Consider the following 144,179-nt stretch of genomic DNA (forward strand, 5'->3'; position numbering starts at 1 on the left):
AAAGAGAACTACTCCTTTAAAAACGCTTGCAAACGATATGTTTTCGTGACCACGTAGCAGTCACGTGAGCATGTAACCGCAATAGAGATGATAGTCGAAAATCTCAACCAGTTTACAAATTTCGACCAGTTATTTATGAATAAAATGGTCATTTTATTTTATATAACCCTTTGAAAAAACAGTATAACCTCCTAGAACTAGCCCCTTTACTCTTCTCTCCAACTGATCTTCAAGAACTGCAATATTCGCATGGATAATTTCAAAACTGTTTACTGTGAGAAGAAAAAACTAAAAGCATCAAGACTGTTCTACCCCACACTTCTCTAGACTAAACAGATGACTGCATCCAAGTCTTCTCAATACAGAAACTCAGACTGGTGTGAAATGACAAGACAAAGTCCATAAGCTCCTCACACTCTAAACCTATGCTGACAAACACTCCCGAGCGGAGAGTTGCCAGTGCATAACATAGTATCTGTTATTGTTGACAAATGACTCTTGCACAACATACGTTATTGTGCCTCACTGTCACTGGATGAAGGCCAGAATTCCTTCTTGTCTCTAACAGCGGTGAGATATAGAGGGTCTCTGAGGTAGCCTTTCATCTATCAATTGTCACGTAAGGAAGAAAAACACTAAGATCAAATAATACAGTATCAAGCCAATATGCTAATGAAAGAAAAAACTGAACTCTCCAATAATTGTATACAAATCAAACAGTGACCTACTGTTCTTCAGAACATGTTGATTCTGAAGAAGCCCTTCATCAATCATTTGCTTGTCATGGAAAGGAAAAAAAAAATACGAAGACCAACTTATCAAGTCATCAGCCATTATGCTAATGAACGAAAACACTTTTTGCCCATACCCGCACAGTATGCTAATGAGACATATAGTGTGGAATTTAGACACCATTATAAAAAGCAAAGGACATGCTCACTTGGTCAGAAAAACACCAAATATGGACCTCAATATTCATTATCCACTATAGTCTATTGGTAATGTCTTCCAACAATCCAAAATTAAATTATATAAGCAGCAAAAAGGTGGAACAGAATATTAGTTATGTAAACCTTACTATTATATAAATGCATACATACAGTGCAGTTCGGTGCCTATGCATATTAGTGTTATCTGTTGCATACAGTACATTTTGGTTACTTTGAAATCCTAAACTCATTTCTTTTATTTCTATGCACCACTTGACAGCTAATGACACTTTTTCTGTTGTCACCGTTTAATGTAGCCATCCACATACTGTAGGTATGAATGAGTTCAGAGTGGATTTCCATAGAAATCACACAAACATCAGTCTCCTCATAATTCATTCATACTGACCATCAAAGACGCGTCTTGAAACATATAGGCTAGTTATATGGGTAATACAGTATGCTTTTAATCATAAAAACTCCAGTGATTCAGATGAAGAATTTGCTAATGACAGATTTGATGTGATAAAAATCATGTGTCTCATCAAACTCTTCCGTTCACACGAGACAGGGCAAAAAACAAAACAAAAACAAAAACTGGAAACAGAAAATAACATACCGCAAGATAAATGATGCGCACTGTTAACCACATCGTTTTAAATAAAAATCAGACATATCCTTGTAAGTTTGAAATCTCCGTGCCTCAATAATCTAGTTTATTTTAGCAATATTCACTTGGCAACAAGCCATTACCAGGCAACAGTGCAAACTTGATACAACTTTAAGTTAAAGGGACCAATAACCGTTATTAATATCAGAGTTACTTTCAGAAACCTCTTGTTTAAACACCAAAATAGCGTAAAAAATGAAATAGTGTCTTACGCTGTGATGTCATGTGTTGAGATGAAGGCATTCCTCTAGATAGAAGACTCACGTTGGAATGTGTTGTTTCTCCTTACGAGAGAGATGAATGTCTTTCACAGGTGCACACGAGAGCGCTCCTGCTCATACTGACATTGAGCCACGATCGACCGTAGGCGCCGTGCGCGCGCAATCTCCGACGCACGTGCACAGTTGTGTAAATGAGCTACTTGAGTGACTTGATACAGGTACATTTGCTTGATACAGGTACATTTAGTTAGTGTAATCGCTATCTATTATGTATCGCTCACAGTTCTCTCTAGCTCTCTCTTGCTCGCTCGCTCTCTCTGAATATTAAATATTCAGAAGGCTTGCTATGTGCTTTACAAACAAAAAAGTAGTCTAAGATTATATAAACATAGGCTACACATTATTAGTAGTAGCTCACATTATTATTATATAAAATAAATGCAAATATAAGTAGGCCTATGCGTTTTCCCGTGATATAAAAACCACTAAAGGAACACTCCACTTTTTTGGAAATAGGCTCATTCTCCAACTCCCCCCGAGTTAATAAGTTGATTTTTACCATTTTAAAATCCACTCAACCGTTCTCCTGTGCTAGCGATATCACTTTTAGCATATAGCATAGATCATTGAATCCTATTCAAAGACCAATAGCATCGCGTTCAAAAATGACCAATGAGTTTCGATATTTTTCCTATTTAAAGCTTGACTCTTCTGTGTGTATATTGTGTACTGGAGAATTAGCCTATTTCCAAAAAAAAGTGGAGTGTTCCTTTAATGGCTTACTATAGTGAAGCAGGCCAGGGTAAGTTTCAAACGTGGTTTGAAACTAAATTGTTGTGCACTAGCTTATATTTTAAATTGGAAAAGACAAACAGCAACAGAAAACTACTAGATTTGGATAATTTTTTGACGTATAAAATACAGTGGATTACTTTCACTCACTAGGAATATAGAGGGTTTGCACTTACAGGTATGTCGCGGTTTGGTCAGTTACCTGGATGTGCGGCCATATTGGAGATACTCGGGATGTAAGCAACAACATGGATTGCACAGTTAATGTCCTACTGAATAAGTCGTTCTGCAAATTTATGCTGTCTAAACCACAGGGAAAAAACGTGGAAGCTGCTAAATCATACAAGTGAAGGAAATGGCACAATCTTTTGACAAACTAGTCAAGTTAATAGATGGTGAAGTATGAGCAGTATTAATTAAGATATTAGTCTAATATTTTACCTACCTGACTGGAAATGATAAGAACAAACAGAAATGTTGTCAAGATTCTTGCCCTGGAAATCCTGGTTCAGTTTGGCCAACTACAAACGCCTTTTGTTCCTCGGACAATTTTTTTGCACTCTTTTCCTTGATTTGTTCTCACTTTTGGCGATCTAAAATACTTCAAATGTTTTTCCCGGTTTGACCGATTAGTACAGCCTAAAACAAGACAATAATTGACCATTTTCAGCAGCAATAATCAGCTAAATATGCCAGTTTTGTTCGGTTCAGTGGCATTGTTTACATTCAGTGCTGCCAATATGGCCAATTGATGATGCTTGGTGAAAACACTCTATAGGTAAAATATCAGCATTACGTGTAAGCCTAAATGTGCTTTTGCAGTCAGCTTTTCAATGGCTTTTCACAAGTTTACATTAATACATGCCTCAATAAGGTCTTACTAATGATGCAGTTTGTTTGTAATGCAACAGTAAAACAGCAGAGCAAATTAAGTATTTGAACGGATACAAAATATTGCAAAGCATCTTGAGGATGCAGTATTCAAAACATTAGATATTTTACTATCCACTTTATTTTTCCCGTAACAGCGGGCACAGCCATTTGTAAATATTATGGGTTTAGCTTCCGGTCTCAATAGTTTTGTTATTCTTCTCTCTTTTTTTCTATCCACCTTATTTTTCCCGTAAGAGTGGGCACGGCCATTTGTAAATTTAATGTGTCTGGCTTCCAGTCTTATCAGCGTCCAGCTACGTTTAGCTGTACAAAACAGCTCGTTTTGCTGATTGATATTGCAAATTGGTGTTTCTTACTATAGTATTTTAAAGTATTATCTTAATTATGAACACCCTGCTTTGTAGTGCAAAGAGTTTTATAGTTTACTGCAGGTTGTTATTCTTGTAGTTATTTCCCTATAGCGGATAATAATCCGCAAGTCTCGCCCAAAGGCTTACTTCTACTTTGAGGAATAAGGTGGATAAACTCACCATCAGTGAGGCCTACAGCAATCATATCATATGATTTTATTATTTATTTTTTCCTTAGGAGTAAAAACAGACTAATTTAGTTAACATGACTGTCACTTTTGCAGCTTGCTGTTTAAAAAATGGTCTTTTCCTTTCAGAGCGAAGTAAGTTTCTGGATTCAAAGAGTTTAATCACATACAATGTGTTTATAAAGTACAATTTAAGTCTATATCTCAAAAGATCAAGGGAGATTTAATTCCTCATTGAAGGAATAAATGAGTGAAGATAAATTGGCCTCTTTATTAAATGCTTTGAAATAAAATGAATGATTTGAAGAGGATGTCACCTTTGTGGCTTCTAGATAACATATAGTATTTTTTCCATAGATAGGTCACCATTTTTTAATCAAACAGTGACAATGAGACGAGCTAAATGTAATTTGCTCGCAAGGGTTTGCATGATGCATAGTAATACAGTTCCTTTGCAGATATGTACACATTTGCCAATGTTTCCATTCGCCCAGAGTAAACTAGAAGCAGCATGTTTCAACAGCCAAGACAATAGAGAAAAAGCAAAAAATGAAGGTTTGGGAATTTAATTAGTGGAGCTGTAGATGCTGAAAAGGTCAGTCTGTCACTGTCAGTGGCCTTTGACTTTTTTTGTGCATGCAACAGTAAGGCCCTTTTCATGAGTAAATTGGTCTCATCCTCCCTCTTTAGCTGGTGGTAAACTGTAAAATGTCTCCAATTAAACGGGCAGCTTCCAAAAACATCTAGAGAATCACTTTCCCTGTCTCGCTGAGTTAGCATTCCCAGCCGTCTCAATGACCGTTTGGCCTTTGCCTAGTTCTAATCACCTCTAATGCGAGCTCAGTAGCTCAACATTTTCATTTTACAGAGCGTGTCATGCAGGCCCGTAAACACCAGACCTTGACATAATTAGAAATTTCCCTTTCTTTATTCTTCTAAATCCCTCGAAATTTTACATTTCTTAATTTATTTAAATAAAATTATTTCTACCCCCTTCAAAAAAAGTATTTCCCCCAATGTTCAAGACATGTTTATGTCCTTGATGTACTGTATGTGTATTGCTTATCTTTTTAATGTAACATCCAGCATTCATATCACATGCTATCTTTTGTTCAGCAAAAAATGTGAACACATTTGGACAGAACAGATGGTAGTAAAATGGACCCATTGAATAAACATGGCATCCTTCCTCAGAAAATCTCAGAGGAAAACATCACCATTAAACATGTATCCTTGCACCACTAAAACGTCCAAAAGGTTTAGCTTGGAATAAAGAAATGGATGGCACAAGACTGACATTTTGATAAAAGTTGCTGAAATGTAACCCTGGACCACGAAACCAGTCTTATATTTGTAGCTATAGCCAAAAATACATTGTCAAAATTATGCCAAAAATCTGCCAAAAATTAGTATGTTAAGTAAAGATCATGTTCCATATATATACAGGATATTTGGTAAATTTCCCGGCCATAAATATATCATAACTTAATTTTTGATTAGTAAGAAGCATTACTAAGAACTTCATTCAGACAATTTGAAAGGTGATTTTCTTAATATTTAGATTTTTTTTGCACCCTCAGATTCCAGATTGTCAAATAGTTGTATCTTGGCCAAATATTGTCCTATCCTAACAAACCATGCATCAATGAAAAGCTTATTTTTATTCAGCTTTCATATCTCAATTTAAAAAAAACAAAAAAACAATTATGGCTGGTTTTGTGGTCCAGGGTCACAAATAATGTTTCCTTAAAAAAGTGAGTGTTTTGATAACTCCATAGTTACTTACTGTCGTTTTAAGCCTATTAATGTTCTAAAAGCCTATTATTAACAGAACAGCAGCAACAGCAAGAAAAGCATCAAGAAAGCCTGTTTCAGCCACCTACTGGTGGCTCTGTCTCAATAAAGTCAATTGCTAACACAGAAGCATGTGTTATGCAGCCAGCTACAGATGTGTTTTGATCATTTCTCTTCCCCTTACTGTTTTTGTCAGGTATTGAGGCATTTTCAGGCCCAGAGTTCGGGGAATACTTTCTCTCTCTCTGAAGTTGGTTCTTTCATCTTAGCTAAGCCTTTAGTTTTGTGACAAGTATTCAGGAACTGTTGCATAGTACAGTAGGCACATGCAAATCATGCTAACTCTGAACAATGGACAAATTCTCTCTATGTGGAGAAACCGTCTCCCTGATGGCACACGGTCTCTTGCAATATGGTTAAAATGGTTTGCGTGAGGTGCAAAATTTACTGTTTTTGATATATGGGTTTTATGGAGGAATTCTTTGGACGGTGGAAAATCAATTTATTGTTCTGGCTGCTGGAAAAAAGTAAAAACAAACCTATTGAAAGTCAATTTTGGGCAATCAAAAAGTCACATTGAATATAGAAGTGAAGTGTTTTCTTGATGTGAAAATGCTTTCTCCTGTCTCAGCTTAATATCCAAGAGATACTGTACAGAGATATTATTTAAAAATGTGAACAGTGTGAAACTCTACGTCTCTGGGGACACTATTTAGGGCCCTATTGTTCTTCTAAGGATTCTTCTTCTTCTTTTTTTTTTTTCAACCTTCTGGGCACTTTTGGGGGCCTTAACATGCTCAAAAACTCTTGAAAATTTGCACGCACATTGGATTCTGCGGCCATCAGGACGCCACAGAGGCTGGGACCCGGGCATGGTTCAGGGCCTCTACAGCGCCCCCTGGAACACAGTCAGAAAACTTGACGTATTGCGCACACATACTTGCATGTATTAATATGAAACTCGGTACACATAGATCTCACTGAGCCAAACAACTTTTGTACTCTATGTCATAGACTCCACCCAACAGGAAGTGAGATATTCAGGGATGTCTAAAAAGTGCATGCAATGGAATTTGAAATACTCCTCCTAGGCCTTTCCACCGATGGCCACCAAACTCGGTCAGCATGATCTCAAGACATTGGGGATGCTAAATTGCCAGGGGATTTTCGATATCTCGAACGGTTTAGCCGTGGCGGGGCAACAAATTATGGCGAGAAATGAGAAACAGGAAGTGTCTAATAACTTTGACACACTTTGCCTGATTTTGACCAAACTTCAGCAGTTTGTTTGTCATCTGATGCCGATTACAGAGATGTGACTATTATGAGTCAAAGATATAGCGCCACCAACTGGCAGCAGGAAGTGTGTTGTTTGCAAAACGCTTTTAAATCAGCCTCTTAATTTTACTCAATTCGCTTCAAACTTCATCAGAATAATATCAAAACACGGGCGATGAGAATCTGTAAAGGGGTCCTTGATAGATCAAACGTTGTTGCCGTGGCAACGTGTCAAACTTTAACATTTGTTTCCTGTGTTTTTGAGGCAGATAACATGCTTAGAATTGCATGAAACTCAACACACACATCAGTATTAATGATAGTAAAACACTGGCAAAAGCTCATAAATGGGCGTGGAGGAGGCACTCTATAGCGCCACCTTTTGACAAAAGTTGGAGGGTTAGTTGTAGCTACAGACATCAAACTCGGTCGGTATATTGGTCTCATTAAGCCGGACAACTTTCTAATTTACACCCATTAGCTACGACCAACAGGAAGTCGGCTATTTTGATTTGAATGTGGATTTTTGGAAAAATATAGCTGTGAATAAATTCATATCACTCATAGCAGAATCAGACAGTTCACACCAAACTTTGCCGACAAGATACTGATGATGCTAAATTGTGAACGGCTTTGGGATATCTTGAACGGTGTTGATGTGGCGATTTATGAAAGTAACAGTAAAAAAGATGAAGAGTTGTTTCCATATATCTTTAAATGGCATTATTCTAACTCATCAAAGCTTTTTACATATAAATAACAAGAAATTCTTAGGAAATACGTGTAGTTTCAAAATGTTATCATGCTCAGAGGCCCCAAAAACATTAAAAGTGTCATATATGTTTGTCAGATTAAAGCTCTAATACCAGGAATGAACACTAGAGGTCCTCGTAAGATAAGGAATCGTTTGACCTCTAATGCTATTTAGCTCATTCTCAGTGTGTAAGAATGATAATAATGCATAGAATCAGTAGATATGTACTGTACTGTCAGTGTACTTTTACATAATTATTTTGTATAAATGCTTAAAGAGCATTAAAATATTTTTGTAATCTTTAATGGAAAAATTATATGATTTATATACATATATACACTCTCACTGATAGGATAAAAATCTTATAACTATGACACTATACTGCTTAGTTCACTAAATTAGAATGAGAAACAAATACATCAACTAGTTAATATGTATTTACTTTTAATATATTTGTTTATAATTATTTCACAGATGCTTATAGATCATCAAAATAATATTTAGAAAAGGTTGTAGATCATAAAACATGTTGGTAACTATTTAAAATAGGATCTCTTTTGTTAACATTAGTTAATGCATTAACAAACATGAACAAACAATAAACAATATATTTTTACTCGATTTTCTTCAAACTTCATCAGAATAATGTCAAAACACGGCCGATGAGAATCTGTAAAGGTGTCCCTGATGCATCAAATACTATTGCCATGGCACATTTAAAAAAATACATTAAAATTAGGGGTGGGCTTAGATTAATTTTTTTAATCTAGATTAAATCTTGGAATTAATCTAGATTAATCTAGATTAAAATGGCTAATTTGAATTCTGCTGAAGGCATTTTCAGAATATGTGTGCTACCCAAATAATGACTAAAAGTAAGTCTTCGAGAACGGGCCAGGTGGCGCATTAGACCAGGCGCTCATCTCCTGTTTCCAAAATGCATCACAAACTGCTTGACAATTGCATTTACAACATAATTACCTATACAAACTTGTGTAACCAAGTACTTCTGCGCAAAAGGCTGCACGACGTGCGCGTTGCCGTTAAATACACAGACGCGCACGGGCATGGATTTCTGCGTGCATAGTCTTCGATTAAACTGCGTTGCTTTTAGAAGCGTCAATTCAGTTGTTGCATGTAGTTTAATGTCTTTATTTCGGGATTATCAAAGTAAATTATAACTCAAACTTGAGATTTTACTGGGGCACAGCAGATTTTCACTGGGGCACGTGTCCCAGTAAAAAGGGTCTAGCAATGCACGCACCTGCCCTGAAGCGGCTTCATAACTGCATCCATGTTTGCACGTCTCGTGTGATGTGGTAATTTCACAGAAGTTGAAGACTCGTTCTCGCCCCCTACAGTGCAATTCGACTAGGTATACATCATCCGCGCTAAAATATCAAGGTGGAAGTCATCATAGCTTACGTAGTTTAGAGCCAGCTCCCAACCCACCTTTGAGAATAGATTAACGGCGATATTTTTTTTATCGCCGATAAGAGTCTCACGTTAACGCAGCACGTTAACGCCGATAACGGCCCACCACTAATTAAAATATTTGTTTTCTGTGTTTTTGAGGCAGATAACATGCTTAGAATTTCATTTTCCATTTTCAGTAATTTTATATCTTTAAAGTGCAGCATACAAACTCTTTAAAACTTGTTTCATACAGTGAACTAGTCATTCTAAGGAAACAGTTCATTTTCACAGATATACAAAACTCTCTGAAGAAAATAAAATTTAAAAACTATCAGACATCTTTTTTCACTCTGCCTTTATTTGGGTGTGTGTGTGTGTTGAGTGTTTGAGTGAGTGCAGACAGAGGGGGAGACAGAGAGAGAGAGAAGGAGGGAGAGGGATGGTGGTTTAAAGGTTACTGTGAATGCATGTGCCCACTGGCCACCGTTTTCCTTATGATACCGAGATGGCAACTGCGCAGATGGCGAGGGCCCGTTCATCGCTGCTTGCAGCTTTAATAAAATATTGCACTTTTTGTTCTCTTTTTTTGCTTCCCAGCCAGCTGACAGCAGCAAGGATGGGTGATTTTCAAACAGAAGACTGTGTCATTCCTAGTCCTTGGCTCTCTGAAAAAAAAAAAAATTACAAAGCTGTGACTGGGACGGTACTCCAAACCTAAAAGGTACATCTTTGTACCGTATACTGTACAATCTTAAAAATAAAGGTACTTCACAATGCCATAGAAGAACCTTTAATGTTTAAATGGTTCCATAAAGAACCTTTAACATCTGAAGAACCTTTCTGATTCACACAAGGTTCTTTGTGGTGAAAGAAGGTTCTTCATATTATAAAATGGTAAGAAAGAGATGGTTCTTTAAAGAACCTTTAACTGAATGGTTCGTTGTGGAACCAAAAATGGTTCTTCTATGGCATCACTGTGAAGAAGCTTTTAAAGCACCTTTATTTTTAAGAGTGTGTACTCCAATGGTACACATTAGTAGTAGCACATTTTAGTACCTAAAGTGGGTGTAATCTAGATTCCTTCTCATTATTAAATGCTACAAAGAGACTGTCGTACATTTGTATGGCTACGTCATACAGGTTTCCACCACTTTTGTCATTGTGCAAAAAAATACTGTTTAAAAATTCATAATGGAAAAATACTTTTTAAAAGCTATATTAAAGCCCCACTAAGTAACTTTTTTTTACCTTAAAATAATGTTTCCGAACTCATGTCAGTGGTTCATCAACTCATAACAGGGTGAAACGGCACTTTCGTATTCACTTTGCGACCCTCTATCAGCCATAACAGCACTATGTAAGTTTGGGTCGTGGGGTCGCGGTTTTGTAGTTCAAATGATACTACAAATGCGACTTGCTTCACGGCAGGCTTCACTAAAGGTTTTCATACTTTTATAATGTCATACAACATACTCTACCTTGTCACTGGTCATCGTTATTTCCAAAGCCGGTCCTGGATAGTCTTTCAAACAAATAACGTGCATGTGACACGACGGTAGGCTAAATTATTTACGACAGCGGTAATGGACAATTCCGCTTCTAACCTGTAGAGGGAGCATTGAGGGAAAAGTTACTTAGTGGGGCTTTAAAACTGACTTTCTATTGTTGCTCTCCAGTGCATGAGAATTGTATGTCATAGGCAGTTTAGTATTATGTGATTAACCTTACAACAAAACAAAAGAAAACAAAAGCCTTCATGTAAAAAACAAAAAACAAAAAAAACATTTCTTGCTTTTCATTTCATAATGAATTTGGCCTAGTTCAGTCCCACTCATTTTCTGTCTTTTTTTTCATAAATTGGAATGTGTGCAAAGGATTGTAAGTGATTGAAGGAATGCGAAGGATACACTTGATGCACTCTTCAAAATGCAAAGAATAAAGGAAACAATATAAAGGCGGCCTTCCAAGGATCCTTCAAATTGACACAGCCTTCAAAAGTGAGATATTCAGCCTTACTGTTAAGATGCAGCCTTTTATGTAAGAAGCACATTTTGACTACCCAGTGATTTGAATTTGGGGTAGGACTATTTGTCTGAGTAAAACCTGTATGAAAAAAGTTACTTTGTGTGCTCAACTTAACTAGAAATTTTGCCCAATTTGAGATAAAGTAAATGCCGTCAAAGTACAAAAGAGTGATTCAAGCGCAGTTAGTTCCCATTCTGCGCAGCTTCTCCAGAGGGCTGCTGTTTTTTTTTCCGTGTAAATTTAAAGGGCACATATTATGTAAAATCCTCTTTTACATGGTATTTGGACATAAATGTGTAGGCAGTGTGTGAACACAACCACCCTACAATGATAAAAATCCACCCACTCCTTATTTTTTATTATTTATCTTATTTTTCTAAATTGTTTAGGCCCCACCCATGGCCACTGACTGGAAGTACTGCATTGCTATAGATTCCACCCTCAGCGAGTTGTGTTTGTTGTATGCTACCCTCCCTTTTCTCCCCGCTCGAGCAGCTGTAATGTCAACAATGTCTAGTAAGCAATTCTGGTGCTCTGTTTGGATGTAAGACTGAACATAAGAGTCTTTGTTTTCTCCTAACATCTGAGCCACTGAGGACACAGTTGATTACTTTTATTTTTGAAAGCAATGTGCCTCAAAATCTATTTTATTATTTTATAATAATTCAATGAACCGAGTCAATTATTCGTGCTAAACGGTAGTATAAGCAGAATAATTGACTCCAGTTTGTTGAATTATTAGAAAATAATGCACACCCAAAATGTAACAGTGTACCTTGGGTTTGCATTATTTTATAATAATTCAGTGAACCAGAGTCAATTATTTGTTCTAAACGGTAATATAAGCAGAATAATTGACTCCAGTTCATTGAATTATTAGAAAATAATGCACACCCAAGATGTAGCGGTGTACCTCAGGTGTGCATTATTTTATAATAATTCAATGAACCTGAGTCAATTATTTGTGCTAAACGGTAATATAAGCAGAATAATTGACTCCGGTTTGTTGAAATATTAGAAAATAATGCACACCCAAGATGTAACAGTGTACCTCGGGTGTGCATTATTTTACAATAATTCAATGAACCGGAGTCAATTATTTGTGCTAAACGGTAGTATAAGCGGAATAATTGACTCCGGTTTGTTGAATTATTAGAAAACAATGCACACCCAAGATGTAACAGTGTACCTCGGGTGTGCATTATTTTATAATAATTCAATGAACCGGAGTCAATTATTCATGCTAAATGATAGTGTAAGTGGAATAATTGACTCCTGTTTGTTGAATTATTAGAAAAAAATGCACACCCAAGATGTAACAGTGTACCTCAGGTGTGCATTATTTTACGATAATTCAATGAACAGGAGTCAATTATTTGTGCTAAATGATAGTGTAAGCGGAATAATTGACTCCTGTTTGTTGAATTATTAGAAAACAATGCACACCCAAGATGTAACAGTGTACCTCAGGTGTGCATTATTTTACAATAATTCAACAAACTGGCGTCAATTATTTGTGCTAAACGGTAGTATAAGCGGAATAATTGACTCCGGTTTGTTGAATTATTAGAAAATAATGCACACCCAAGATGTAACAGTGTACCTCAGGTGTGCATTATTTTACAATAATTCAACAAACTGGCGTCAATTATTTGTGCTAAACGGTAGTATAAGCGGAATAATTGACTCCGGTTTGTTGAATTATTAGAAAATAATGCACACCCAAGATGTACCAGTGTACCTCGGGTGTGCATTATTTTACGATAATTCAATGAACCGGAGTCAATTATTTGTGCTAAACGGTAGTATAAGCGGAATAATTGACTCCGGTTTGTTGAATTATTAGAAAATAATGCACACCCAAGATGTACCAGTTAGTGATGCGCGGGTCGGGTTTTTTTTCAACCCGTGGGTCCCGCAATTATGAAATTATTTGGCCCGCCCCAGCCCGCCCCGCACCACTGTGTCTATTTTTACAACCCGCCCCGCCCCGCACCGGCGACCATTAAATAGACATACTACTGTATGCATTGTAATGCAAATGAAAACAGCTTTTTTTTTTGCCCGAAAGTGCTTGGAAACATTGTCCTTTAAACTGGCAACAACATACTGTACGATTATGAATATGAACCATAAATCAAATAATATTAATAACAAGATAATCAGTGGTGTAACGTTAGTGGTGCCGGAAGAAAAGTGGGTATATATGCTTCATTTATGAATATCGTTTTGAACTTTCTATTTGAACGCATTCGTTTACTGGATTCTTGGACTGAAAGGTTTACAGGTTCACTGGTTTAAGGAAGTTCTGATCATAAAAATCTGCTCCTTTTTATTTGTAAGGTATTGTTTTCGTTATTATGTACTGTTTAAAATTACTAGGGTGCGGGAGACGCAGCGGGCGCACACGCAGCAGGCGCAATAACCAAATATATTTCAAAGCAAGCCGGCGCCACAGTCCTGACTGCATCATTGCTGTCTTTATTGTGTGTTTTTAGCGAATATTTACATTCATTCACATATGACTGGATGTGGTTGACTGTCATGATTTTGGCTAATGCAGGATAATGCGCATCAGAGGAGATTTAAATATGCATAGCACCAGGCCTGCAGAGCTGAATGTGCGTTCGCTTGATGCGCTTGTGGCTGGCAGCTTGTGACGTGACGTGTTGATAACCTTGTTAAAGAACTTAACAAAATATGAAAATAGATATTCCCAAATATGTAATATAAGCTATAGGGAATTGCACGCAACATACGTTGATTTTTTAATTTTATTTTGTTTTTAATGACCCACCCCAACCCGCCCCGCAAATAAAGTGACAATTTCTTTACCCGCCCCAACCCGACCCGCGGGTTACCCGCGGGGCCCGCGGGTTATGAGACGACCGCGCATCACTAGTACCAGTGTAATTATTATTGAATTATTAGAAAATAATGCACACCCAAGATGTAGCGGTGTACCTCAGGTGTGCATTATTTTATAATAATTCAATGAACCTGAGTCAATTATTTGTGCTAAACAGTAATATAAGCAGAATAATTGACTCCGGTTTGTTGAAATATTAGAAAATAATGCACACCCAAGATGTAACAGTGTACCTCGGGTGTGCATTATTTTATAATAATTCAATGAACCAGAGTCAATTATTCATGCTAAATGATAGTGTAAGTGGAATAATTGACTCCTGTTTGTTGAATTATTAGAAAAAAATGCACACCCAAGATGTAACAGTGTACCTCAGGTGTGCATTATTTTACGATAATTCAATGAACAGGAGTCAATTATTTGTGCTAAATGATAGTGTAAGCGGAATAATTGACTCCTGTTTGTTGAATTATTAGAAAATAATGCACACCCAAGATGTAACAGTGTACCTCAGGTGTGCATTATTTTACAATAATTCAACAAACTGGCGTCAATTATTTGTGCTAAACGGTAGTATAAGCTGAATAATTGACTCCGGTTTGTTGAATTATTAGAAAATAATGCACACCCAAGATGTACCAGTGTACCTCGGGTGTGCATTATTTTACGATAATTCAATGAACCGGAGTCAATTATTTGTGCTAAACGGTAGTATAAGCGGAATAATTGACTCCGGTTTGTTGAATTATTAGAAAATAATGCACACCCAAGATGTAACGTTGTACCTCGGGTGTGCATTATTTTCTAATAATTCAACAAACCGGAGTCAATTATTTGTGCTAAACGGTAGTATAAGCAGAATAATTGACTCCGGTTTGTTGAATTATTATAAAGTAATGCACACCCAAGATGTAACGGTGTACCTCGGTGTGCATTATTTTATAATAATTCAACGCCCCATTATCAATTGTTTCTAACTTAATGGTAACTAATGCAGTATTTAAATATCATAGTAAGTTTCATTACAAATGTACAGTTTATTTTTTGATGACACTAGTGCCACAGAAATTACAACTGTGAATGTAGTATCAGTTTTGTTCCTCAAATCCCGAGCAGCACTTTTTCATTATTTTAATGAACTTCTATTGTGTTTACTTAATATTTTTTTGCATTAAGTAATAATCGTGTTACAGTAGCTAAATGCCTTTTTTCATTATTTTTGCTATTACTGTACCTTGAACTTAATGTGTGTCATAATAATAGTACTTTAAGTGCTGTTGTTTTAACATACTCTGCCGCTCACATACCACCACTTCATATAATCTCTCGGTTATATTTGTCAAACAAAGTAAGTTTTATTTAATGAAAATAGCACAAGGTTGTAGCGTGATGCAGTGGCTTCAGCAGCGCAGCTCTAGGACAATAGGGAAATAAGCACACTGATAAGCCCAGTAGAATTACACTCAAGATGAATTAAAATGTCAAAGAATTCATTTCCAACAAGCAAAGGAACGAGGAAGCTGATTATCTGAGCCACCAGGTGTGTTTTCACAAGCAACGTCAAAGCACTGCCTCCTGTTTACTAATGAGAGTTTATTTTAGCTTTTTAATTAGATATGCACAACCTACCGTGACACTGACAATCATTGATTAATGTTGACTGGCTGAGTCAAGAAGTGCATATTTTGTGACTCTACCCTATTTCATTCAGTTTCCAAATCATAATTAAACTGACCCTGGGATTACATATGAATATAACATACATCTAACCATCTAATACTCATTACATTTAAAGAGCTGAATATAAAATGAATAATTTACTCACCCTCGTGTCGTTCCAAACCCATTTAAATGTCTTTCCTCCAGGGAACACAAAAGAAGATGCTTGGCTGAATGTCTAAGATGCTCTTTTCAGAAATGAGCGGTGATTAATATGTCAAAAAACATTAAAGGCAAGATAATTAGTGAATTATGGCATAAATTAGCTATAATATGGCTTCAGAAGACTGGAAATATTGTGCTGGAGTCATATAAACTTTTAGGTTTTAGTCTGTCACAGCATGGAAGAGAGCAGCGTGTTAAATTGCACACGCAAGATGTAACGGTGTACCTCAGTTGTGCAAACTGGAGTCAATTATTTGTGCCAAATGGTAGTATAAGCGGAATAATTGACTCCGGTTCATTGAATTATTAGAAAATAATGCACACCCAAGATGTAACGATGTACCTCTGGTGTGTATTATTTTATAATAATTCAATTAACCGGAGTCAATTATTTGTGCTTAACGGAAGTATAAGCGGAATAATTGACTCCGGTTTATTGAATTATTAGAAAATAATGCACACCCAAGATGTAACAATTTCCCACGGGTGTGCATTATTTTATAATAATTCAGTGAACCAGAGTCAATTATTATGATTAATATGTCAAAAAACATTAAAGGCAAGATAATTAGTGAATTAAGGCATAAATTAGCTATAATATGGCTTCAGAAGACTGGAAATATTGTGCTGGATTCATATAAACTTTTAGGTTTTAGTCTGTCACAGCATGGAAGAGAGCAGCGTGTTAAATTGCACACGCAAGATGTAACGGTGTACCTCAGGTGTGCAAACTGGACTCAATTATTCATGCCAAACAGTAGTATAAGCAGAATAATTGACTCCGGTTTGTTGAATTATTAGAAAATAATGCACACCCAAGATGTAACAGTGTACCTCGAGTGTGCATTATTTTACAATAATTCAACGAACCGGAGTCAATTATTTGTGCTAAACGGTAGTATAAGAGGAATTATTGACTACGGTTTATTGAATTATTAGAAAATAATGCACACCCAAGATGTAACAGTGTACCTCGAGTGTGCATTATTTTACAATAATTCAACGAACCGGAGTCAATTATTTGTGCTAAACGGTAGTATAAGAGGAATTATTGACTACGGTTTATTGAATTATTAGAAAATAATGCACACCCAAGATGTAACAATTTACCACAGGTGTGCATTATTTTATAATAATTCAATGAACCGGAGTCAATTATTATGATTAATATGTCAAAAAACATTAAAGGCAAGACAATTAGTGAATTATGGCATAAATTAGCTAGAATATGGCTCTAGAAGACTGGAAATATTGTGCTGGAGTCATATAAACTTTTAGGTTTTAGTCTGTCACAGCATGGAAGAGAGCAGCGTGTCTGTCTTAAATCTCATTTTGTGTTTTATGGAAGAAAAGCAGATAGGCCTAGAATGAGATGATGGTGAATAAATGATGACAGCATTGTCATTTGGGGTGAACTGTTGCTTTAATAATAGATAGCAATGACGGTAGCTTTTCTTTGGCCTTTCATATGCTCAACCATAATACAAACATGTGGTAGAGTTCTGTACAGCCAGTGAAATGAACAATACAAGGATGAATTATTTATGTAAATATGACTTTATCCTTCTTGTTCTTCATTCATGTGTGTTTTAGTTTTGAAATTACAAGTCATTAAATCATATATACTGTACAAACACCTTAAAGACAGCACATTTTATCGCTCACACATTATTCTGAGTTCATAAGTGCGTTGTTTTCTGGCAAAACAAACCCTTTCTGATGTCATGTTGGATGTATGAACGTATGAACTCAAATGGTCAGCACCACCGTTCTTTTGAAAGGTTGTAAACTACAAGTGAAAATAGCCAGAAAAATGACCAGGGCATAATCACTGCTTAATTGCAATGTATCACATAATGTGTGATTTCCACTTTAACAATTACTGTCCATTCTGGTTCCCTTTTGACAATAATACAATAAAAATGCAAGTTGGTCATTTGCGCTTTGAATGGCCTTCACATTCTGCTTCAATGGAAAATTAACAAGGCTCGCACAGGAACTTCATGCTGTACAACTCGCAATTAAAGCTTGAACCTGTGTAGGATTTGAAATGATTACTTACTATTTATGCTAGTTCTGTATCTGAAGCACTGCAGTTTCTTTTAAACATTTGGCTTAAAAAACGGTGTCTGAAGCATCACAGTTTTTCGGGAGGTCTTTGGGAGGAAACTGTCAGATTTAAAAAAAAAAGAAGAAAATATTAAAATCATAAATCATTCAGCTCAGTGAATCAAAGATGTGGCACTCTTTGAGACACTGCTCTATTTCGCTGTGCCTTTGAGGACAGACTGACAGTAGCTGGAGGGCTTGTTGAGACTAGAATTTCAATTTTCTTATTAGGTTTGGCTTTATGCAGAAATTATAAGTAATATTTATGGAGAGACTATCTGTTTAACCAATTAGAAATGTGCTGCAGGGGCAGCTAACAATTATTTAAGGTAAAGTTGATTAAACTGTCTATTTATTTATATAGTGTTACACTGCCACCCAAAGTGGGACATGTTGTAAAAACAGCATTCTTTGTCCTTTAATTCTGTTTTCTTTTTCAATTTGAAAAACTGTATTATGAAATTATGAAAAATTATAAATATATTTTTTATAAATAATGAGATTGTTATTGTTGAATTAAACATTATGAATTAATAAATTATGAAAAATTTATATTTTTATGAAATTTCTTTTTATTATGAATACATTATTAAAAATTATGAATTAAGAAATTATGAAACATTTTTTTTTTTTAAATGTGACTATTATGAATATGTTATTAAACATGAATGTAAAAAAAGATAAAGAATGTATATTTTTATTAAAAATGTGATTATTATGAATACGTTATTAAACATTATAAATTAAGAAATTATGAAACATTTATATTTAAAAAAATGTGACTATTATGAATATGTTATTATATTAAACTATAAATTAAGAAATGATTTTTTAAAAAGTATTAAACATTTTATTATTATGAATACATTATTGAACACTATGAATGAAGAAATGTTGAAAAAATTATATTTTTATTTTAAAAAATATTATTATGAATATGTTATTAAACATTATAAATTAAGAAATTATGAAAAACATATTTCTATTAAAAATGTGATTATTATGAATATGTTATTAAACATTAATTTAAAAAAAAATATGAAAAAAGTATATTTTATTAAAAATGTGATTATGAATACGTTATTAAACATTATAAATTAAGAAATTATGAAACATTTATTTATTTTTTTAAATGTGACTATTATGAATATGTTATTAAACATGAATGTAAAAAAGATGAAGAATGTATATTTTTATAAAAAATGCAGTGATTATGAATACGTTATTAAACATTATAAATGAAGAAATTATAAAAAATGTGTACTTATTAAAAATGTGATTATTATGAATACATTATTAAACAATGTGAATTAAGAAATTATGAAAAATGTATATTTTTGAATTTTAAAAATGTGATTATTGTGAATAAATTGTTAAACATGAATAAGAAATTATGAACATGAATGTGTATTTTTAATAGAAAAATTGATTATTATGAATACATTATTAAACATTATGAATTAAGAAATGGTGGAAAAACTTATGTTTTTAATAAAAATGTGATTATTATAAATACATTATTAACCATTATAAATTAAGAAATTATGAAAAATGATACAAAAATACATTCTTAAACTATAAATTAAGAAATGATTTTTAAAAAAGTATTAAACATTTTATTATTATGAATACATTATTAAACACTATGAATGAAAAAATGTTGAAAAATGTATATTTTTATAAAAAAGGTTATTATGAATAAGTTATTAAACATTATAAATTAAGAAATTATGAAAAGCATATATTTGTATTAAAATGTGATTATTATGAATATGTTATTAAACATTATGAATTAAGAAATGATGAAAAATGCATATTTTATTAACAATTTTATTATAATGAATACGTTATTAAACATTATGAATTAAGAAATTATTTAATTTAATAAATTATGAAAATGTGGTTGGTTGAAAACATTAATATAAAAAAATGCAACTAATTCTAAAGACAAACATGAGAATGCAGTGTTCAAAAAAAGTTCTTATTAAAAATCATTATTAATAAAAATACAAAATATGGAACAAACATGAGAATGTGATTAAAATTAATTAAAAAGTATTAATATATAAAAAAATATGAAACAAATGAACAAATAATGAAAAACAGGATAATGTGGTATTCATAAAAAGTAATGAAAGGTTTTTTATACTGACTGAAAAAGCTAGCAGTTATGAATGAAAACTGGCATTTACAAAATAAATGAGGCATATGTATTCTAGCATTTTAATGGTCAGTCGTAATAAATTACACATAACAAAATCATAAATAATGGTAAACAACCATTATGCGTTTGAGAATTGACCTGTCTCTTGGCTGCAATCAGAGCAATGTTTATGTATGTCTTTATTTATTTATTTAGTATAATGAGAGCTCCTGCTTGCAGGTCCCCGAGCATCTTTATGAAACCCACCGAAAGAGTCAATGGCCTTTGTTTGTCTCCCACACGAAAGTGACAGCAATGCTTAATTAGACTTAAAATACACTGCGGTGCCACCATACGGCGATGCTTTTCTCAGACGTTTTCTTAGCAAAGTGTGATTAGAAGCGAATTCCGCAGAGCATTGCTAATGAGGATGTTATACATGCGCTACACAGCACTGCAATTTCCTGATTTCAAGATTTCCCAGCCATAGCAGTCGTGTAATAATGTTTATCTTTAGCCACTCATTATTTTCTCTGTACAACTATTCCCAAGCCCCAAATAGTTCTGAATTACTATAATTAAAAGCTTGCAGCAAATGTGCAGCAATTTCAGAGGTGTTAGGGTTAGAGCATTATTTTGCGTGGAGTGCCAGTAGTGCGTAACACTGAAGATGCTTCTGCTAGTGTCTCCTATACGTTCCCATGTTTCAGCTGCTGGTAGACACTAATTAATGACAGAGAATATTGTGGGTTTACTCAATTGATTGTATACATCTCTCCAATCCACAGCCAGTTCTCTCCAAACAATCAACATGACCAATGAGACAGACTCTTAATTTAGAAAAACTGTTCAATTGCACTGAATAATGAAGTACCCCTGACATTTATTAAAAGCAAATACTGACATGAGAGCGTTCCTTATTGATTACATAACACATTCAGATACAGACACACAAACAGTCTGCTGAAAAAAGCTTGTTCATATTTTGAAATACCACAAAGTGAGATGGGGTACCGTTCAAAAGTTTGGGTCAGTATGATAGATTGATTGATTAATTGATTCATTCTTTGATTTATTCCTTCATTTATTTATTTATTGACAGAAATTAATACTTTTATTCAACTGGTATGCATTAAATTGGTTAAAAGTCAAAGAATATAAATATTTTACTATTCTAATACCAATTACATCTGTTGAACAAGTAATATTCAATTAGTTCATATGTATGAGATTTAAAGAAATTTAAATTATCGATGATAAATGTATAAACCTGTGTTTTGTGTATTTAAAACACATTCAGTTAATAAGTACTAGCACATATACAGTTGTGTTTAAAATAATAGCAGTGTGTCTAAAACAGTGAGTAAAGCCCAAAATCATTATAATAACTTTTATTTCAATACACACAAATGCATTGGCAACACTGCAAATTCTATTCTAAATCAAAACATGAAGAAAAATTGATCAAATTTGTCATTACTTTACTGAAAGTGAATACAAATAAAAATTAGGCTGTTCAAAAAAATAGCAGTCTGGGTATTCCAGCCCAGAACTATTGTACTACACACCACAATTCTCCTGCATTTCTTGGTTTTGCCTTAGAAAAAGTATTTTTGATGTCACCCCACAAGTTTTTTATGGTATTAAGGTCTCGGGATTGGGCTAGCCACTCCATAACTGTAATCTTGTTGGTCTGGAACCAAGATGGTGCTCATTACTGGTGTGTTTGACACCTTTGCAAAACATGAGTACTTGGTGGTAAAACCCTTGTTGGCAATTACAGACGTTTCTTGTAGTTGGCCACCAGGTTTGCACACAGCTTTTTTTTTTTTTTTTTTTTGTCCCACTCCTCTTTGCAGATCCTCTCCGAGTCATTAAGGTTTCGAGGCTGATGTTTGGCAACTTTAACCTTTATAGGTTATTAAAAAGAGAACCTACAGAGAACGTTCCTAGAAACTTCTTGTTTGGTTCCCAAAAAATAACCAAATGGGAACCATATGGGAACATTATGGGAACGTTCTGCTTTTGCAGGAACAAAATTTATGGGAGAACTATTTAACAATCTAACTCCAAAATTCAGTACTACACAGTTCACGGTCTTTATAGTGTGTTTTCAGAAACACATCTAACATTTATTTGTTTAGAAACAATTAAGTTAAGTTTAGTCTTAAAAATGTACAATACAAAATGTACAATTTGTTTATGAAAACTGTGTAATGTTCAGATGTTTATGTTAATTATTTTGAGAGCACTGACCCATATAGTCTTACGGAAATATGTAAAATCATTTGAGGAAAAACAATTGGCAGACAAGTAACACGGTGTGTGAATACGATGTGTGGGCTCTGTGAAACAACATTATGCATAAGTTTTAAACAGCGATGAGCAGATGAGAAACAGATGGACTGAACATAAATATGACCACAGGTTTCCAGGCAGCTGCTGATTTTTGTTCATTACAGCCAGAAAACTCTGCTCATCTCTCTGTTCGCCCATCAATCTGTTCCTGATACACTGTCTGTCCGGTTCCCATTCTGTCTGCATCTTTTGTCTCTTTTACAGTCTGTCCTTCATTTCACAGAGCCTTATATGAAGGCGTCCGATTTTTGTCCTGGTGGTTAAAGAGCCATGAAATGATCTAGCTGCCCGAGTGTCTGTATCAGTCTTTTATCTCCCCCTAACAGCCTGCCACCAAAGACTTTCCTCTTTAGCCTCTGTCATTAGTCTTGTGAGACATCACAGTTTGAGCCATCACAGAGGTTACAGAATACTGGGATACTGACATTACTATTGACTTCATTGCCGAATTCAAGGAGAACATTGCAGGGACCTTCTTTTATTCTCAAATGTCTACTTATGAACAGTAGAATGACCAGACCCAATGCAGCTAACACAACATTCACTTGAATTGAATTGAATTGTATTGAATTTACATTAAATAAAACCGTGAAATGCAAAGGTCCTTGAGGTGGAAGAAAAGTCCTCAAGATTTTTCTTTCTTTTATTTGTTTCATTCACATCAAGTTTTGTTCTTAAATAAGTAGTTCATCAAAAGGAACATTTGCTTATAATTTACTCACCCTCAGGCCATCCAAGATGTAGATGAGTTAGATCAGAACAGATTTTGAGAAATGTAGCATTACATCACTCGATCACCAGTGAATGGGTGCCATCAGAATGAGCTGATAAAAACATCACAATAATTCACAAATAATCACAACTCAAGTCCATCAATTAATATCTTGTGATGTGAAAAACTGTGTGTTTGTCTTGGATGACACAGGGGTGAGTAAATTATCACCTAATTGTCATCCAAGGTGTTAATGTCCATGTTTCTTCAGGCGTAAAGAAATCATGTTTTTTGTTGAAAAAATTCTGGAATGTTCTTCATATAGTGGACTTCTAAGGTGCACCCGAGTTTGAACTTCCAAAATGCAGCTTAAATACAGCTTCAAAGGGTTATAAAACGATCCCAGTCGAGGAAGAAGGGTCTTATCTAGTGAAACGATCAGTTATTTTCTAAAATGATTTACAATTTATATACTTTTTAACCCCGAATGCTTGTCTTGTCTAGCTCTGCGTGAACTCTGTGCATTCCGGTTTAATACAGTTAGGGTATGTCGAAAAACTCCCATCTCATTTTCTCTTTCAACTTCGTAACCTCGCAAAATCGTTGTTTTACCTCGCTTACAGTGCTGTTTTACCTTTTTTTGCATGCGCATTCACTTAATAATTTTTTTTTTTTTTTAGAAATGACACAGACGTCTCCCAGAAGATAATAAGACAATGTACAAGAGGCATCATTGTAGAAAAAATTATTACTCATCTTTTATTTACATTTGAACAAAAAGTGGCATGTCCAAAATTATTCATACCCTTCTCAATAATCATGTCCTCTGAGATTTTTCACAGTGCAGAACGTCTTATATTTTTTAATAATACTTTGCACTCTAGCCAGTGGAAGTTCAAAACATTTAGATATGGTCTTATAGCCCTTTCCTGACTTGTGAGTAGCCACAATGTGCAGCCGCAGGTCCTCAGTCTTAGCCATGGCTGTCCACAAACCAACAGCAGAGAGCTTCTGTTTTTCACCTGTTGAGTTGATTAAAACAGCTGTTCACAATGAATCAGGGTAATTAGGATGCTTTAGAACAGCTTGGACTATTTGGAATGGTATAGAACTTTGGATTTTCCCATTGACTGTGACAGTTTGCAAAGGGTATGAATAATTTTGGACATGCCACTTTTTGTTCAAATGTAAATAAAAGCTGAGAAATATTTTTTCCACAATGAAGCCTCTTGTACATTGTCTTATTATCTTTTAGGAGAAGCTTGTGTCCAGTCAAAAAAAACTTGCTGGTTGAATAAAAGTAATTTTGAGTCAGAATTTACCATGGGTATGAATAATTTTGGGCTTGACTGTATATGGAGAAAAATCTGAAATATTTCATTCAAAAAACATAATTTCTTTACGAGTGAAGAAAGACACAAACATCTTGGATGACACAGGGGTGGGTAAATTATCAGGTAATTTTCATTCTGGAAGTGAACTTATTCTTTTCGACACAGTGCAGATAACTTTGAACAAACATTCTATTAAAGTTACTTAAAGAAACTTTGAGAGAACCTTTCCAAAACAAGTGCTCAGAACATTCCCTGTTAGCTGTGTCTGTTGCACTTGTTGCTAGAGCTTTTTTAGAGGTCTTTTGAAACCACACTAAGGAAACTGACGTCAACTGACGCTCACGCATGCTGACTTTCAAATGGAGCTGCCGCTAGAGCTCTTGTGGATCTATTACCATAATGCGTCTGCCATTCCCTTTGGTCACACCCTACACTGAAACTCTTAACTTTAAGTGACTTACTAGACACTTATATTAAATAAACCTCAGTGTGTCTGCTTTGACTGGGGATGAGGAGCAAGACTGTTGTGTTAGTCCCAACAAAGCTTAAACAGTCAAAACGGCATTGGCTCTTAAGCCGACAATTACAGCTTTTGTACAAGAACACTTCACATTATCCTTTGATAACACTCTGTATGGTGTTATATCAATGAAGCTGCCCAGAATCCAAAAGATTAAGGTGAACTGCCATGAGCCTGCTATAGTTAATGTTGAATCTTTGTCCAGTAAGATAGCGGCAAGCCACTTTCATCGCGGTCTGTTTGATCTCAACCTCCAGGCTCATATTAAAGGACCAGCAGTAGCCTATCATTAGCTGTGGCACTTTTATCTGCAAAGGCTGCATCAAAGCCACTGATCAGACAATACTGTCCATAAATGGTGATGCAGAAGCCATCTGGTTACCATTTTAACTGTGCAAGAACATTGAAAGTCTAAATGTTTATTAGCGTCTTTTTGGGGGAAAATTCATTATTCCAGATAGCAAAAAAAGCCTTGCTTTCTATTCTTTAACCTCTTGCCTTGGCTGATTAGAGTTTGTCAGATAAAGCAAAAAGTGAAGCTAATTATGATCTGGGCTGGAAACACAAATGCTCAGTAAATGAGAGTGTTGCACAGTGAATAGGAGATGAGGATGTGTCAGACCCACAACATTATGACAGCCTGTGACTGAGCCCTAAGGGGAACTGTCAATATTTACCAAGAGCGTCTAACACATTCAAATGGCCCCATCATGACTCATGCCCACCAGATATTTGTTTAAAAATAAATAAATATATAATGTTGCATGGTTCTTGAAGGTAAAAATAATTTTTAAAAATTCTTGTACACAAGAAAAGAAAAGGTTTTAGGTTTTATAATAAATCAAGGCAGTAATAATTTAAGTAGTATATTTTATTTGTGAACTTATGTTCAGCGATTCTTTTTAATAGTTAACTATTAAGTATTTTGAATTTTTCGGGTGATCAGCCATTAAAGCTTGGTAAACAGACACTGAGATTTACTTTAAATTGCTGGTGTCACTGTTGGACAGTGTTTCTTTAGAAAAAACAAGTAATTTATACAATTTTTAATGTTATATTTTGAAATATTTCTGTTGTTTCATTTTTGTACTACAATTTATTTCTCATCCAAAAATTTTAGAAGACACTGCCTCCCTTGCCTCCTCGGGGGAAATGCCCCCTATGTCTTAAATATGTGTTACAGCTTATAAATTCTCTGTATATATCTATGGTTTGGCCTTTTGAACCTTTCTCCCCTTTCAACCGACACAAATTCTGTATGACTAACTCTAGTATGACTAACACAGCTTGCAGTCTATGCAATACTAATAAATTATAAAAAATGTCCTTTTCTTTGGTCATATCATATCTTGTCTGCAGCTCCAAGTCATCCTGGACTGCCATGGTGCCCCTTATGAAAACAGGTGGATGATGCTCCTCATATTTACAACTCTTGAAATGAGTGTAAACTTTTAGGTGAACCACACACAGGATACTTACTATGAGTAAAATTATTAATAAAGCCCAAAGTCCAAAGTCATCCATGTTCAGTATCTGCTCTATTATTCCCTGTAAGTGCTCGATAACAAATATTTTTGAACTCTTTTAAACCAAAGCTGAGCTGTCTCATACCCTCTAGCTCACAAGCGCTTGTCAATGCAGCTGTCTATTGTTGTTGCAACCTCCGTTATTTTGTTGTTGTTGTTCCATCTTTAGTTTCATTTTCTACTATAAAACAACGGCCTGGAACAATGCTGCTACTTTGTGGAACAACTGATTACCGCAAAATAACTTCAACGTGCATTTGCGACCTGCGAATACAAAGTACATGCAGTTACAAATGTTGGTATAGTGCGACTATAGTACGTGCAGTTACAAAACTCGGGTGGTGTGGCTATAGTATGCACAGTAACAAAAATCGGGTGGTGGGACTATAGTACCTGCTGTTACAAAAATTGGGTGATGCGACTATAGTATGTGTGGTTACAAAAATCAGGTGGTGCAACTATAGTATGTGTGGTTACAAAAATCGTGTGGTGCGACTATAGTATGTTTGGTTACAAAAATTGGGTGGTGCGATTATAGTATGCATGGTTACAAAGATCGGGTGGTGCGACTATAGTATGTTTGGTTACAAAAATCGGGTGGAACGACTATAGTACCTGCTGTTAAAAAAATCGGGTGGTGCGACTACAGTACCTGCTGTAAAAAAAATCGGGTGGTACGACTATAGTACCTGCTGTTAAAAAAATCGGGTGGTGCAATTACAGTACCTGCTGTAAAAAAAAAATCGGGTGGTACGACTATAGTACCTGCTGTTAAAAAAATCGGGTGGTGCGACTACAGTACCTGCTGTTAAAAAATCAGGTGGTGCGACTATAGTACCTGCTGTTACAAAAATCGGGTGGTGCAATTACAGTACCTGCTGTTAAAAAAATCGGGTGGTGCGACTACAGTACCTGCTGTTACAAAAATCGGGGGGTGCAAGGCAAGTTTATTTATATAGCACATTTCATACGCAATGGTAATTCAAAGTGCTGTACATAAAAAGGAATTAAAATCACAATAGCATAAAAATCATAGTCATAAAAATGTAAAATAATAATCACATATGCATATCACAGTATGCTGATTTAGTTACTGCTTTGACATGGCTACTGAAACTGAGGTCTGACTCCAGAATCACACCCAGATTCTTTACTTGATTTTTTGTATTTTGACCCCTAGTGGCAAGGTACGCATTTACATTATGAACTTCATCTTTGTTTCCAAATGCAATGACTTCCGTTTTCTCCTTGTTTAACTGAAAAAAACTTTTGGCACATCCAACTGTTAATTTCATCAATGCATTGGCAGATATTACCTGCTGTTACAAAAATCGGATGGTGCGACTATAGTACCTGCTGTTAAAAAAATCGGGTGTTGCGACTATAGTACCTTCTGTTACAAAAATCGGGTGGTGCGACTATAGTCCCTGCTGTTACAAAAACCGGGTGGTGCGACTATAGTACCTGCTGTTACAAAAACCTGGTGGTGTGACTATAGTATGCGTGGTTACAAAAAATGGGTGGTGTGACTATAGTATGCTTGGTTACCAAAATCAGGTGGTGCAAATATAGTACCTGCTGTTAAAAAAATCGGGTGGTGCGACTATAGTATGCTTGGTTACCAAAATCAGGTGGTGCAATTATAGTACCTGCTGTTAAAAAAATCGGGTGGTGCGACTATAGTATGCTTGGTTACCAAAATTGGGTGGTGAAATTATAGTACCTGCTGTTAAAAAAAAATTGGGTGGTGCGACTATAGTCCCTGCTGTTACAAAAATCGGGTGGTGCGACTATAGTACCTGCTGTTACAAAAACCGGGTGGTATGACTTTAGTACCTGCTGTTACAAAAACCGGGTGGTGTGACTATAGTCCCTGCTGTTACAAAAACCGGTTGGTGCGACTATAGTACCTGCTGATACAAAAACCGGGTGGTATGACTATAGTACCTGCTGTTACAAAAAACGGGTGGTGTGACTATAGTCCCTGCTGTTACAAAAACCGGGTGGTGCAATTACAGTACCTGCTGTAAAAAAAAAATCGGGTGGTACGACTATAGTACCTGCTGTTAAAAAAATCGGGTGGTGCGACTACAGTACCTGCTGTTAAAAAATCAGGTGGTGCGACTATAGTACCTGCTGTTACAAAAATCGGGTGGTGCAATTACAGTACCTGCTGTTAAAAAAATCGGGTGGTGCGACTACAGTACCTGCTGTTAAAAAATCGGGTGGTGCGACTATAGTACCTGCTGTTACAAAAATCGGGGGGTGCAAGGCAAGTTTATTTATATAGCACATTTCATACGCAATGGTAATTCAAAGTGCTGTACATAAAAAGGAATTAAAATCACAATAGCATAAAAATCATAGTCATAAAAATGTAAAATAATAATCACATAAACAGATTTAAGAACATTTTAAATGATTTAAAAATTGATTTAAAAATTAATTAAAACAGTAGAAATGATTATACATAAAATAATGCAATCTGTTCGGACGCAGCATAGTGCTCATTCACAGAGCTCATTCAATAAATGCACAACTAAACAGATGAGTTTTGAGTCTGCATTTAAATGTGTCTAATGTATTAGCACATCTGATCTTTTCTGGAAGCTGGTTCCAACTGCGGGCAGCATAGTAGCTAAAAGCGGATTCCACTTGTTTTGTGTGAACCCTTGATATTACTAACTGACTCGATCCTAGTGATCTGAGTTGTCTGTTGGGTTTGTTTTCAGTGAGCATGTCTGCAATGTATGTAGCTCCTAGGCCATTGAGTGCTTTATAAACAAGTAAAAGTACTTTAAAATCTATCCTAAACATAGCTGGAAGCCAGTGTAAGGACCTGAGGACTGGTGTGATATGCTCTGATTTTCTGGTTCTAGTCAGAATCCTGGCAGCAGCGTTATGTATGAGCTGCAGCTGTCTAATGGTCTTCTTGGGAAGGTCGGTGAGGAGACCATTACAATAGTCCACCCTGCTTGTGATAAAGGCATGAACAAGTTTCTCCAAGTCATGACGGGAAACAAAACATCTAATTCTTGCAATGTTTTTGAGATGATAGTATGCTGATTTAGTTACTGCTTTGACATGGCTACTGAAACTGAGGTCTGACTCCAGAATCACACCCAGATTCTTTACTTGATTTTTTGTATTTTGACCCCTAGTGGCAAGGTACGCATTTACATTATGAACTTCATCTTTGTTTCCAAATGCAATGACTTCCGTTTTCTCCTTGTTTAACTGAAAAAAACTTTTGGCACATCCAACTGTTAATTTTAATCAATGCATTGGCAGATATTACCTGCCGTTACAAAAATCGGATGGTGCGACTATAGTACCTGCTGTTAAAAAAATCGGGTGTTGCAACTATAGTACCTGCTGTTACAAAAATCGGGTGGTGCGACTATAGTCCCTGCTGTTACAAAAACCAGGTGGTGCGACTATAGTACCTGCTGTTACAAAAACCTGGTGGTGTGACTATAGTATGCGTGGTTACAAAAAATGGGTGGTGCGACTATAGTATGCTTGGTTACCAAAATCAGGTGGTGCAAATATAGTACCTGCTGTTAAAAAAATCGGGTGGTGCGACTATAGTATGCTTGGTTACCAAAATCAGGTGGTGCAATTATAGTACCTGCTGTTAAAAAAATCGGGTGGTGCGACTATAGTATGCTTGGTTACCAAAATTGGGTGGTGAAATTATAGTACCTGCTGTTAAAAAAAAAATTGGGTGGTGCGACTATAGTCCCTGCTGTTACAAAAATCGGGTGGTGCGACTATAGTACCTGCTGTTACAAAAACCGGGTGGTATGACTATAGTACCTGCTGTTACAAAAACCGGGTGGTGTGACTATAGTCCCTGCTTTTACAAAAACCGGTTGGTGCGACTATAGTACCTGCTGATACAAAAACCGGGTGGTATGACTATAGTACCTGCTGTTACAAAAAACGGGTGGTGTGACTATAGTCCCTGCTGTTACAAAAACCGGGTGGTGCGACTATAGTCCCTGCTGTTACAAAAACCGGGTGGTGCGACGATAGTACCTGCTGTTACAAAAATCTGGTGGTGTGAATAGTATGCGTGGTTACAAAAAATGGGTGGTGCGACTATATTACCTGCTGTTACAAAAATCGGGTGGTGCGACTATAGTACCTGCTGTTAAAAAAATTGGGTGTTGCGACTATAGTACCTGCTGTTACAAAAATCGGGTGGTGCGACTATAGTCCCTGCCGTTACAAAAACTGGGTGGTGTGACTATAGTACCTGCTGTTACAAAAACCGGGTGGTGTGACTATAGTACCTGCTGTTACAAAAACCGGGTGGTGCGACTATAGTATGCGTGGTTACAAAAAATGGGTGGTGTGACTATAGTATGCTTGGTTACCAAAATCGGGTGGTGCAATTATAGTACCTGCTGTTAAAAAATCGGGTGGTGCGACTATAGTATGCTTGGTTACCAAAATCGGGTGGTGCAATTATAGTACCTGCTGTTAAAAAAAAAATCGGGTGGGGCGACTATAATATGCTTGGTTACCAAAATCGGGTGGTGGAATTATAGTACCTGCTGTTAAAAAAAATTGGGTGGTGCGACTATAGTACCTGCTGTTACAAAAACCAGTTGGTGTGACTATAGTACCTGCTGTTACAAAAATCGGGTGGTGTGACTATAGTACCTGCTTTTACAAAAATCGGGTGGTGTGACTATAGTCCCTGCCGTTACAAAAACCGGGTGGTGTGACTATAGTACCTGCTGTTACAAAAACCGGGTGGTGTGATTATAGTACCTGCTATTACAAAAATTGGGTGGTGTGACTATAGTACCTGCTATTACAAAAATCGGGTGGAACGACTAGTCCCTGCTGTTACAAAAATCAGGTGGTGCCACTACAGTATGCATGGTTACAAATATCGGGTGGTGCAACTATAGTGCATACTATTCTGATGATGAAATTCTGGAAGCTGACCATTGCATATGCATAATAAGTGAAGTATACTATGGGCTTAATACAATATATTGTGGTATTGTACATGTAGATACACAAATAATTCTACAAATACAAATGTTGTAGCACAGTTTGCGATTTTTCCTTCTAAATGGTTCGACCAAAAAAAGTAAGTCCGGATACAGGAAGCAATAACGTCTAGGTTACGAAGGTAACCCTCGTTCCCCGAAGGAGGGAACGGAGACGTTACATTGGGATCTCGCTTGAGAGACCGATCACCTCTGAGCCTTATTAAAAAGGCCAATTGAAAATTGGCGAGTGGACGTGCGCGCCGGCCACGCCCCCGTACATACGGGTATATAAGATGGCTGCGCGCACCACTCAGTCAGGCTTTTGCTGAAGAGCCGGGAGAGCCCAGCGTCAGCGCGACGCCAGGGGCGTGGCAGGGGAATGTAACGTCTCCGTTCCCTCCTTCGGGGAACGAGGGTTACCTTCGTAACCTAGACGTTACCCCTTCAGTCGAATCACTTCGACGTTACATTGGGAACTAGACCCATGGAAAAGGCCACGACCCTGACGCCGCGTTACGCACAACACCACGTGCCGGCAGGTCTTCCCAGACGCGTCCGCAGGCGGTCATTGAACGTAACCTTCCCAACGCCCCGAGGCCCCCTTTTTATAAGGGGGCCTGCAGGGATGCCAGATGTACTGAAGCATGGGTTGGGGGGGCGGAGCACATGCAATTTGTGCATGTGGAAATGAGAATAATTCAATATATCCATAAGATTTCTTAGGGATACACGAGGGAAACAGCGGTCTCCTCCGCTGGAAAATATTGAAAAGTATAGCCACAACCTGCGGGGCGAAGGAGACCCAGGCAGGATCACAGCCAAGGACTACTCCGCATCTAGCCCTGACTGCGGGGCATGGAGGACCCAGGTTCGCCGGAGGGAACATTCTGGGAGATAGCGCACGGATCCACGTGGGAATGGCGCAGCAAGCCGACACCAGCCGTCCCCCCGCTCGCCTGAAGTCTTATGTTAAGACACGGGAGGAACGGCCTCTGCGCGGAGGTTGAAGAACCTAGCGAAGGTATTAGGTGTCGCCCAGCCCGCAGCTCTATAGATATCTGCTAGTGAGGCGCCATGAGCCAACGCATAGGATGAAGCAGCACTCTTAATGGAGTGGGCATGAACACCTAAGGGGCATGGCTCTCCCAGATATAGATAAGAGAGGGAGAGGCATCTACCACCCAATGAGCCACCTCAGTTTGGGGACAGCATTCCCTTTCTGCTGAACCCCAAGCAGATAAGCTGCTAGGTGCGTCTGAAGTGCCGAGCGAATTCATTTTCACATAGACACAACATCGCAAGGCTGGGTCTGCCTCCTCCAGGGCAGAGCTTGCAGGTTCACCACCTGACCGCGGAAAAGCGTGGTGGGGAACCTTGGGCACAATAGCCGGGCCGGGGTCTCAGGTAGTAACGTGAGAGTCGCCGGGCCCGAACTTCTTGACACACTTTGCTGGCAAGGAAAGCTTGTAGGTCTCCAACCCTCTTAATAGGAGCCGGGGCAGTCAGGAGCGCTGTCTTAATGACAGGACTCGACTGAGGCCCACTGAGCACCTCTGGGGAACCTTTGCTCGTTCAATGGGAGCCAGGGCAGTCAGGAGCGTTTTTCTCGCTCGACTGAGGCCCGAGGCTCCAAGGGAGCGCCCCGCGGCCTGAGAAGGCGACGGGGAAGCTTCCCTACAGAGAAGTTTGTAGGTCTCCTTACCCTCTTGATGGAGGCCAGGGCAATCAGGAGCGCTGTCTAAATGACAGGAATTCTAGCTCGACTGAGGCCAGGGGCTCAAATGAAGCGCCCCGCGGCCCCGAAGGGCGACGGGGGGGGTCCCAAGAGGGTATGAGGCACGGTCTGGCACCTCTGAGGGACCTCACGACCAGTGGGTGCTTACCTATTTTGCTTCATCTACTGCATGTGATATGCGGCTAAGCGGCGGCATATATTCCGAGAGTCGAGGGGACAGCCTGCGCTCCAACTCTCCTGCAGGAAAGGAAGCACTACTGCAATCGTGTATCTCTGTGCCTCTCAGCGAGAGGAATGCCAGCGATAGACCTCATCTCAGTGCGTGAGCCAGCCTTTGCCAAGGGAGCCCAGTACCGAGTGATAGTTTGTATCACGGCCTGTGGAAGGCCGGAGAGATCTATGGTGTCAAGCCGTGCCCTTACAGGGAGGGACTGCCGCGAGGGGAAGGTTACTAAGACCTAAGTCCGGGTGGGCCGTCCTTGCAGCGCAACCTCCAGACTTACTCCTCGTCCTCCCTGGACTCGCACAGAGTCTGCGCAAGGAGGCTCACTGGGGAAGGGCGTACTTGGGCCCCGGAGGTCAGCTATGTGCCAGAGTTACTCTGGCAATGGGAGGAATCGGGAGGGCGAGCGGATGTGGCTGGGCCTGCCGATATAACTCCAACTAGCTGCGTCACGGGGTGGAGTCGCCATTCTGCAGGTGGGTGGACTGCCGTGGGAACCGGGGGGCTGCACGGTTGAGTTTCCCTGCTTTAAATGAATGGCAAGTAGCAAAATCTGCCACGTTGGACTCCATGGGAGCAGATGGGAGGAGCTGTAAGCCTCTGTTGTACATGGCAACCCAACCCGTGGTAAGCCACGGGCTGACTTGTCGGCAATACTGCGGGAAAACGCCAGTCCGGAGAGAGCCGAGATGCCATGCCCATCATAGGACTCGATCGTGCTGCAGCGGTCTCACATGAAACAGCTTAACGGCAAGCGGCTAGAGCTGACATGTGCCCCAGGAGCCTCTGATTTGAGGGGACCGCTGAATAGTTCCTGATTAGCTCAGAGACTACAGCACCAACTGCGCGCTCTTGGTAGCAAGGCGGGCCGTCTTGTGGACCGAGTCGGGCTCCCGACCGAGGAAAGGGATTCCCTCGGTTGGCCTGAAGGACCAGATGGCGGGGGTGCCGAGACACCAGGTCCCTGTATTCGCACAACGGAACTCACGAGTGGGCTGGTAAGCACCAGTCGAAGAGACGGTTGAAGACGCGAGTACCTGTCTGCCGAAGAGGGGACAGGGGAGCTCCTATGGCCTAAAGAAGGCAGGAAGGAGAGGGACTAGCCAAGTGGAAGCACCTCGCGCTGAGCGCTCGACCCCCGGGGCAGACCGCCGGAGGGGTGTGCACCGGGGAAAGATCGAGACGCGACAGCGGGTGCCCTTCAGGCAGATGGCTGCAACCCAGCCCTGGAGACGGAAACATACTTGTATGTGCGTCGTCGTGAGCATGTGTGCCGACAGCCTAAGAAGGGATCGGAACAGAGCTCCATCCAGGGCGGATGTTAACCCACCACTCTAACTGGACACGTGAAGTCAGGACTCTTATCAAACCCTGACCTCGTCCCGGCCGGAGAGACAGGCTGGATCGCGTCCTTCGCCAGTAGGAACGCGACCTCCGCAGGCAGAACAGAGGCACGCCTGTTTCCGAATAAAGAATGTAAGGGGTACCTGTGAGTCTGGGCGGACGCCTGGAGCCGGGCCGTACCGTCCGTATCAACCAGTGTAGTGGTATCAAGGGAACGTTGACCGGCGTGACCGTGGTGGGGCAGCCTGGGGAAAGACAGGGAAGGAGACAAAACCCAGAAGGATAAACGTCCTGGAGAAGTGTCTAACTGCGCTAAGCAGTGCTTACCTACTTCCCTGGTTCCCGCGCTGGCGACATCCGGTCCCGAGTCTGGTTCCGAGGAGTGGAAGTGCTGCTCAGGAAGGAAACTCGGGGCCGGGGCCCCAGAGGTGAGAAAGCTGGGTCTTTCTGTGATTTCAAATGACCGGCTAAGTCCCGCTTCCAGCGGGAGTGCCGACAGAGTAGCTCTCTCCACCTCCGGGGGTGCTCGCATCAGGGACGCTTCGAAGCTCGCCTGCGAGGGTCTTCCGTCGCAGGACCCTGAGAGGTGAGCGGCGTCCCTCTCCCACGGGCGGCTCGATGTCGGCTGCGAGCCTGGATCGTGTGGCTCAGCAGGGGACGGAGCTGCGGGGGGACGCCCTCGGCGACGGGCAGGCGGAGGCGGGGGCCCAGGCGGCGGAATGGTAACTTCGCGGCGGGGCAGGATATGTTGGACGGCCTCCGTCTGCCTCTGGACCGTTGGAGCGCCAGAGGAGACGCCCAGCCCGAACGACGGGGAGGCGTACTGCTCTGGCAACTCGACGGGGTATGCTGATGGGCGGAGGATCGCAGGCTTTTGGGGGCCGGCGATACGTTCGACGCCGCTGAGCAAAAACCCTTCACGGTGTCGCCGAATAGGCCGCTCTGGGGAATGGGAGAGTCGAGAAAGCGAACTTTGTCGGCCTCTGCCATCCGGGCCAGAGTCAGCCATAGGTGGCGTTCCTGGACCACGCAGGTGGACATCACCTGACCAAGGGGACACGCCGCGACCTAGTGGCCCGAAGGGCGAAGTCAGTGGCGGCGCGGAGTTCTTCAAGTACCCCCTGGTCAGGACCACTCTCGTGCAGGCCTTAAGGTGCCTGCACCTGGCACTTTTGCAGTGTTGCAATGGCCTGCAGGGCGGGGCAGCGTGTCGGGGGGCGCAGAAAAGGCCCAGCCGATGAGGGCGGAAGAAATTTCACATGCCCTAAAAGGGAGACGCGGAGGGCCCCACCAGGCGGCCGCGCCCGCGGGCAAAGGTGCACCGCGATGGCGCGCCCGACCTGGGGGACCGCCACGTACCCCTTGGCTGCCCCGCCATGGAGAGTGGCGAGGGGAGAGGAGCTGGAGTGCGCTTCAAATTAATAGGGCGCCATCGATTTTGTCAGCTCCTCATGCACATCCGGTCAGAACGGGACCGGGGGGGAGCGCGGCGCTGCCGCCGGTGCCCCCCCCAGGAACCAGTCGTCCAGCCTAGAAGGATCGGCCGGAGGCCCCTGAGGAACCCTCAAACCGATCCCCCCCGGCTGCCCGGAAAAGCATAGCCGACAGTTCGACATCAACCTCCGGGGGGGCAGCGACCACGGGTGGGCGCCGCGCCGCGGGAAGAGATGTGTCACCGTCTGACTCTCCCTCTGATGCTGTGACAGACATCTCATCCTCTGCAGGAGCACCGAAGGAGACGCTCAGCCCGCCAGGCGGGGAAGCGTCTGCTGCGGAAACTCAACGGGACCGCGCTGAGATAGAGAGGTCCGCAGGGCTTTTTGAGCCGGCGGAACGCTGTCTATCGTAAATTGAATGTCCCCCCCCGCGCCCCACCGCGGTGGCCGAAGAGCATAGGCGGCTCAACGGCTGACCACGGGAGGGAGGCGGGGGGAGCCAGCTCGCGAATGAGCGGCAGGACTTCAGCGTGGTCATGGTCATGCTTTCACCGCATGGACCATTCATGAGCACCACCCCAGCGTGCTCAAAGCCTAAACACGTGAGGCAGCGCTCATGTCCGTTCGCTGAGGAGAGGAAACTACCACATCCAGAAACGCACGGCCGAAAAAGACATCCTGAAAAGGACGTCTAAAACGGCCGCTAGAAATTGCTCTTTTGTGATCCCGGTTTGCCCAGGGAGGGGCCGCGGGGCAATGCACTCGCCGGGGCTGCTCGCTGGAATGCAAAAAGGCTTTATATGGCCGTGAAAACGGCCGCCCGCGGGACCGCGCTGACGGCTGCCAAACAATGCTCTTTCTGTGAAACACTCTTTTAGTTATGGCAGCGCAGCAGCAGGAGGGAGCATGAACTCTGAAGAACTCTTCTCGGCTGTTTAGAGGCTCGACACATCGGCTCTGAAAGCAAAAGTCTGACTGAGTGGTGCGCGCAGCCATCTTATATACCCGTATGTACGGGGGCGTGGCCGGCGCGCACGTCCACTCGCCAATTTTCAATTGGCCTTTTTAATAAGGCTCAGAGGTGATCGGTCTCTCAAGCGAGATCCCAATGTAACGTCGAAGTGATTCGACTGAAGGGGTAACAACATATATCACCACTAGATGCGTGTGTCAGTGAATTGAGGTCATGCAAAGGGCCTTTCTGTGGCTGTTGTTGAGTGCTCTGAATCTTCTGCTGGACATGAAAGGCCATTGTTCTGTGCCGAAGTATCCTTTTGAGGTTCACAAGTAGACATTGTCTGCAAAAGCCTTCATTACTGTGACTGAACCACTTTTACCTGCTTTCTGTCTCTGAAGGTCATCTACCCTAACTAGACATTTTCTGGGTAGATGACAGATTTTTCAATTTTACATTTGGATAAACCTGGTAAATTCTAAATATCTATCATAAATTGCACAGTTATTTTTATCCACTATGTAAAGAGAAATTCAGAGAATAATAAAAATGCAGATAGGTTACTATCTAGTGTGCTTTGCTAGACAGCAACGTGATATGCAGAGCGTATCTTCCGTCCACAGCAGCAAGCATTCCTCGCTCAGCCTGTTGCTTAGTTACCAACAATTTCTAAATGTTTCCATCTTACTTCGGTGGACGATGTGGATGTAATCGATTTTGCTGTGAATTTCATCCCTGTCACCATTCATCGCATTACATATGCACTGATTTTGTTCATTATCATAAAAAATATAAACTATGTATTTCTTCAGCACACATCATGAAAATGCACCAGCAAGTGAAATATTTACAGGAAATTGAAGAAAACTGAATAAAATTCATAATTATTTCAAGGCTGATTTGCTATTGACTCCAAATATCAATATTTAGAGCCGAACGCTGTAAACTGCACAGACTGGACACATGATGAAAATGGAGAAGAAGGTATGAATGAAGCATTTGGAAGCTGCATAAGTAAACATTCAAAACTTCACAACCTGATGTTCATTGTTAAAAGATGTGAGGCCGAGAGAGAGACACTTTTCGTACAGGTGAAGCTCTGCTAAAACGTTTTAAACATCACATTTATTTCAATAATTGCCCCTTTTTTTTTTTAGAGAAGTTATAAATGCAATCCCTGGGGCGAGTTTAGAACATTTCAATTTGTTGAGAAGGACAGACTGTCGTACCGATGGATGCTTTTGGATGCTTTTTAGTTCACGGGAAAAATATACAGAGAGCACAAAAAGTCAAATTCTACTTGAAAGGTAGGTACATTTTTCATTGTGTTATAAAATAATAATATTTCATTCAGTGAGTCAGCATCTGTTTATCTTTTGTGCTCCTTGTTTCACATCTTGAGTGTTTTCAATATTTAGCAAAAGGCCCTAGTAGTGAAAACACAGGTCCTGTTTGTGTTTATACATTTGTGTGAACCATAATATTATACCAAACCATATTATGCAAAACATATAGCTAAGAATTTCTAAATTCTAAATAAAAACTATTTTTTTAATAAATCTGCCCATGTTTCTCAGTGTCTTGATGTGAAAAGACTTGTACACTTTTAGAGAAAAGGTACAAAAGCTGTCACTGGGGTGGTATCTTTTCAAAAGGTACAAATATATACACTTTAGGTAGTAAAATGTACCTTTAAGGTACTTATATGCACCCTTTGGGAGTAAATAAGGTACAAATGTGTACCTTTTAAAAGGGTATGGCCCCACTAACAGCTTGTGTATTTTAATTTGTACCTTTTGTACACTTTTTTGTGTGTAGTTTGTATTTAGGAACAGATATTAGAACTGTTTACTGTGGAGCAAGCTATGTAAAATGAAAATGCATTTATATAATCCATACACTATCTTCAAATGTGTAATTAATGAACTAAATGAGAGCAAACAAGGAAATCACATTGGCTATATAACTGATAAAATCATGTGGACGGATGTGGTCACTAGCAAGCTGGTTTCTGCTTTAACCTTTCCGAATAAGGGCCGATGTTGAATAAACTGATGAAATTACCTTTATTGCCTCAGTTTTGCATGTTTATGCATTGAAGTCTGAATGACTGATCCCTCTCGGCAGATGTTTCAGGACTTAAACATAAGGTTCTCTTGATATTCATCAGTACACGGGATTCGGCAATAGATCATGTTTGCATAATGAATTAAGGAATTAAGGCTGGGAGCTGCCGCTTGCTTTGCTCCAGAGCTCTGGCCTGTTTACTTGCAGATGACATTCATCACGGCCAAAGTCAGTTGCTTAATGTGCATGAAACGAACACAAGCTGCAAGCTCCTGTCTAAAGATTGAAACTTGGTAAGTGACGGTCTTCCAGGGCTTTGAAATTATAAATTTAACACTTCTCATCACACACTGTGAGAGTGAAAACCAGGGGTAATGATGGCTGAGCAATGTAATTAACAATGGCCCATCTCTTCCTTCATTTCCTTTTGACCGCAGGTTCCGTGCTTGATCTGTCTGACGTTGGGTTTGAATTTATAGATGTTTCCTAATGCATAAAAATGGTTTCAGCAGTGAATAGTTTGCATTTGAACATTTGAAACTTGCTTACTATACATTTAAAATGGAAAATAGTACACACACACACAGTAAGTAAGTAAAGTAAATGAATACAGTTGAAGTCAAAAATTTACCTTGCAAAATCTGTGAAATGTTAATTATTTTACCAAAATAAGAGGGATCATACAAAATGTATGCTATTTTTTATTTAGTACTGGCCTGAATAAGATATTTCACATAAAAGACATTTACATATAGTTCACTAGAGAAAGTAATAGTTTAATCATTTATAAAAAATGACCTTGTTCAAATGTTTACATACTCTTGATTCTTAATACTGTGTTGTTACCTGAATGATCCTAAATTATTATTTTTTGTTTAGTGATAGTTGTTCATGAGTCCCTTGTTTGTCCAGAACTGTTAAACTGCCCGCTGTTCTTCAGAAAAATCCTTCAGGTCCCACATATTCTGTGGTTTTTCAGCATTTTTGTGTATTTGAACCCTTTCCAACAATGACTTTATGATTTGGAGAACCATCTTCCCACACTAAAGACAACTGAGGGACTCATATGCAACTATTACAGAAGATTCAAACACCCACTGATGCTCCAGAAGGAAAAACGATGCATTAAGAGCCAGGGGTGAAAACGTTTGAATGGAATGAGGATGTGTACATTTTTCTTATTTTGCCAAAAAATCTTTTTTTTCTTTAGTATTGCCCTTCAGAAGAAAATACTTATATGTTCCCCAGAAGACAATATAAGTTAAATTTACCCTGATCTTCAAATTCAAAATGTTTTCACCCCCAGACTCTTTATGCATTGTGTTTCTTTCTGGAGCATCAGTGAGTGTTTGTATCTTCTGTAATAGTTGCATTTGAGTCCCTCAGTTGTCCTCAGTGTGAAAAGATGGATCTCAAAATCTTACAGTCATTGTTGGAAAGGGTTCAAATACACAAAAAATGCTGAAAAACCAAAAAAATTGTGGGACCTGAAGAATTTTTCTGAAGAACAGCGGGCAGTTTAACTGTTCAGGACAAACAAGGGACTCATGAACAACTATCACTTAAAAAAAAAAAAAGCTTTGGATCATTTCGGTAACAACACAGTATTCAGAATCAAGTGCATGTAAACTTTTGATCAGGGTCATTTTTTTATTTTATTCAGGTCAGTACTAAAAAAAAATCACATGCATTTTGTATGATCCCTCTTATTTTGGTAAAATAATTTCTGTTTTGCAGATTCTGCAAGGTGTATGTAAACTTTTGACTTCAACTGTATAATATAATATTAGTTTGATTAGAGAAACAAAAGCAAAAAGAGAAATGTGTTTGTCTCCTTTTTTAAAATTGATATGGATATTGATATTCTTATTACTTTGCATTGCATTGATTTTCCTGCTGTCTGTGGCTTTACCAGAACAGACCTGTGACCCATATTGGGGTCGCGAACCTCTAGTCATGAACCACAGGGTCAGAGTCTAATCAATAGGGTGTTTTCTCCATCCACAGGCACACATTTCCAGAATTAGAAAGGTGTACAGTACATATGTGTCCTGGGTTAGAAGGATGTGATACCTGTGAGAAGATGTGTGATGGTCATGTTCCCACTGCAGGGCTGGATCAGTGGCTGAGGTGTGTGTATGTCAGGCTGAGGTGAGGACCCGGTCAAGACAGGTGCAGGGGCAGAGCGCTGGTCCTCAGCTCATGCTCCCCGCACTAATTACGTTTAGGGGCTTTGTGCGGCCGTGCTTGGTTACTCTGGCAGGCTACGAGGACTCAATGTGCAGGGATTTACCTGAGAGACGTAATGAACATGGTCTTACTTCTTCAAATCACATGTCCTTTGTTCATTCTCATGGGAAAGGGGCTTCTTCACGCTCCCCTAATCCTGTGCTTGAAGCCTGTTTTTACTGGTCTTCCCTTGTCTGCGTTTCTTCCCTCATCCTCTCTCTCTGTCTCTCTCATCTATCTCTCGGCTGCACCCTCCATCACAACAAAAGCTTGTAGCTACAATAGGGGTTATTTTAAGAGCAGACGCTAACTCACTTGGGACATGTGTTGCACTCAGCTCCATTGGTCACTTCCTTTAACAGGCCAGAGGATCTGAAGGTGCCACCGCAGCAGTGTTGTTTTTGACAACCATCTTAGATTTAGTCTTAGTCTTAGTCTTTTGGACTAAAATGCTTATTAGTTTTAGTCAAATTTTAGTCACTTCTATATGTGATAGTTTTAGTCCAGTTTTAGTCGACGAAAAGTCAAAAAGGTTTTAGTCTAGTTTTAGTCGACGAAAAGTCAAAAAGGTTTTAGTCTAGTTTTAATCAAAAAAGGAGGAAAAAGTAGTCTTTTAACAAATTAATGTAAGTCAGTAAGTATTTTGCTGTTGGGTAGTGTCACTTGTAAGTTGTGAAAATAGCAGATCTATAGTTCAACACAATGTGAGCTTCCGGATCGACTATTTTCACCAATAATTACAATAATGAAGGAATGTTTTAAAACATAAAAGACAAACAAGGATGGAATGCTAAAACGGCTTGCCATACTAGTATGGCAAAGAGTATTTAATGCTAAAACGGTTTGCCATAGCGGCAGATACGTTTTAGGTTTTGATTGGCATGCACAATAAGCAGAAATGTCATGCATTTTAAACGTCTGACGGACCACCCACGAACATTTTCGTCTATTCTCGTCTCGTCAACGAAAACTCACACACGTCTCGTCATGTTTTAGTCATCAAAGAGCCATTTTTATCTCGTCATTGTCTCATTATCGTCATGAAAAAAGTGGCGTCAACGAAATGATTTCGTCATCGTCATCGTTGACGAAAACAACACTGCACCGCAGTACATACTGCAGGACTTACTGCAGTAACAAATCAGATGGTTGTATTGTTAATAATACTTCCCGAGTTTGAACTTTCAAAATGCAGTTAAATTGCTTTTAAATTGCCCTTATTCCTCGACTAGGATAGTTTAAAACCCTTGAAGCTGCATTTAAACTGCATTTTGAAAGTTCAAACTCGCGGGCACCATAGAAGTCCACTACATGGAGACCAATCCTTAAATGTTTTCCTCAGAAAACATAATTTCTTTACGACTGAAGAAAGAAAGACATGAACATCTTGGATGACAATGGGCTGAGTACATGATCTGTACATTTTGAGCTTACTAATATTTGTAAATATTATTGTGTTTTATAATAGAATATATAAATGCTTTTTAAATGTGTGAGATGCCTGAAGAAAGTAAAGAAAAAAATCACAGGCTGCCATACAACAACTCTGATGAGAAATATTCACTGTGTCCTCCTCAGTATGCAAAGGGAGAAAAGTCTTCAGGCGATTAATTTGTCATTCAGGCACAAACATGAAGACTCCCAATGTTGTGTTGAAGTAAACCATTGTGCCGTACCTGAGACTCCAGATGGGCACCTGCTCAGCTAAGCAGAGTGATTTAGATGATCACAAATAAAGCAAGTCACAACATCTCTGTCTCAAGACTAGGGCTTTTGGAGCTTATTTTAACAAACAAATGAATGTGCCAGAACACACACAACACAAACTAATTGTCCAGTGACCAGATGGCCAGCAACACACCGGTCAAGTAAACACTCACGCTCGTGTGGAATCAAGCCAAAGCATGTTTCACTAAAATGATGAGACATTGTTCTGTAGATTATTACAACAGATGTGAGAATAAATATATCACAGATATATCACGCTGACAGCAGTATTTTGAAAAGTTTAAGTTAAGCTTTAGCTCACTAGTGTTTTTCATATTTTTTTTAAAATGAATGCTTGACATTATTTTTCATACACTTTTTATGACCTCATTGTATTTTAGAAACTGCATGAAATATTTGTGCTTTTAAAACGTATTCATCTTAGTGCAGTTTCTTTATAAAAAAAGAGCTAGTGGAGGAATTTTAATCATAGAAAATGGTGAAAAATTATACAGTCAAGGTCAAAAGTTTAACTACACCTTGCAGAAGCTGCAAAATGTTAATTATTTTACCAAAATAAGAGAGATCATACAGAATGCCTTTTGGAATTTGAAGATCAGGGCAAATTTAAATTTTTGTCTTCTGGGGAACTATAAGTCTCTTCTGTAGCTTCTGAAGGGCAGCACTAAAATATATATATTTTAAAATTTACACATCTTCATTCTGTTCAAAAGTTTTCACCCCTGGCTTTTTAATGCATTGTGTTTACTTCTGAAGCATCAGTGACCATTTGAACCTTCTGTAATAGTTGCATATGTGTCCTCAGTCCCTCTGTTGTCCTCGGTGTGAAAACACTGGTCTCAAAATCATACAGTCATTGTTGGAAAGGGTTGAAATATATAAAAATGTTAAAAAAACAAAGAATTTGTGGGACCTGAAGAATTTTTCTGAAGAAAAAGGAAGAAGATGCAGGCAGTTCACGACAAACAAGGGACACATAAACTCCTTAAACATCACAAAAAAAAAAAAAAAATTCAGGTTACAACACAGTATTAAGAATCATGCGTGTGAACTTTTGAACGGCATCATTTTTAAAAATTCAAGGACTATATGTAAAAGTCTTTATGTAAAATATTGTTATTATTATTCAGGTAAGTACTAAATAAAAAATAACATGCATTTTGTATGATCCCTCTTATTTTAGTAAAATAATTAACATTTTGCAGATTCTGCAAGGTGTATGGAAACTTTTGACCTCAACTGTAGGCATGTATTTTAAAGTCTTATAAAAAAAAATCAACAAAAATAATAATAATAATAATAAAAGCACTAACAAAAATAACAATTACACCCTTGGTGCGAGAAAATAAGATTAAAATGTGTATTGATGTGTATTGAATACACATGCACTCATAATAAATCCTAATTTTTTGTCATACATTTTACACTATAATCAGACTCCCTGTACTATAATACACTACAATCATTCCCTCACTGCATCTAAAATGTAAATGTAAATGCATCCTGAAACGGCTAATTAATCTTAAGTCGCATAAGCCGTGGTTTGTCGGAGCTGTAGCTGGTGTTTGTTGGAAGCCACACACAGTGGAAATGGACAGTATCAGATTGCACCTCTTTGCCCTAATTACCAGAGCTTTGCCTCAGTGGGCCGTCATGGTTTGTTAACAGCAAGAGCTCATTAACATGAATGAGGGGGTTTGAAGGGGCTCAGTATAAATACCTGCACACGCCCTGCTCGTGTCACACAGGTGGGCCGATGCCGTGCGTGCAGGACTCAGACCCCGAGTAGGTGAATATCTAGAGTCATGACCTGCCAGGCCTTCAGCACCACCGACTCCTTCACTACTCTGAGCGGAGACTCGGCTGCTCTCCCGCTGCTCATGCATCACCCCGGAGCCGCAGACTGTCTGCCTGTCACCAGCCACACCGCCAACATGGTGCCTTCAGGTAAATCTGATGATCTTGGACTATCATGCAGTGATTCAGCTGGATCCCACTTTATATTAGGTGGCCTTAACTGCTATACTTACATCAAAAAATAAGTACAATGTACTTATTGTGTTCAGATTGTATTGCAAAACTATGGGTAAGGGTGGGTTAATGTCCAGGGGTGTAATTATTAATGTAAATACAGAAATTAATTACCGATGTAATTACATGCACATATTTTTAAAACAAGTACAATGTAAAAACGTATGTACGCAATAAGTGCACTGTATCAAATTATTAATTTAAATGTAAGTACATAGTAGTTAAGGCCACCTAATATAAAGTGGAACTCGGCTATAACTATAGAAATGTTTAAAAGTATGAGAAATCGTTTGTTGGTGGTGTCAGCACTGTACAGTATTTTGGTGTAAATCCATCTGGCATTTGGCAATGATACTAATACAATATTTAGTTCAGTATTTGAACCTGATATAATTCTGCTGTTATTTATTTACAAAATTGTCAGTTTTCCTATTAGCCTCTGTCATGTTAACAATTGTGCATATTGTTGAGCCTATGCAGTTCATGGTAGTACATTTCAATTTTAGATTTTTATTTATTTGTACTTTTATATTAGTTTAATTTGAAACAAAACCAGTTGAGAACACTAAAATTATAGATTTGAAATGATAAATTTAATTAAATGCACACAAAAGCACTCAAAAGTTTGGGGTCTATTAATTTGTATGCCTACTAATGCTGCATTTATTTGCACAAAAATACAGTCAAAACTGTAAAATATTAATGCAATTTAAAATAAATATTTTCTATTTTAATGTATTTGAAAAAGTAATTTATTCCTGTGATCAAATCTGAATTTTCAGCATCATTGCAGTCTTCAGTGTCACATGATCCTTCAGAAATTATTCTAATGGGAACATTTATAGTTATTTTTAATGCTCAAAACAGTTCTGCTTAATAATTTATTCTGTTGTTTTTTTGTTCTTTTATGAATAGAAAGTTCAAAAGAACAGCTTTTATTTGAAATAAAGTCATTTTCGACATCATAAATGACTTTTCTGTCACTTTTGAACAATTTAATGCATAATAAATGTATTCATTTAATATGTCTGTGGGAACTCTGACAGATTTCTTTCATCTTTGATGAATAGAAAGTTCAATGAACAGTGTTTTTTTTAAAGTAATTTTTTTTGACATTATAAATGATTTTTCTGTCACTTTTGAACAATTTAATTCATCCTTGCTGAGCAAAAGTTTTTTTTTTTTTATCAAAAATCTTAAATCACTAAATAAATCTATAAACACTATCCAATGAACAATTTCCAAATGGAAAAACAGAAACTTATAGAAATGAAAGTTGTTGCGAACATTACATCTGAAAATAAGTTGTAAAGTTGTACTTTCATAGATCAATCTCAACTCTGCGATGACAGATTTTGTCCTTTGGGAATACTTTCCTTGGAGGTTTTTTATGAAAAACACAGAACAAGCTGAAGGTGATGAAAGAGAGGCACTGGACTATAAGCAGATGTCCTTTCGACCTAGTCTATATGACCCTAAAGTTCACATATTATTTGGTATTATCGCCAGTCCTCACGGCTGTCATCACTCACAATCTGTCTGACTCTCACTCTGAGGAAGTGACCTTTCCAGAGATCACATCTCTTTATCCTAGGGGAAATGTTTTTCGGAGAAATATCACCAAATCAAAAGTATAATGCATTGAACAATGTCTTTTTATACCACAAACACTTACTTTACTGCAATTCAAATCAGAAGCAGGTGACATTGTATTGTGTTTCTGAAAGAAAAATAATTTCAAATAACTGTTTTCTATTTTAAAACATTTTAGAGTTGAGTTTTCAGCATCATTACTCCCGTCTTTAGTCACATGATCCTTCAGAAATCCTAATAGGCTGATAAAGATAAACATCTTTATCAATGTTGAAAACAGTTGTGCTGATTAATATTCTCTGAAAACTGATACATTTCAGGATTCTTTGATGAAATGAACAGCATTTATCTGAAATAGAAGTCTTTACTGTGACTTTTGATCAATTTAATGCATCTTTGCTGAGTAAAACTATTAAAAATAGAATAGCTCTTACTGACCCCAAACTTTAAAAAAGTAGTGTACATTTTGTGAACTGGTTTTTAGTGACAACTCTCAGAAACACTAAAAAGAGCAAGACAAGACAAACAATAATTTGTTGAAATAAGTCAAAATTATGTAGACGTGGCTAATCAGCTCAATTTGCACAGCTGTTACTTCTCTGCAGATAATTATCAAAGCAGACGTATTATTACTTTGACATGTTGATGGCTAAATTATCGTGTACTTATTTTGTCGCAGTTTTGTCTCGCACGCGAGAGAGCATTAGTGAAAGTCTTGTCAAAAACTCAGTGAATTGAGTCAAATCTCTGCTCATTGTTTGCCATAGTAAATCATAGTTCTTATGCATAATTACTGAACTGTGCAATTTAGCTCGGGGTCTGAGCCAGAAGATGCAAAACTCTCAAATGAAATGTTTTGGCATTTCTATTCATGCACAAATGCCCTCTGTTAACTCAGCCCCGTTTACACCTGCGAAAAGTGAAGAGTTCACATCTACCTGAAGTTTGAAGAGTTATTTATTATAATGTGGCTGTTAGTGTATCTGAGCACTTAACTGCTGGCACTCTGGATAAAGCAATGGGTGTTTTTAATAAGGGATCAAAGGTTGATCGCATCATTTCAATGCCAAACTTGTGCATGCTGAACAAGGCCGGCCTATATAAGGAGCTCATCTTGAGATGGTTAGTGGAGGCCGGTCTCAAAATGATGTAGCGGAGCCTGTTGAGTTTGATTACCACCCACGGGTTTACTCTGATCTGAACCAAATTCAATTGAATGTTCTGTGCAGCTCTGACAGCCGGAGGTCACTGTGCATATTAAGAACTATTATCTGTATTTACATAGTTGCTTTCCTTCATTAAATGAGTTTAATTTTATTTTCTGATGCATTTGATGAAGGAAGGAATTATGCAATCTGGTATTCATTATTACTGCAATAATGAATTACTTGTGTAAATGTCACCTTAGGCAGAGATGCGACTCTGAGGATGAGGAAATGCGACAGTGCTTCATCTGCAGATTCAATGCAAAATAATCATTTGTTCTTTACACCATCTGTCTGTCTATCTGACATCTGTCTATCATCTGTCTGTCTGTCTTTCTATCATCTATCTGTCTATCTGACATTTGTCTATCATCAGTCTGTCTGTTCATTTGTCATCTGTCTGTCTATCTATTTATCCATCATCTGTCTGTCTGTCTGTCTGTCTGTCTGTCTGTCTGTCTGTCTGTCTGTCTGTCTGTCTGTCTGTCTGTCTGTCTGTCTGTCTGTCCATCATCTGTCTGTCTGTCTGTCTGTCTGTCTGTCTGTCTGTCTGTCTGTCTGTCTGTCTGTCTGTCTGTCTGTCTGTCTGTCTGTCTGTCTGTCTGTTTATCATCTGTCTGTCTGTATCTGTCTGTCTGTCTGTCTGTCTGTCTGTCTGTCTGTCTGTCTGTCTGTCTGTCTGTCTGTCTGTCTATTTATCATCTGTCTGTCTGTATCTATCATCTGTCTGTCTGTCTGTCTGTCTGTCTGTCTGTCTGTCTGTCTGTCTGTCTGTCTGTCTGTCTGTCTGTCTGTCTGTCTGTCTGTCTGTCTTTCTATTTATCATCTGTCTGTCTGTATCTATCATCTGTCTGTCTGTCTGTCTGTCTGTCTGTCTGTCTGTCTGTCTGTCTGTCTGTCTGTCTGTCTGTCTGTCTGTCTGTCTTTCTATTTATCATCTGTCCGTCTGTATCTATCATCTGTCTGTCTGTCTGTCTGTCTGTCTGTCTGTCTGTCTGTCTGTCTGTCTGTCTGTCTGTCTGTCTGTCTGTCTGTCTATCATCAGTCTGTCTGTTCATTTGTCATCTGTTTGTCTGTCTTTCTATCTATCATCTGCCTGTCTGTACATGTATCATCTATCTATTATCACTCTCTGTCTGTCTATCCATCATCTGTCTGTCTGTCTGTCTGTCTGTCTGTCTGTCTGTCTATCTATCTATCTATCTATCTATCTATCTATCTATCTATCTATCTATCTATCTATCTATCTATCTATCTATCTATCTATCTATCCATCCATAATCTATCTGACATCTGTCTGTACATTTGTCTATCTGTCTATCTGTATCATCTCTCTGTCTATCTATTATCTGTCTGTCAATCAATCATGGATGTATCACTGATATTAATGTCTGGTTTATTCCCCTCAGGTCTCCCTCTTGTCCAGTCGTCCAAACGCTCTCACATGCACCTCTCCACTTCTGCTTTGGGCAATGCGTCAGCCAGCCTGCACTACCCAATGCCCCCATGTCACTATAGCAACCAGCAGACCACCTACGGTATGATGGCAGGTACGTCAGGTTACGCACAAATTACGCAGGTGATTTAAGTAGTGCTCTTCTGTGCATAAGTATTAATGTACATCTTAAACACACACAGAAACACAAGTTTCAGTTTGTGGGTTTTATGATAGTGCAGTAATGATGTATGATATGTGTCTCCAGCACAGGAAATGCTCTCTGCCAGCATCTCCCAAACCCGCATCCTGCAGACCTGCAGCATGCCTCATGCCAACATGGTTAATGGAGCCAACTCACTGCAAGGTACAACCTGTGCTCAAATCTAAAAATTCAACCCTTATGGCATTCACATGTATGCAGGGTTTCTAACTCCTGTTGAGAGCTGGCAAAAAGAACAGCCAAATGTACATATTTCAAAAGTTCAAAGTCAGTCAGAATAAAAATAAATAATGTATAATAAGAGCAAAATGGTTATCCATGACAATGACTGCAGCACGTGCGGTGTCTAGTGTGAATGTGCCACACTTGACTTGTAGTACTAGGAATGTGAGCATTTACCAGGTAATTTCAATGTGTTTGTGCTTCCACCTAGTGTCTGCAGCAAGAAATAACAAGTGTGTGCGGTGGTAGATTTAGTGATGCATACAGAAGAGATCCCTATTGTTAAAAATAAATATGAAATGAAACTTCTGTAATTAACTCCTAAATTTACATCTGGAAATTTACATTTTTACATTAACTTTGCCTATACTACGTATTAGAATTATAGAATCATTATGAATATCCTTCATGTCTAATTACAAATGCTTCTTTGATTCTAAAATTGCTGACATTGAATTACAACTACCTTTCAAACATAACCAATATACAGATACAGTGTCATGTGAGGTAGAGGCAATGCTGCTCTGAAAATATACAGCCACTAGAGGGAGATGCAGATCAATTTATTGTCAAAACTGTAATGCCTCAGACACATGTAGAAATATTTTCAGCTTCCTATTATATGTATGCTATATATAGCATATATATATATATATATATATATATATATATATATATATATATATGTATGCTATATATTGCATATATATATATATATATATATATGCATTACAACATATATATATATATATGCATTACAACTAAGTGAGTATAGCATGTTGTCACTTTGACAATTTAAAAAAAAATATTTCAGGTATTTTTTTTCCAGGTAATTTTTCTTGCTGTGGAAAAGTGTGGAAAACTAAACTAAACATGTTTGCAGGTTATTGGAAGATGTCCCAGTGTGTCCCTTGTAATCTTGGAAATGAATAATGTTTATATATTCAAGATTTGATCTCCTTGAACAGTCATCATTCCCTCTAACACACAGCCTTCCTTTCTGTTGTCCTGCAGGAGCTCTGGCTCCACGCCTCTATAAGTTCCCAGATCACAGTTTAGGTGGGGGCTCCTGTGCTTTGACCCACAGCTTACCTCCACTGCCCCAGGCCTTGCTCACAGATGAACCCACCCTAGGTGACATCAAGCAGGAGCTGCGCAGGAAAAGCCGCCCCCTAGAAGAGCCGCCCGACATGGACTCGCCTCAGATCCGTGAACTGGAGAAGTTTGCCAATGACTTCAAACTGAGAAGGATCAAACTAGGTTTGTCTTCTGGGCTGGACCATGTTAATTACTGTTTTATTTAATATTTAGTATATCATTTAGTTTGTTTAGCTTAACAATTTTAGTGAATTGTTGGCCTTCTGGAAAGTATGTTCATTTACTGTATATGTACTCAATACTTGGTAGGTTTCTGTTTGCTTTAATTACTGCCTCAATTCGGTGTCGCATGGAGGTGATCAGTCTGTGGCACTGCTGAGGTGGTATGGAAGCCCAGGTTTCTTTGGCAGTGGCCTTCAGCTCATCTGCAGTTTTGGTCTCTTGTTTCTCATATTCCTCTTGACAATACCCTATAGATTCTCTCTGGGGTTCAGGTCTGGTGAGTTTGCTGGCCAGTCAAGCACACCAACACCATGGTCATTTAACCAACTTTTGGTGCTTTTGGCAGTGTGGGCAGGTGCCAAATCCTGCTGGAAAATGAAATCAGCATCTTTAAAAAGCTGGTCAGCAGAAGGAAGAATGAAGTGCTCTAAAATTTCTTGGTAAATGGGTGCAGTTACTTTAGTTTTCAAAAAACACAGTGGACCAACACCAACAGATGACATTGCACCCCAAATCATCACAGACTGTGGAAACTTAAGACTGGACAGCCCAGGTAAGACACCTCTGACATTGTCTGTGGTTCAGGAGTGGCTTAACAAGAGGAATACAACAACTGTAGCCAAATTCCTTTACACGTCTGTGTGTGGTGGCTCTTGATGCTTTGACCTCAGCCTCAGTCCATTCCTTGTGAAGTTCACCCAAATTCTTGAATCGATTTTGCTTGACAAGCCTCTCAAGGCTGCGGTTCTCTCGGTTTGGTTGTGCATCTCTTTCTTCCATGCTTTTTCCTTCCACTCAACTTTCTGTTAACATGCTTGGATACAGCACTCTATGAACAGCTTCTTTGGCAATGAATGTTTGTTGCTTACCGTCCTTGTGAAGGGTGTCAATGATAGTCTTCTGGACAACAGTCAGATCAACAGTCTTCCCCATGATTGTGTAGTCTAGTCAACCAAACGGAGAGACCATTTTGAAGGCTCAGGAAAACGTTGCAGGTGTTTTGAGTTGATTAGCTGATTGGCATGTCACCTTATTCTATTTTCTTGAGATAGTGAATTGGTGGGTTTTTGCTAAAGTGTGAGCCAAAATCATTACAATTAAAAGAACCAAAGACCTAAACTACTTCAGTCTGTGTGCACTGAATTTATTTAATAGACGAGATTCACAATCTGAGTTGAAATAATGAAATAAATGAACTTTTCCACGACATTCTAATTTATTGAGATGCACCTGTACATTATCCCTTATTTGATGTTTGTGCACTCTTAAAAATAAAGGTTCTTTATTGGCATTGGTGGTTTAATGAAGAACCTTGAACATCCATGGAACCTTTCAAATGTAGAAAAGGTTCATTATAGTCAAAAAAGGTTCTTTATATTTTTTTAAATGTTATTGAAAATGGTTCCTTTAAGAACTGTTCACTGAAAAGTTTTTTGGGGAACCAAAAATGGTTCTAATATAGCATCACTGCAAAAACACCCCTTTGAAACTTTTATTTTTAAGAGTGTGGAAGAACCTTGAGAGAGCCTTGCCATAGTTCTGAGAACCTTTACTGTTAGTGACTGCAAGTACAGTTTTTTGTTCCTCAAAATGGGTCTTTTAAGAGCTGTTCACTGAAAGGTTCTTTGGGGAACCAAAAATGGTTCTTTATGGCATCACTGCAAAAACACCCTTTTGGAACCTTTATTTTTAAGAATGTGGAAGAACCTTGAGAGAGCCTTGCCATCTGAGAACATTTACTGTTAGTGACTGCAAGTACAGTTTTTTGTTCTTCAAAATGGTTATTTTAAAAACAGTTCACGGAAAGGTTCTTTGGGGAACCAAAAATGGTTCTTTATGGCATCACTGCAAAAACACCCTTTTGGAACCTTTATTTTTAAGAGTGTGGAAGAACCTTGAGAGAACCTTGCCATCTGAGAACATTTACTGTTAGTGACTGCAAGTACAGTTTTTTGTTCTTCAAAATGGTTATTTTAAAAACAGTTCACGGAAAGGTTCTTTGGGGAACCAAAAATGGTTCTTTATGGCATCACTGCAAAAACACCCTTTTGGAACCTTTATTTTTAAGAGTGTGGAAGAACCTTGAGAGAACCTTGCCATCTGAGAACATTTACTGTTAGTGACTGCAAGTACAGTTTAAAAAAAAGATCTAAAGTACATTAAAAGTGCAGATTTAATACATTTAAGCACACTTCTTTTTCACAAGGGTTAAAACTTTTAACTTTTAGCTTTGATTGACAGGTTACACACAGACCAATGTGGGTGAAGCCCTGGCAGCGGTGCACGGCTCCGAATTCAGCCAAACCACCATCTGCCGCTTCGAGAACTTGCAGCTCAGCTTCAAAAACGCCTGCAAGCTCAAATCCATCCTGGCAAAGTGGCTGGAGGAGGCTGAGCAAGCCGGTGGTGAGTCAACACACTCCTGAGTGAGATCATTTATTTATTTATTTACCACTATCGTACCATTATCCCTGAGTTTTTAATGAAAATATAAGCCTAGCTCTAATTTGTGACTTCCATCAGCTCTTTTTAATGAGAAGATGGGCATGCATGAGCGTAAACGCAAACGGAGAACAACCATCAGGTAAATGGGGAATCCGAAGTAAACCTACACGGCAAACAAAAGCCATTATATCAGCATCTCCCTCTAATTAATGCCTAATTAGTTCTTAATTTCCTCCCTCAGTCTCGGGGCTAAGGAAGCCTTAGAAAGGAATTTTGTGGAGAAGAGTAAGCCATCATCTCAGGAGATTGTGCGAATGGCCGAGGGTCTCCATCTGGAGAAGGAGGTGGTGCGTGTTTGGTTTTGTAACCGGCGGCAGAGGGAGAAGAGGGTCAAAACCAGCCTACACCACAGCTCCTTCATGGCCAAAGAGGCCGCTGCCTGTAGACCTTGAAGATCCTGATGTGTGATTACCTACAGGCAAAAAATCAACACCAGCCTTTGGCAGTGAGTGGGTTTGTTGTACTGATTCACCAGCAGGAGTGAGTGAGGGTATGCAGTGACCCCAAAAACTATTTGAACACATTTGAAACACGTTTGAATCATGTTACATCATGGATATCAAAATATCAAACCAAGTAACACATGCCAACAAGCTTATGAAACATTTTTGCATTTGAAAAGGTGTTATATATTGTGTTATAGATGTATGAAGTCACTTCTCCTCACGTTTACACAGGTGTTCTATCAGAGAATCACACTGACTCCTTTATGAATATATGATCCACTAACGTTTTACAAATACAAATGTCACAAAATTTACACCCACTCTTTTATCATTTAAATGCCAACGAATTTCTGAAACATTTTGTTAAACATTTAAAAATAAATGACAGGTGGTTAGATATTGTGTCATTCAATGACAATTAATAGATTTTTAGGGGTGCTTTTAGTGTCTATTTATTTTATTTTATTTTGTTAAATGTTTTGTTTGAAAAAATTTAAATACCAGTTGATCTGATTTATTTATTTTATTTTATTGTTATTTTATTTTATTTGTTGTTATTTTATTATTTTATTTCTTTTATTAAGAATTTATTTAATTTTTTATATTTTTATTCTATTCTGTTCAAAAAGGTTAAAATAAATGCCAGTTGACTTGATATTGCAAATGCAATGACATTCATAGGATGTTAGGTGTGCTTTTAGTGGCCAAATGTAATTTCTATTTTATTTTATTTTTGTTTATTAAATTTATATTATTTTATTTATTTTGTATTATTTTATTTCATTTATTATTTTATTTTATTAAACTTTGATACATTTTGTTAAATATTTTGTTCAAAAAGGTTCAAATAAATTTATAAAATAAACTTGAATAATTTCAAGTATGTCAGATATGTCTTCAGTGCCCAACTGTAATTTATATTTTTTTGTTTTATTTTATTTATTAGTGCCTTAATGAATAAGATGATTTAAGCAACCCCTTCGCTGGAATTTAAACTTGAGCTATTAAAAGACATCTTTTTTTTTCTAATTTTATAAATGAGTGTTTTTGCTTTCAAATGGAATGATTGTGATTTTGCGGCTTGAAGAGAACATTTGAAAGTGCTTATAAGGGCTGCATGAAATCTAGACACTTTTTTATAGTAGTTAAAATAATTTATTCATCATTAATATATTTAAATGCATTCCAATCGAAGTTTAATATATTACCAAAATATGCAAATATTCTAAAAAAAAGGCTGAAAACATATCCTGGAAATGTGTCATTGCACTGTAGAGTTTTGTATGAAGCAACCAAATCTTTTTGTGATATCACTTGTACAGAAATGATAAATTTGTCCAAATAAATGACTAATATTGTGGTTATGCTTGGTGTGTCATATTATCATAAGATCCTGCAAGTCATTAGTCGCTCTGCAGCAATCTGTTTGCCATTATAATGTGAATTACATGCTTCACATGAATTGTAACAACATGTAAGTGTGTTGTGATTCAGATTATTAAATATAATCAAACATCATTGCATTGGGAGAGAATTAAGCATCTATCATATGTGTATGTGGCATGCGTTCGTTTCATTTGTGGTCTACTTCATACGGTGTTATCATCAGAGCTCTGCTGGGTTTTACTGAGGGCTTATTTACAGTATTACATTGTTCCTGACAGAGTTATAATGAGGCCGCACAGCCTCTCACCTGCACACAAGCGCTCTCAACAGAGAGATATGAGCGATGATCTATATGATCATCATCTCCTGCCACTGACTGTGTCAGCAAAACATCCCTCACCACCCCATGTGATCTAATAATGCAATAAATACTGTATACTCTGGGATAATGTTGGTGGGATTTGACATTTTCAATATATACCATACGTAAAAACAACCATACAATAAAAAAACATACATAAAATGATGGATTTGTCCATATGTATTCTGGTTTTTCAGTCCTACAGAAATGCTAGCAGCAGTTATACATCCATACCATATTAAATTACTTTAAAATTAATGGACTGCACCATGGTTCATTTAAGAAAGGTCACTCTACGAACTCATTAGGACCTTATTTAAAAATCATGTTTCATTATGATTATGACTAATGATGTCTAATTTAATGAAATACTCTGAAAGGCCATTAGAACAATTGTAGAGGTTCATAACATTTGGTCTACAGCTTAAAAGTTTAGCAGATCAGCCCTCTTATTTTCACTTAGCCTCTTAATGGGATAGTTTACTCAAAATTACAATTCTGTCATTACTCACCCTCATGTCGTCCAAACCAACAAGACCTTCGTTCATCTTCAGAACACTAATTAAGATATTTTTGATGAAATTCGAGAGCTTTCTCACCCTGCATAGACAATACATGGAACCAGGCACGTCGCCAAGGAGGGGCATTGGGGGGCAGTGCCCCCCCAAATGACTTGACGTGCCCCCATGCCCATGACCGCGAGTTAACTTACATTTGAGAACGAAAAACATTGATCTAGCATTAAATACTGCCAAACAAATCATCTAGCTGTAAAGGAGTACTAGCCTAAACAACGGTAAACTAATATGAAGCAAATAACTAATCGTTTCCGTAACCTTTTTTATGCACATTTTTGGATATTGCATAAAAAACGCTGGATGGAAACGCCAAGATGCACATAAATTCTAAAAATGCGCGTAAAAACTTATTTGCTAAGTAGGATAGAATTCTTATCCTTTAAGAAAACATACATTAACTCGATGAAAACACTTTTACCTTATACATACCTTGATGCTCATCAAAAATTTGACATGTGACTTTGCGATGTGATAGCATAACTGGACCAACCAAGAGACCGATCTCATTGCACAGCATCTTAAATTCTAGTTCCGTCAATTTAAAATGCTTGAGGAAAGTCTCAAAGTGATTCGTTATAATAAACTCCCAGAACTGTTTTCCCAAACAGCAGGCTCTGAAAATAAGATAACATGACTGCGTTTTGTCTGCGAGCTCTGAAGCTCGTAATTTATTGTATACGAATATAATAATATATATAAGAATGATCACAAATAATGTCTTATTCTTATCAATGGGACCAAAAATGACATATTTTAAGTTGGTTCCCCTGTAAGGAAAAAATTCTAAGCGATCGCGCCGGAGCCTGTGGAAAATATTTAAATTCTTGCCGAAAGATGCATAGGTGCGTTTCAGTTTCTCTTTAAATTCGTATGGTTAGACTTTTGTATGGTGTTTATAACGAATGTCATTATAATTTGTGATTTATTTCATAATGTTTATTTATAAATTTGTACTATAATTTTGTAGGTCCCCCTGAAACTTTTCCATTGTGGTCCGTGCTATTTGCAGCGCGTTTGTGTGTTGGCAGCGCGTTTCTGAGTTTGGTTGTGTTGTGAGAATTTGCAGCGCGTTTCCGTATTTGGTATGCGTTGCGAGGATTTGCAGCGCCTGTGTTGTCAAACTGATGAAGATGTCTTCTTAATTTATTGTAGTTTTTTTCTGTTTGCTTGTGTTTTCTTAAGTTGCAGCGCGTTGAGCTCTCTTGGCCACCGTAAGTTTGTCCGTTTAGGGCTACTGTAGAAACATAACAGAGACTTCCATGTGAGGGGACCCGCGGTATATGTAGATATAAACTGCTAATTCTAAAGTAATAAAAACATAATGGTTCTTTAAGTAAGGTCTTTATACACCCCTGAAAACATAGCTATGTATATTATATTGCATTTCTATCTAGAGATCATCTCAAATATTACACATTGCACCTTTAATTGTTTACATTACATGTGGATAAATTACCATCTAGAGCGGCACAATTTTGCATAAAGAGAGAATAACAATTTTATTTTTAAAATAGATATCACTATTCTCCTACCATGATTCTGAAAAAAATCAATTAAACAAATTAACATGTAATTTACTAGAGTTTCTACTAAAATGTCTGCAGTCTATTAATAAAATATATTCAATATTCAACGAATTGTTAAAAAAATTAAGTTGAACAAATAATTCAAGGCTCATTCACTGGCTCATAAAGCAGTAACTTGTTTCATTTCTGAATGAATCAACCTTTTTTGAACGAATCTTTTTTTCATCAGTCACTTGTCGCCACCAGCTGGCATTATGTTGTAATACAATCTTTATTTAAAGTGTCGTCATTTTTCAAAAAGGTGATTTATGCTATTTTGTTCGGTACTGTAAAAAAAAGCCGTACAATTTACAGCAAAAAAAACGGCAGCTGTGGTTGCCAGAATTTTACCGTAAAAATACGGTAGCAATGATTTACGGTTTTCACTTAAATTTACAGGTAAATACCGTAATTTCACTGATACAATGGTAATGTACAAACTTTTTGAAGTACTAAAATCTGTTTTGTACCTTTGTAAGACACTGATAACCACCAAAAGCAGGTGGTGATGATAACATCACATGATGAACCAAAGCCCATCACAAAGAGATTTTAAATAATAGGTTATATAGAAGGTACACAGTGTCATTCACACGAACACTAAACACCATCATGGTAACACACAAAACTGAAATAATGCAAAAAACATTAATTTAACAACATTAGATGTAACATACAACCCTAATGTACACAACTGCCAAGAAAAAACTAAGAAGAAAAAGTTATTTCAACAAAAAAAACATCAAATAAAAAAAATGAAAAACAGGAAATTCTGGGAATGTCAATTTACGGTTATTCACTGTAAATTTTACGTTCTTTTTCATTTCCAAAAACAGTATACTCCCGTAAAATTACATGCACAGTTTTTCACCGTATATAGAAGGGGAACTTACCGTTAACCATTTCACAGGTTTTTACCGTAGCATTTTTACAGTTTTTTACCGTTAAATTCACAGTAATGCGTGAGCCACCTAGAAAATTCAAAGCGACACAAAATGGCCAAATGGTTGGGAAAGAGAAAGGTTGATTCAGAATGCAGGGTATTTAATCAAAAATTGACAAGTGATTTTTTTTTGTTCAGTGCAAAGAAGTGGCTGTTTGTCTCATCTGTCAAGAAACTGTGTCTGTGTTCAAAGAATTCAATCTGCGCCGACACTATGAAACCCGCCACAGACAAAATTATGCAAGCTTGCAAGGCCAAGTGAGAGCAGACAAAGTGTTGAAGCTAAGGCACCAGACAAATTGAAGAAATGGGGGATAATGCATATGCCCAGCCGCAGGAGAAACTGAAAGAATTTGATTTTTTTTTGCTTTAGCACTGGATGAGAGCAATGACGTGCAGGACACGGCACAGCTGCTAATTTTTCTATGCAGAGTTAACTCAAACTTTGAACTGTCCGAGGAACTGGCAGCCCTACAAAGTCTAAAAGGCACTACGACAGGGGAGGATATTTTTGGTAAAGTGTGCCAAACGATGGGAGAGCTGGGTCTAGACTGGTCTAAGCTGGCCAGCATCACTACTGACGGGGCACCTAGTATGGTTGGCACTTCGAGGGGGCTTATAGGACGCATGAACAGAGAAATGGAAGAAAGAGGTCTCGCCCCCCCGTTACAAGTCCACTGCCTGATTCACCAGCAAGCACTCTGCTGCAAAGTTTTGAAGTGGGAATCGGTCATGAAGGTGGTGGTGTCATGTATAAACTTCATCAGAGCAAACGGACTTAAACACCAGCAGTTCCAAACCTTTCTTGCCGAGCTAGAATCTGCTCACGGAGATGTGCTTTACCATACTGAAGTCCGATGGTTAAGCCGGGGGAGAGTTTTGAGGCTTTTTTTATGAGCTGCTACCCGAAATCAACGCCTTTCTTCTGACAAAGGGCAAAACTGTCCCAGAACTGATCAAGCTTTTATTGAAAGACGTAGTCAAACAGGTGGGGTCAGAGATGGCAAACAGTAATATCCAAGAAAATCCAAGGCGTAATCCGAAACACAGGCAAAATAGTCAGGGCAGGCGGCAAGATACAATAAATGCAAAAACAGTCCGGGGTCAAAAAACACAAAGGAAAGGCTATATACAAGGAACAAGGAACACAGAAAAAAAAGGTAAATGCTAAAGGCTAAACAACAATCAGCAAACACAGAGGGGGAGGAGTGGCCTTTTATAACAAACACTATAGGGGTCACATGACAGAAACAACCAATGGGAGACAGACACATGGAACAGGGGAACCAATGAAAACATGACACAGACAAGGGTGAAGCATGGTGGGTTAAGGCAACACATAACATAAAGGGTCCACACTTGGAGTGCCCTCTAGTGGGGCTGCCTGGCACTCCGTAACAGTAACTTAATATTGTAATGCATTACTTTTAAAAGTAACTTTCCCCAAAACTGTTTATTACTACCAAACAATTAATGATAATTATCTGATCACTCGAATAATCATCAGAATAATCGGCCGATTACTCACTTACAAAAAATAATCGTTAGTGACAGCCCTAATAATGACTTAATTCAATAATTCTTCACTTCCAGTTTATTCCGCCTCGTGAATGTGGCCGACTGTGATGGTTTGTGTGGAATGACGCAGAAGAGATTAAAGGGATAGTTCACCCAAAAATGAAAATTTGATGTTTATCTGCTTACCCCAAGATGTAGGTGATTTTGTTTCTTCAGTAGAATACAGACGAAGATTTTTAACTCAAACCATTGCAGTCTGTTAGCCATATAACATAAACAGACAAAACCAAATTAAACCCTGTGGCTCCTGACGATACATTGAGGTCTTGAGACACCTAACGATCGATCTGTGCAAGAAACTGAACAGTATTTATCATTATTTACCTCTGATCCACTGGAACATTCAGCTGTTTGAAGCTGCTGAAAAAACAGCATATGCTGGTTAGGTATGTTTTGGTGCTGGGATGCTGGTTTATGCTGGTCCCTTGCTGGTCCTACCAGCATAAACCAGCAAAGGACCAGCCTAAATCAGCTAAAACCAGCATCCCAGCACCAAAACATACCTTTTTTTCAGCAGGGGCATGTGTACATCAGCCGGTGCACAACACGTCAACGTGCTCTGCCAATGTAGTCAGTGAAAAATCATCACTCCCAGATGAGTTCGCACAAGGAAACATAATGTTTTCGTTTTTTAATCGGTTGCCAGAATCAGGATAAGCACAAGTAACTACCATTTTGAGAGGTCAATATGCACTATGATTCAGAGATAAATAATGATATAAATACTGTTCAGTTTCTTGCACAGGCCGATCGTTTTGTGTCTTAAGACCTCAATGTATCGTCACAAGGCGCAGGGTTTAATTTGGTTTTGTCTGTGTATGTTTTTTTACTCTTGAAGATTTGGTAACCGTTGACTGCCATTATATGACTGCAACAGTTTGAATTAAAAATGTGTTCTACTGAAGAAACAAAGCCACCTACATCTTGGAAGCCCTGAAGATAAGCAAATAAACATCAAATTTTCATTTTTGTGTGAACTATTCCTTTAATTGTTGAATTAAATTATTTTTGTTTTCTTTGCACACAAAAAGTATTCTCGCAGCTTCTTAACATTACGTACATTATTTAACCACTGATGGACTATTTTAACAATGTCCTTATTATGTTTGTGTGACTTGAACGTTGTATTTCCCTTGCTGTCTATGCAGGGTCAGAAAGCTCTCGGATTTCATCAACATACCTTTATTTGTGTTCTGAAGATGAACGGGTTTAGAACGACATGAGGGTGAGTAATTAAGGACAGAATTTTTATTTTTGGGTGAACTATCCCTTTAACGGTTGTACAAATTTACTGATGGTACAAATCGTTAAATGCTGAAAAAGCATTTATTCACTAGTTATTCACACCAGTCACACCAGCTATTCACAAATATGAAGGTACTTTATTAATTAGAAAATCAAATCAAAGCATAAACTGTACATTTATATACACACTGTATTGGTTAGTATGGAAAAACGTTATTAAATAGTGCTGACAAATACATGAAGATGATTTTGAAAGGAAAAACTGATACTGTTGTTCTTCTGAAGATTTTAAAATGCTTTGTTTGATATCCAATTGAATAGACTCATAGTCTGAAGCTTAAAAACTGATCTGTGACCATTATACGCTATGTGATTTTCTGTGAAATCGACTGCAATCGACAGTTCTACAGACTGACTTTCAGCAACTACTGGCAATCAGGGTAAAAATCTGTAAAACAAAAAGGTCTTGTAGTGTACTCAAGCCTTAAATAAAATAATTTTTTTTGATAGACTGACATGGTCAGCAACTTACACAATCCAAACTGATATGGCAATACAGTTAACAAGACAAACGAAAGTTGTTGCAGAACAACATGAGCAGGAGATGTCAGTAACACATTTCATTCACACAGTATTGTTCAATACAATACTAAAATCACCTGAAACATTGAATTCAAGATGAAGATCTCCCTGATGAAATTAAAATGAATAATTAAGAAATGCAAACAGGGTGTGAAAACTCACTGGATTGATTATTTCTCTTCAAAATCTAAAAAAATTATTCTGTTATTTTCACAGTATTGACATGGTATGATTATATGTTGCACATTATTCAAGTTGTATCATTTGGACCATTCTGAAACTACAGTTTGTTTAGTTTTTTTTTTCCTACCAAGACCATCACTCACCAAGTGACTGAAGGTCTCAATGGTTGCACTGTTTCAAGGTTGATAAGTAAAGACTTCATCACATTATCATTATCATATCAACAAAGATTCTCATGCAAAAGATTATTTGTATGTATTCAAGAGTTTAGACCAAACTTCACTGTGAAAAGGAAAGCTGTTTTCCTTAACTTACTTCCTTAAGTCATACAAGACCTAAAAAGACAAAAAATACACTTAATGAGCAATTGTACCTAACATGAAATGAGATGATTAGCCCTATAATACGTGGAAATCCCATAAAGTAGCAAAATCTCCAAACTCCCCAATGTTTATGTACATTTAAAGGATTTAAGGACAATTCATCGTCACAGTAATAGCACCCTTTAAAGTGAAAAGAAAGTGTGTAATTTTTGCACACTAGCAGCATCAAACAGACTTGCAAAAATAATGGCTGCGCCCAAAATTTGTGCCAAAAATTTGTACTTTTAATAAGTAATTACTTTGCCTAAAGTATGTTCTAATAGTATGAATGTAATCAAAGCATAGGCCTACTACATTCATCATGTTGTTATTGCCATGTGACCTACAATCATTTGTGTTGCAAATTAACAAATTCTCTCCTGTGGCCTCATGGGAGAGTAAAGTGTCCATCATATGTGCACTTCATCTCGTCTGAAAGTAGTAGGTCACCCGGGGACTTTTTGCCTAATTTTTCTGTTCGTAAACTGTTTTTCACATACTATAAAGTATGCGATTTTAGATGCAGCCATTGACTTTTCAATTCCATCCCCAAATTTCTCATTGGCCGCCCAAGCAGATAGCTTCGCCCCAAGCTCACACTATTGGTTGAGCCGATGGTGTGCCCCACCCAATTATGATTCTCAAACAAACAGTGTGCAATTCCATTTGGAGCTACTATTGGTGCAAAAATTACATCCTTCACTTGTGCAGATGATTTGTAGAACATTTTGTCAGAACATCTCAAATCTGCTGTTTATATCTGACCACTGAATCTCCTCCAGTTACTCATTTTGCAGACATTTTTCCTTCATTTATTACTTAGACACTCCCTGTTCCCACTATGAATTCAGTCCTTTGGTTGGCAGTGTGTGCACAGGTTTAGTCCATTCCCAGAGCCTTCAGCTGTCTCTCGATCTCTGCGTCTGAGATGGTGGCCGCTTTAGACTTTGCTGGGGAGGCGCCAGGGAGGATCTTTCCTGCTGAGGGGGCTCTTACCATCTGTGGAAACAATAACAATTGGAGCCCTTTATTTGAGCTGTAAAACTTCAGATTTCACAGATCACCTGGTGTTACGACTCTACCAGCATAAGCCTCCGTTTAATTGTTGTTTTAGGCAATAGATGTGGCGCCAATCAAATATGATCATTGTTTATTCCAAATGTTCTACAAAAGCCCAAGCACTTTATTTGAGGAAAAACAGGACAAAGAATCTGTGGAATATGGTAATATGAGAATTACATTTTGGCTCAAGGGAATACACATCTGCTGCAATCAGATGCAGTGATTCTGCATCTCATGAATCTAAAAAAAGGCCTACAGTAATCACAGGCACAGCCAGAGTCCAGCCATCTGCTGAAAGCCGCCGCTGGTGCCATCGCTACAACAGAACAGATAGAAAGAAAGGGTCTTACCTTTCCAGCGATCTCTATGCCGATCTCATCCAGCACCTGGTTGACGATGTCCTGGCTTTCTTCCTCATCACCAGATTCATCAAATATCTCATCCAGTGTATCGTTGACTGAGGACAGAACGTTGTAAAAGTTGGTGAAATTTGAAAGAATAACCCAATCTCTAGTACGTCTGAACCGGTCTGAACTGGTTTTGTTTTAGGATCCAGATGCAATGAATGTTTATTAAATTCAATTGGATAAATACTTTGTTTGCAATGTATGAGATTAAGCATTGTGTCCGAATAGTGAATCTATATTTGGAAATGCATGGAAAATGAGTAACCCATTATTTTTTTTATTAAATACCCATGTTATTTTTGATTTGCTTCAGGAAATAAAAGTCGACTCGGAACCCTCAACTAGGAGTCATGCAATACCAGGTCAATCAAAACTTCTTGCAAACTTTATTTTTTTTACGTACTGTGGCTTCTTTATTTCTTTATTTGCGATTACACAAATTTTTTTACTAATTTGAGTTCTTTACTTTCCGCATTAGGGAGTGTTCACACTAGTAGTTTGGTTCATTTGGTCTGGACCAAAAAGGAAAATGATACATTTAGTCCTCGTCCACTTAGCATTCACACTGGCATTTTTGACAGCAAACGTAAAAATACCACACTAATAGAGCAACTACACCAGAGTTTGGTTTAATCAAACCAAACATGACAAATGTGAACACACCATAGATCACCTGAATAATTTTCTTCTCCCATCGGTTTGGTTTTGGAATTGCGCCAAAGTCCTTTTAAGACAAGTCATGTCACTCGGCGGCCATCTTTGAAACGCCTCTCGGGCATCCAAGTGCAGCTCCTATCTCTTTGAATGGGGAAACATCAAATTCTCCAAAACTGTTCGCCAAACTTACGATTAAATTTCATATTTGAAATCTCCAAAGAAATCCAACAAGAACTGCCTCATAAATATAGTTCCTTGTGCTTTAATAGCGTTAAAAAAACGCTTATTTTTCCGGCTAGATGAGCCAGTGCGCATGCATGCGCAGTACTGAGCGCACGTCTTAGAGCGCCGACTGTTTCTATAGCAACCGGGACTTCTAACTGCAGCTGCAGTGACGCGCTGACTTTACTCATCAACGATTGGCTCTTTCACTAAGAAGCCATGATGACCGTTGCATTTTTCCCCATTCAAAACTACATGAGTGACATGTCTTTGGTATTCTATAGTCTTTGATTGCGCTCTTACGCTAATTTACCCTGTTTAGTAAAACTAGCCCCTAATCTTGTCAAATGTGTGGTTAAGTACTGCCACTCCATAGTAAACACAGAGTACATGTGATTACAAATCTTTAAAGATAAAATGTAAAAAGCGAGTGCATTCAAAAGCGATTTCAATGACCCGCATATTATTAGCGGTTCCCTGATGGCCGCAAATTAATATTCAGTATAATAACTAAAAAACATAATTGCGAGAGAAATCATTGAAATATATTTTCTTCTCCCATCTCGCAACGTTATTTACCCTTATTTACATGCCATTTCCTTTCTGAACATGTTTTTTGTATTTGGCCAAATACATTTGTACATTACATTTGTAACTGTTCAAAGATATTTAGAGGTTTGATTGAAGTATTCATTAGCAAATAACTGTCATCATTTTTGTACAATATGTGCTAAATGGCACACAAAAACAATACACCAACCCAAATACGTGCTACTATATACATTTCTGCAACACCATAATTACATAAGTGAAATGTCCAGAGAGTGGCACTAAAACACATCTTCAATATGGTGGCATGTTTTTATTTTATTGGTACAAGCGCGTATTGCTGCGTTTTTATTATGCTGCTTGAAGTATGTATTGCGGCTGTTCAGAAGTCAAATATCCAGGGAGTGTCGCTAAAGGTTAATGCTCTATCCTGTTGGAAATATCCCCTACACCAAACCCAACCCTAAACCTACCTAATAGTGCTAACAAATGCAAAAGTGATATAAAAACACATTTGTTGATGCAGCTGTGCTATTTTCACATCTTTATTTGAGCTGGTAGTCGAACTGTAGTTTCACTGTGGTTCGTACCAGAGCTCTTCATCTCTATTCATCTCTCAACATGCATATGAAGCTGTATATGTGACGACAATGTTCAAAAGTATCAGTTTTCAAATTGTGCAGGATGTAACAATTGTTTTTTTCAGTTTTGCAGAAATGTATATAGAGGCACGTATTTCCAATGAGCCTATGTTGAATATACAGCACACAAAAACTGTGGTTGGTCACTTACATGACACATGAACCGTCTCTTCCTTTCTAAATAGGCAGTTTTTGGCTACAACACAGTGCCAAAATTGTTAATTGCACAATAATGAATTTGGACGGTTTCAAGTTATCTGTAGCCAATAATTCACTGCACAGAACTCATTTTGTGCACAAACTATGCCCTCGTTGCAATGAGCCAGTTTTAATGCAGGCTCATATTTTCTTTTAATTTATGCAGTTTTATACATGGTTTTTGAGGAGGAGAGCATGTCACACAATCTGTCCAGGCTGGCATCTACCTAATGTGGCTGCTTCAGCCAGGCAATAGATACAATGTGCCAAGGTTTATACATAAGGTTTATACATAATTTCTTTCCCCTCCTGAAAACCAACCAGAACAGATCCGTCAGTTAAGTATCCCAGATCCAAACTCTAATGTATGAGTGTCAGGCACTTTGAAAAACGTACTCATGTCCTCTGTCATTCCTATTTTTAAGTTCTCCTTCTGGAAGTCCTGCATCGTCTGTAGCGTCTTCTTGGGGTCCAATCTTTTATTGACAGTCTGCATAGTCTGAAAGACAGAAAGAGTTCAAGCCATCCATCAAACTCCCAGAGAATAAATAGAGCATCCTTACGGTGCACAAAACGGTAATAAAAATAACACAAGCGCTGACAAAAATCCACCACGGGCGGATACATTTCGAATGCAGCTCAACATAAATTTCAACTTCGCAGCATTTGGAGAGAAGGGGGAGTACAGTAAGTAGATGACACAGAACATAAAAATAGGTCGCATGGAGAGAAGTGTGTTTTACTGTCCCTCTGGGCTTCTCTCAAGACACACTTATCTCTCACACAGGAAGAGTCCTATCTGATTAGACAGAATTATTTACACACAGCCTCATTATCACCCATCTCATATCTATTACACCAGCTACCGCCTTATGACTGACTACAAATCCCATGATGCATTCACAATCAGGTGAGGAAATATTAATAGCTTCCTTCCTCATACAATATGGATAGGATACAGACACTGAATCTTTTGTGGGAGTACTAGAACGGCTTGTAAATGAGTGCAAAAAAACAACACCCCATCAATGGACAGTCAGAGACAGAATTTAATTGGCTGAAATTGCATTTTATGTGATGTCACTACATGCCTGTAATGACTGGTAAAGATAAGACGTGCTTTGTGAAATGCACACTGTGTAATTTTGTCTCCTTATTCAACAAAATAAGTGAATAAACCTACCCATTTCATGCAAAATTGTAAGTGTAACAATTAGGCATAAGACAAAAGCAAGATTTTAATGCCATGTGAGCAGCTGAGACTATTCTTATGGCAAAAGCTGTGTTGTACAAACTTTATTTTATGCAAATTACATATATAGATGTATATATTAAATAAAATTTTGATATATTTTCAATATATTACTGATTAGTAAATTATCGTAATTACATTTTTTAAAATCATCCAGCAGGGTTATTATAGTTAACTTAATCTAAAACTAAAAACAATAAATTACTCCAATTTCATTAAGTAAAGAACTATTTTTTTAACAAAAAGGGTATATTTTATTAATTTTTCATTTTAGTTTAATTTACAGTTCTCAAATAACTAAAACTGTAATTAAAATGAATAAACACTTTTTTTTTAATTTTTAAGATTTTTAATGTTTTTTAAAGAAGTCTCTTCTGCTCACCAAGGATGCATTTATTTGATCCAAAGTACAGCAAAACAGTAAAACTGTGAATATTTTTACTATTTAAAATAAATGTATTGTATTTGAATATATTTTAAAATGTAATTTATTCCTGTGATAATAAAGACATTTATAATGTTACAAAAGATTTCTATTTCAGAAAAATGCTGTTTTCCTGAACTTTATATTCATCGAAGATTAATAGTTTTCAACATAACAATAACAAATGTTTTTGAGCAGCAAATCAGAATATTAGAATGATTTCTGAAGGATCATGTGACTGGAGTAATTACGCTAAAACTAAAAATTCAGCATTGAAATTACAGGAATAAATTACATTTTAAATTATATTCAAATAGAAAACTGTTATTTTAAATAGTATAAATATATTAAAATGTAGCTGTTTTGCTGTACTTTGGATCAAATAAATGTAGGCTTGGTGAGCAGAAGAGACTTCTTTAAAAAACATTAAAAATCATTAAAAACTTTTGACTGGTAGTGTATACAACAAAAACATACAACCAAATGACAAAAATGCTAATTAAAGCTAATTAATTGAAATGAAAACAGAAAACATAAAAATTTAAACCAGCTGAGACAAAAAACTTATAAAAATGATTTAAAATGCATTTTAACAGCTCATGTTTGAATTCCAATGAGGAGGTTCCTTAAATTCTAATCTAATCTAATCTAATCTAATCTAATCTAATCTAATCTAAAATAAAATAAAATATAAAATATAAAATAAAATAAAATAAAACAGAGTGTTTTAAATGTTGTGAAAACGTTACATTATTTCTATATTAAAATCTAAAACTAATCTAAGATTTTATTAAACAAGCCCTTAAGAAAGCTTACTCAAAACAAAGAAACCCACCATATACAGTGCATTTATAATGGCCTTCTGGTTGATTGGCATCACATTTATTGAAAAAAATAGATAAGCCAATTTATTCAGCTGCTATATTTCAAATTCTGTTCAAGCATCATAGGAAAACCCTAAATGAACAGTAATGAGGACAGTGTGATTCAACACATAGAGAATGCCCTGATATGAGATCTTTCTAAATGTAGAATGGAAACTATAAAAACTGGGTCACAATAATAGCACTGAAGTAAGAAGCCCCTCAACGACACGATAATTAAACTCTGTTTAAGGATTCTTTTGAAGTTCTTCGCTACATAAGGGATTCTGTTTTTCCAGCACTTCCCGGGAACACATCAGGCTACATGTGAATAATACAGAGCCGTCGTCAGGGGCTGGGGGAGAACTGGGACTGAGACTGAGCCCTGTGATGAGGGGATCCCACTAAATAACTGAAATAACTGAATGAGCAGTCTTACCTTCGCTGTGGTGGACATGGCTCCAGCCATCTTCATCTGAGAGTTCATGACTTTGGTCTGCGTAGACATGGACGTGACTTTAGAGCTTACAGCATAGGTTCGGTTCTTCTGTTTTCTGAGCTGTACAAGCTGTTTGGCTAGTATCTTGCAGGCATCTCGGTTTCCAGTCTTGGCCATTTTTTTGATTTCCATTTCCTGTTAAGAATCAACACATCCAGTGAACAATGGCTGTTTCTTCACATAGTCGGAACAAAAATGAGCTAAAATGGCTATTAGGACAGACCAATAAGTCACAGAGACGTGTTTCTTTACATTAGTAAAAGTCTGAACAGCTCTGTGCCCTGAGGAACTTCAAGCAATTAGGTTTTTTTTTTTGATGTAATGTAGGAAACTAAGTGTGTGTTTGTGTCTTCAGAGATTTCCCATGAGACTGTGTGTTAGTAAGGGTGGCCTGTCAGAATTAAAGCCTGAAAGCCACTTTCAAAACCTTACAAACAAACCCCTTATGAGCACTGCTAAAGACTATACTGCTGTCTTTTCACACCATGTGTAGAAAACAACTAGACAAATATAGCTGCAAGCAGCAATTATCATGGTTTAAGGCAATTATGCACTTTAAAAAAATGACATATTATTTAGCAAGCCTGTAACAACCAAAATCAATGATTTAAAAAAGCATTTTTGGCAAATCCAGATCATTCATCCAGACTGCCATGGAAATATGATTTTTAACGTTAATGACTTTTATAGCGCTACCTATGGTTGGACTGGAGTAGTTCACAAAATTAGTTTTTTAAATAATGTCAAATATTTAACGAACAATTTGATCGAGAGCAGTGGTCCTATAGGTAAGTTGTTAAGTTGTTTATAATGAGATTGATCATACAACGTGCAGATCTAGTGTATGCATGAGTATATCAAAATTATCTGCAATCTGAGGTCATTTACCATAGAAATATTTTGTTTTGAACTGTTGTAACGCCACCTGTGGTCCAGTCTCCATAAAACTTTGCATGCCTGTATGTTTAGAATCACCTGTCGCATGCGCACACCTAATTTTGTGTAGTTTTGAGTTTTTGTTTAGGATTTATAGGCTTTTAGGTAAATTTGGAGAGGCCCCTTTTCTAAACGACCCCATTATAGCTTCTCAAAGGGTAAATTTCTAAATTCTTTTTGATATTTATTGACCTAGAAATACAAAAAAATTACTATACTGTAGTACTGCAGTGTTTGTTTCCAGATTGAGTGAAAAATCTAGAACTAGTTTGCAAAAGTAGGTTCTCAATCTTTTAAGAAATGATTAGATTGAAAGTAGTGGTTCTAGAGACAAAGTTGTCCAAAATGAGGAGTTCTATCGTATGATATGAATATCGCGTGTATGTGTGAAAAAACGTGCAATGTACAATTGTTTGCACCCTTGAAAAATGCGATATTGCCCCCAGTGGCTGATTTCTTTCAAATTTCTCACAGACCTTTGGGGCTGCGAGTAAAACAGGCTCATTAAGTTTCATTCCAATTAGCCTCCGTTAATCTTGATAAATAGGTGCTCAAACTTCATCGGCCAATGGCAGCCATGTTTTTGGAGTTACGCAAATGTCCTTATAGACATTTGTGGCACTTTAAACCAAAACTGTGCTCAGCGATGTTCATGTTGATAGGACAAATGGTTGCATATGTATAGCCATTTTTTTTCTCTTATAGCACCACCAAGTCACCAAGCTCTTCGTTCAGGAGTTATAGGCATTTTACTAAAAGTAGCCACTGTACATAATCTACAGAATGTTATGTTGTCTAATACACACACATTGTATGTATTCTGACAGCACTGCACAAGCTGGTTAGCCAGGGTTCAAAGTCTAAAGCGCGAGGGAAATCTGCATGATGAGAATCATTCATAAATCTGCTGCTGTCAGCAAAAAGTAGTACTGAGGTGTTCTTGCGGGTTTCTGCCAAAATAAAAGTCAACATAATTGTTAACAATCATTAGAACTGCTCTATTAATACATTTATTATAACATTCTTCTTTGCTCAGCAAAGCTTAGTCTTAAAAATGGCCAAAGATTATTTTTTTTACTAACTTGTTTATTTTAAGTTAAATTGTGCGTTGTTAGTAGGCTATAATGTTCAGTGTTAAATAAATATTTTGAAACTGTTGTTTTGTAATCGATGTTTTTTCTTTGAAAAGCAAGACAAAACTGTAAAAAAGCAAATATTGGCTATTTAATGTATGCAATAGTGAAAAAATTGGCAAAATACATGGGAAAACATGAAAAACGGTGTTCGGTAATCGGCCTTTGGTCCAGTGTGTAATTTTGTTCGGCTTCGGTCAAGAATTTTCATTTTGTGCATCCCTAAATTATTGACATTTACTCTCCAGAGAATCTTTCTGTACTGGTTCAGTTCCGACTGGGCAGATAAACCTAAGACTAATTCGCTAAAGTTGTAATGTAGCAATTTTGCACTATTGATCGCTGTAGCTCCCCATTAGGCCAATGGGGCAAGCCTTGGTGATGTTGTCAGCGGTGTGAGTACTACCATCCTTCCAAGATTCAATTAGTTTTACATGGAGATTGATGATCCTTGTCCATTCTAACAATTACAATAGGGTTTCAGTGCTCACGCTTGAATCTGGCAAAATTTATTACTATTAAGCCATTAGTAGGTTGACATTGCAAAGAGAATAAACATGTCCAAAACACTGCTCTTTTTGAGAGGTCTGACACGTAAATTTCAGTTTTAACCAATGGCTTTATTTATCAAGGATGCATTAAACTGGTCAAAAGGGCAGTCAAGACGTCAAGACAAAAGATTCCCATTTCGAATATGCTGTTCCTTTGAACTTTTTTCATCAAATAATCCAGAAAAAACACATGGTCTCCACAAAAATATGAAGCAGCACAACTGGTTTCAACGTAGATAATAATAAATCATTTTCTGAGCAGCAAATCAGCAAATTAGAATCATTTGACACTGAGGACTGGAGTAATGATGCTGGAATTTCAGCTTTGAAATACAGAAATAAAAGACATTTTAAAATATATTCAAATTAGAATTTACCTTTAAGACAGTAATTATTAAATCCATAATGTTCTTTTAAACATTTACCTCAGCAGATCTTCTTCTCTTATGTGTGCTTTTAATGTTAGTCTCTCAGGTAAACTCATGCTGATCAGCTAAACAGACACATTAGACAAAAACCCTAATGACACATACATTAGAGCAGGTGCTGCACTCAGCTCACATGATGCCTGCTAAGCAAAACGCAAGCAGCCACATTAACTGCACACACACACACATACACACAGAGCACTGCCCTACTTTAACACGCAACGGCATTGCAAGACAGCTTCTGAGCTACTGCCAATGTTTACCTGTCACTAACAAAATATGACTGGAATAGGGCATTTTTTACTGTTCCACCATGATAAAAATGATGTGCCATCATTATAAATATTCATGTATAGAGAGCTGAGTGAGATGAAGCTATAGCATCAGGCCTATTAGAGATGTTTTATTGTCACGTCAGCCACTAGGCAGCACTATGGATTGGAAAACTAGAATAAAAGTGACAGACTGATGTGCTTAACAAAACCCTTTCAGAAAGGAGATAATGAAAAGCATGACCCACTTCAGATGACTAATAATTATCCAGCCGTTGATAGATATGATACAATCTGAAGCAGGTTTTTAAGGGGTGAACAAGAGAAACAGCTCACCCAAAACTGAAGCCATTTCATAATTTGCTCACAATCCAAAAATTTCCAGATTTTGCACCCCAGATCTTCAATGTGTGTGGGATATTATAGCAGCGGCACATGACCGCCCTGCAGCTATCTTTCAATATAGGTCATTTAAAAAAATGTAATAGACAACAAAGCATAACCATGTCTAATTACAATAAAGATGAAGAAAAAAAAGAACCCCTCTTGGGAAGCAATTATGCACATTTTAATGTTTACATAGAAACAATTAACTTAAATGGAGGGAGTGAGCAAGATTGTTGGATTCTTCAGAGCTTTAAAAGTGTGGTGGGCCGACATGAACGCTCATGTGCATTGAGCGATGAACAGCTTTTAACTTAAAAAGCTATGAAGGCAATGCATCCTACCTGTTTCTAAGTGCAATTAACAGGACGATCTAAAAAGAATTAATTAGCTTACTCTTTTCTTTGATGCAATACAAAGAAGCCAAAGAGGGGGAAGAGGTGGACGTTGGGAGTTGAAGTCAACTGCTTTGTTCCACTTACCATTTGCCTCTCCTGTCTCTCCAGGGCAGCTCTGTCTCTGGTGATTTGTCTCTGGGTGCCTCTCAGCTCTTTGGACTGCTCTTTAATGATATCTGTGACAGGATGGGGCAGAGGAAAACATGCAATAAAACCGTCTGGAAAATCCTCATACAGTTCACTGATCTGAAACTGAGAGTTTTTTCTTCTCCTGTTTTCCCCTCCTCCTTTAGTCCCTCTCTTATTCAGCCACAAAAAAAAATGTAAAGGCGTTTGGATGATTTACTAAATGTTTCCACAGTAACAATGCAAAAGTTCTACATTTTATATACACATATATTATATATTTTATACAATATTAGTCAAAAGTTTTTTGAACAGTAAGATTTTTAATGTTTTTTAAAGAAGCCTCTTCTGCTCACCAAGACTGCATTTATTTGATTCAAAGTACAGCAAGAACAGTTACATTTTGAAATATTTTTACTATTTAAAATAACTGTTTTCTATATTAATATATTTTTATTTTATGTAATTTATTCGTGTGGTCAAAGCTTAATTTTCAGCATCATTACTTAAGTCTTCAGTGTCACATGATCCTTCAGAAATCATTCTAATATGCTGATTTGCTGTTCAAGAAGCATTTATTATTATTAATAATAATAATAATATTTAAAACAGTTGAGTACACTTTTTCAAGATTCTTAGATTAATAGAAACACCAAAAAAAAAATCATTTATCTGAAATAAAAAGCTTTTGTAATATTATAAACTATACCATTCAAAAGTTTGGAGTCAGTTTCATTTAATGTTATTTTATTATTTTTTGGAAAGAAAATATAGAAATGAAAACTTTTATTTAGCAAGGATGCTTCAGATTGATCAGAAGTGAGGATAAAGACATTTATATCATTACAAAAGATTTCTATTTCAGATAAATGCTGTTCTTCTGAACTTTCTATTCATCAAAGAAACCTAAAAAATGTACTCAGCTGTTTTTAACATATTAATAATATAATGTTTTTTGAGCAGCAAATCAGCATATTAGAATGATTTCTGAAGGATCATGTGACTTGAGTAATGATGCTAAAAATTCTTTGAAATCACTGGAATTTTAAAATATATTCAAATAGAAAACAGTTGCTGTACTATTTGAGTCAAATAAATAAGGGTTGGTGAGCAGAAAAAGACGTCTTAAAAAACATTAAAAATCTTGTGACTGGTGGTGTATATCGTTTACTGTTTAAAACATTTTTACATATAAAAATAATACTATTATTCAGTAGGGATGCATTAAATTGATCAAAAGTGACAATAAAGAGTTTTACATGTTACAAAAAATCCTTAGAAATGTAAAAGTTAAGACAATTTTTAAATGTCTATTTTTAAAAACAATTATTTCAAGTATAATTTCTATAAAAATAAAAATGTTAAGCAACAGAACTGTTTTAACATATATTTTAAAATCAGATAAATAATACAAATAAATAATGTTTCTTGAGCATCAAATCAGCATATTAGCTTGATTTCTGGAAAATCACATGACACTGAAGACTGGAGTAATGATGCTGAAAATTCAGCTTTGGTTTACAGGCATAAATTAAATTTTACAATATATTCATATATTAAAACTGTTCTTTTAAATTGTAATAATATTTCTCATTATTACTGTTTGCACTCTAATTTTGATCAAAGAAATGCAAAAAGAGGCTTGGGGAGCATTTGTTTTCATAACTCTAACTTTAAAAATATGAACCTAAGAAAATATGATTGGTTTGCAGGTACAAAATGTCACAATTGTGTTTTTTTTTTGCTTTATACTTGTTAAAAAAAAATTAAAAAATAAATAAATAAATAAAATTTTTGTATCTCATATATACAAACACAAGTGCACTTAAATGGGGTTGATTCAGTCTCTTTTGGATCTGAATAGTGCGTTAATGAAATGTGCTTTCATGAGCCTGGGGGAAAAACTATTTGAGAGCAAGGCCAGCAAGATCACACTCTTCCTGTTTTCACGCATTTAATGGACAAGCTAAACACATGCACTGAACATAAGGTTCCTCTTCATACTGCACCTCAAAGGATGGCAGAGAGTCCAGCCACAATGCCCATAGGGAAGATACGCTCTCCTACACAGCAATCAGCCCAACATGTGCCCTCATTAATGCCATTCATACCACAACATCCCGAGAGGTTAAACAGCCAATATTAGAAGCAACAGAGGGTGTATTAGGAGGACAACGGGTTAAAGAAAATAAAAGATTTTTTTTTTACTAAGTTAAATTACTAAGTAGTGAAGAGTGGAGTCTTGTAAAGTAGTTGTAACTATATTACAAAAAAAATAAGTAAAATGTATAAATTATATTGTAATTTATTTTTTAATAATTTATTAAAAATTGTAAAAATAAGATAGGAAAAGGAAAAAAAACATGCAAATGATTAAATAAAAAGTAGTTTGAAACCAAATCATAAAAAACGAATATATATATATATATATATATATGTAAAAAAAAAAGAAAAATCTAATTTAAAATTCTGAAAATAGGTATGAAATATGTGTTAAATGTATGAAAGTAATACATTTGGATAGAATTCCACAAAAAAGTGAACCAAAAACTGAATTAGTGTTGTACTAAAATAGTAAAAGTACAATAAAAGTTACAAAAAGTTTGTAAATATATTGTTTTGCATAATTATCATTATAATTGTGTTACTCTCCCATCTCTAAACCTTGATGAGAGAGAGTTTGTGTACACGTACAAGTCTACGCAAAAGATGACGTGTCGAAAACGTAATATTGAGGGAGGGTTATCGTCCACAAAACTCGCTGAGCTAAACCAACTCTGCCATCTGAGAGGATACTTTGGCACGATGACGCTTGGCTCACCTTGGCACGAAGGTCAAGAGGACAAAGGCTCGGGAATGATAGGAATTCAACTTGACCATGAGAACAGCATCACAACGTGAGTAAAAACCATAATTGATTCAAATGATCTTCCCGTCAACTCATCTGCTTTACTAATAAACATCAGTCATTTATTACAGACTAAAGTGTATACCAAGTGTATGAGTCTGTATATGCAGAAGCTATTTTTATATCTGATAAAAGCAAAAAAAAAAAAAAAATCTCTCAAATTAGGAGGGTGACAATGCAAAAAAATGGTAACACTTTACAATAATGGGTCATTTGTTAACATTAGTTAATGTAATAACTAACATGAACAATACACTATTTATTTAAATATACAGTTGTTCATTTTTTATTAATGCTACTTCACAGTGCATTAACTGATGTTAACAAAACTTGTGATTTTAATAATGCATTAGTAAATCCTAAAATTAACATTAACTAAGATGAATAAATGCTGTAGAAGTATTGTTCATTCTCAGTTCATGTTAATTAATTTATGTTAACTAATTAACCTTATTGTAAAGTTTTACCCGAAAAAAATCTAAAACAAAGATTTATGAACTGTATGAATAAGTTATGAATTAGTGTTTCTATTATAAATCATTTGAGACAGGTTTAAATGGAAGTGTTTGAAAGATACAAAGGTCAATTAAGTCTTGAGGCAGATAATCTGTTAATCTAACCAGGTAACGATGCCAAATATTCAGATTTCGATTTGATTTACACAATGCTGTTCATTTAGGGAATGTTTGCTTTGCATGTTGAGCTCTCAATATAATAAACATCTATACTAATAGCTAATAAAAAGTGCTTGCAACAACTGTTTCAGTGTAAAAGAATCTAAAAAGGACCTGACTAATCTTGATGGGTGGCTGTATTAGGCTACTTGTTACGAAGAAATAATGTTGCGTTTTTCTTATGGTACAGTGGATAAAGTAAATAAACAAACAAAAAAACTTAAATGTAACGTTAAATGATTTTATGAATTAGAGGGCAATGCATTGATCATAGACAGACACGTGAGTACAACTGTATCATAAATGTATATGAAACACCTGTTATTATAATAAAAGTAGCTACTGTTTATGTTTTAAGAAACACTTAATGTAGCAAATATTCCGGTTTATGACTGTGACCTCCGTACGTAAAAATAACAAAACATGTGAAACCAGCTGATAAAGTTTCAAAAAACGCAGCAGGCAGACAGGTGTACATTATAACTGAGATCTGACCACGAAAAACTATAATAAAACGAAAAACAAAGTGACTTACCGTCAACTGTCTTCTTTTTAAACAGAGATGCCATGGTGACTCAATTTAGACTTTGTTTTTCTCTTTAATTCTAAAACAAAACTAGTTTCTCTGACTAACTGCCTGAGCCTAACTGACTATCGATCCACTCAAAGGTCTCGATTTCCTTGTTGGGAAGCACAACTGACTTTCCAGCACATGATCCCATTGACTCACGCAGAGCGTGACGTCACGGGAGAGGAGTTTGTGGTGCAGTTCATCTCGCGTCCTGCGGGGGGCGGTGTCTGACTCCACAAAATGCTCTTCTCTCTTCATCAACGAGCTTTTGTCACGGTCAGCAATTCAGCACATGTGGGTGATTGGCATTTTCAGCAGTGTCCTGGAGTGTAACTTGCTGTAATTCATCTAAAACAATTTCTTCTGTATTATTATACATGCAGTTTTTATGAACTCCCAGTAATTGAGTTTTTGTAGGCTAAGAAATGAATTCGTCACACGGACTGCAGGACAATTTAAAAATGGAGTAGACACGACCAAATGTGATTAAATGCTGGCCACCTTTCGCTTTCAAATCTAAATAAGTCATTCCTGAATTATTTCGTTTTCACAGTGTTTCAGTATCAAAATAATTTTTCTCCCGCACTAAAATTGTTACCATCACGCAGTATAAACAAAGCCTTATTCTTAAGGAGTATCCATCACTCCAGTTGACTTTACAGCAGGTTATAGATGCCATAGCATTGTCTATTGGCAAATTTAATATTCTTATCAATTTTACGCTCCATCCAGCTGAACAATTTGTGGCTGGGTTCCTTGTGGGTGTAATTCTCATGGTATGGCAAAGTGGAGCAGACAGGAGATTACTGCCCCACAGCAACGAAACCGGAGCCAGCGAGACAGGAGGAGCAGTGCGGGTGACTTTGGGAGGGATAGCGGATGTGTGGCCCCCAGCACATTATACCCTCTCTCTAAGGAGGACATGGCGCATCCTGGGGCATTATTCTCGTTAAGGTTATTAGGGAGATGTTTTCCTACAATCAGCAAGGTTGGCAACAGGGACTAGCACTAAATGTGCTAATAATGGTAATAAGCCCACTGGTGATCCATCTTGCCCCAAGCACACAGATCAATTCTACCCTGCAATAATGAGACAAAACTACAATTTTATTTGCTATTGAGGGTGTCTTTAAAGTATATTAAAATCTCCATTTCATATTAGAGAGAGTCTTTCTCTGCGCCTTTGGAGAAGTCCCACAGAGAGTCCTCTGAAACATTTATCTATCTGCTCCGCTCGTGGATTTGCCTGAGGCTGGCAGACGTTTAATGCTAATGTGCTAACTATGTTTCCAGACAGTAATATAAAGTAAGATATCTCATCTGTGAAATTAGATACTTTTGATGTTCATGTGCTATCAATAGCAGTTTATGTCATTCTAAACTTGTATGACTTTCCTTCTTCAGTGGAGCAAAGATGTTTAGCAAAAAAGTCTTTGTGTGAGGACTGAAATGTCATTAAAGATGGACAAATAAAGAAATTTGGCAGTTTTTAATTATTTATTTTTTTAACTGAATAAACATTGGCTGTATACATGCACTTTTGTTCAAATGAATTGCAATATTAAACATTATACAATTAAAATGAATAAGAAAAAAAAGGAGAGAAACAACTTATATTGAAAAAAAATGTTGGTATAAGTTAAAAAATAATTTTTAAAATACTAATATGAAACATTTGGGGTAACAATCACACTTTTTTTAAAGACACGTGATATGGCATAACAATTTCTCTCTGACATATTTGGCATTTAACTGCAGGGAATAGTGGTGCTGCAGCTCCCCCTTTTGGCAATGCAATCCCTCAAGCAAAAAATATAAAATAAACATTCAAATTTAATTTATGTTCTATGAAAAGAATGAATAAAACAACAAACAAATAACAAAAACATTACATTTTGACTCTAGTAAATTACATGATGTTACTCGCCTACCTTACTGGACTTTAAGTTACTTTGATGCGTTACGTATCAGTAAGGTAAATTGCACAGTAATGTATTTTTATTTCTTATCGAAGTAGCAATACAAATAACAAGTACATTGACAATAACGACTGATAAAAACGTAGGCTACCTGCCGGAACTTTTTCGCAAGACACAAAATACTTACAGCCATGTATGTTTCGTGTCATATTTGATGTGAAATGTCCACTTGGTGGCGCTTAAAGAGTGTTTTTTTTCCCCCAGAACAGATGAATGTACATATGGTTTTATGTGAGGTTGGTTTTGTACGTGTCACTTAAAAAGTCCATTGAGTGGCGCTATAACTCTAATGCACCGTGATGTTTTTAAAATAATGTACCATCTGCCTTACACCTAAGCCTACCCGATAGTATGAACAAAATCAAATGTAAAGTAAAAACACAATCGCAAGCATGCTGTTTTAGGCCGCGATCACACCGAACGCGTTTTAGCAGTTGGAGGCGCCTCTTTTGAATGGTTTTCTGTTGGCAGTCAGCGTTCTCCGCGCTGCTTATGCGCACTGGGCGCCTCGCGTTTTCGCCGCCTGCTGCACCTCGCGTTTTTGCAGGAGCGCTCTGAGCGCCTGAAGTTGAAAAAAAAATCAACTCTGAGCGGAAAAACGTCCAACGTCATTCGCGTTCTTTTCCATTGTCCAATCGAATGAATAGAGAGGCGGGCCTTCTGTTCTGGTGACGAAAGTTTACCGTTGCTTAAAAAGTCCGGAGACTGCAGAAAAGGAGGAGAAACCTTTGTTGTCTATCGTGGGTAACCCGGAGCTGTATTATTTAGGGTTTCTGCTAATATGACAGTTTACTTAACAGCAAAAAACTAAGATTTTAGAGCGCTCGCGCTATAATCCTTTGATTTGACTGACAGGACAGCTGTTTTGGTCATTGCTTAGCAACATAAAAAAACCGCAGCACACTGCTCTTTTTTAAAAGTCACCAAAAAAAGGCAGTGCTGTGCGCCTCGCGTTTTTAGAACGAAAAGACGCGTTCGGTGTGATCGGGGCCTTAGTCATGTTTTTCACAAGATTTGACCCAAAGATTCCGCAAGTCCAATTCTGTGCTGGCTGAGCTATCGAGCAAGCTTATGTCCGGAAAACGAAACTGGAATCTGGGAGCTGGAATCATAAAAGCGTACGAAAATGCTGTTTTACCGCATAGTGTTCATTTCTATTGGAAACTGCAGTGATATGCACTTATTGATACATATTTCGTGGATAGCGAAAAGGTTCCCACAGGTACGTTTTCGCCATGAGATCAGGTAGGACATTGTTTTTGACAGTTTATTTAGAGGGATGTTGCTACTCAGTTTTGCTCATTGTCTTTGTTAAGGAGGTTTTTGTAGATAAAGTCCATTTTTAGCTTTACAAAACAGCTCGTTTCGCTGCTTGATATTGTACATGTACGTCTGCAAGATGTCCGTTAAAGATCTCTTGATCTGGCAAGCATCTACTGCATACAAACGTCTGGCAGTTTTACGTATGTTTATTCTAAATCAAACATCTTGAACACATCTAATAGACGTCTATTTGACATCTGATAGGAAACATCCTATAGACGTATTGCAGATGAGCAAACTACGTCTTGCAGATGTAAATGCAGACGTCAAATAGAAGTCTCCGATGTGTATGTGTGCTATCAGGGTTGGTTTGTAGTGCAAACAGTTTTACAGTTTACTACACTTTGTTATTCTTCCCGCTGTTTTCCTACAGCAGCTAATGAACCAGAAGTCTTGCACATTCACACAAAATGACTTACCTCCACGTAAAAAAAAAAATCAGTTTTCAGTTTCTTTTATTTCCATGTTTTTAACAATAAATAGCATGACCATTCGAATAATATTTACTACCATGGTCAAACTTAACTAATAAAAACGTACCACTAGGTGTCAGTAAACATCCAAGATGGCTGCACTATAGATGGTTTGCACTATATTGGCAATACTCAGATGTAAACAACAGCATTGATTGCACAGTTAATGTACTACTGAAAACGTTGTTTTGCTAATTTATGCTGTCTAAACCATGGAGAAAATGTGTGAAAGCTACTAAATCATATAGAGAAGGAATTAGTAAGCAGGAAATGGCGCAAATATTTTGCCAAACCAAAGTTAATAGGGGGTATTAACTTTAGTATTGGTATTAACGTTAGTTACTAACGTATTAATAAAGATATTAGCCTAATATTTCACCTACCTGACCAGAAATGATAAGAACAGACATGAATGTTGTCAAGATACCTGGCCTGGAAATCCTGGTTCAGTTTGGGACAAACACCTTTTGTTCCTCAGACCGTTTTTTGACTCTTCAGACTCTTTTCTTTGATTTGTTATAACTTTTGGCAGTCTATAGTACTCCAAATGTTTTTCCTGTTCTGACTGATTAGTACAGCCCAAAACATGACAATAATTGACAATTTTCAACAGCAAAATATACAAGTTTCGTTTGGTTCAGTGGCATTGTTTACATTCAGTGCCGCCAATATTGCCGACTGATGACGTGTCGTGACTTGCGTGCCCCTCAAATCGCACAAAAGGCTATATAATATATATGCGATATAATACATCATATAATAAATTATGCAATGTAAAATGAATCACCTTACACTGTCTAAATAATCTTTATGACACTATAATGATATGACTGTTAACAAGACAGACTTATAGATGTATGCGAGTAATGAGGGATTATCACCCCTGTTAAATTTGCCTTACACACACACACACACACACACACACACATTCTGCATGAGCGCTTGTCACACACCCCGTTAATGACCACATAATTAATCAGTCCGATGCATGGATAGTGGCACACAATGACACCTCAGCCTTTGAAATGATCAAGTGAGGTGCTGCGCACCTACAAAATGGGGTCCCAGTGGCAGGTCTTCTTCTGCACTGTAGTAACTACAGCCTTAGGGTTAAACTGAGGCCAGAATTATTCAACTGAGGCAAATGAATGGTATTTGCATGGGGAATTAGAATCATTAAAGGCAGAAGGGCATCAGGACGACAAGTCCTTCATAGAAGGAAAACGCAGTCCTTCAGAAATAGAAAGTCTAGACAGACTTTGTGTGCCAGCATTGCTCATGGTCTAACCGAGGTCTCAGTACAAGCCGTGTAATTATAGCAATTCAGGCAGAGATGCATGGGAATTAACCGCATTCTCTGTTAATTAATAAAAGCGCTGGTACAGCAGAATGAAGAATGCGCCTAAAGAGTGTTTTTTCCCCCAGAACAGAACAGATGAATGTACATATGGTTTTATGTGAGGTTGGTTTTGTACGTGTCACTTAAAAAGTCCATTGAGTGGCGCTATAACTCTAATGCACCGTGATGTTTTTAAAATAATGTACCATCTGCCTTACACCTAAGCCTACCCGATAGTATGAACAAAATCAAATGTGAAGTAAAAACACAATCGCAAGCATGCTGTTTTAGCTTGTTTTTCGATCTCTATTCTTTCAGCTCTTTCATTGTGAGTCATGTTTTTCACAAGATTTGACCCAAAGATTCCGCAAGTCCAATTCTGTGCTGGCTGAGCTATCAAGCAAGCTTATGTCCGGAAAACGAGACTGGAATCTGGGAGCTGGAATCATAAAAGCGTACGAAAATACTGTTTTACCGCATCTAGTGTTCATTTCTATTGGAAACTGCAGTGAGGCCTATTTTTGCTTTGTCTTAAAATGTCTTTAAAAGTCTTACATTTGCATGCATTGCCTGTTTTAAACTATTCATTGTTAATAACCATCCAAAAGCATATTATCTGATTTTAAGTGACATTCAGAGAGCAAAGATAAGTGCGATAGTCTCAGTCTATGAGGTCTTTGAAATTTTAACAAGGCATTAATTGCTTTTCAAAAAGCAAATTTGCCAAAAGGACAGTATTTGAATGCAAAAACAACCATCCAATTATCTGGTGCTCATAAGTCCAATCAGTGCTGAAGATGGTTCTGATAGAGTGGTACATTTATTTAAATGAACAATAATGAAGGTGACCAATTAACATGAAAAACCTGCCCCTTGGTGGTCACACAAGCAGGATTGAGCCGCCTTTCAAGAGTCGCATATGCAATTAACATTCAAATTTGTAATGCAGCACAAGTGTGACCGTGGGATTTCTAAACCAGCTGGATTGTTTCTGAACAATTAAAAATGTGAAGGCAATCTTTGTGTCCTAGGACATGCTTGTTGCTGTTCCCATTAAGACCTCTCTGTGACATATTTCACCATTTGTCTTGGGGAAGGATTTTAAATTTCACCAAGAAATGATGTTCTTTGATTTTGCCCGTGACACAAATTGAACCCCATTAAACCCTACGCCTCGCTGATGTCATAGAGATAACTGCTAACACTGCCTTAAGGCATGATGGGATAGTTATGCACACGATTACCTCGTTCTGCTGGAGATATTGCTGTGTTCTCAGGGTCTAGTGAAGCTTATGAATTATAGCACTCTGGAGAATACAAGATTTCACATCAACCTCTAATTTAACACGATTTGTGGCTCATTATGTGGAAAGAAGACAGTCAAATCATCACAAGGTGGATAGAAAACACAACTAGATTTATTCAGCGTTCGTTTAAACAATCATGTTAGCTTATTATAATACGTCAATTGACCCTGTTCAACTAGGCTGTACTTAGACTAACACCAGCCAGGACTGGAAGAAACCTCTTTCAAATATTATAATTTTCAGTAAGAGTGTGGGTGAAATGTTGCTGTTTAAAGGGATAGTTGAATGAAAATTCAGTCATTTATTACTCACCCTTATATCATTCCAAAACCGTAAGACCTTTGTTCATCTTTAGGACACAAATTAAGATATTTTTGATGAAATCCGAGAGCTTACTGACCCTGCATAGACAGCAATGCAACTGACACATTCAAGACCCAGAAAGGTAGTAAGGACAAATAAAATAGTCCATGTGACATCAGTGGTTAAACTGTAATTTTATGAAGCATGGAGAATGCTCTTTGTGCGCAAAGAAAACAAAAATAACTCTATTTTATACGTTTTCGACATTCATGAGAGTACCACGATGCATAATGTCCTTAGTTGCATTGCTGTCTATGGAGGGTCAAGGTCTCGGATTTCATCACAAATATCTTAATTTGTGCTCCAAAGATGAACTAAGGTGTTATGGGTTTGAAATGACATGAGAGTGAGTAATTAATGACAGAATTGACATTTTTGAGTGAACTGTCCCTTTAAATATTAGGCCTTGTGGACTGCAATGAAATGCCCCTACTAAAACAATTGTTTTTTATCTGACAGATTGCTGAAGATGCAAACACGTTCTCCTCCATTGAGGGCTTCAGTAAGTATTAAAGCAAAGCAGAGATGCAAAGAATAAACATTTAAGAGCCCCCTTTTTCTGAGACTCTTGGGATTTATCAGTTCCTGGGGGCTACGCTTCTGCACAGCCATCTGGAGAAGAGGAAGAGAGGCTGTTCAAGAAGAACTTGTGCTTAAAATGGACCACAGCTTCATGCAGATAAAATCTGCTATGGATACACTTTATTTCAAGCAGCTCTATATCTCTACATCATTTGGATGAACGTATATAATCATGATTATGGAAGTACTATATGATAAGTACTATATCTTTGTTTTAATTCATATATCCCTCATTAAAGGGATAGTTCATCCAAAAATGAAAACGTTGTCATTAATTACTCATCCTCAGGTCATTCCAAAACCGTAAGATCTTTGTTCGTCCTCAGAACAGAAATTAAGATATTTTTGATGAAATCTGAAAGATTTCTGGCCCTCCATGGACAGCAAGGTAACCGACACATTCAAAGTCCAGAAAGGTACCAAGAACATCAACAAAATAGTCCATGTAGCAGCAGTGGTTCAACCATCGTTTTATGAAACTATGAGAATACTTATTTGTTGCACAAAAAACAAATGCGCATATGTCGTGGTACTCTCCAAAATGGTGCTAGGGTGACATGGAGAAGAATAATCGTTGAAAAAAGTTATTTTAGTTTTTTGTGCACAAAAAGTATTTTCATAGCTTCATAAAATTACGATTGAACCACTGATCTCACATGGACTATTTTGTCGATTTTCTTGGTACCTTTCTGGACCTTGAAAATGGTAGGACTCTTGCTGTCTATGGAGGATCAGAAAGCTCTTGGATTTAATCAAAAATATCTTAATTTGTGTTCCAAAGGCGAACAAAGGTCTTATTGGTTTGGAACGACATGAGGGTGAGTAATTAATGACAGAATTTTCATTTTTGGGTGAATTTTCCCTTTGAGAAGCTCTCAATTAAACTTGCTCAACATATCAAGATTATGGCTGTATCCGAAATCGCCCCCTATACCCTATTCACTATCCTCTACATTAGTCCACTCATACAGTCCACTTGAAGGAGTGAACATAAATGAGTGAGTGAATTCGGACACTAAGTGCACCGGAAGGACTGCCGCTTTTGTTTGCTTGCTGTTTAATAATAATTTAAAACAGGCAGTTCCAGTAGTAAGATTAAACGATTTATCTTGAACTCTGTCACGGAAATGACATGTAAACCCTATAGGTAAACAAATTTAATAATCAATTTACAACGAATTTGTACCTGTGTTGTACGCTGTATTACGCCGTTGACGAGCACGTTGTAAAATGAATGGATGGATGATTCAGCTTCGGGCGCCATCTTCTGGCGAGACGCGGGAATTCAATCGGCACGCAACACACAGTGCATTATGGGTTATGTCTAGCTGTTAAGGATACATCGGTTGTACGCTTGCGGTGCATTGTGGGATTGAATGAGTGCACTTGAGAAGGTCCACTATAGTTTCGAACACCACTTAAAACGGCTGTCCCCTTAAATAGTGCCCTATTTGAGGGTATAGATGGCAATTTCGGATACAGCCTACACTGTCAGAAAAAATGTGCAAAATTTGTACCTTCAGGGGTACAAAGGCTTGTCACTGGGGCAGTACCCTCAAGGGTACACCCGTTGTACCCTTTCACATGGGTACATATCTGTACCCTTGCAGTATGTACCGTACAAAGGCAAATATGTACCTTTGCTGACTAAATTGTACCATTTAGTGCTATGGTACCATAATGTACTTTTAAAAAAGGTACAAATTAGTCTTTTTTAAGGGTACTGCCCCAGTGACAAGCCTTTTGTACCTTATGGTGGCAAATATGTACTACATACAACACATTAAAAAGGCCAGGATGCTGTTTATCACATTTATTAAACATTCAAAACATTACATTCTCACATTTTTCACAGGATGAATGTTTTAAGCTCTATCACAATGTCATAACAGGATGCATATTGCAAAATTTTACTTAAAAAAAAAAAAAAAATTATACTCAAAACTGTTCTTATAAAGCAAAACATTTTTTCCCAACAGTACACATTCCATTAATTGATTATACCCTAAAATTTTATCACAAAATAAGCTCTACCTCAATGTGTCTTAACAGGATGCAAATATTGAGCAATTCTTTTTTCCAAAAACAATTGTTTATACTATTTCTAACTTTTTAAAACATTTTATAAAATTGTAAATATCAAGAATATTAAGCTTAATATAAAATTTTTCATAATCAATACATCCCATTAAGTAAATTTTTCTACTGCATTCTACATTTTCTAAAAAATGTTTTAAACATTAAATATCAAAAACAACCTTTTTCCAACAGTACACATTTCATTAATTGTAACTTTATATGCGTACATTTTTTTTTATCACAAACCCATTTTTACCAAACGCAGTACTACACTAATACACAGTACTAATTGGAACTTTTTAAACATTCTTGGGGATCACAAACTACTTATTTATCATAAGCAGAGTATACGGCAAGGGCCTGAAAGTCCATCTCTTGTCCTGGTTTTATAACACTTCATTCAAAGTCAACTTTTACTGCGTATGCATGGAACTGTGAATCATATGACACTGGTATTAAAAAAAACTTGCCACATTATATATATACACTGTTGACATTTAAAATGTATTGAACTTAAATTGTCACTTTTGAAACACTGAATGTCGAAATCTTCACCCTTGTGCATCAGTATATTTGGCATTTTTAAACACAGGATATTAATTATTTGGGTGATAGATATTGTAAGGGGCTTGCCACCCACCTCAGTTATCTTTGCTATGGCATGCTGCCAGAAAGTCAGTGAATTCTTCATGTAGGGTGGACAAGCCAAGTTGAAAACAATAGTAAGCACTGAAGGCTGTGCATTGTAGTGATCCTTTCTTCAACTCCTAGTTCCTTGCACAACTCCACACCATCCACTTTGAAAAGTTGTACCCTCTTGGAGAAAGCCATTTTCCAGTCAGTTTCTGCCAACTATATGGTTGGGTATGGAGTATCAGCATCACACTGAGAAGAAAAGAAAACATCAAAAATCTATCAGTAAAACAATGCAATGTGCTGTTTTAAATGTTTTAAGACAAATAATGTGAAAATTTTGACATAAACTACCTTGTAACCAATCAAGGTGTAGAGTTACATTCGAGCAATTTTAAGGCATGAAGATTTTTTTCACACAAAGAAAAAACATTTAAATATCTTATTTTGGTGATCAAAGATGAGTTTTAAGGGATTAAATCTGACTACAGGGGGACTATCAGTTCTTAAAAAAGCTTAATAGATAATCACAAAACCACTATGTTTATGTCAATACCTAGATCTTCTGCAAGCATCTTTTCTCTTGCTTCTTGTAGACTTCGTCCAACGGAGCATTTCTTTGAACAAGCTGAAGCACCTTGGGCACAATACTGGTAAAGCCATCCCTGAAGTGCCGGCTTAAACTGACAGTTGATGAATGCATTCGGTCAGCTTCATCACACAACTGAAAATTTACAAAAAGATAAAGTTAATCATTTAAATTAACTAAAAATACTTCAAAACAATCAAATCAGACATTTTAATATTCTTTCATTGCCATTTCCCTTTAGTAATATACAAATATTTCTAAGATTGAATGCACAAATATTTGTTTACCTGAAGGTTTAGAAAATTACAATGTTTCTACAAAATTTGTTTTAACTGTAAATTATCATTATAGCATACTGTTTATTTATATCGACATTCAACATTCATTTTAAGCTAATAACTGATTTAGAATCTGTGATATCACTGACCCCTGAGGATGTTCATCTCTCTTATCTTCCCTGGCTCAAATTTGTAATTTTGTTAATATTTTAATTAATTTCAATATTAATTAACATAATGATAAAAGCCAAAATATTAAATGTATTTTGACTGAGTAAAATCTACTGACTTCAGCAATCTACTACTACTACATTGCTATCGGTGACAGTTTAAAAATGGGAGAATCCCTTGTTTTTGCCCGAAGTTTTCAAGCCGGTAACAGAAAAAGAATTAAAGATACCTTATTAGTCTTTCAAATTTTCTTTCTTATAGCATTAATTCAGCCAAAAAGTTTAGTTTGGTCATTAATTATTCACCTTCATGTCGTTCCAAACCAGTAAGACTTCATCTTCGGAATAAAAATTTTAAAATAATTTTGATGAAACTAACTCTAACTCTCCCAACTTTCCTTGTGTGTGCTGACTGGCCACCCTGCTTTTTAAAATATTGGCATCAGGCATTAAAAAAATCAATACGGTTAACCGCTAAACATAGGACAAATATAATACACAGAACTCAGTGTTATACTTACATTTCTGTTGTTGAAGTTTGTTGATAGGGTTCTGCTGGCACTGGTACTAGTGTTACTGTTACCACCTCCATCTTGTGTACAAATTTGTTAAATCCACCTTATTTTCTAAAGGGAAAAAAATGCATAGTCTGTGTGAGCTTGAGGTTTTAACAGCAACAATAAAATCTCTTTTTCAATGGACATTCATCAGTATAAAAACATTGCTTTAATTCAGAAAAATACACAATAAGTTAGTACTTATACATTTCCAGAAAAAGGTACAGTACTGTCACTGGAACAGTACCCTAAGGTACAAAAGCTAAAAGGTACCAAAATGTACACTTAACGAACTAACAGAGAACTATACTTTTTTTTTTTAACTGAGAGTGTATTATTAAAAGCCAAATTATTTAAATTTGCATCTCACAGATTAGAAACATATTTCACGAGTTTTGATAAATAATGGTAACTTAAACCAATTTTACTTGCTGTCCTTGGAAGGGCTCGATACCGACGCCTCAATACGACATAACAAATAATTAGGACTCTCCTGGACTTACGTTTGTAACGTTAGTTAAATATGTAACGTTACCAAACAAAACTGATATAAATCAACACGGATAATATTCGTAATGTATATAATTCCAGAAAGACTAGGAGAGGCGTTAAAATAAAAGGCGTTCGCCCGCGTCCGGAGTGAACACGGGTAAGTTAACGTTAACGTAACGTTAACATTAGAGTAGTAAGAACATTTTGGTAAACTGAATTTATAAATTTACGGTATAAGCAAGCACAAAACTAAGCTGTTTCTATGGCCGTTTCACCGCTGTTTTGTCAGCGTCTCATGCCATCTCTCAGTGGAGTATGAGTTAAGCGAAAAATTATATCTTAATTTCCGGCTAAATGATAAAAAACAATTGTAATAATAACAATAAGCTTAAAATGTAATGGCAATGCGTTGGTTTTGTCAGGTCAGTTTTCGAAGAAAGGTTTCCCTCACGCGTCAGGTAACGTTAACGTTAGGCTTGGCTACAGACGCAATGTCAAGTTAACATAAATCGAAAGGGAACCAACAGATTTTCACAGTACTTAAAATTAAACTTACCTCAAAATTTCTGTGCTTCGTCTTCAGTGACATGTATTCCAGGCAGCTTCTTTCCGTTTTTGAAGAAGATCCTCCGTGCCTCCGTCGAATGATGTCCTGAATAACCGGCGTCATGCACAATCTCTTTTTCAAAATGCACAGCGCGGGCTACAATCCCATTGGACGACACGAAAAGGCTCGCTTCGAAAATATGTATTTGAACTGAGGCAAAGTAGTACACCATATAATGTTTAATAAACATTAAATAGTTTTGTCTACTACATTGTGCTTTTGCTAAGTAATATTAATACGTGTATTTGTTTAACTCTACATTAAAAACAAAACTTAAAACAGCTCTTATATCAGTTTAAAATTACAATTAAAAATGCAGACCTACTTTAATACATATGCTTTACGTTTAAAAGTTATTATCTTGACTGTCTGCATAATCACTAAAATGTAATTTGCGTGTGTACTGTTCAGAACTGGTCAGAAAGATGCAGGCTCTTGAACATATTTGGTTATTTTGTGCATCTCTTCCAAATAACCAACAACTCATGAAAATTATTATCTTGCTCTGTTTAATTTTGGGTCACTATTTCATAGACATCTGGCTTACTCCTTTGGTCACACAAGTGATTGTACCTTTCTTTGGGGATTAAATGGTACAAACGTGGACCCTCTGGCAGTTGGAAACATATCTGTACCTTTTTTACCCCTGAATGGTACATATGAGTACACTAAGGTGCAACTATGACCCATCGAGGGTACAACTTCACCATTTGTACCCTAAGTGTCACAAATGGACCCCAACCGTACCCTTTTTTCTGACAGTGTATGTTATTCATTCAACAGGACAGTGTAGACATGTTCCAGCCACAAAATTCACAAGAAAGGTGTGCAGCGATCAAAATCAACATAAGGAACACATGATGGAACCAGGCAGAGAATATTTTACAGCAAATGTTACTAATGCAACACTCAAAATGTTATTTTAGTGGCACAAAGGAAACAGCTATGAATACTTGTTATATATTTGTATACATATCTCTCTCTCTCTCTCTCTCTCTCTCTCTCTCTCTCTCTCTCTCTCTATATATATATATATATATATATATATACAGTAGACTGTGAGACTGTCATGTGGATTTGAGATGAATGGGTGTAGATTTTATCTTCAATGTCGAACATGCTCAGTTACTCTCCATCCTCTATTTTCAATACACTATCGCAGCATTAACAAAGTTGCTGTGTTACTCTAATTTGCATTTAATTGAGGGTTAATGCCACTGTTCCCCTGGACAGAAGTCTTGTCTGCAGGCAAATTCTCAGATGCAAAGGTCTTGTCTGGATTGATTGTATTTAGACTGTACAATACATCAACCTTTATGTCTTTTGTGCCACACCTGCGACAACTCCAACCAGTGTGGATTGTAAAGACCACTTGGTCATAGTTCAGTTCAGTTAAGTGAAATTGTTTTTTAAAAATAAAATTGTATCACTCATGTACACCAAATATCCAATTTTATGTAGATCACTGTATTTTTCAGCAAGTAGATTAATAGAATGAAGTGGGTGAAAACTGTCCCATACTCTATAGTTACAGTTTTGAATTCTGTTGACACCCTTTTCCACAGTCTGGCACTGGAAGTGACATAAAACCAATTTAATATTTATATATTTAAAAAGTGTAACACAATGGCTTTCTACTCTACATATTTTCTAATGATCACACTTTATTTTACTGTACTTTAATTTCCTTTGTTCTCAAGTAAAATGACTCCACCACATGGGGGTTTGACAAAATGTGTGCCAGTGGAGTTTCAGTCTTTGAAGCATTTGTGAGCTGTGAGGCGGAGAGAGAGAACTAATTCACTATTATAGCTCCTCTGTGTTTCCTGCTCGAACGCTTATTAAAAAATTGATAAACATGATAAGAATTGTCATAAGAGTTATATTAGAGGAAAGTGGAACACTGTGGTGAGATTCATTCAGTTAGGCCTGTAGGATTAACTTGGATCGACAAGAGAAGACTGTACTGTACTGTACTGTACTGTACTGATGTATGCGTGTGTGTCCTATTGTAGCTGTAAGTCCCTACTCAGACTGTGCCCTAGATAAACTTAGTATCACAACACCACTGAATTATTCACTTCTCTTTCTGCATTTAGAGTGAACAAACCATTGCAATGACAAGTTCAGCCCTGTCTACATGAGTGAATGAGATCAAACAACAACTGGGAACAGAGCTGGGCAGAGCAAATTAATAATATAATGAACCATCTTGTCTTTTCTAAACAGCTCCCCGTCGCATTAGTTTGGCTTTGTTACAGTGGATAAGTACTCTGACACTGGTTTACTGTTTTATGCGTGGTATTAAAAAAGTTTATTGGCGTATTGATATGAAAATAAAGTGTTGATAAACTGATCAAAATGTTGATCCATCACTTTATCCAACACACATTTTTCTCATATTTTAATATATATAGAAGTCTTTTCTGCCAATCAATGCTGTTTGGTTAAAAATACAGAAAAAACAGTAGTATTGTGAAATTTTGTTGCAATTTAAAAAAATGATTTTCTATTTTGTTATACTTTAAAATAGAATTTATTTCTGTGATGCAAAGCTGGATTTTTATTCTGTCATTACTCCAGTCTTAAGTGTCACATGATCCTTCATAAATCATTCTAATATGCTGATTTATTGTCAATGTTGGAAAGAGTTGTGCTGCTTAATATATAAAGAGTTAATTTGCAAAAACTCAACTTTTCATTGTGCATTCCTATTAATCTCAATCACAATGCAGCTGGGTTATTTAGTAAAAATAACTAAAAAAAAATACAGCTAACTAACACAATAAAACATGATAACATATTTTTTTTTTTTTGGAAACTGGTAGTTTCTCAGGATTCTGTGAAGAATAAAACATTCAAAAGAACAGCATTTATTTAAAATATAATTTTTTTTTCTTTCTTTCTTTCTTCGAAAGAAATTGATACTTTTATTCAGCAAGGATGTGTTAAATTGATAAAAAGTGATAATAATAGATTTATATTGTTAGAAAAGATTTCTGTTTTGAATAAATGCTGTTATTTTTAACTTTCATTCATCAAACAGTCCTGAAAAAGTATTACAAAAAAAAAGAAAAGAAAAAGAAATTAAGCAGCCCAACTGTTTCCAACATAGATAAGAAATTATTAGAATGATTTCTGAAAGATCATGTGAAGACTGGAGTAATGATGCTGAAAATTCTGCTTTGGATCACAGAAATCAATTCTATTTTAAAGTACATAGAAACAGAAAACTATTATTTTAAATTGCAATAATATTTCATAGTATTTTTTATGGAAATAAAGACCAGTATTTCTAATATTTGCACAAAAATGTGTTTCATTGTTATTCATTTCTAGAACAAAAATCTCAACATTAGATAAAGCCAGGTTCAAACTTGTTTCATCTCTTTTTATCACTTCATAAATCAGAAAAAAGTGACAACAGACATTTTTTTCAATAACAAAATGCTGTATAAAACCAGGCAAACCATATATGACAACACCCCTATGTATAAATCTTTAGAATATAGATAGTAATACAACTGTAAAGTTTGGTGTTTACTAAAGTGGACATTTTTGGCTCAATGAAGGAAAAATTAAAGAAATGTATTGTAATAGAAATGTACAAAAAGTGCTATAAAAGAAACACTTAAAAGTGTATTTTAGATGTTTTCTGTCCACTAATCTGAAATAATACTAAATTAACTCAAAATTGACAGGTGCATGAAAAAAACGTACAACATAGAATAAACGACACAAATATTAATTACTGAAAAGTGGATATTTGTAGACATATAAAATCTGTCAACATGTTACATTTTAGCTATGTCTATATCATAATTTAATATTAACCATAAATTGTTAGAAATAATATTATTAATTTTACTTTGAAATGACACAATGCTGTTTATTCACAAAAAAACTAAAGCTAAAAATAAAAACATTCTTTGTCTGAAAGAATGTTTAAAGGTCTAATGTTTTTGTTTATTATTATTAATTAAATGCCACAAGAACAAGAGGTATTACTACATATTCATATCAAATTAACATTAGCTTCGAGAGAAAAAGAAGAAACGAAAATAGAAAAAAGAAAGAAAGAAAATTTTTTGTTTGTTTGTTTGTTCCGAGATATTTACATACAATTTGAAGTCATTAATAAAATAGGAAAAAAATTGGTTCACATTGAGCCCACTTTTTCTTATGCATATGGAATTTTCCTAATAAAATAAACAAACGTATAACATGTTGTTCTTTACAATTCAATCTTTCATTTTCTGTAATTTCTATCATAAGGTCTAATGTTATATCACCTTTTCTCACAACAGCAACATCAGACAGTAAATAGTGATTTGGACACTGAGTTGGTCTACAGCAGGTGGCAGCACAAGCCTAATGCAAACCTGCCTAAAGCATTGTTAATTATGAGGACAGGACATCAAAACAAACCCTCAGTTATTACAATTTCCCCACAAGCGCTTAATATAGGCTATTACCAGCGTCGAAATGTATTAAATGTGTAAGGCCATACAGAAACATAAGTGAAAATTAGGAATGCAAAGCAAATAAATGCAAATAAAGACATAAAGCTCTTGACAACCTCAGCTAAGCAGCTGTTAAGTAGCCTATTGTTTAAATGTTAGCTTTAAGCGAAACTCAGTAACAGAATTTTGCCTTTTACTAGCCGCTTGCTGTTAAAGTACTGCTTGATGAATATTTGTTTCGGTTTATTCAGCTAAGCCCTGCTTCCACCAATCAGATCGTAGCGCTCCAAACTTCCTACCAATCACAGAAGCTCCTGTAACTTTCACTAGCAGTTTGCGTCTGTCGCTCTGTTTTGATCAGCTGTCTGTCTGTAGGTGGGGAAGCCTCGATGGGGACGCTTTTGTTTTTATGCTAATATTTTCTTTCACAAACTGCGGCGCTTTTGTCAACGCTCAGGTTTATATTGGGGGGGAACGATGACAGCATTTATCTGCGCTTGAGGAAGCTGCCGTGTTTCTGAAGAGCCTCTTGAGATCGTCTAAGCCTCTGCCATGAGTTGTTTGGATGTTATGTATCATCAGAGTTATGGAGCTCATCACTACTTGCCCGCGACATCAGCAGCAGCGGCAGCAGCGGCGTACAAAGCGGCATACTACCATCATCAGCAGCAGCAGGTAGGTCATAGATTTAGTCTGACACAGACAACTCATGAAGAGTTAAAAAAAAGAAAGTTCTGCTTAAAACATTTTTTGCTGAGATGGTTTAAAATGCGCTCCCAAAAATGATACATTCTTAGTCATTATTTGTTATTTTTAGATATTATTTGTAGTTGTAGTAAATGTGTAGCCTACTTGTTACGAAACAAAACTACAAATAATAATAAAAAACACTTTTTTAATTGAGTTGGAGTTGCAGTCAACAAGTGTTTAGACTTGTGTCTCAGTACATGAAGCATATTTTTTCTTTAACATTTTAGGTATTCCCATACTTTGCATTTGATTATTTTGTTACTCTAAAAAGTGTAAAACACTAATAAACATATGAGAAGCTGTCTCCAGAGTGATTTATAATCTAAATGCTACTGTTACCAAATAAAACCGCATGACGTTCTATATAGAATTCTTCAAATTCCATACGGTGAATTACAGCTGAGTGTGTTTATACAGTCTCTCGTACGGAAATCTTCATGGGCGTAAATCAGCGTACCACTAATGTGCCAAGGGTGGGCACTGGTCCATCAATTCAGAGACAATCCTCCACCATCTATTTTTGGTGGAAGACAAGGTGGTCAATGTGTGTGCTCCAGCTTGTAACCCCTGACCAGTTATTCTTTGTATTTAACACTATCTGTGTCTTCTAGCAGAAGAAGTTGAGTGCCTACAGCAGGATGCAGGATTCTGAGGAGTTTCCCTCTCACTGTGGCCAGAATAAGCAGCCTGGAGCGCTGAAGCCCCGTCCCGAGCCTGAGCTCTCACGAGAGGAGGAGCAGAACGCTGGGGAAGAGGAGCGCTGCAAGGAGACGCAGCCTGCCGAGGCCGAGTACTTGAGTGCCAGGTGTGTGGTGTTCACCTACTTCCGTGGAGACATCGGAGATGTGGTGGACGAACATTTCTCGCGTGCTTTGAGCCAGCCCAGTGCCTTCAGCAATGACGCCAAGACCGGGAGACTTCACTCTGGAGGACCGTGGAAAGGTAAAAGACTCTACATCTACAATATTTGTAATCCTGAAATAGAGTAATAGTGCTAATAAATGAATGTAGTTTATTTAAACTAGTAAGGAATCATTTTATACAGTTGATTAAAGAAAAATCACTCTATTAACATTGATAGTTCTCACATATTACCAAAAGACAAACATGATATTTAAAACTGTATTTAAGAACTATTTTTTAAGTTTTTTTTTTTTTTTTTTTTTACAAGTCATACATTTCATAAACAGTATTGTAACAGTATTTTTTTTCTCACATTTTTAAAAACATTTTTAGTGTTGGGCAAAGATTAATCGTGATTAATCGCATTCAAAATAAGTTTTTGTGTAAATAAAATATGCACTGTGTATATTTATTATGTATATATAAATACACACACATGCATCTATATGTTTAAGAAAAATGTTTATGTAATAATACATAATATATAATATAAACTATATAAATATAATATATTTTCAAACTATATACTGTATGTGTCTTTATATATACTCAAAAAATATACACAGTATACACGCATATATAAAACAAAAACTTTTATTTTGGATGCGATTAATTGCGATTAATCGTTGCCCAGCACTAAACATTTTTAAAAGAAGAAGTGTGGAAAAGCACTTGTTCTGTGTGCTTTTCTGAAGCTCAGAAAAAGTAACTAGCAAAGCCAAGATTATGGGTTCAATTCTCATGAAAATTTTCTACCAAAAACACCAATGCGGTGTAAATTCTTTTAGATAAAAGCATCTTCCAAATGCGTAAATGTAATTACCTATAGAGTGGAGTTGGGAAACTAACATAACACAATACATAATTTTTTCTGCTTTTAACCATTAAATTTGTGGGTCAAATTGACTCGAAAACGATCATAATAATCATAATAGAAATTCCACCAAACATCAAGTTGTTGCAACTTTGCATGCATGTTTATAAATCTATAAGATAAAAAGTGGCAAAATATCAAGAAAAAAAAAGATAGGTTAAACAATATTTCTGACTACTCAAAAAATAGACATGATAGTTCCAGTCCTGGCTTCTGATTGGTCGATACAGCTTTGCTGCTATGCTAACATAGTTAACTTGTGAACGATTTTTGTCAACACCGAGATTTTATGTTAAAATAAAAAAAATTAAATTCTGTCATTAATTAGTCACCTTCATATTGTTCCATCTTCAGAACACAAATTAAGATATTTTTGATGAAATCTGAGAGCTTTCTGTCGCTGAATAGACAGCAATGCAACTGAAATGTTCCCAGGCCTGGAAAGGTAGTAACAATATTGTTAAAATAGTCCATGTCACATCAGTGAGCTATGAGAATAAATTTTGTGCGCAAAGAACACAAAAATAATGACTTTATCCAACAATTATCGTTAGTTTTCGGCGTGCATTCACGAAAGAAATGTTTCTTTCTTCAAACTTTCTGGGTCTTGAACATTTTAGTTGTGTTGCTGTCTATGCAGGGTCAAGTAAATCATGACAGAATTTTAATTTTTGGATGAACTATCCCTTTCATTTTAAGTGTTATAACAGAATACTACAAAACCATTTAAAAAAGACTAAGAAACTGGTTTGATTTGTTGTGTTTCAGAAGGAAACTCCCACTCCGAGGGTCAGTGTGGCTCTTTACCGTCGTCCCTGTGGGGTACCGGCTACCCATCCCAAACCAGCCCGTGTGTCCCCTCCTCTCACCCTGACTTCCCCCACGCCGCTGCCTTCCACCCTGCAGACACTGGTATCTGGAGCAGCCACAGCCTCACGCAAACCGGCCTGCCCCCTCCTTCTGCTCTTACTGACTCTTGGCACTACGGCCTGGGAGCCCAGGGTGGAGCAGGATACCCTCACGTACATGAAATGTACCCTCATATGCACCCCCGCCACCCACATCCGCATTCCCACGCCCACCACGTGCTCCATCACGCCCACAGCCCCGCTCTGGATCCACGCTTCAGCCCACTTCTGTTACCTGGTGTAAGAGCATCTTGCAGCCCGACGTCCTGCACAGACGCAATCAAAACAGAGCTGGAAGCGAGTAGCATCCCGACACCAAGCTGGCCCTCTTCTTTCCATGGGTCAGTGGACATCTACCATGATACAGGTGAGACAAGATGAGGGAACAGATCATGAATCTATATATACAGTGTTATGAAGTGTGCATAGTCATTTTAGTTGGAAATAACCTTGTGATTATTACATGTTTCAGTGAATTATGTAGTTTACAGTTTACAAAAGCTACTGCATCTCATACACTAGGCCTACCTTTCAAAAGTTTTGGGTCAGTAAGAGTAAAATGTGATCCTCGACCACAAAACCAGTCTTAAGTAGCACCTGTATATATATATATATATATATATATATTTTTTTTTTTTTTTTTTTTTGGAGTGCAAAAACATACATGGTAAATGCAGAAACAGAAACAACAACAACAGAAACAATACCAACAAAACAAAACAAAAACAAACAAAAAACTATACTAACAAAAAAAAAACAACAACAATGATAATAAATGAGAAATGAGAACAAGACAATCTGAACAATAATAATGTATAAGTAGTAGTAGCAGTATAGGTAGTATTAGCATGTTCAAAAATAATAGAAATGGCCATAAATCGGAGTAACAACTATAACACCAAAGGTAGTGATGATACGGTTAATATTTTGTGATGACAGTAACAGTAATATCAATAATAACAGTAATCATAATAATAATAATAATAATAAAAACAACAATAATCCCAAGGATGGTGATTACAGTATGATGTTGTGATGATGGTAACAGTAATATCAATAATTATAATAATAAAATAATAATAATAATAATAATAAATAAATAAAAAATAAAAAAAAAATAATAATAATAATAATAATAATAATATATACACCTGTATATTTGCAGCAATAGCCAAAAATACATTGTATGGGTCAAAATCATAGATTTTTCTTTTATGCCAAAAATCAGTATGATATTAAGTAAAGATCAGGTTCCATGAAGATATTTTGTAAATTTCCCACTGTAAATATATCAAAACTTAATTTTTGATTAGTAATATGCATTGCTAAGAACTTAATTTGGACAATTTTAGAGGCGATTACTCAATATTTAGATTTTTTTTGCACCCTTAGATTCCAGATTTTAAAATTGTATCTTGTATCTCGTCCAAATGTTTAAAAAAATTGACCCTTATGACCGTTTTTGTGGTCCAGGGTCAAATATTAGTATTATGCTTAACAAGGCTGCATTTATTTGATTAAAAATACAATAAAAACCGTAATATTGTGAAATATTATTACAATTTAAAATAATGTGTTAAAATGTAAAATATTTCTGTGATGCAAAGCTGAATTTTCAGCATCATTACTCCAGTCTGTACATGATCCTTTAGAAATCATAGAAATATGCTGATTTGATCAAGAAACATTTTTAATATCAACGTCGAAAACTGTTGTGCTGCTTAATATTTTTGTGGATACTTTTTTCAAGATTCTGTGATAAATAATTAGCTCGAAAAACTACATTTATTTTAAATAGAAATCTTTTGGAACTTTAGAAATATTTTTACTGTCAGTTTTCATCGATTTAATGCATTTTTGCTGAATAAAAGTATTAAATTATGTCTAACGAAAAATGGCTTTGCATTATGAGTTAAAAATTGTAAACGGGTAGTTGTGACTCAACTTAGATTATAATAATGCACTTAAATAACTAGTTTTTCCTTGTCTTGACTAGTTTGAAACACATCACAATTATTTTCACATTATTCTGGAATTTATATATATATGAATGCTTAAAATATCAATACCATGTCAGTTATTAAAGTATTAAAGATATTCTAATTTATTGGTCAGTAATGGATTCAATTGCAATCATCTAATATCAAAAGTGTATTTTTTTCAAATATTTTATAATGTAATCTCATTTTAAATGTAATTGACAGAATTTAATGAAAATCATTTTTAGAATTCTGTACATTTGTAATAGTATTACACCTAAATTCACTTTACTTTTATTTTTACAAGATTTTATTGGTTTATTTTTTATTCATCCAGCCAGAATTTGAATACCATTGCATTTAACTAACACACTTTCTGCTATTATAAACAACACATACCAGTGTTGCATTGCAGAGTAAAACGGACACGTTTTAATGATTTATTTGCTTATCAGCAGCTCTTGAGCAAGACAAAGCGAAGGCCAGTGTTTGGTTCTGAGACAGAGAAGATTCACTGGACTACGTGCCTGAAACCGGACCACTTCTGCAGCTGAGGCCCACAGCACTGTGTGTGGATTCCTTCCTCGCAAGACTATCTTGGGAACTATTCAGGGGAACATCAGTCTCTATCTGTGAGACAAGCACAAAAACAGCTTTAGGGAAAACTAGTGTTTTTGTGAAGCATACCATCCCGTCTGAGTTTGTGCCTGCTCATGATCAGAAATCCTGTTCAGGACGCTTCTGTAAAGAGCTCTGCCGTAAAGGACGCCAAATTCACACAAAGGAGGTTTTCTCGACACGGTTGATGCTTTAGACCTGCGTTCATGTACGTACCACAGGGTTCTGTTGAAAGAACCGATCGTGTTAGTGCAGCAGGCAGAAATGTGTGAATGTCTGAGGAAATCTTTAATATATTTGTCTTGTGACTTTACTGATGTTGTTTTCTGTTTGTGATACGTGTTTTTAGATCATTTTTAATGTCAAATCGTCTTGCCTTTGAGGAATAAGTCATTGCTATACATGACCTGCTAAGTTTTATTGGCAAACGTCTGTTTTGTTTGAATGGATTTATTAAATCATTACTGTCTCTTTTAATGTTGTCAGTGGAAGTGCTTTAGAATTATATCTATTTTAGATCTGTTTACTTTTTCTTGTCAATAGGATGTAAGGCATTTGAGAGGTCAATGGCATCAAAACACACCGCTTATGCTGTTCTTGACCAATTTTGGGAAGGAAATACAGAGAAGGCAAAGTCCCAGAAGGGATAGTGTCATTCCATTCACATTTAACTTGCAAAATCTGGGAAGTGTCATAAATGGAGTTATATTGCAAAAATGTTTATGCGAATGCTCTTAAATGTCAAAAGTCGGTATGCGCTTCCTGTCTGGGGATCCGAGATGACTTGAACAATTGCAGTTAAAACAGACTCCTCTCATCTACTTCAGATACGTCCTAATAGAAAACCCGATAAAGCAAAAGAATGTGGCGATCGCCCTCTCCGTGTAACTTGGACCCAAATCCACACGAAGAATGCGAAGAGCGTAGAATATGCACTCTGGTGTGAAATCGAACATTATTTTGGAGAGCTGGAGCTTTAAATATTGTTATACAAGCGCAGTGCCAGATATTGCATTATATTCGTTGTAAAAGACAGCTGTTGGGCTGCTTGTCCTGTGAGCGCAGAAGCTGAGGCAGTGTGAATGTAGGGTTTGAGAGTGAGATCTCTGACCAGGTGGCAGCACTGACCCTCACATTCCTGCCGCTGCGCTCCGAACATCAGCAGCTGCTTCATACTGAGGCAGAATTAGAAACTACACCATATTTCTCAAACTCCACACTAGAAAGACTGTGTAAACCGTACCATTTTGAAAAAAAAAAAAGAAGTGCACTTAATTGAATGTACACTGTAAAAAGTTTTCACCAGATTCAACTTAAAAGCATAAGTTCAGCAGCTGCCTTAAGTTTTTAAGTTAAATCGGCTTAAAACTACAAGTCATTTTAACTTATTACAATAAAAATGAGTTGATTTAACGTGTGAGTTTAAATGACTTAAGTTGATTTAACTTAACATTTGAAGGCAGCTGCTAAACTGAAGTTTTTAAGTTGAAACTGGTGAAAACTTTTTACAGTGTAGGCTACATTTGTAGTGTACTTCAAATTTATTTTTGCAGATAATATTAATAAAATAAAACACCAATTATTACTTGATTGCTTATTAGATATTATATTTAAAGTCCCCACGAAATCAAAATTACACGTTTTTTGGCTTTTAGTATGAATAATCTAGCCTTAGGTTATCTAGTGTGCTCCAAAACAATGACAACATTCGTTTGATAAAAGCATTCAAAACTTACAGTCTTTAACTTCCGCCAATATGGACCAATGATTTTAATGACATTACCCTGCACTTCAGCTTCTCATTAAACTTTCTGTCCAATCAAATGCTCTCCAGAATCCGAAGCATCCCACCCCTACACTGTAAAAAGTTTTCACCAGTTTCAACTTAAAAACTTAAGTTCAGCAGCTGCCTTAAATTTTTAAGTTAAATCAACTTAAGTCATTTCAACTCACAAGTTAAATCAACTCATTTTTGTTGTAATAAGTTAAAATGACTTGTAGTTTTAAGCTGATTTAACTTAAAATTTTAAGGCAGCTGCCGAACTTAGGTTTTTAAGTTGAATCTGGTACACTGTACACTATAAACACTTGTTCACAGAATTTGCATTTTCTGTACGATGAATGGCATGTAGTGCACTATATAGGGGATAGGGAACGATTCAGTCAGTAGATATGCTTGCCATTGAGGCAAAGAAGTCTGGTTTCTCAATGTGTCACACAGTCTGCGCTGATCCAGAGACACAATGGCGCGGAGCAGATCATATGGAGACCACAGAACGAACCAATTTGAATTCTACACCGAATCCTCTATTTTATAGTGATATGAATGAGATTGTGACTGTCATATGCTGTCAAATGCAGCTTTACCAAACTTAATGCTCTGGCCCAAGTTGTGATATAAACTAAATGCTATTGGCTATTTTAAAAAGGGGGCGGGACTGCTTGATATGTCCTGCCTTGTATTCCTGTTTCAGATGAAATTACGTTAAGACATAGAGTAATGCCACGTCATCGTTTTTAAAAGTCTCTGTTTTGGCCCGTTTACACTGAAACGCAACCCTACTGTTTTTAAACTAAAAAGGGGTCTGCGGCGTTTTCAAAAGTCTCTTTCTGAGGGTCGAAAATACAGGAGTGGTGTAAACGACAGGTGTAACCATAGCAAAAGTTATGCGTTTTAAACGAAAACGCACTAGTGTAAACGTAGCCTTAGTTTGAAAACTTTGGGGTTGCTTTCAGGCTAAGTTTACACTAGTGCGTTTTCGTTTTGAAAATGGAGAGTTTTGAAAACGCTGCAGACCCTGTTTTAGTTTGAAAACTTTGGGTTTGTGTTTCAGTGTAAACGGAGCAAAACGGAGACTTTTGTTGCGTCTCATTTTGCAGGCTTGTTTAAGAAAAGTAACCATTAAACTAAAGTTATATTAAAGTAAATTACAGTTTTTTTTTTACACCCAAAGGTATAACAGTCAATTTTATTATGGTTACTTCTCTTAAATTAAAACATCCTTAATGACGTATGCAGCCTGAATGGTCATGTGATGTGTTTTTGGTTGTGTAGTGTAGATGGAGATTGTTTCTGAAACGCAGTGAAAACGCCAGTGAAGACGAGGATAGTTTTAATTTTAAAATGGCAATTTAAAACAAAAACGCACTAGTTTAAGACAAGACACTGCAGGTGAATAGGGTAAAAAAAATTAATAGTTATCACCTTACTTACCCAGTTGATTGATTACGTTGATAATTGCAAGCATTTTTTGTATTACAAGTTTTTTCAAATATTAGGTTTAATATGCAAATGAGGCTTTATTTAATGAAACATATGCTAATTTGCTTACATTTTTAGTACAAAAATCTAAACACTGGATGAAGTCATTCTCAAAATTCTTGTTAAATTGTTTTTTTTTTGTTTTTTTACATATTTGAGCCAAAACTTTTTTACAGAGGATATCTCATCAAATCTCATATTATTCCATAATTCAGAAAATACTTAGAACAGACAGAAAACAATATATTTTCACAATGTTCGGAGAATAAAATGTTGTATATAATTAAGAAAATCTCAAATTTGACAGGTGCATGAAAAACAGTGTTTTTGCCTGCAATGTCTCCCCTTAAAGTAAATCAAACTGATTATTGGAGTATGTTACAATAAAATACAATTTCAGTCTTATTAATTCAGTGTTTGTATTGTAAAATTTCTAGCAATTTCTGAGTGAAAATAGTTTTTTAATTTCTTTTCTTAAAATATATATTTAAGAAATATTTACACATATATGTGACCCTGGACCACAAAACCAGTCTTAAGTCGCTGGGGTATATTTGTAGCAATAGCCAAAAATACATTGCATGGGTCAAAATTTTTGATTTTTCTTTTATGCCAAAAATCATTAAGAAATTAAGTAAAGTTCATGTTCCATGAAGATTTTTTGTAAAATTCCTACTGTAAACATATCAAAATGTAATTTTTGATTTGTAATATGCATTGTTAAGAACCTAATTTGGACAACTTTAAAGGTGATTTTCTCAGTCTTTTTGATTTTTTTGCATCCTCAGATTTCTGATTTCAAATAGATGTATCTCAGCCAAATATTGTCCTATCCTAACAAACCATACATCAATAGAAAGCTTATTTATTGAGCTTTCATATGATGTATAAATTTAACCTTATGACTGGTTTTGTCGTCCAGGGTCACATATATGCATTCATAGTTATATTTGATTTATATTATAATAGTGGTGGGCAATGATTAATCACAAATAATTGCATCCAAAATAAAAGTTTTTGTTTGCATAATATATGTATGTGTACTGTGTATATTTATTCTGTATATATAAATACACACACATGCATGTATATATTTAAAAATATATTTATGTATAATATAAAATACATGTAAATATTTTCAAAATATATACTGTATGTGTGTGTCTTTATATATACATTTATACATAACGATTAATCGTTGACCAGCACTATAAATACGTTATATTTATTTCTTAAATACACATATTTGTGCATATTTATATATACATATAAATATACACAGCACATGCACACGTTATGTAAACACAAACTTCTATTTTGGATGCGATTAATCACGATTAATCGATCTGACGGCACTCCTTTAAATATTGTCAAAAAGCACTCTAAATTTCAACTGTATTTAATATAAAATTCCTATAAATGTAAACTACGTTACATTTCATTTACACTCAAATCTCTGAAAGTGTCAGAATTAGTTTGCACTAATTCTGCACTAAAGTATATGATTTCTGTAATAAGTACTCTTTTCTTAATTATTTATTAATGGTTTTAAAGTTTTGTTAAACAGAAAAAGAACAGTCAAATAACAACAAAACAATAGAGCAATTACACAGAGCAATTACTGAAAATACTGAAGATAATGCTTTATAAACCAGATAGTTTTTAAAGTAGAGAAAAACAGTACAGGACATTCAGTACAGAAAACAAGAAATGCGGTTAAATAATATATCATCATTAAATTTCTTTCAAATGGTCCAGTAGAGTAATAGAGATCCTTATAAATGCTATTTTCAAAAGGAAGGTAAACACCCCTTCTAATCCATGTATAATAAGTATAGGATCTTGTAACAGAACAAACAATATGAAAATGATGAATGATGTTTATTTTATCCTTGAGAGCAAGAGTTTTCTTCTACACTCCTGTGCCTAACAGTCATTGTTATAACTTGATTCATCTGTACTCCTCAATGTTTTTGCCCATGACCATTACAATAAAATGATGGGTCTTGAATGATGGCTGTTATCTTGCTCTAGTGGATGAATAAGCTTGCTCATATGAAACGGGTACACCATCGCTCTGCTTTGCTAATTGCTGTACTTGATTATATAAATTTTGTGATGGCCCTGTGATCACAGGCAGTAGGAGAGCTCCTCAAGTGGCCCTAACAGACTGCAAGCAGCAGATAAATGAGGGCGAAAGAGACCTGCCAGCTACATTCAGCCACTCTCCACAAGAGTGACATAAACAGCACAAAACACACGGCCGCTCTTATGAGCCGGAAGCTGGCAAAGACAGGTCAGTGTGTGGCACTGCGTGATATGGGAGTGTTTACTGCAGAACTAAACCACGAAGAACATTTATGTGACTGATGATCAAAATATGGAAAGACAACAGGGTGACAATAACTGCAAAGTGGCTTTTACAGTAAACCAGTGGTGTTCTGTTTCTACTTTATCTACTTGTTTCCTTTTTATTTATTAAAAAAAAGAAAATTTGACCCTCTAACACTTTCATTCTCTATTCTATTTCTATTCTACTTGTTTTCTTTTTTATAAAAACACTAGCATTCTCTATTCTTTTTCTATTCTATCTACTTGATTTCTTTTTATTTATTATATAAAACTTGCAATGTTTACTGTGTTAGACTAACCGAGACTTCACAGCACTACATCACAAAATTGAGTACACCCCTCAGATTTCAGCAACAATTTTAGTATATCTTCTCAAGGGGCAATACTATAGTAATGAAACTTTGATATATATTAGAGTAGTCAATGTGCAGCTTGTATACACTCTTAAAAATAAAGGTGCTTTAAAAGGTTCTTCAAGCGATGCCATAGAAGAACCATTTTTGGTTCCACAAAGAGCCCTTTCGTCAAAGGTCCTTTAAGAACTACCTCTTTCTTACCTTTTTATAATCTGAGGAACCTTCTTTCGCCACAAAGAACCATTTGTGAAACAGAAAGCTTCTTCAGATGTTAAAGGTTGTTTATGGAACCATTTAGACATAAAAGGTTCTTCTATGGCATCTTGAAGCACCTTTATTATTAAGAGCGTAGCAGTATAGATTTATTGCTCCTGAAAATTACTCAACATATAGCCATTATTGTCAAAATAGCTGCATACAACAAAAGTGAGTGCACCATAAGTGAACTTGTCTGAAGTGTCAATATATTGTGTGCACTAGGGGTGGGCGGTACACCGGTGTCATACCCAGACAGCACACATACGTTAATCACCGGTGTGACATTGCGCCACGACATGGATTTGCTAATACCGTCAATACCGTAATAAATCAATTATGTGCCTCGAACGGCTGCATTTACATCAATAATAGCTAATTCTAAACAATAAGGCATTCAATTTTCTTCAAACGTTCAGTTGTGGTCTGAATACCTGTCCTTAGCCTATACTATATCTTGTTGTAAATAAAAAAGTAAAACATTCGTATCAGCTTTGCAGGTGGTAGGGGAGTGGCCATTAAACGACTGGTGAAACACCGTGAAGAAAGGTTGGAGCTTGTAGCCTATACCAGGGGCGGAGTGGCAATCGGGACCACCGGGACTTTTCCCGGCGGCCGGCCGAAGGATTTACACAGCGGATCACACATTGAGCGGGCACGAGGCGAACGCAACAGGCCTGTTTACTTTTACTTTCGATTTTGCGATAACGCACATCTTATAACGTTAATAGATATTTGTCAGTGAGTACAAGATTGCAGCAAATCCTCCAGTCTATGTTTGTAATCTCTCTTTACTTTCGACCCGTGATCATTCAAATCTAAAGGTCATTGTACACTGAGTCCGATTTTCGTATGCGTTTTTTTTTTTTTTTTTAGTTTTCTCATATTTGCCATCCTTATCAAAATGCTTATTATGGATGCGAAAATGCATAAAATCAAACAGGATACGATTTTTTTTTTTTTTATGACGGACGAAAGTTTCAGAGGCAGTGTGTAAACTTGATTAACATAACCTGTATTTTTCTTAACGTGCAAAAATCTCGGACGAAAATTTCGTACTCATGTGTGCAATGACATTAACTCCAGCAGCTCGTGTTGGATGCAGTGTTGCCAAGTCCGCGTTTTTCCCCACAGAATTGGTCTACTTTTAAACTGTTGCCATGGGTTGATTTCCCCCAGTTATTTAAAGGTTTTAAATATTGCAGAAATTAAATTTCAATAAAAATAATTTCTGTTTTGTTGTACACTGTTAAGTAAGATCTTTAGGTTTTTTGCAAAATAAATATGTTAAGAATGCATACTCTCCCATGTCTCTTTTTGATAAGGATACCTACCATTTACTTATTATATTACAAAAATATTAACTTTATTCACATACTAAAGGGACAGGACAGGCTACTCCTCCCAAAATGTACCAAAAAAAGTAATACCGTGATATTATACCGTCACCGCTCAAAAGATGAAAAATACCGTGAAATTAATTTTAGGTCATATCGCCCACCCCTAGTTAGCACCATTGTTATCTGGCACTGCCTTAATCATCCTGGGCATGGAATTGACCAGAGCTGCACAGGTTGTTGCTGGGATCCTCTTCCACTCTTCATGGAGCTGCTGGACGTTAGACACATGGTGCTTCTCCACCTTAAGCTTGAGGATGCCCCACAGGTGCTTAATAGGGTTCAGGCCTGGAGACATACTTGGCCACTCCATCACCTTCACCTTCAGCTTCCTCAGCAAGACAGTTGTCATCTTGGTGGTGTGTTTGGGATCGTTAACATGTTGGAAAACTGCTGTTCTGCCTAGTTTCTGGAGGGAAGGCATCATGTCCTGCTTCAGAATGTACAGTATAATTCATGCTCTTGGACAGGTTGTCTTCAGCAAACTGTTTGCAGGCTTTCTTGTGAGCCAGGGACAACACCTATGCAAACCGACTTGTTGCAGTGTGCGGCGTATGGTCTGAGCACTGACAAGCTGACTTTTTACTTCTGCAACCTTTAAAGCAATGCTGGCAGCACTCATGTATCTGTTTTTTGAAGCCAGGTTCTGCACATGACGCACAGAACGAGTGCTCAACTTTGTTAATCGACCCTTGCAAGGCCTGTTCCGAATGGAACCCATCTTGGAAAACCTCTGTATGACCCTGACCACTGTAGTGTAACTCAGTTTCAGGGTGTTACTGAACCTCTAATAGGCTCGTTCAGACTGTCAACCCAAATTTTTATGCAAATCCGATTGAAATCCGATCATATTTAGGTAGTCTGAACAGCAACAAACTATATGAAATCCGATTTGGTCAAATCCGTTTCGAGCTACGTTCGTATGTGGTTTGGAATCCTATTCAAATCGGATTCCTGGAAATCCTTTTCAGTCTGACCGGTCAGATAGTATTTGGTGAAGCTTTTTCACGTTTTCATGCCACGTAAAACATAAACACGTCAGACGTTTTTGTGGAAAACATCGTAAACATCTTTGCAGAAACAAGCTTGTGTTGTTGCGAACTGCAAGTCAAGCGGGGAAAGACAATATACGGCTAGTATACGCACCTCTTTGAGTTTGGAAACCAGCGGAGACGGCAGGACAGAATAAAGTCGCACATTCCAGCTTCCTGCCACTGCTTTAGAAGACGAATATAATCCAGCGTGACGGCAACGTTGTCATGTCGCAAGACAACATCTAGTTTGCAAACTGTATTGCTGTTATTGTCTATTTTAGCTTTGGCATTACAACGCAACGGCATTGCCAAAGAAACCAACGCACATTCCGTAAAACGCAAGAGTGCTTATGGACACACAAATCGGATTTGAACAATTGAACAATTTGAACAATAGGACTGTGTGGACAGTCAGTTATTCAAATCCGATTCTATCCAGATATGGACAAAATCGGATTTGGGCTGACAGTCTGAACGAGGCTTAATAGCCTTGGCCATCTTTTTGGACAGCAACAGCTCTAAATCTCAAATCCTCAGAGAGTTTTACCATGAGGTGCCATGTTGAACATCCAGTGGTCAGTTTGAGAGAATTGTACTTAAAGCACCTAATTTTAACTGCTCTAATACAAGATACACAACTATGTATGATCCTGTCATGCAGACAAAAATATAAACATGATGAATAGGACATTTGGCTTTGCATGGTTAAACAACATACTGCTGTTATCACTTAGGGTGTACTCACTTTTGTTGCCAGCTATTTTGACAATACTGGCAGTATGTTGAGTTATTTTCAGGGGACAGTAAATATATACTGCTATACAAGCGGCACATTGACTACTTTAAAATATATCCAAGTTTAATTTCTATAGTATTGTCCCTTGAGAAGATATACTAAAAGGGTTGCTGAAATCTGAGAGGTGTACTCACTTTTGTGAGATACTGTACATTACATTATACATTATATTGTACATACTGTTGTTGGTTTTCATTGCTTCTACTGTCCTCATTTATATAAAAGTGCCTGCTAAATGACTAAATGTAAATGTAAACAGGTTTATGATGTCTAAAATGTTTATCTTTGCATGTTAGTTTACAACTAAACCTGTAGCTCACATTGATTTTTTAAAATTTGAAAAATTTGAAATCTTCTAACATTTTCACTGTCCCCTCCCCACCATTGAAAAAAAATTAAACAAAACAGAAATTAATAAAATGTACAGATAGCAAAATATGTTATGTCATGTGAAATATATTTGTTTTTAACGTGCAATTTATTTATTTAATTATTATCTTATAAAATGTACTTTTATTTAAAACTTTGAAACTTTTTTTTGCAGTGCAGATTTTTGCTTATCTTCTAACATTTTCACTGTCCCATCACTGAAAAAAATAATAAAAACAAAATATATATTAATAAAATATAAACATAGCATAATATTCATGTGTCAAGTGAATAAGTGTAATATAGTTCTATTTGAATGTGCTATTTAGTATATAGTTATTTTCTCAATAAACTTACTCAATAATTTGTTTTACACTGTATTTACAACTTTGAAAAATAAGTTTTTACAGTGCAGACTTTTGCTTATTTCCTCTTACATTTTCAGTCCTTGCATTTTATGAATAAAAAATCATAAAATATAAAAATAGCAAAATATATGTTGTCATATTAAATGTATTTCTATTTTTATTGTGCTATTTATTTTATTTTGTTTTACATAAAAAAAAACACAAGTACAAAACCAGCAAAGGTAAAATATAGTGAGAACACAATGTCACAGTTTTAAATTGTATCTGCTCATTCGTATTGTTGAGCCATGATATATTTTCACCTCCCTGTTTTGTTGGTTACTTTTTACTTTTTTAGTATACTAATAATGTATACTGTTGACATGGTTGAAAGAAACATATGAATAAACTATTTACTTTAAATCAGAAAATAAACACTGTTGAAAATACAATTTATTGCTTTAGTGATTGATTGATTGATCTTCATTTAACTGTATGTCATGAGTGACCAACAACAACTTGTAAAGTCATCAGCACCTTCTCAGATGGGCTTCTGTGCTCAAGACTAAGAGGTGACGATGGGCCTTGCTGTCTCAGCAGTGTACGGGGAAGCAGAGTTTGTCCATGGGCTGCTCCACAGGCTCTGCCCCTCCTTCAGGAAACCGTCCATTGGAGAGACGGAGCCCCTGCCTGCAGGAGCATCAGACAGAGCCCTCACATTAGCATGGGATACACTTCTATGCTAATTCCTGTCAGCTCTCCACGGCACCCCTCCGAGATGTTACAGCCACTTCAAAACCAGGCCACAGATACAGGACAGGGTCTAACCTAACTAACTGACATCTGAACATTTGAACTAAAAAATATACTGTTCAAAATTAAGACAAATAGTTCCATAACACTTCGTGGTTGACAAACGGATATTAATATGTTCATGTGATGAATTTCGAGGACACCTGTGTGAACTTGAGGAGAACTGACATACATCTACAACAAATCAGCAAAACAGATAAATGAATTTAATTCTGAGGAAATGCTATTTGTTTGCACATATTGTTTGATATTTTGTTGTCTAATGAGTTTACATACACCTCGCAGAATCTGCAAAATGTTAATTATTTTACCAAAATAAGAGGGATCATACAAAATGCATGTTATTTTTTATTTAGTACTGACCTGACTAAGAAATTTCACATAAAATATGTTTAAATATAGTCCACAAGAGAAAATAATAGTTTAACTTATAAGAATGATCCCGTTCAACAGTTTACATCCCCTTGATTCTTAATACTGTTACCTGAATGATCCACAGCTGTGTTTTTACTTATTTTTAAAAAAAATTAATAATAGCTGTTCATGAGTCCCTTGTTTGAACAGTTAAACTGCCCGCTGTTCTTCAGAAAAATCCTTCAGGTCCCACAAATTCTTTGGTTTTCAGCATTTTTGTGTATTTGAACCCTTTCCAACAATGACTGTATGATTTTGAGATCCATCTTTTCACACTGAGGACAACTGAGGGACTCATATGCAACTATTACAGAAGGTTCAAATGCTTACTGATCCTTCAGAAAGAAACATGATACATTAAGAGCCAGGGGGTGAAAACTTTTGAACAGAATGAAGATGTGCACATTTTTCTTATTTTGCCTAAATATCAGATTTTTTTATATTTAGTACTGCCCTTCAGAAGCTACAGAAGATACTTACAGGCTTCCCAGAAGACAAAATAAGTTAAATTTCCCATGATATTTAAATTCCAAAAGTTTTCACCACTCTCTTGCACCCCTCAATGCATCGTGTGTCCTTTTGAAGCATCAGTGAGCGTTTTAACCTTCTGTAATAGTTTCATATGAGTCCCTCAGATGTCCTCAGTGTGAAAAGATGGATCTCAAAATTATACAGTCATTGTAGGAAAGGGTTCAAATACACAAATTTTGAGACCTGAGGAAACAGCAGCTAGCTTAACTGTTCAGGACAAACAAAAAACACAGCTGTGGAACATTCAAGTAACAACACAGTATTAAGAATCAAGTGTATGAAAACTTTTGAACAGGGTCATTTTCTGGACTACATGTAAACGTCTTTTATGTGAAATATCTTATTCAGGTCAGTACTAAATAAAAAATAACATGCATTTTGTATGATCCCTCTTATTTTGGTAAAATAATTAACATTTAGTAGATTCTGCAAGGTGTATGTAAACTTTTGATTTCAACTGTATATGTAATTGACATTCATAACATTTGTAGCAATGAATAGAAAAATGATTGACTAATTCAATTCTGTAAGTCTAAATTAATCTAATTATGAACTAAAGACACTCTTAAACAACTTTTTTCTTTCATACTTGTAAGTTGTATGTCCAAGTGCTGGAGTAAGTCTATGAATAAATTCTTTTCATTACAGTTCAGAATCCGCCAATCAGCTCAAATGCTTTCTTTAAAGTCAGTGAAATGAAATGAATGGCTCGACTATGTGTCAAACAAAAGCCCTGTGCGTAAAGACTGGAGCGTCACGCCAATTCACCCCAGGAGTCTGAAAAAGGCCAGAGAAAGCCCTCGAGTCACATTTTATTATGATTCTTTTGTAGCATTAATTGATCAAACTGTCAAACAGACTGTTAACACAGCTACTTTCCTAAATCTACAGTTTCTGTTGTGTCAATTATCATTCAGCCCATTTAAAACTGAAGCAAGTTCATTGAATGACTCAATAAAACTTTAAAGATCACACCTTGGACTAAAGATGTTAACATGTTCAGAGGTGTTCACCAATGTTAAAGGAATAATTCAACCAAAAATGAAAATCCTGCCAATAATTAGTAACCTCATGTCGTTCCAAACCCGTAAGACCTTCGTTCATCAAGATATTTTTGATGAAATCCAAGAGCTTTCTGCATAGACAGCAACGCAACTGACACGTTCAAGGTCCAGAAAGGTAGTAAGGATATCGATAAAATAGTCCATGTGACATCAGTCGTTCGACCATAATTTTATGAAGCTACAAGAATACTTTTAGTGTGCAAAAAGTCTTTATTTAACATTTTCTTTTCTTCTGTGTCAGTCTTCGCCAAACGTTCATAACAGTACAGAAGCAGAAGAAGACACATGCTGTACATAACAGTCTTCATAAACATGTCTGAAGATTTCGACAGAGAGGATGACGTACAGACATGGAAGAGAAGAAATTGTTGAATAAAGTCATTATTTTTGCTTTCTTTGCTTTCTCATAGCTTCATAACATCGCGGTTGAACCACTGATGTCACAGCTACATTATTTCTAACAGTTGCATCATAAAAAGTCCCTAATTTCTCAAATCAGCTTCTACTGAAATATTTTGAGGAAACAGACAGATTAAATGGTCAAAGTGTCAAATCCGGAAAAGCGAATATTTTTTGTGCTTAATGCTAGATAAACACATGAAAAGCACAGTGTCAAATTCCCAAGTCCCAGTAAAAGAGGGTGAGCCTGCAGAGGGGCTTGACTTCTCGCCCCTGGAGTGCTGAGCTGTCAAAACAGAGCTTTCTTCCTCGTCTCTCAGGCACATTCCTGCGTAATTGAGCTGATGATTAGTCTAACAATCACCAACACAATGCCAGCTGCCAGGATGTGAAACTGCCTAAATACAGGCATCCCGGTTTGACCGGGCTCGTTTGGCACCGCTCTGTTTGTTCAGCCAGCTTGAGGAGCATATGGCAATCATAAAAACCGCTTTAACCAAATATGATCTGATCTCTCACATCCACATGCCAATAACTTCTTCAATTTGACAGATACATTTTGAATAATTTACTTTCCTCATGCAAACCTGTGGATATAAAATGCTTCCCTCTGGCTCTGTTTGGATCTTAAGGGCAGGGTCCATTTTCTCCAGCCATTACATGTCAACACCCTCCTAAGTTGAATTAAATGGAGCGTGGTGCTTGAATTAAACTGCTTATGTCCTCAGATTGGAGCTCTTGCTTGTTTTAAGTGCCTCCTGACCATTCAGTAGTTAAATGAGCGAGAACAGGCCTCTAAAGCAAACTATATGATTGGTTCCCCAAAGAACCTTTCAGTGAACAGTTCTTAAAAGAACTATTTTTTTGTAATGTGAAGAACATTTTAAACATCTAAAGAACCTCTTTCCACTGTAAAGAACCTTTTTGACCAATCACTCTTAAAAAAAAAAGGTTCTTTATTGGCATTGATGGTTTCATAAAGAACCTTGAACATCCATGAAACCTTTCAATGCAGAAAACATTCTCTATAATCAAAAAAGGTTCTTTAGATTGTTAAAATGTTCTTCAAAATGGTTCTTTTAAGAATTGTTCATCAAAAATGGTTCCTCTATGGCATCATTGCAAAAACACACCTTTGGAACCTTTATTTTTAAGAGTGTGGAAAGTTTCTGTAGATGTTAAAAGTTTCTTCTTAAAGATTCCAAAAAAGAAACTTTATTTTTAAAAGGGTACACTCTTATATAAAGGTGCTTCAAAAGGTTCTTCAGGCAATGCCATAGAAGAACCATTTTTGCTTCCACAAAGAACCATTTAGTCAAAGAACCATTTCTTGCTTACCTTTTTATAATCTGAAGAACCGATATCGATATCGATAAAATAGTCCATGTGACATCAGTCGTTCGACCATAATTTTATGAAGCTACAAGAATACTTTTAGTTATTTTAGTGTTTTTGCAATGATGCCATAGAGGAACCATTTTTGATGAACGATTCTTAAAAGAACCATTTTGAAGAACATTTTCTTCAATAACTAAAAGTATTTTTTAAAAGGGTACACTCTTAAAAATAAAGGTGCTTCAAAAGGTTCTTCAGGCAATGCCATAGAAGAACCATTTTTGCTTCCACAAAGAACCATTTAGTCAAAGAACCATTTCTTGCTTACCTTTTTATAATCTGAAGAACCTTATTTGCCACAAATAACCTTTTGTGAAACAGAAAGTTTCTTCAGATGTTAAAGGTTCTTTATGGAACCATTTAGACAAAAAAAAGGTTCCTCTATGACATCGTGAAGCACATTTATTTTAAGAGTGTAGGTCACTTAGAATACTTCATACAGTGTACAGTGGGATCCAAGAGCCTACCTGTCCCAGGTTGGGATCCACCTATTCAAAAGAAAAGCATGGCAAAGACTGTTTATATACAGTACATGTGGCATGCACTTGCAGAAAAATGCATATTTGCACAGGACTGTTAAATTAGTGGTGTGAACATGTGGTCTGCGGAAACGTCGGCAGCTGGCGTGGCAGTAAATCAAAGTGAAACACAGAGCTAATACACGGCTAAAGTCGACACTGATGAGTGTTTAAAACCAGCCTTTAGGAATATCCCATCAACATTTCTGCTCAGTCCACCTGCAGAGCGCATGCCCACCCACAGCGTAATGAGAGTGCATACCTCGCACTTAATGACAGTTTAGTTTCCTCCCTATTTCACACTGTGCAATAAAAACTAATGATGCTATCAAATATTTAACACCTGATAGTGGCCATACTTTATTTAATATGCAAAAACTATATGAGGACGGTTCATCCATACTGCATTTAAAATGTCAACAAAAGATTGTGTGTTGGAATGCATGAATTATATATTATATAGTGGAGTAAAAGAGTCGGTAAAAGAGTCGTATTCTTGGATGCATATCTTGTAATAATGGTTTGGATATTCATGAAATGGTCTGATCTTAGCCGTAGTGATTTTACAGAACTCTATTACTAAGACAGTCCTTACAGAGTAACATAGGGGTAAGTGTCTCACTTAAAGATACAATGGTCAGGAATGAGCTCTTTTGGGCTTTGAACCTACAACCTTCCAATTAACATCTATGGTACATTAGAATGATAATTTGGTAATACTTTAGTTTGATAGTCCACTTCTTTGTAACTTTGCAACTACATGTAGTCTAGCAGTCATTAGCTGTATTAGTAGACTGACTACTTAACATCTGCAACACATAATATTCTGTAACAGCCAGTATCTACACTGATCTCATGCTTGATGAAAGCTGTATTTATTTGATTCACTAAAAAGAGCTGACTCATTAGTCACTGTATTTGAAACATTGGTTCAGAAATCAGACTATCTAGCTGGCTACAATGATGTGTTTTTGATTAATTGAAAAGAACTGACTCATTTGGGAGTCAGACAACACTGGTCGTGCTAAATGTTTTTGATTCACTAAAAGTTGCAAGAATCATTTGTTTGGGAATTGACCCTTTGCAAACAGCTTGACTGACAGGCGATCTGACCAATTATAACACTGAATCTGACATTTCGTCTGAGAAACCCTGGCAGAAATTAACCATGGTTTTACTACAAATGAAGCCAAAAAACATGGTTACAATAGTTAAACTATCACAACTACAAATTTGCTGTGGTTTTGCTACACTAACCATAGTTTAACCGTGATATTTGTAGTAAAACTGTGGTTATACAAATGGTTGTCAATACGCCAACAAACCATGTTTACGACAATTTTACTATAATAAAACCATGGTTAATTTTTGTAAGGGAACAAGTCAAACAGTAGAGTAGATAAACATTGGTGGGCTTAAACTTGAAAAATTGTTTATTGATGTCTTTCCGCAGTTGAAATACGTTCTGATGTTCATTCATGTTTTTTTTCGTGCTTTAATTAAATAAAAAAAGACGATCGGTTCACTTGTATATTGATCTAATAAGGCAATACAATGACCTGCCACAATACATTAAAGGAGAAGTTCACTTCCAGAACAAAAATTTACAGATAATTTACTCACCCCCTTGTCATCCAAGATGGTTATGTCTTTATTTCTTCAGTCGTAAGGAAATTATGTTTTCTGAGGCAAACATTTTAGAATTTTTCTCCATATAATGGACTTCTATGGTGCCCCCGAGTTTGAACTTCCAAAATGTAGTTTAAATGCAGTTTCAAAGGACTCTAAACGATCCCAGCTGAGGAAGAAGGGTCTTATCTAGCGAAATGATCAGTTATTTTCTTAAAGAATTTACAGTTTATATACTTTTTAACCACAAACGCTCCTCTTTTCTCCTCTTGTCTAGCTCTGTGTAAATTCTGTGTAATCCAGGTTAATACAGTTAGGGTATGTTGAAAAACTCCTATGTCATTTTCTCCTCCAACTTCAAAATCATCCTACATCGCTGCAGAAGTACCGACCCAGTGTTTACAAAGTGAATGCACAAGGAGGGTCAAGCACCCTTTACAAAAAAAAAAGTAAAACATGAAAGAAAATTAGATGGGAGTTTTTCGACATACCCTAACTGTCATGAACTGGAATACACAGAGTACATGCAGAGCTAGAGAAGATAAGCATTTGAGGTTAAAAAGTATATAATAATTGTCTTTTTTTTTTTTTTTTTAGAAAATAACCGATCATTTCACTAGATTCCTCGGCTGGGATCGTTGCAAACCCTGTGAAGCGGCATTTAAACTGCATTTCGCAATTTTAAACTCAGGGGCACCATTGAAGTCCACTATATGGAGAGAAATCCTCAAATGATTCCTCCAAAAATAAAATCTCTTTACGACTAAAGAAAGAAAGAAATGAACATTTTAAATGACAAGGGGGTGAGAAAATTGTCTGTAAATTTTTGTTCTGGAAGTGAACTTCTCTTTTAACGAGCCACAATTGTTTGAATTTCTTTAAAAAATCATAACATTTTAAAGTTGAGACCTTATTTTATACCTAAAGTAACCTGCTCTGTCTGTTCTGTCGGCATGTTGTCAGTTTCCTCTTTGTTCCACAATGTATTTTTCACTGCGTGAGAACATGATGCATATCGTGAGAGCGGCATTGTTTGTCGACATAACTGCAGTAACTAAGAATGGCGGGTTTTTGCAAAGCGTCAATTGGGCTGGTCGCACTGTAGATTTGTGGTGTTGCATTGTCATAATTTAATTAATGGTACTAAACTTGGTCAATACTATTACAGTACAGTACTCAACCTGCACTTGTTGATAAAGCATGTGCAAGAACCACTGATGGAATCAAAACAGTGTCAGAAATGAATGAGGGCTTAAAGGAGTAGTTCACTTTCAGAACAAGAATTTACAAATAATGTATTCACCCCCTTGTCATCCAAGATGTTCATGTCTTTCTTTCTTCAGTCGTAAAGATATTATGTTTTTTGAGGAAAACATTTCTGGATTTCTCTCCATATAATGGACTTCTATGGTTACAAACAGTAATTGGGTAGATTTAAGTATTTGACAATATGAATGTAAAAAATACCCCTGGAAATCAATTCCAGGGGGCAAATATTGCTTTAATGAAAAAGTTTATTCCTGACCCTGACCAAACCTCATTTGTTTCTGATGTTTTTCTCTATCCCCAGCCATGATGATATGCTACATGATTGCCTAGACTGCTTTAGGACAGTTCAATGCAATAGCCTGCATTAAGAGCAAACAGCCTCTTTGTAATTATTTTAAAGCTAACAAACTAAAAGCAAATGACCATCCTGACTAAATAAGATCTCATTTATCTCTAAATAAGATCTCATTTAGGACTACAAATCGTATACTCTCTAGGATGCACGAAGACATATGAGAACATTTATATTTTTAATCTAGCACAATAATCAGTTTCATTTCAAGTATATGAAGACCAATAAGAGCACATCTAGAAAACAAACTGGCTACATTTAGTGAAATACACAGTATAATTAAATCACAGACTTGGCAGCTGTGACCCAACTTGAACACAAGAGGAACATAATGGAGAGAAGAGTTTGAGGGAGTCTGAAGGAGTATCAGGCTGCAGACAGGTTCCCCACCCCTCACATTCTGCATTCTCACCAGGACACAGAAAACACCATTCTCATTCCCTTCCTCCTAACTTTCATGCTATGGTGGAATACTATTGTTCAGAATTAACAACACTTTGAGAGGTCTGAATAAATTCAGATTTACCCTATTGACCAATAATTGGAATTCATTAACATTCATGTTTAACTTTCAAATCTGATGTCTGTTTTACATGCAAATTACTCAGAATTACTTTTTTTGTACTTACACAAGTTTCATGAATGAATCCCAATATGATTTCATTGTACATCAAGCTTTTTTCTCAAAATATCAACAGATATAGTTGAGGTCAAAAGTTTACATATACTTTGCAGAATATGCAAAATGTTAATTATTTTACCAAAATGCATGTTATTTTTTATTTAGTACTGACTTGAATATATTTCACATTAAAGACATTTACATAGAGTTGAATTTATAAAAATAACCCCATTCAAAAGTTCACACACACTTGATTCTTAATACTGTGTTGTTGCCTGAATGATCCACAGCTGTTTTTTTTTTTTGTTTGTTTCTTTAGTGATAGTTGTTCATGAGTCCCTTGTTTGTCCTGAAAAATTAAACTGCCCACTGTTTTACAGAAAAATCTTTCAGGACCCACAAATTCTTTGGTTTTTCAGCATTTTTGTGTATTTGAACCCTTTCCAACAATGACTGTGTGATTTTGAGATCCATCTTTTCACACTGAGGGCAACTGAGGGACTCATGTGCAACTATTACAGAAGGTTTAAACACTCACTGATCCTTCAGAAGGAAAAACAATGCATTAAGAGCCAAGGGGTAAAAACTTTTGAACAGAATGAAGATGTGTATTTTTCTTATTTTGCCTAAATATCAGATTTTTTCCATTTAGTACTGCCCTTCAGAGGCTACAGAAGATACTTACAGGTTTTCCAGAAGACAAAATAAGTTAAATTTACCCTGATGTTCAAATTTCAAAAGTCCCTCAGTTGTCCTCAGTGTGAAAACATGGATCTCAAAATCATTGGAAATCAGTTTTTGTTGGAAAGGGTTCAAATACACAAAAATACTGAAAAACCAAAGAATTTGTGGGACCTGAAGGATTTTTCTGAAGAACAATGGGCAGTTTAACTGTTGAGGACAAATAAGAGACTCATGAACAACTATCACTAAAACAAAAAATACAGCTGTGGATCATTCAGGTAACAACACAGTATTTATAATCAAGTTTATGTAAATTTTTGAACAGGGTAATTTTTATAAATTCAACTATAATTTTCTCTTGTGGACTATATGTAAACATCTTTTATGTAAAATATCTTATTCAGGTCAGTACTAAATAAAAAATAAAAAGCATTTTGTAATATCCCTCTTACTTTCAGTAATATAACATTTTGCAGATTCTGCAAGGTGTATGTAAACTTTTGACCTCAACTGTATGCTGATTCCTTATAACCTATGAACTAAAAAAAAGCATTACGAATCATGCTCTGCATGAAAAGCATGGTGAATCAGTCTTCCCCATTCTCATTCTAGCACATTTAAAAATGCCTGCCCAGTCCCGAACATGCTATTCCAAACCCTATCCATCTTATCCTTGTCGCAAGTGTGCAAGCTATGTTGGAAATCCGAGTAGGGCTCTAGAGTCCAATACAAAGTCTCCTCCTGCAAAACTCTGTCTAAACCTCTCAGCTATAAACATTCCAGTTCCCGCCACGAAGAGCCAGTCCGCAGGGCTGTGGTGTCTAATTTGGATACAGACACACAGTAAGACTTGTTCACCCAAATATCTGAGCTCTGGCCCTTGGCCAGACAAAGAAGGTCTGGACATGGTCAGTGCTTATAAGCTTTAAGAGAGGGATTCCTCTTTCCTCCCCAGAGCTGAAGACCAAACATTTTCATTAGTGGTGCTAATCACTGAGTCTCAAGGTCATCTGATGAGAGGAAGAGATTCATTAGCAGGCCTGCTCCCATTCGCAGACCAGCACTTCTGTTTCCTTTGCTCATGTCTAAACTCTCTGTGGTCTGCTGATGGATGAACTGAGCAGGTGGAAGCCAGTGTGCAATGTAGCAGAGTTGATTCTTCAACAGGTTTATCTTCTCATTCACAGCTGGGTCATTTCAAACTTCCTTTTCAATCTAACCAATCTCCTCCTTTCTGTACTATAGTAATGGCACCAAACTGAATTCCAGTTTGTTTCTTTGAGCAGCCTGATTGGGCTGGATGTACTCCTGTGAACGTGTGTCGAAGACTAACATGGAAGAGAATAAATTGTTGAATAAAGTCATTATTTTTGTTTGTTTTTTGTGCACAAAAAGTACTCTTGTAGTGTCATAAAATTAAGGTTGAAGGTTGAATTTTAACAATGTCCTTACTACCTTTTTCGGCCTTGAACGTGGAAGTGTGTTGCTGTCTAGAAAGCTCTCGGATTACATCAAAAATATCTTAATTTGCGTCTTACGGGTTTGGAACGACATAAGGGTGAGTAATTAATGACAGAATTTTCATTTTTGGGTGAACCATCTATAGACATTCAATGACATGGCTAATCAGTTAGCACAAGGTTTGCTTTTCTCTGAATGATTTGTCATCGATACATGAGCTGTGCTGAGCAAAACTAACCTAATTTTTCAAATGACCAATTTTGCATGGGAGCATGATTTATCATGGGAGAAGCAGTACACGACTTTTCTCTAGTCCGTTTTCCATCTTAGCCAGAGGCACTTAGCTGAGTTTGTGAGCAAAGCACGAGCCCTGTTAGGTAATGAAAGGCAGCGCTCAGCCAAGGGCTAGAATAACAGAGCGGAGCATATGCATAGCTAAAATATTTCTCCACTTTAATAAGAGATTAGTAGGCACCCTCCACCTGTTTCTAGGGTTCAGGCGCTTGGCAACGGGCAGAGTGGGCTCAGCAAGAGAGTGCAGCCCCTACATCTGTTTGGCACGTCGTGCTTTTCAATCACAGTGCCGGGCCACAAGCTTCTCATGCTCACAATGAGATCACTGTGTTCTCCAGGGCCCAAACCGGCCCTCAACAACCACCACAGCAAAGTAAACAAACTCAGGGGAATGTAAATTCACAACACCACCATGTATTTAAAATCTACTTACATGAGCCAATTACATTGTTGGCTAAAAAGGAAAAACAACTGTCACAGGCTGCTGAGATATGAATGATACTGTAGACAGTCTCTAAAATTAACCTGCCAATTGTGTCTGAGATTAGAACATCTACAGTCCAAAAATATTTCAGTGTTTTTATTCATTTAAGATTCTGACAATGGGATTATTTAATCATTTTTTCCTCGTATATTTATGACAAACACAGGTCACAGTTTGCAGGCCCATGATTTTAAAGTATTCGTTCACTCATGAATGAAAAAATGTCATGGTAATTTACTCACCCCCATGTCATCCAAGATGTTCATGTCTTTCTTCCTTCAGTCGAAAAAAAATTAAGGTTTTTGAGGAAAACATTCCAGGATTTTTCTCCATATAGTGGACTTCAATGGGGATCAACAGGTTGAAGGTCCAAACTGCAGTTTCAATGCAGCTTAAAGGGCTCTACACGATTATCTAGCGAAAGCATTGGTCATTTTCTAAAAAAAAAAAAAAAAAAGTATACACTTTTTTAACCACAAATGCTCGTCTTGCGCTGGTTAGTTCTTCATCTGTATACTCCAGTCTAAAGAGGTAGTGTAGAGCAAAAAACATCTAATTTTCTCCTATTTCAAAATCATCCGATATCGTTTTACCTTTTTTTTTTGTAAAGGGTGTTTGACTTTCTTTGCACGTTTGCTTTGTGAATATTGGGTCGGTACTTCTACTTGCGTCACAGGTGACCTTTCAAATGTAATTACGTAATGCGTGAAGTCATACACATGCATCACAAAGCTAATGCAAGATGAGCATTTGTGGTCAAAAAGTATATAAATTGTCATTTTTCTTAGAAAATGACAGATCGTTTCACTCGATAAGACCCTTATTCCTCGGCTGGGATTGTGTAGAGCAGCGGTTCCCAATTCCAGTCCTCGCGCCCCACCGCTCTGCACATTTTGCATGTCTCTCTTAGTTAACACACCTGATTCAGATAACCAGCTCATTAGAAGTGAGGTCCGTGCAGGAACTGCGATCCGATTGACATGGTCCCTGCAAAGTGTTCATTGCTCCCTGCTCCCTAAGCGGGGGAAATCTGTTTACTATACTTCGAAACATTCATTCACATATTTGCGCTACGCCACCGCATGTAGCGTCTTCACACACAGATGAAACTTACTAGAGAAGTGTGACATAAGTGCATCTGTAAATAAATGCATTTTAAATTTACGTCTCGCACGCTTTAATGACCTTCAAATGGAACACACACGCTCGCTTCGAACTAATGAATAATGGCGGAATATCCTGTGATGTCCACTTCGAAGGGCAGTAACGTTGGAATAGAACAAACGTCGAAAGCGATGCGTGAAACACACAAAATGTGCAGAGCGATGGGTCACAAGGACTGGAATTGGGAACCGCTGGTGTAGAGCCCTTTGAAGCTGCATTGAAACTGCAATTTGGTAGGGCTGGGAATCGAGTCCAAAAAGAATCCATTCTTCGATTCCGAGGCATTGAAAGTTTGGAATAGATTCTACTAAGGCAGAGGTCTCAAACTCGATTCCTGGAGGGCCACAGCTCTGCAGAGTTTAGCTTCAACCAGCTAAAACTCACACCTGCTTGGAAGTTTCTAGTAATCCTGAAGACCTTGATTAGCTGGATCTGGTGTGCCTGAATAGGGTTGTGGTTCTAAACTGTGCAATGCTGTGGCCCTCCAGGGGCCAGTTGCACCAGCTTTGTGCAAGTTACAACTGGTGCAACCAAATAATGTACAGTTACAAACTAGCTAGTAGTTACTAAGCCTCTAGTGTAGACTTAACGTTCTAATTTAAGTAAGAACTTACGAATGGCTGGTGCAACCCTACCCAGGAATTGAGTTTGACCAGTGTACTATGGGGAATCGACTCTTAATTCAGAGCCGTTTTCAATTCAACAAAACTTATCTACGGGTGCCTCTCAAATGGAAGGCTGCATCCTTCAAGGTCTGCATAACTCGGCTACTAAGCTAAGTACTGAGCTCTTTTGAGTTTGAGGATGCAGCCTTCCGTTTGAGAAGTACCCATTAAGCTCGCTAATAGTGATTAGAAATCTGATTCGTTTCCACAAAAAGGTTCGTTGGGATAGATCGTTTTAATGAACCAGTTAAAAAATGATTCAGAAGTTATTTTATGGTGCAACTGGCTGATGTTGTTCACAGTTTTGAGCGCTGCACAACTGAATAGATCATGACATGATCTCTAGTCTTTCCTTATGAAAATTAACCATGGCAGAGAGCGCAACCGATTGACAGAAAAACAACGAGCTCTTATATTAGTGTTGTTGTTAATGTTCTGCTAATTTTTTTTTTCAGTGTATAGTTTGGTAATTTTGTGCAAAGCATAATGTTAAAGTAAACATAATTCAACTGTGCACATGTATTTTAGACACTTCATGTCTTGTTTTATTCATGCAATAAATGCATGTCCACTGCTGAGCTGTGGGATATGACTAATTTCATGGGCAATGCAGACAAAATTACAATTTAAAATCAGTCAGAGCTACAGAAATGTATCGTAATTTTTCCAAATGAAGCTTCATATTATGAGAAGGATACTTCTCATATCCTGCAGTAATGGCAAAATTAGGTTCCTCCAATCTAAAAAAACAAGAATCGAAAACAACAGTGAGGAATCCATTCTTGGAATCGAATCCCATCGATTCCATAAGCAGGAATCATAGAACAGCCCTACAATTTGGACCTTCAACCCGTTGGGCACCACTGAAGTCACTATATGGAGATTAATCCTGCAATGTTTTCCTCAAAAACCTTAATTTCTTTTCAACTGATAAAAGAAAGACATGAAATTTTAATTCTGGAGTGAACTAATCCTGAGCAATAGCCCTGGTCTTAATGTGAGGAGTATTTCGCATATACTGCATGTCAACACATGGAGAAAAAAATGCTGATGACGTGCAAGTCGTGACAGATGTTTTCTTTATTAGACAGTTTGTATGTCTAAGATTTAAATCATGCATGTCACTTACGTCAACAAGTGTCAGATTACTGTTCTTACTTAAACCAGGTACCCTAATGTTGCAGCTCCTTATAAACTCACCATCAACAACAGACAAAAAAAAATCCAGTTACTCACCAAAGCCATTTTTACTCACATTTAGACTGATAATTGATAGTTTAAGGGAAGTCGAGGGCGTATGCAATAAAATAAAAGCCCATGTACATGTAAAACTTGAGATGGTACTTGACATGAGAGTTTAGGATAGACAGGAGTGCCAGACAGGCATCTGAAATCACTTAGAGGTTGTGGCTGAGCAGCACTGTGGTATGTAGCAGCCAGAGGAATGCACTGACTTTCACTGCACTCTCTCACATAAACCAAACACATGCCATGACTCAACGCAGGTAAGAAGGAAAAGTGCACCAGCCGGAGTACGCCACCAGTCATTCATCATAGGCCTGTAATATGCAGCCCGCTCATTCATCACTAGCTTCCTTAAGACCTCAGAGGGAAAGAGGCTGAGACCATTGCCCAGGACATGCAGGATTACAGCAGCTTTAAGGTACAAGCAGCATGACAAATAAATTAAGCCCAGCAGCACATATATCTCATTCGGATGGCAACGACATGAACTATCGCCACGAATGGCTTCACCTGTTGATGGACCGTTTTACTGGAATAAGTCAGCACTACTCAAATTTCACTATAGAATATAAAACAAAAACATTAGAGTGCAGTTAGTCATCCCGTATGGTGGACAATTAAATGTAAAATCCCAGTTCAGACTACATGATTTTAGCCTGATTTTGGAACAGTCTGCTTGTCGTGGGGATTCGTAAATGACAATGGCCGTCAGGATGCAAGATTTAATCGTTTCAACTCATGTAGTGTGTCATAGTGGACGACAACTAATGCCACGTCTGCGACGCTACACATATCTCAAGAGAAAGCATGTTTAATTTGTTGAGTTACATCATATTTGTGACACTGGCCAACAGGAGCACAGAAGTGCCTTAATTCCTGATTGGTTTCATAACAAGCCAAAATGAAAGAGAGACAATGGTATTTCTCGTGGGACTATCACAAAAAGGAGAAAAAAGGTTAAATAAACAATCCAGATTTGTGTCCACTGTCAGGTTTTCTTTCTTTTTTGGACTTTTCTGATGACAGCTGTGTACATTTTGGGCCTTTTTTTAGAAAACAAAAAGGGTTCTATCTACAGAAGTGTATGGAATGCAAAAACTTTAAAGCTCAATATCTCAAAACTGCTCAGAATGCAGATAGAACCTTATAATTCCAAGGTGGCATATTGTTTGTTTACTCTCATGGCACCATCTGTCTAGTCCCAACATTAATGAAAGCAAGCATTGAATGGTCTGGTAGCAATGTGTAGTCTGACATATTTCTTGTTCACGACACGACGAGATTTTACTAGTCAAAATCGCATAATCTTATGCCCAGTTTTAGCCCGATTTTGGTACTTTCTTCTTAAAGCAGGGTGTATGGGAGATTCAAAAGGGTGCCGGTAAGCAGGATTCATTAGTGTGTCATTTAGTGTGTCATAGTGGACGACAATCGATGCTACGTCTGCGACGCTTCACAACATCACCACAGAACGACTAGCATGTTTGTACACGATGAGCACATGCTTTCAAACATGCCAAAACGAAAGAGAGACAATGGTATCAGTCCTGCTAGATGGGATTTTACAATGGAGGAAATGTTTGTGAAGCTATGGCAAGAATACTCCTGCATTTATAAGGTTTCCTGTAGGGACTACTGTGACAGTGTGAAAAAGGTCAAATGAAAACTATTTTACCTGAGTTCTCTTTGACAGTCGTTACTGTCCTCTTCATGCAATCCAGATTTGTGTCCACTGTCAGTTTTTTTTTTTCTTTTTTGGGCTTTTCTGACAAGACAAGGCAAAACAGGCTGTTTGCTAGCCATTGTTTGTTTACACTCATGGCACCTTCTGTCTAGTCCTGCCATATCAATGACAGCACTTATGTTGTTAAAGACAACAAGCGATGAATGGTCGGGTAGCAACATGTAGTCTGACATGTTTCTTGTTCACGAAACAACAAGCTTTTAAAAGTGAAAATCGCATAATCTAACACAGTGACTGTCATAACCGACAGACAAAAAAATTGTGTAGTCTAAAACAGGCTTAAAAGAACACTCCACTTTTTTTGGAAATAGGCTCATTCTCCAACTCCCCCCCGAGTTAATAAGTTGAGTTTTACCGTTTTGAAATCCACTCAGCCGTTCTCCTGTTCTGGCGATATCACTTTTAGCATAGCTTAGCATAGATCATTGAATCCTATTAGACCAATAGCATCACGTTCAAAAATGACCAACGAGTTTCCATATTTGTCCTATTTAAAACTTGACTCTTCTGTAGTTATATCGTGTACTAAGACCGGTGGAAATGCAAAGCTTCAATTTTCTAGGCCGATAAGATTAGGAACTACACTCCCATTCCGGCGTAATAGTCAAGGAAGTTTGCTGCCGTAATAAGGCTGAAGCAGGAGCAGTAATACCACGCAGCACATGTGCATTTCTGATAATACTCCGCCTGCTTCGGCCATATTACGGCAGCAAACTTTCTTGACTATTACGCCGGAATGGAAGTGTAGTTCCTAATCTTATCAGCCTAGAAACTCGCAGCTTTGCATTTCCACCGGTCTTAGTACACGATATAACTACAGAAGAGTCAAGTTTTAAATACAACAAATATGGAAACTCGTTGGTCATTTTTGAACGTGATGCTATTGGTCTTTGAATAGGATTCAATGATCTATGCTAAGCTATGCTAAAAGTGATATCGAGAACGGCTGAATGGATTTCAAAACGGTAAAACTCAACTTATTAACTCGGGGGGAGTTGGAGAATGAGCCCATTTCCAAAAAAAGTGGAGTGTTCCTTTAAGATATTGTGTCACATTCTTTTGCCCAGTTCTGATTACATGATTTTAGCCTGATTTTGGCATAGTCTGCTTTACATAGAGTGTTGTGGGGATTTGTAAATGACAACAGGAGTCAGGATGCAAGATCCAATAGTTTCATCTCATGTTGTGTGTCAAAGTGATGCTACATCTACGGCGCTTCACGACATCACCACAGAAAGACTAGAATGTTCTTTTTTTTGTTCGTCCACGATGAGTTACGTCACATCTGTGACACTGACCAATAGTAGCATAGAAATTCCTATGTTTTCAAACAAGCCAAAACGAAAAAAGCAATAATAATGGTATCCGTCCTGCTAGGTGGAATCTTACAATGGAGGAAATGTTTGTGGAGCTATGGCAATAATACTCCTGCATTTATGATTTACAGGGTGAAAAAAGGTGAAATAAACACTATTTTACCTCGGTTCTCTTAGACAGTCCATAGTGTCCTCTTCATGCAATCCAGATTTGTGTCCACTGTCAGGTTTTCTTTCTTCTTTGGGCTTTTCTGATCACAAGAAAGGGCAAAACATGCTGTTTGCTTGCCATTGTTTGTTTTTGCTCATGGGACCTTCTGTCTAGTCCCATCGTATTAATGACAGCACACATGTAGTTAAAAATGACAAGCGATAAATGGTCAGGGACAGGTAGCAACATGTAGTCTGACATGTTTCTTGGTCAGCACACAGATGTTTGGAGTCAAAATTGCATAATCTGACACAGTGACTCATAACCAGCAAAAAAATTATGTAGTCTGAACCGGGCATAAGAATGTGACACAGTACCTTAGGCCCAGTTCAGACTACGTGATTTTAGCCTGATTTTGGCATGATTTGCTTGACGTAGGGTGTTGTGGGGATTCGTTGATGAAAATGAGCGTCGGGATATCATATAAGATTATATAAGATTCAATCGTTTCATATTGTGTAGTGTCACAGGTATGATGGTTCACAATGTCAGCACAGGAAGACTAGCATGTTTAATTTTTTTTCCAGTTGTACACAACGAGTTATTGAAATTGCTTTAATAAGTTGTAGCCTACATACACACAGAACAGATTTGTAATATAAAGTGCTACCAAATATTCTGTCATAATTTACATTTTTGTTCTACACAGTCAAAGTAAATGGGGACTGACGCTGTCAAGCTCTAAAATAACAAAAGAGCACCTTTAAAACTTGTGCAATATTACTTGTGCTATATTCTATAACCTGGAATATCACTCACAAAAAAAGACCATGTCAGTGCTGTGTTGGGTGGGTGTTGGGGCGGTGTTCTCTTTCCCTCCCCTTGTCATTGACCTGCTGGTTTCTGACGGCCCCCTGTAGACCCGAATCAGCCTAAATCTACAAACCGCCAATGCACTCCCACAGTGGTCCCACACTCCACCCTATCCCTACAAACACGGCCATTGTCAACTAACTGAGTTAGAACAGACGCTAAGGTTCATGCAGGAAGTGATCTGTCAAAATCCTGTCTTGTCCCTAATTAGGCTCATCAAATGGATCGGCCCTTAACAATTCAGCTCTGCCATTTAATAATGTACTGCGTGTACTACTCTTCATTCTTTCCGACATTTTACCTGCTATGAACAAGATTAACAAGCACATAATTTGTTTGTATTCAACCACATGCTAGGCCAGTGTTTCTCATTTGCTGGGTCTCATTAATGGGGTTGACAAAATGTAATTTAGTTATCATCTTAGTCTTAATTTTGTCAGCCATTTTTAATTTAGTCTTGTGTTAAATGTACTTTTTAGTTATTATCCTATTTAGACAACCTTGTCCTGTTTTATTTAGTCAGGTTTTAATGTACAAATGTCTGAGTATTTTAGTCTACACTCTTTATTTATTGGCATCAATGGTTCCAATGAAGAACCTTGAACATCCATGTAACATTTCAAATTCAGAAAAGGTTCTTTATAGTCAAAAAAGTTTCTTTAGATGTTACAAATGTACTTTAAAATGGTTCTTTTAAGAACTGTTCACTAATTAGGTTCCTTAGGGATCCAAAAATGGACCTTTTTTGGCATCACCACAAAAACCACCCCTTACGAGCCTTTATTTTCAAGAGTGTAGTCAAGAAAAACCTAGTCACATTTTTGCCATGCTGTATAATAGTTAAATTGTTCAAATTTAATAAGTTTAATAAGGCTATTTAATATATAAATTAATATCAAAAACTTAGATATGTATATATTTAAAAACTCTAAATCTACCGACTGTGGTGTAGTTCACTTATAGCCTACGTTCAGCTTTTTACTTCTGCCATTTGTATTTAGGCTTCAAAATTAAGTAGTGCTCATATTCACGATGAATAAAACATGTTGGAATTGTAAACTTTTGTTGATCATAGAGCATATTTTTTTCAATACTCCAAGCCATCTGCAGGGCTCTATAGAACAAGCAGTTTTGAATAATTTATGGATCTCTATTTATTTAAGTTCCTGATTTGGGTTTTATAAACTCAACCAACCCAAGTCTTCCAAACTATGAGCACCTGTAGCTCACATTGTGCAAGAAATGCCAAGATCATGGGTTTGACTTCCAGGTTCAGGAAATGCATGAAGATACAACTTCAATTCAATGGAAGTAACTACAGTAAGTTAAAATGTCCGTCAAATGCATTACTTGGATATGCATGTCCTAAGGCACCAGCATCTCTAAGGGTGTTCACACTTGTCATGTTTGGTTCAATTAAAACAAACTTTGGTGTGATTGCTTTGTTAGTGAGGTTCATTTGAGTAAGTGTGAACACAGCCATCCGAACCCTGGTGTGCACCAAACAAGTGGGCCGGGACCGCTAAAAAGATGGCCCTTGGTCTGCTTCCAAACAAACTCTGGTGTGGTTTGAATGAAATATGAATGCAACAAGGACCAAATACTTCTAAACAAACCAAAAAAATGAAGTATTCACAAGTTGCAACGCTATGCAACATGATTTCATAAAGAGAACAAGTGGTAACCAAAACATAGTAAGCAGAGGGCAAATGTGTTGCAACGAGGAGGTGCCTTCTATGAACTCTTTGTGAGCATGCTTTGTCCAGCCGATGGAACTAGGAGCAGTCGACTTAAAGCTGCGCTGAGCAGACCGATCAGCTGCTTTAAGTCAAACACACCTTTTCCCTTTTGTGTTCAGTGTTCGGTGAGTTCTGTCACGAAATATACATCATTCAACCAACCAATCAGGTTGTGAACATATCACTATGCTTTCAGGTTCGCTATCTTTAGATTCGCTTTCAAAAATGCCAGTGTGAACGCTAAGCGGACCGGGACCAACTGTATCATTCTCCTTTTTGGTCCGGACCAAATGAACCAAACGAACCGAACTACAAGTGTGAACACACCCTAAGAACTGCTTAGACATACAATGGTTTGGGAAATGCAACCCTGGTGGTGAGACCTAAGTCTGTGGCCAACTGCACTGATATTCACTCACTTCATAACCCATGCTGCCACCTGCACCCATTAACACAGTCAGGAGAGCCAGGGGAGGGAAGACATGACAGGAAGGAGGCACCTCACATATGTCAAATGTCTTCATGAAGCCGGGCCCCTTAAACAAGTGTCAATCAGTTGCTCTAGGAGCTAAGAGGAAGTCGAGTTGGTGAGGTGGGTGTGTGTAGAGCTGGGCCGGGGCTCCTGTCGCTCACACTAAGACAAGCCCGGCAGGGGATCTGATCCAAACCCTACCCTTACCCAGCAGGCTGGGCAAGCCTCTCAGTAGGTAGGCCAAGCCCTAAACAAGCAAACCAGCCCTGGACCCAGGACCCTGAGAGAGCAACCCTGTTGCTGTCGAGGCCCGAAGCTGGATGGCAAGACAATAGCCGGGTGAATACAGGACAATGGAATTAGCTCCCAATTTGTATCACTTCCCCGAAGGATTGAGATGTCTTATCCTGTTAGGAGCTCCTCTCTGCTGAGCGACACATCCTTGCTTTGAAGCATGAGAGGGATAAGCAGGCTAAAGCCCTTGTTATCCCACTTTTTCCTCAAAGAGATTACAATCTTAGCTGCGGTGCGGCTTTTGGGTGGCGTGCGCGCGTCGACTGGTGCTTCCCACGCTTGACTGACACCGTGCCCCGGGAGGCGTCATCCCTTCAGGACACATCAGCCATCGTGGCACTTTCAGAAAGCGCAACCCTCCTCAGGTGCTGAGCGCTCTTTGCGACACCCAGGAACAGCCACTTTCCGGCAGCTTCTTGCATGACAGCTGGAGGCAGGTGTAATAAAGAAGGGCCGAGAGAGAATCGGCCCCTCTCAAGGAGAGGGTGAATGGAGGGGAATGCACTCTCTTGTGCATCAGGGGGCAGTATGAGTGGAATGTGTGAGTGATAAAGAGTCTTGGCGGGTTGGTTCTGTTCGGCTCATGCCACAATGGCGTCTTTGACAGCTGAGAGAACAGCGCTTTTGTGGGGCCCCGCCAGTGACACTACACATTGTTGTGAATGCTCCGCATAGCCGGCATTCTCCATCATGCCTTCCTCTGTGCTCAAGGCTTATCAAGAATTCCTTCTTCTTTCTCTCTCGCACTTCTTTTTGTGAGGCTGTACATTGTGTTGCCAGCTACTGTGGAGGCTGAAGCACTAGCACAGAATGCCAGCTCCTGCTGATGACCTCATTCACACATCAACAGTACAGTAAAACTTTGGCTAATATGCAGCCATTCCACATCTCAAATACTGATGTCCAACAAACTAAAGACATATTTAGCAAGTTGTTAATGTAATAAGCTCTAGAACAGACTCTAGAAGAAGTTACATTTAATTAGCTCTAGAACAGGGTGTACTCAAGTATTGTTTTATCGACAATAGAAGTTACTCTTGATATCATCTAGCATTTTCACAGATCTCATTAAAATGTGACTCTAGACCACAAACATCGTGTCTTAAGTGGCACGGGTATATTGGATTATGGGTCAAAATGATCAATTTTTATTTTATGCCAAAAATCATTAGGATATTAAGTAAAGATCATGATCCATCAAGATATTTTGTAAATTTCCTACCATAAGTATATCAAAAACTTAGTTTTTGATTAGTAATATGCATTGCTAAGAACTTTATTTGGACAACTTTAAAGGCGATTTTAATTTTTGGGTGAACTATCCCTTTAAAAAAGTCTGCTGTTTGCGGTTTCAAATAGCAATCTTTCCAAGTACCCTCAACGGTTCATGTACGCACTGCTTGGAAACATTTCAGAACAAAATGTTTTTAATTTAAAGAAACGTAGCTAAGCTACAGATTTAGTCATGTATTGTCTGTTCATTCGTGATCCACAGCTGCTGAACAGGAAAAACAGAATGAGTTACAAAAGAGAGGATACCAGTCTTCCGATATAAAGCAGGGAAGTAAAAAACACTTCAATGTTCTTCTTTTATAATATCATTGGACATTTTTGATTAGAAGTAGATCCCCAGTGCAACCACAAGGGGCAAAGCTAATTGAGTTTCCATCTTATGTCTTTTGAGTGGATTTGATTACGCACATATCCAGTGGTCTGGGATAAACACACATGCACACACAAAACATGGGGATGGATTTGAACTGGATCCTGATAACAATACATGCTGAGTGTCTATGTCTATGTCTATGAGTGTGGTTTTATTTTACAACAAAACCAGTCATAAGGGTCCATTTTTTTAAATTTTTTTTCCATCATCATCATCATCTGAATAAATAAACTTTCCATTGATGTATGGTTTGTTAGGATAGGACAATATTTGGCTGAGATACAACTATTTGAATATCTGGAGTCTGAGGGTGCAAAGAAATCAAAATACTGAGAAAATCACCTTTAAAGTTGTCCAAATGAAGTTCTTAGCAATGCATAGTACTAACCAAAAATTAAGTTTTGATATATTTACTGTTGGAAATTTACAAAATATCTTCATGGAACATGATCTTTACTTGCATAAAAGAAAAATTGATCATTTTGACCCATACAATGTATTTTTTGGCTATTGCTACAAATATACCCATGCTACTTTTGGGTTTGAGGTTTTGTGGCCCAGGGCCACACATTATTTCAGTGTCTGGGAAAACAATGGTTTTGCCTGTAGTGACTTGCTTCAAAAGCACTTAATTAACAGCAAATAACTATTCATCAAATGTGCCTACATTGGTCACAGCTCCTTCTTGTTTAAATACTTCGAAGAAAGCCTCTGAATACAGTCTAAATGCAAGCTGGTAGTGAACAGACCGGGCCCTGCTCTTCTGAGGAGCCACACTGTGCAAACTCAAGCTTTGCCAACAGAGCTGACATTATAGTAGTCTGAACCCTGTCCAAAAGGCCATGGTAATGAGACTGGAATTGGGCCGGTTTCATGTCCTTTCACCATGCGACAGAAAACAAGGGATTTTATTAAGAGAAAACATCATTCTTTGCCATGTTCCCGGACTCCTCCCTTTCTCATGTTGCACAGCTCACTGCAAGCCAGCGTCCTGCCCATGTATAACACCCACATGTGTGCTTTCTTTCTCTCTCTCTGGTGTACAGCTATGAGCATGCTGAGGATACTGATGCCATGTTCACAGCACTTCTGTTAATGTGCTTGGAGCGAATGCACCATATTCACTAAATTAGAAACTAATGAGATTCTGCACATTAGAGAATCAGATACATAAAGTGGTGACAATATCAACCGATAATTGACACAATGCTCGGTACTCACATAAAGTGCTAACAAGTGTTTTCAAAGCATGCAATCAAGCTCAATCCTGGCAGACATACACCTCCAGCTGCAAGAGTACGACCCCTTTGCCAGCTTGCTGATAGGCGCATGGTTTGATCTTTTAGATTGCGCAGCTGTAACCTGAATCTGCTCTTATTTAGTGTGTTTATATCTCCTCCACACGCGTTCCCTGACATATGGCACAGATGTGACAGATAATGCACATCAAAGACTTTGTGCAATGCCAGTAATAATTCTGCACTCAAATGTTCTTTTAAAATTGGTTCTCCAAACCAGATCGCTTCTGAGGAAATCTAATTAAAACTTTTGTATTTTTTGCAAACTTTTACAAGAGGATTTTGCATTACACATGTTGTTCTAATCATGTCATGTTATAAATGTTAACAGACATTCACTAATAAAGTTATGAGAGGCTGTGTTTTAAAGTAGTATTCCCATTAGCGCGCTTATTCCTCTCAATGGTAGTTGCTTGGCTGACGGATGAAATTTGAATTTAGCCATCTTTGCTTATGTGCATTGTGTTTTACAGTTTTTATATTAGCCAATCACTGAGCTGCAGGAAAATGACTTAATGACAGTGTTGATTGGCTAATGGCACCGCAGTTAATAACCTGAACGCCTACCTGGAAGGCAAAACAAGGCTCCCTCCGCTACCCACCAGTTATTTTTACCAGTTTGTACTAAGTACTACTGCACTAAGACAGTGATATTAAAAGACCAAATTCAGTATACCACTTTCTAATAATGCATACTGTATATAGCTGAATAGATGAACCCAAAGTTAACAAGTTAAAATGGTAAAGGGATATGAAAACTACACCATGATTTACTCACCCTCAAGCTGCCCTAGGTGTATATGACTTTCTTCTTTCAGATGAATACAATATGAGTTATATTAAAGTGTCCTGGCTCTTCCAAGCTTTATAATGGCAGTAAATGGACGCTGAGATTTTGAAGTCTAATAAAGTGCATCTATCCATCATAGAAAGTACTCCATAGGGCATCGGGAGATTAATAAAGGCCTTCTGAAGTGAACTGATGCATTTGTGTAAGAAAAATATCAATTTTTAAAACTTTTAAACCATAATCGCTAGCTTCCGCTAACTGTTCAGAAGAGAGTGTCGAGCGGATGCTGTAGGATGTAAGCGATCTCGGTGACAAACGTGGAAGTGATGAACATGGAAGGGGAAAGCCAAACAAAACGCCATTTTCACAAATTAGAAGTACAAAATGTGAAAATAAAATTGGCTGAGGATTTCATTATAAGCCAAGAGGAGGCTGGTTTTCCTTTGCTGTAAACAAAACTTAGTTTTTACAAGACTAGCATATTCTCACCGAATCTTACACTATGCCTACGTCATCCGCTGGAATGCCACTTTCAGTTAACACGCATACGACCGTTAGCGAAAGCTAGAGATGATGGTTTACAAAGTTTTAAATATGGATATTTTTCTTACACAAATGCATCTATTCACTTCAGAAGGCCTTTTTTTAAACCCCGGAGCGGCGTGGAGCACTTTTTATGATGGATGGATGCACTTTATTGGACTTTAAAGTCTTAACACCCATTCACTGCCAGTGGAAGAGCCAGGACATTTTTTAACATAACTCTGATTCGTCTCAAAGAAGAAAGTCATATACTTCTAGGATGGCTTTGGGGTGAGTAAATTATGGGGTAATTTTCATTTTTGTGTAAACTATCCCTTTATGTTTTTCATTGAAAACAGTTATGAAGAAAATGCTTAAAGGAGTAGTTCACTTTCAGAACAAAAATGTACAGATAATGTACTCACCCCCTTGTCATCCAAGATGTTCATGTCTTTCTTTCTTCAGTCGTAAGGAAATTATGTTTTTTGAGTACAACATTTCAGGATTTCTCTCCATATAATGGACTTCTATGGTGCCCCCGAGTTTGAACTTCCAAAATGCAGTTTAAATGCAGCTTCAAAGCGCTCTAAATGATCCCAGCCAAGGAAGAAGGGTCTTATCTAGCAAAACGATTGGTTATTAAAAACATTTACAATTTATATACTTTTTAATCTCTACACAGAGTACACACAGAGCTAGACAAGATGATCTTTTGGCTAGATAAGACCCTTCTTTCCTCGTCTGTGATCGTTTAGAGCCATTTGAAGCTGCATTTAAACTGCATTTTGAAAGTTCAAACTCGGGGGCACCATTGAAGTCCTGGAGAATACTCCTGAAATGTTTTCCTCAAAAAACATAATTTCCTTACGACTGAAAAAAAAAAGACATGAACATCTTGGATGACAAGGGGGTGAGTACATTATCTGTAAATTTTTGTTCTGAAAGTGAACTACTACTTTAATCCAAATTTAGTACACATTGTTAGTAAAACATACTTCAAAACAAACAATCCAAGAATATGAATGCAATGCGCGAAAGTTTGACGTTTGGTTTTTGTATTTTTGTGACTTTGGAGCCCCCTACACTTACGTCGTATTTATAGTGGATATATACGCGTATATTTGTTAGTATTTCCTACCCGCTAACAGTCGTTTGGAGGGAAGCGTGGAAAAGAAACACAAGCTATTTGCCTTAATAGAAGTAAGTGTACCTTCATTCTTTTGAGAGGTGATTGTATTCGTGGCTTGAAACGGATGTAAAATTGACAGGCCTGCGCTCCAGTACCGTGGATGTTTTGCCCTCCGGTGTCCGTGCCAGTCACGTGACTGAAACCTATCAATCTCGAGCCCTTCATTACAACTATTCTGAGCTGTGACGTCAATGACAGCGGACAGAGGAAAATGTAAGTCTTTTTTATGCTTTTAAGAGCACTCTGAAAACATTGGGCACTGGTAAACATCTAATAAAATATAATTGCTTGAAAAAAAGAAAAACAAAAAAACATTTCATCAAAATACAATGAAACTTAGAAATGGCTGATGTAGAAAGTTGCTTTTTGCAGAGGTTAAATTGACCTAATGATACTGTAAGTAAGAGGTTTTCACATTGTGAAGCACAAACAACAGCTATATGATAAAAGACAACAATTTTCAACAAATAGTCAGATTTAGCGTCAACAAGTTTTAGGGTGCTAACAGGGTCAGAAATTAACTTTTCCATTAAGGGGTAATATTTGCCACCTGGAATTGATTTCCAGCAGGGGTATTTTTACATATGTGAGGGCAATTTTTTATAATCACCTTATTATTATAAAAACCAAATGCTGTCTTTAATGTCAAACACTTAAATATACCCAATTACTTTAATGAATAATATATAAACAGTTTTCTTGATTAATACACACACACACACACACACACACACACACACACACACACACACACACACACACACACACACACACACACACACACACACACACACACAGTCAAGCCCAAAATTATTCATACCCCTGGCAAATTCTGACTTAAAGTTACTTTTATTCAACCAGCAAGTTTTTTGACTGGAAATGACACAGGCTTCTCCCAGAAGATAATAAGACGATGTACAAGAGGCATCATTGTGGAAAAAATATTTCTCAGCTTTTATTTACATTTCAACAAAAAGTGGCATGTCCAAAATTATTCATACTCTTCTCAATAATCAATAGAAAAGTCTTTATTGGCTATTACAGCATCAAATGCTTCCTATAATTGCTGACCAGCTTTTTGCATGTCTCCACTGGTATTTTTGCCCATTCATCTTTAGCGATGAGCTCCAACTCTTTCAGGTTGGAGGGTCTCCTTGCCATCAGCCTGATCTTTAGCTCCCTCCACAGATTCTCAATTGGATTTAAGTCAGGACTCTGGCTGGTTTTGCCACTGCCAAACGTTAATGTTTTGCCTGCTAACCATTTCTTCACCACTTTTGCTGTGTGTTTTGAGTTGTTGTCGTGCTGAAATGTCCACTGGTGCCCAAGGCCAAGTTTCTCTGCAGACTGTCTGATGTTGTTGTTGAGTATTTTGATGTATTGCTCCTTTTTCGTGGTGCCGTTTACTGTAATTAGGTTCCCTTGTCCACCGGCTGAAAAACACCCCCAAAACATTAGGTTCCCACCACCATGTTTGACAGTGGGGATGGTGTTCTTAGGGTTGAAGGCTTCCCCTTTTTTACGCCAAATGAAGGCTACATCATTGTGGCCAAACAATTCATCTTCTTCTTCATCCCGATGAGCATTTGCAAAGGCCAAGTGGGCGTTTGTGTGCCTTATCTGAAGAAGTGGTGTCCTCCTTGGTCTGCGTCTGTGGAACCCAGCGGTGTGCAGTGTCTGTTGGACTGTCTGCCTTGTGATGTTGCCACCAGCGGAGTCCAGATTCATCAGGATGGCCTTGGTGGTGATCCTTGGATTCTTTTTTACCTCTCTCACTATCCTCCTGGCCAGCACAGGTGCAGAGCCGGACAGTAACGGAGTACATTTACTTGAGTACAGTACTTAAGTACAATTTTGAGGGATCTGTACTTTACTCAAGTATCATTTTTGGGGAGTACTCATGACTTTACTCAAGTACATTTGAGAGGCAGGCAAATATTGTACTCTTTACTCCACTACATTTCTATCCATAACCGTGAGTACCCATTACTTCCTCTAAAAAAAAGGAAAAAAGAAAAATCTCGGAAACCCTCAATTTGTTGTTTCCCTCTCAAACGCGATTGGATTGTGCAGGCGCCACTGAGTGGGACAGCCTATCAGCAATCACCTTCAGCTTTCTGCCAAAATCAACTCCATAGTCAGATAATGATTTAGATAAGAGACGAAACCAAGGACCAAACAATAGATAAAGACGCAGCAGGTTCATCCCGGGAATGTGCCAACCTGTGGCCCCAGTTCAGAGTTGTGTCAGAACATTGCTATATTGCCTTCTTTGCTGGTTTAGGTTTATTGATTTGATTGATGAAAAAACTGAGAAACTCACTTGTACACACAATTGTTAGCTGAATTTTCTTTTCTGATATCACACATTAATTTAAGCTGAGCATTTGCTTTAATCTTCTTGAGTATGTGGTGTGTTTAACACAGTCAGGTTCAAATGTGGGTGCAAAAAAATCCATTAAAACTCCAAGGTATTAACATTAACATTTTTCATAACTCCATGTAGGACATTTCTGTACATAAATGTAAGCACTGTGGCAGTAGTAATGCAATATTTAGAAAATGTACTCTTGGTACTCAAGTACTTTTAAAAACAAGTACTTCAGTACTTTTACTTAAGTAGATATCTGACTGTAGTACTTTTACTTGTACTTGAGTAAAATTTAGCAAGGGGTATCTGTACTTTTACTCAAGTAATGAAGCTGTGTACTCTGTCCGCCTCTGCACAGGTGTCACTTTTGGCTTCCGACCACATCCTCTGAGATTTTTCACAGTGTGGAACGTCTTGTATTTTTTAATAATACTTTGCACTGTAGCCACTGAAACTTCAAAACATTTAGATATGGTCTTTTAGCCCTTTCCTGACCGCAGGTCCTCGGTGAGCTCCTTTGTCTTAGCCATGACTGTCCACAAACCAACAGGAGAGAGCTTCTGTTTTTCACCTGTTGAGTTGATTAAAACAGCTGTTCCCAATGAATCAAGGTAATTAGGATGCTTGGACTATTTGGAATGGTATAGAACTTTGGATTTTCCCATAGACATATTCCCACAGCTGTATAAATCTTTTATTTACATCGTATCTGCACTGTTGTTTATGATGAGGGAATTCGCGGTTGAGCTGACTAATTTAAGATTGGTCAATGCATTCCTAAATTCAACAAAAAATGCTTTTGATTGGTTATAAGGCTCAACACTGCATAAAACATCGCTTGAATCTAAATGTAATATTGCGTATTGGCACTTTTCATTCATCTTCACATTTCATATTAATAGTGACAGCCGTTATACATTCTTTAATTGTGCAGGGGCATTTTTTGCCCCTTTGCCTTGAATTTATGGGGCATTTTTGCTCATCTGTGTGGCATTTTTGTCACAAATAAGCACTGACTCTAATTGCCAAGTTACTCGTTGCATTAATAAAACAAGGCACTCATAGATGTGTGTATATTGGCTGTTTAATGGCAACTTTAAATGTCTGATCAGAATTTGCAGTGTGAACTGTTTCATAATGGCAATTTTAAGCATCTTGAAATATATCATGAAATATTCTCCAATTTACCACAGAACGTGTGAAAATAAAGTGTGCTTAATTGTTTTGAATGTGCACGTGTAGTATACTTTACACCTTACAGCTTAGAGTGTCATTTTAGGAACAAAGCGTCTGTTACTGTTAGACATCCACAAGCTTGTTTCTCCTCTACATGAGGCACAGTGCTGGAGTTTATTCGCCTGATTGCAGTGCTGTTTTTAATGCCCAATACAAACAGCCAGCAGCATATGATCACCTTGGCATGAACACGTGTTAATGTTCCACTCCTCTCCCATCCTCCAATAACCAAATGGCCCTTACCAAAGATAAGAGCATGCACGCTCCATTAAACCTTAGGGCTGCCCTGGGAGTTTCTGGAATAGTTTCAAGACGACTTTGTTAAATTTATAACCCCCTGCAATGGGAATAAAATAATGAAAGGAATTAACTGTTATTGTCCTCCTGGGATTTGGCTTGTAAGGCAGAGTGTCTCTTTCTGCATGGGTGACTTTTTATTTGCTGTAAGACATGTAAGGCAGTTTACAGAGCGATGGGAAATGGTCTTTAAGACGTGCTCTGAAGAAGAGACGAGATAAAGTGAGGTATTTTGCTGCTGCCTACAGGGATAGTTAATGTTAGTATTATTATAATACTCATTTCTTACTTCTGTGGAAAAAAATAGCAGATATCTTGAAAAACATCCAAACTGCTGATTTGATGACCATGGCTGTTAAGCAAGGTTGTCAGTATAATATCTTAAATTTTGGTATCTTTCTCACTTTGTGAAATAATTGGAATATAGCGTATGAATAGGGACTACTTTTACGACAAGGTAAATTTAATTAATTAAATTAATTTAAACTATATCCATATATTACACACACACAACAATATAAAATACATTTAACTAAAACTGAAGTAAAATTAATGAAAACAATATAGACATATTTAGAAAAAGAGTTAATAAAAATGATAAACACAGCTAATTAAAATATACTAAAACAAAAACTGAAATAAAGTTAATGAAAACAATACAGACATATTTTAAAACATAAAAATAAAAATGACAAACACTCAACAAAATAAAATATACAAAAACTAAAATAAAATTAATTATAACATATAGATTTATTAGAAAAAGAGCTAATAAAATGATAAACACACAACAAAATATAATAAATAAAACTAAAACTGAAATAAAACTAAACCTGAAATAAAATTAATGAAAATAATATAGACATTTAAAAAATAACTAATAAAATGCTAAACACACATCTAAATAAAAGAAATTAAACTAAAATTGAAATAAAATTAATGAAAATAATATAGACATTAAAAAGAACTAATAAAAATGACAAATATTAAAACAAAATAAAAAAATAACTAAAACTGAAAAAAATGAATGAAACATATAGACATTTAAAATAAATAAATAATAGAAACAACAAAAACACAACAAAAAATAACTTAAACTAAAACTGAAATAAAATTAATGAAAACTATATAGATATATTTTTTAAAAGAACTAATAAAATGACAAACTAAAACTGTAATAGAATTAATGAAAACTATACAGATATATTTAAATATATATATATATATATATATATATATATATATATATATATATATATATATATAATGACAAAAACACAACAAAATAAAATAAATTCAACTGAAACTGAAATAAAATTAATGAAAAATATAGACATTTAAAAATAAATAAATAATAGAAACAAAAAACAC

At 37.0% G+C, this 144,179-nt stretch overlaps 3 protein-coding genes across 4 annotated transcripts; 2 read left to right on the forward strand and 1 right to left on the reverse strand.

Annotated features, from left to right (window-relative positions):
- Positions 1-45,300: 45,300 nt before the first annotated feature.
- pou1f1 (POU class 1 homeobox 1) lies at positions 45,301-54,421 on the forward strand. The gene is made up of 8 exons (XM_073846304.1): positions 45,301-45,442; positions 45,738-45,746; positions 49,734-49,874; positions 50,028-50,126; positions 51,219-51,464; positions 53,766-53,930; positions 54,048-54,108; positions 54,211-54,421. The coding sequence occupies exons 1-8, from the start codon at positions 45,301-45,303 to the stop codon at positions 54,419-54,421; spliced, it is 1,074 nt and encodes a 357-aa protein (XP_073702405.1).
- A 7,825-nt stretch (positions 54,422-62,246) lies between these two features.
- On the reverse strand, positions 62,247-78,518 carry chmp2ba (charged multivesicular body protein 2Ba). The gene is made up of 6 exons (XM_073846111.1): positions 78,378-78,518; positions 74,219-74,310; positions 69,973-70,167; positions 67,391-67,493; positions 64,671-64,777; positions 62,247-64,257 (listed from the first exon to the last, which is right to left on the reverse strand). The coding sequence occupies exons 1-6, from the start codon at positions 78,409-78,411 to the stop codon at positions 64,138-64,140; spliced, it is 651 nt and encodes a 216-aa protein (XP_073702212.1). The 5' UTR covers positions 78,412-78,518; the 3' UTR covers positions 62,247-64,137.
- Positions 78,519-96,031: 17,513 nt separating this feature from the next.
- vgll3 (vestigial-like family member 3) lies at positions 96,032-102,156 on the forward strand. 2 transcript variants are annotated; one of them, XM_073846283.1, is made up of 4 exons: positions 96,032-96,322; positions 97,009-97,339; positions 98,943-99,449; positions 101,517-102,156. In XM_073846283.1, the coding sequence occupies exons 1-4, from the start codon at positions 96,200-96,202 to the stop codon at positions 101,558-101,560; spliced, it is 1,005 nt and encodes a 334-aa protein (XP_073702384.1). In that variant the 5' UTR covers positions 96,032-96,199; the 3' UTR covers positions 101,561-102,156. The 2 variants fall into 2 exon arrangements, with proteins under 2 accessions (XP_073702384.1, XP_073702385.1); XM_073846284.1 differs by having other exon boundaries at positions 101,520-102,156.
- The last annotated feature ends 42,023 nt before the right edge of the window (positions 102,157-144,179 follow it).

This window comes from Garra rufa, chromosome 8 (assembly GCF_049309525.1).
Source record: "Garra rufa chromosome 8, GarRuf1.0, whole genome shotgun sequence".
In the NCBI taxonomy this organism is placed as follows: domain Eukaryota; kingdom Metazoa; phylum Chordata; class Actinopteri; order Cypriniformes; family Cyprinidae; genus Garra; species Garra rufa.

Excerpts from the sequence above, each read along its gene's own strand:
- vgll3 (XM_073846283.1), top strand. The coding sequence starts at position 96,200 with ATGAGTTGTTTGGATGTTATGTATCATCAGAGTTATGGAGCTCATCAC. Across the intron at positions 96,323-97,008 it reads ACCATCATCAGCAGCAGCAG|CAGAAGAAGTTGAGTGCCTA; the intron begins GTAGGTCATAGA and ends TGTGTCTTCTAG. Across the intron at positions 97,340-98,942 it reads CTCTGGAGGACCGTGGAAAG|AAGGAAACTCCCACTCCGAG; the intron begins GTAAAAGACTCT and ends GTTGTGTTTCAG.
- pou1f1 (XM_073846304.1), top strand. The coding sequence starts at position 45,301 with ATGACCTGCCAGGCCTTCAGCACCACCGACTCCTTCACTACTCTGAGC. Across the intron at positions 51,465-53,765 it reads ACTGAGAAGGATCAAACTAG|GTTACACACAGACCAATGTG; the intron begins GTTTGTCTTCTG and ends TTTGATTGACAG. Across the intron at positions 53,931-54,047 it reads GGAGGCTGAGCAAGCCGGTG|CTCTTTTTAATGAGAAGATG; the intron begins GTGAGTCAACAC and ends GACTTCCATCAG.
- chmp2ba (XM_073846111.1), bottom strand. The coding sequence starts at position 78,411 with ATGGCATCTCTGTTTAAAAAGAAGACAGTTGACG. Across the intron at positions 64,778-67,390 it reads AGGAATGACAGAGGACATGA|TCAACGATACACTGGATGAG; the intron begins GTACGTTTTTCA and ends TTCTGTCCTCAG. Across the intron at positions 64,258-64,670 it reads GCATAGAGATCGCTGGAAAG|ATGGTAAGAGCCCCCTCAGC; the intron begins GTAAGACCCTTT and ends TTGTTTCCACAG.